The sequence below is a fragment of the Alligator mississippiensis genome, chromosome 6 (genome assembly GCF_030867095.1).
Source record: "Alligator mississippiensis isolate rAllMis1 chromosome 6, rAllMis1, whole genome shotgun sequence".
In the NCBI taxonomy this organism is placed as follows: Eukaryota; Metazoa; Chordata; order Crocodylia; family Alligatoridae; genus Alligator; species Alligator mississippiensis.
The window spans coordinates 8373512-8481303 of NC_081829.1; the positions used below are offsets into that span (position 1 = coordinate 8373512).

Consider the following 107792-nt stretch of genomic DNA (forward strand, 5'->3'; position numbering starts at 1 on the left):
TGGAAACCATTTTGCCATTGTGGTCAATTCACTGCAACAGAATTTATTTATTTCTTACTAGAAAAAAAATGAAAACTAAGAGTTAACATTTCCTAAAAGGTGCCTTGAATCTATAACTAGAAGTGCCTTGGGTCTAGATATCAAGGTGAAAAACCACTGGTCTACCCCCAACCCCCCAGGTTCTATAGCCTGTCAAATTGTGTCTTTTAGAAGCATCCAAGTTTCAAAAACTTGCCTGAAAAGACAAGTGCACTTCTCCACATAACATCCCTGTTGGCCTGACAAGTTTTATACGCAGTTTTTCAGGGTTGTCAGGCTGCTGCATGAACAAGATGGGTCAAATCCATGCTGCAATAAAAGCAGTAAGTCACTTCTATGAGCACTTGACCTTTTCAGCCCATTAACCAAGTTGAGTTAAACAGGATACATCCACAGCACCATGGAAATGAAAGACATGAATCTATTTAAAGTTTTGCTGCCCATTGATAGGCATGACTATTTATAGGAAGTATCAATCCCGAATAGATTATTCAAAATTTACGGTTTCAGTTTTTTTAGTGGTTTCTCAAGAAATACCTTGAGTTATATCATGTGTGCATGAACCCAATTAATCAATCCAAACATTCACAGTAAGCCAAGGGAAAGTAGATGCAAACCAAAAGACTTAACTGCATTTTGTTAACAAGTCATAGACTCAGATTACAGTAATTAGAGATGACTGGTTAGTAGAGGAGTATGCATTTAATACTGGGTCTTCGAAGAATACATTCAACTGTTATCTAGTGACTCTTTCCCTTCAACAAAAGGAACTCACTAGCGCTCTCAGCTAAATTTTAAAACTTACACAAAAACTGAAGCAGTTAGATTACTGATCATCCTTTTCAAGAGCTAGAAGCCATTTTCTAAATGAGTCCTGGTTAACAGGTCTAGCTGCTCTGCTGAAAAGCAGCTGTTCTCATTTAAAAATTTCTGAAGGGAAAAATATTTTCAACAGATTGTTTTTCTACAGCATGCACAACTAGGGAACTAGTTTTGTGGGTAAGTTGGGCAAGAAGAAACAGTCTTCTCTATTCTCCCAAGCTAGCACCAGCAGTTGCCAAGGGAGGCACTTGCTCTGAGGGTCTCAGGCAAACCACAAGAAAAATAGTTCTGCATTGTGGAGCTGTACTGAAAGCAGTGAAGCAGACACACTTAAGTTCAAGGAAAAGGGTCTGAAGTCCTTTCTGTACAGTAATGCTTGCATATTTATATAGGCAGGAACTCATAGCACATCACCTACTGCATCTCCCTCAACAGTTGTTTTTTTTTAAATAATGATTCTGAATGTATGATTGTGTTCAGATAAATTCAGGGATACACATACAAGCTTCAGTATTAATGTAAGAGAACACACCAAGCCATATCTATAGGAAAATAAAAAATATTTTATTGAAAAGCAAGGTTGCCACTTGGCTCCTGGCTCCCCTCCATTGGGGCTCTTTTGGATTTCAAGAACCGCTTCCTCCTGTGAATAAGAAAGCACAAAAAAAGTTAGCACCAAAAATTCTAAGGAAATGAAAATCAAGCTTTCATCTATGAAGGCCATTAATATATAAAGTGGTCATTTTGTAAGAAATTACTCAATATAAACAGAAAGGTCCATGCACCTGGCCCCACACATGCTCTAGCATAGCATAAAGTGCACCTGGGATTAAGGGAATAGTTTTCACAATTTTTTCAGTGTCACTCAAATCAAAGTGAGATGGTTTCAGAGCTTTAAATCATGTTTTTATATCCTAGAAACAAGAATAGACTGACTAGATTTCATCAAGAATCAAGTCATCTCAACTTTCTAATACTAGGCTTCAGACATCTGCCTACATACCATTCAGATGCACAAAATGATTAGTGCCTGAACAAAGATGGTATCTAGCATGTTTTCTCTATCCCTGTGGCTGTAAGAAATTCAACATTTAAAGCATTTTAACCTAAAGGTTAATCTTCACATAATGCATGGGGAGCAGGAAGGGGGGCGGGGGAGAGAGTAGAGAATTCACAACTTAAAATTCCTGCTACCCACAGGCTGGCCCACTTGGTCTGTCTGTTTCTCTGTGTAAGATGGGTGCATTGCTTCACTGTCCTTGCTGAAGTTTAAGATCCATAAAATGGTTTGAAGACAAAGGAACAAGAACCTAATGTTTCTGCACTAAGCCTAACATTTGAGCCAAACAAAAAAAACCTCTCTGCTTTTGGTTTGTTAGACAAGGATATCCTCCCCACTACAAGACGACCTTTAAAATTAACATGAAAATTGCATAATTGAGCATCTGCAGGTTAAGTGACTGATGCTGCAGAGGCCAAATATCTTGAAACAAATGTCAATGGTGGTTCTATAAAGCAAGACTGAAAAGGCTTGATACAAAGCACACTAGAAAAATAGGTGATCCAAATTTTGAGCAGAAATCATTTAGTTTTTGTACGGTAAATAACTTACCAACTGATTTTGTATTTTGGCTACGCAACAGCACCTGAGATCACATCATGCTGGATTGTGCTCATGCTCTACTCCTGTACTAGGAAAAAGTGCAAGTTAATTTCTCCCATATTTTGTATGCCAAAAATAAAGAATGGAACATCTGTTAGAAAGACAGCTCTACTATTGTCACCAAGTCACAGTTAAAACAAATCCCACTGGAATTCATATCCATGAACACATGTTCTAAACCTCTATCACTCCACAAACACATACTGCCTAGTAGAACTGTTGCATCTAATGTTGAAAATCCTGCAGGTGAGTTGCTTATTTGGCGACTTTCAAAAGTTATGCAACGGCATTCAGTTGTGTCCTGTACGAGAAACAACATCCAGGGAAAGTAAGAAATCAAGGGGAAGAACAACTGGAACCGAATAAAAGGAAGTTTTGATCAGAAGTGACAGCCAGTACAGGTATGCAAGTCATATGGAAAAATATAAAAAGCAGTCAATAGCAGGCATTTCACAAATTTAGTAGTTTGAACTACATTTTAGTATTATTAACAACTTCTCTATATCCCCTATCACAATGGGGTGCATGTAGCAAAACTACTACCTATCTACGTGGTATTATAATCTTAGCTTCTACTAAGATGTAGCAACTTGGAAGCATAGGCAATCAGCACTCCAGTTCACAGCAGGTTAAATATCTCTTTTATTGTAAAGCAATTAACAGATATACTCACTTCATATGGATGAGCACTCTGGTTTCACTCAACTTGCAACATCTTCACCTAAAGGATAATAAACTGAAGTTATTATAAAAGCACATCCAATTTTTTTCTGAAAACAGAAATCTAATTTTTACATTAAGAGTAACATTTAAAAGATACATGGACTGATTAGTTATGAGGGGAATTTACAAGTTATTCCCAAATGCTAGGTGGAAGCAGTGTAAGGGGCAGAAGTAGGCTAGTCTAAACACTTGTAAGAAAGTGAAAGAATGTACAGGTGGTGGACTGAAGAACTGCACCTAAACTGAACACAAACCGTAACGGCTAGTTTCACCAGTCTGAGTACCGTGAAGTTTAATTGCAGCCAGAGGTATACTATCCCTTATGTGAAGGCATGTAACAAATTTTGTCAAGCTCACTGCCATATTTTAGTTGTAAAAATATAGTCCTCTACATCAAGAGTGAGACGTCCCCATCCTAGCTACATACCCAAGCCCAAGTATCCTAAGCAGTTTAAAAAAAAAAGAAGCCAAAGAAACCCCCTGGAGAGTCACCACTGCTGTTTCCCCTCTGCATACCCACCCTTTAATTACAGCTATGCTGAGGGCCAGAAGATCATCTACTCTCAACACTCGCTAGAAATGTATCTGTACTATGTTCTGTGCACACCTTTGGCTGGAGGCAAAGCACGCTAATCACAAATGTTGCTAGCTCCAAGAGGGAGAAGCTCAAATCTAATCTCAAACCCACCTCTTGGTTAAGCATAACCCCTCCATAAGTAAAAATGAATTCCCATTGTAGCAACAAACACCATGCATAAGGGATACTATATCTTTGTGCATCTTGCCAATACTCCAGATTATCCAGCAATAGCCACGCTTCTTTCCCCAACCCCCCACCACCTCCCAAGTTAGCTCTTCAGTACTGGTGTTCAAAAGCAACATTTATAGATGATGGGGTATTCACAAACCACTGTGGGATTGTACAATCAAGTCCTAACTTGTCAATCATTATCTAGCAGCAATGACAGAAGTGGGAGAAGGCCAATCCTCCCATTTTCCTTTTCCATGAGCAGCTATTTAAAGAATCCCACAAGCTGGTATGGAGAGAAATCAGAGGATTATCAGCTGATTCCAACCTTGCTAAGCATCCAAGTATATAGTCCAAAGCAGCATACTTTTTATGTATTCTCTCCAGTATGGTTAGCCTAATTAAACAAGAACACTGGCCTTCCTGATCATGTCACTGCAGCTGGCAATGATTAACAGAAACATGCAACCCCATTACTGCTCAAGTCCTAAAACTACTCACAGGCCTCAGTGTTTAGCTGCTGGGGAAACTGCAAGCAATCAACACTTTGCTGCGTAATGTTACAGTAAAGCCCCCAAACACTATATGCTTGCTGTGCTCTCCTCTGATAGCACCAGTATTTGATCTGAGGGCCTCACAGGTACGCATATGTATTCTGACACCACACTTCTGAGCTTCAGATAAACTTCTGAGGAAAAGTGCAATTTGCAGAGAAAGATGGAAACAAGATGAAATACAATGCAAGCACTTTGGTGTTATTTCTCATACCCACTTGCTACAAGTTGTTTGCTTAGGAATAAATGTGACTATTTGCTTTTGAAACAGCTACAGCAGTAAGTTTCATTACTGCAGACAGAGCCAATATAACCCATGGTTTTATCACAAACCACTTGCTCCAAGAGTGTAAAAACACCCCTATTATTTCCAAGTATGTAGAACAAGATAGTTGTGTCCATAAAACCCCTCCACAGCACTCCTGAAGGTAAGTAAGTGTGCCCAGAACGTAAGAAGTAGACCTGACCGTTGGTTTAGAGATACCTAATAAGTAACCCAACTGTCACTGTGTGACAGTAAGCTGCCATCCCTTACTAAGTTTTATTCACAGAAAGACTGGAAGGTATCATCAAATGTCCAAAATGGCTTAGGTGCCACTACTTGACTTGCATGTGTTCAGCTACACTTACTGGAATGTAAAGACCCGTTACGATCCAAGTTACCAGGTACAGAAACTTTTTTTCAGTGGTCCATGAATACCTCTACCGCAGAGGGTAATTGGCTTATGACCTGCTTATTAATAAAAGTTTCTTTCCTGTTAGATACAGTAACGGTGTCCAAGTCTGACAGAAGTGTACAACACAGTCAAGTATGCAAAGTAAAAACAAAAACAAAAAACCCAAAAACCCCAAAAAACCAAACTTTGCAGCTCAAATAGGAAAAAAAACCCCAAAACCTCCAAAACAAGCTCTTATTTTTTAGCCAAGAACCACATCAGAGGCTGAAAAAGAACTTGGAATAAAAACATCAAGTCAAGAACTAACGCAGAGGAGACAGGGTCTAAGATCAGCACATATGCTAGTCTGGAAACATGCAGGCATGTAACCTTTTAAAATGATGCAGTTAGTTTTAGTACTGAAGAGCCTAAAATAATCATATGCTCAATATTGCTGGAAAGTAAAACTACCAAGAGAACAGAGGAAGGAATCTTTGGATTCCTAGTATCTTGTCAATTTAAGGCACTTGAATGTATCATGACCACTGCCACCCAGAGAGTAATAAGTACTGAGTTGCTGGTAAATCCTGTAAAATTATGAGGATGTTCATTTGAGCACAATTTATGACCTAAGATGTTCTTTTGCCCAGTCCTAAAGCTCAATAGAGTGAGCTTCAAGTTATTATTACCTAGGTCACTCAAGGATAGCACAATGATTACCAGTGTTACTTCCTAAATAGCAAAGACCCTACCTACAAGGAATGCACTGCAGACAGGTCATTTTGTTACTACAGAAAGTTAAAGCAGAAAGTCCTTTCTTTTAGGTGCCAACAGCACCAGGTTGACTAGTTAAATGATTCTAAGTTCACACTCCCTCTTCCCCACAGAGAACATCTAAAAATATCTTTGTCACAGCATAACTAAAAATCCACACAAATCAAGTCATGTACAAAGGAATCGGGTCTGAGATGCTTATCTAAGAATCACAAAGAGTTGCTTATTGTTTTTGAAAAATAACCCTCAAACCGAAAGCCACGCAGCTTGGATGCCAACTAAACGTACACATATTAAGAGTGCTGCAATGTAATTCCATAGTCAGAAGTGTGATGTCAGAATACCCACAGAATAAGGTTACAAAGAAAGTCACCAAGTTATATTATATTGCTTGTTACCTACCTGTATGCAGTCGGCAATGAGAATCTTGGAGCAAGCAGGAATACTACATCCGGGTCCTAATGTCCATTGCCATTTGTGGTACTACGTTCCTCACAGTTATGAACTGCAGAAATGCTGGCTAAGTGCAGTTATGTAGCAGGCCACTATTTAAGTGTAAATTGCAGTCTCAAGAACTCCAGCAAAATTTGCTGCCACAGTAAATGGTTGCCAAGGAGAAGCCAAGAATTTTTCTACCACAAAAATACCACAAACTCAAAAGCAGTTTCAATTTCTCTTGTATCAGTATATAAAATCAGGTAGTGTTAGGGGCCTACAAAGCACTGTAGATTTGTTCTGCATTTGATAGTGTGAAAAATAGTCAAAAGAATACCCATTTTGGTTGCTGCAGGAACTTTTAGAAGTTACCAAAAGTACTTCAAGAAGCCCAGTTTAATTAAAGTAGGCTAAAATGCAACAGCCAATGGTCTCTCCAAATCCAAATATACAACAAGGTATTCCCTACACAGTCTAGGCCATCCAGAAGTGGGCTGGCAGACAAAGTGCTCTTCCAAACGATTAACAAAAACTTTGAACTCAATTATATGAATAGCCTGATTTTAAAGAAAACTTCAGAAATATAGACATAGACCAGAGGATCGTGAACTTGTTTACCTCCCACGTTTATTAAAAGTGGGTATATTCACTTTAAAATTCTGATATAAGTGCCAGCTTTTAAAAAGACAGTAACTTTAAAAGTTTGAAATCAAATTAGCTAGGATTTATTGTATCCTGATTAGCGCATGCAACTCAAAGCAGGACTTGAGTTTGTTTTGGACAATCTGTTCATGCTGCTACAAGCACTGTTACCCTGTTCCCAGTTTAACATTAAACAAAACTATTTCAGGTGTTTAGGAACTGCCACATCCTTCTGTGTATTTGCTAAGCACAGTTTTGCAACTATTCTATTTAATACCTAGCAACAATAGCTTACATAAAGTGGGGTACCCAAAGACCACCTTTGGAAGATATTAGGACATCAGCATCTTTCACTCTTCAAAGTTACAGTACTACAAAAAAAGCATATTTCAAGATATGTACCAGCATCTCTTTAATAAAGAATGACATGTAATCTGAAAAATAAACTGAAAAAAATTAATTTAACGTTTATGTTCAGAGTTCCCCACCTCAGACACCTTCACCTTCTCTGGGTGTCCCATGAACACCCTTTGGAAAATATTTTCATTATTAGGTCCCTACAATAAAATCCATCTACATAAAAACTGGACTTCCCATTTTGAACTGAGGAATCCTATTCAATGGATCCCAGACAACCTCCAATTTAAGTGCTGTTGGTCCAGTACTTCCTATGTATCAGTTTGTATCAGTTCACAGTGGGAACATGTCTTTTTAACCTCTACAAAGTTTTTGGGAAACAGAATTCACCAGACAGACTGAGTCTATTTAGTATACTTAATATTCAAAGTCAATGTTACCTTGTATCAACATTTCACAGCTTGCTAGTATTTGGCATTTAAAACAGCTACAGTCAGTGCTTAACTGGGCACAGTTCTAAAGAGGGGCTGTTTGCACTCCAAGATAATGCAACCTGCATGCTAAAGTTTTATCCATACAAGATAAAATTTAGCCTAGAATTTAGAATTAGCCAATGTTTAGCACAAAGAGTGGGAACTTCTTCAGAAGATTAAAGGCTGCTGACAGAATGCTCAAAATTTGTGCAGAGAAAAATGCAGCCAAACTAGGTTTTTACCTACTTTGTGCCAGGCAGGTTGATATATCCTACATCAACACCAAGACATTTCACACTGGGAAGTGATGTTCCCAGCTTGTTGGATACAAAATCATGGTAATAAAATTACTACTAAGTATGACATCAAAAAAGTCCAGAATACCTTGAAATCATATGAGGTTTAATGAAATTGATAGCAAGCTAACTACTTCATCAAACCATTCAGATAAGAGCCTCAGAGGGAGTTTATGTGTACTGTGTAGCATTAGCAATTAAACTCCAGGTTTATGCATTACTTGTTAAGCTTAGTCTTGCAAAGATCAATAATAAAACATCTGATAATACTGTAGTGAAAGAAGCTTCATTTCCTCTGAATTTAGCATGCTAGTTTGGGACTTACACACCAGCTACAAAGTCTAAGATGCACTTTATTTTCTACAGATCCCTTATAAATTTACACTACTGATTTCTGAACTATAGAAGTTAGTCCACTCAATTAACATAAAGGACATTAGCAAGTTGCAGAGTACAAATTAAAAAGATTCTCCCTGCTTTACTTCAGTAGCACTTGTTCTTTTTTGCCAAATTTCAGTTAGGTATTAAATACCAAACCAGATCAAATACCGTATTTCCAGCTTGATCACAAGCATCACATTACGAATCCTTTAATTAGAAAGTCAGTCAAGACAAGCCATTCTATGGATTCATTTTAATATGACATTTTCTACTTTTCTGTTTAAAGTCTTTAAAAGATTTTAAACAGCGACTGCCAAGGAGGTCAGTCTCTGCCACCATCCCACACCACCACCCCCTTTTCTCCATGGCTAAAATCCAAAATCCATTACATGACTGCATCATTTGCAGTATGGCTTCCATTGCTACATCTTACACAGAACATGCAAAGTTTGTTTGCTTCCTTACTACAGCATAGTTCACACTCAGAAAAATCTGTGCCTACTGGAAAATCAATTAGTCAACAACTATATTGACCCAATATTATAGCTACAGCTAGTATGGGAGGAGACCTCACCTTTAGCTACTCTTCCACACCCTGGTCCAGTTAGACCTACAAGACTCTTGTTTTATGTTGGAAGGTGTGGCATTTGGCCTCATCATTTGGAACCATGAATGGCAAGAATAGTTGCTACATTTAGTTTTCTATTTATTTGAAGCACAGTAAAAAAAAGTTGGTACACTTTGGGAATTCAGTGGCACAAGGTACACTGCCATCAAGTTAGGGACGTTATACATCAAAAAAACAGCTATTTTTTTTTTTTTTTTGAAACACTGCATTACATAATTAAGTTGTACTTGCCCAAACAGACCACTTACAAATATTAGGTCAATAAGTTTCTAACATCCATAAAAACGTAGCTTTCTTACTAAAATGCAAGAATTAAAAAGTAGGTGTCTAAACAAGACAGACAAAAACAAACTGGAATGAAACTCTACAGGTCACGTCTAAAATCGGGGCTTTTTGTTTGGGCCTTCATATTCTTCTCTCCCTCTACCATATCCTGTTGGCGTTCCAGGCCCCATTCCTCTAGGACCCTGGCCACCCACAGGCCCCGCGCCTCCCTGCCCAAAGCGTTCAGGACGCTATTGGAACAGTATTAACAGTTCATTATATGTAGTTGATGTCCATGTGTGTTAAGTATATATTTTTAGAAGGTTCCGTAGTCAAGGTTCGTCGATACAATCACCATTGAGCCGATCCACAGGTACCGGGAACATAGAAAGGAAAAAAGGGTAATTTAAAAATTAGTTTATTGTAATACATGCCTTGAGGTATGTTCCCACTTGATGCATTCTCATACATCTGTTACAGAGAACAGATACTCCCTGCAGTGCTAAAAATGTAAGCATTAGTGCAGATGTGAATTAACATCCTTTCCAAAATGAGATGTAGCAATTTTCAACCAAGTTAATGCAACTAGCTTGCATACTCTCACCTTTAATTCTGGACAAGTTTAGTTTACATCAACAACCTGTTTCCAAATAAGCCTCACCAAAAAAGTAGATTTAGTTCACTGAGGTATAAGCTGACATTCAAAAAAATGTCATTGTAAACAGGATGCCTACTCACCAGTTAATGGCATGTGCTGCATTAGAGACCATGTGCTTGTCAAGATGTGGTTAAGACCACGATCTGCTGACTAAAACTGCAGAGGCCTTAAGCAGTAAGACAATGCTGTAAAATAGTGTGCTACTGGATTACAAGAAAAAGAATATATGAAAAGCTAATGACCGATGATTTAACTAACCAACACAATTCCTGGATCAAGGGTTGCATTTATTAAGTCTCTCATACTTCAGGACTACTGCTATAAAATCGCCAGATATAAAATGTGCACACAGAACTAAGTTTTAATCAGTGATCCAAAAGTTAGCAATATGCACAAGGGGCAGAGTGCACCCATTAGAAGTCTCTCCCCATCCCCAGCTTCACCACAAGCTCTTTGAAAGTCCACAGAGGCTTTACAATTATTGAAAGGCTTCATGGACTGTCTTCTACAGAGCTGCAAGAGCTGAATTTAACTGCAGTAAAGCAGAGACGAGTATCTTGTACATCTACAGCTGCACGTACTTCTCATCAGCTACCAGAAAGTGAGTAGGTGTCATAAGCAGTAGATTTCTAAAGTTACATCAGTTCTGCATAGTCAAAGATGGACTTAAAGCTTTAAACTTCTATTTCAGGCAAGTTTCCCGCTACCCCATAACACAGCAATAGCACATTCAGTTTGCTGTACTAAGTCTACCACTACAGAATATGGACTAATTCACACCTGACATTTATAGTAGAAAGTTTGAAAAGTTAGCCTCAATCCTCCTGAGGAAAGAGTGTTTCCAAAATAGGAGTTCCTAGCTGCTCCATTATTTGTGCCCTCAGTTACAAATTTATATGCCAGCTAAAGCCTAACAACAATTTTGCTTAAGAAGTTATTAGTGTAGTAGCTGGAATAGCACTGGGTAGCAGAGAGTGCCCCGTCATTGAGAGCTGTCACAGGTTGATTGTATGAAGTTGTTTTAAAATATTCTCAAGTTCAACATGCACCTGTTCCATGAATCTCAGGACAAGGAGAAACAAAATGTACGCAGCGTTCACCACAGACTACCTAAGTGTTCACTGAAAGCTTATAAACTGCTCAAGAATGTTATCAGCAATTCTTGATACGTTATGGCCACCAAGCAACATCTATTGAACTGATGCTGTGCAAAGTAGATTCCAGAAGTATGGTTTCCATAAAAGCAGAAGATACCTGACAAGCTACTGTGGTAGCTCAACATGTTAAAGCCGGAGGCCTGAGAGTACAGTCTAACCTTAAACCCACCCCCCAAAAAATGATTTTCTGCATGTTGTGCCAGAGTGCACCCTCAATAAGGAAGGTGGAAGCACACTACTATCACCACCTAGGCCAGTATAGACTTCCATTCCAACTGTTAAGTACTGCTGTTAGCTATTGGTACTGCTTCAGTGATAACACCAAGCAGGCTCAAAGCCCCTGCACGCATGTAAGTGTGCTAAATATAGATTTGGAAACATACCTCCGAACATGAGGCATGCAGTAGTTTAACAAATTACACCTACAGTCATACCCAGCAAGTGGGAAACAACAAGTTTGAACAGGCCATCATTATTCCTTTGTAAGTCACAAAATGACTATGGTGAATACTGCAATATTTAAAACGTGCCTGAAGTCTAAAGCATTTCTGCTCTTTTCATACTATGGCAAACCCCAGGATAAAAAAAAATGATAGACTGTTTGCCATTGATTACTCACTATCTGTTCCATAAACAGATGCAAATATAGAATTGGATTTTACAATGCATCAATGCAAGAATGCACTGATCCTTTAACTAGGCTTGGAAGGACCATACTAAAAATCGGTGCAATTAAAATTCTGGAAAATACTGAGCAGCACTGGTGACAGGCGATACAACCTGCCAAATTTACTCAAAAAAACCCCGCCTGCCCTCTTTTGCATTTCCAAGTTCTCATTTTTTATTTTGTCATCAGTTTAAAAAAAAAAGTATAATTAGTGATTGAACTTTAAAAATTTTCCTTAATTAAAAAAAAAAATCTGACCTCTTGAAAAATCAAGGTAGCATTTTGAGACATGAGAATTTATGAAAAATCCTTCCAAGCCTAACTATAATGCAGGTATTCCCAACCCGACTAGTATCAGGGTTAGCTGCAAATATGCTCAATAGCACATTTGAATTTGTTCACAACCAGCTTCCAACTAATCTGAACTACGATGCTATTAAGAACTAAACTATCACTATATATTGCCAGACTAGCCCTCCATGCTGTATATCTGACAGAAGAGAGTAGTCAGTCAGTAAGAGAATGAAATGTACACAACTGGTACAGAGTTCAGAATCCCCTGCCTTCAACATTCACTTGTACTAAAGTAAAGCCACCGCAGGATACATTACCATGTCATTTCCCATCATAGAACCACTCATGGCTGGTTGCCCAACTCCAGGACTAGCTTCATATCCTATGCCACCACCACCTCCAAGAGGTGGGAATTTCTGGGCTGCTGAAGCATATGGATCTGAAGAAGAAAAATATAATCATTTTGTGACACTTTATAAATAAGCCATGTGAAGGTGTTATTTTAACAGTACTTTACCTCCCATATTCATTGTGGTGGCACCACCCATTCGCATGTCTCTCTCTCTCTGCAAAAAGAAAAAAGAAATTTGCAATGAGTAACCACAAATTTTTCAAAAGCCTGCACCAGTTTAAACAAAAACACAATTTAATATCACTTTTGTATTAAGTTGCTTTTGACATTAACAATTTCTGCTTTTTTGAATTAAAAGGGGAAAACCAAGGAAATCCCCAACATCTCTCTAGATAGTAATAGTTTAACTGAATCACAGAGCTCTTCACTTACTGGATCCATATAACCCATTCTACTGTAGTTCTCCTCCCTCTGTCTTCTCATTTGCTCTTCCATCTCCCGCTGGCGGATCATCATTTCTTCTTCCCGTCTCCGACGTTCTTCCTCCTGCCTAATAATTTAAACATGTGCCATTAAGCCTGAGAGAGATGCATCCTTAATATAGATTTACTTGTTCTCCATAGGAATGCCTAACGCTTTAATGTGCGTGCTTCGGGTAGGTAAGAGGCATAGCCACTTAAAGGTTCAGTGCAAACCATCTGATGCTACTAACTGTCAAGGGCATTACTGAGAAAACAGCTACTTAATTTCACAAGCCAAGCATTATGCAGTTTCACTGAAGCTTAATGTGTGAAACTCATGTTTAAAATCATTCGCTTCACCAATATCAGCATATGATTGACTTGTAATACAGACAAGTATGGTACGGCTTACCTCAACTGCATTTCCTTGCGTTTCTGCATCTCCTGGTTATGAAGTTCCTCCATACGCCTCAGCTCTTCCTGACGCCTCATAAGGTCTGTAAAAAATATAGAAGGTCATTATTTTGTACAAGCAAAGAACCCAATGAAAGTGAAGTGAAAAATAGTTTTCAGAGTAACATTGTGAAATTTCATTCAGTTGTTTACACAAAAGTTCTTTGAAAATGCAAGCATTCATATACATTTGCAACTATTCCATATCAGCACAATCGAGGAAGCTCTAATAAAAGAATTTTGCCAGTCACCTTGACGCAAGAGATTTGCCTGATGCTCATGATAGGCATCTTCCATTTCACTTTCAAGCTTGTCCTTGGCATCTTTCATATTCTTTTCAACCTGGTCTCTTTGTTGTTTTTCCATTTCATCTAAGGATTTCCACCTCTGGGAATACTCAAATTCAAAAGTGCCAGGCTGAGCAAATCGAGGTGGTGTCTCTCTTTCCCTACAAAGAGAATAAAAAATTTGTTCATATAATATTTTAAGAGATGGGATGGGAAACAAGTTTCACTTAAGGTATTTGTTCCATGTTAATTACTTTCTCAAATTGCAGTACCATAAGAGGCATGTTGGGGCTGCATTTAAAAACACAAGCTAAACATTAGGGGCTAGGTTGCAAGCTCTGGCAGAAGCAGCACCAAACCCCTGTTCTAGACCATCTTAAATTCAATAAATAAAACAGAGCCAATTAGCTGGGTCCAACAACTTTTAATCATTTATTAAATTTTTGAGCTGCTGATTAATCAAATAACTATTCTTTTATGGAAAAAAAATACTTTAATAGCTGTATTCAAAAGAAATACTTACATCTGCAGTCCATTCAGAAGTAACAAACAAAGCTGTATCCGTCAAAAAAGTTAGAGATTGTTTTTGTTAAAACCATTTTTGTAAAAATCTTGACTTTAGCTGTTACTGCCATATTAAAAACCATGTTAGTGGCTTTGGGACTCTGTTTTACCCAGTGTGAAATACATCATGTTTCTTTCAGCAGTCTGTGCTGCCCCCACCCATTTTATTTCCATGTTCCTGTCTGAAAACTGCTAAGCTGCAGTTAAAGGCACATCAATCTAAAAAAAAATTATTCAATTTAAACAATGGTAGGTAGAATTGCCTCCCTACTTATAAGTGGCATAAATAAGTGCCTATTCAATAGACACTAAAATACAACAACAACAAAAATGAACAAGATCTATAGATAGAATTAGAAATTTAAGGCACAACATTTCTAAAGCCACTAAATCTGACACTTGCTTAGAAGACAAAATACCTACTTTTGATATAAAGGATTCTTCTGAGCAAGTTTCTCTGGAAGACCATCTTCATCATCCAGTTGTTCAAGAGGCTCTACAATAACGGGTCTAGGAGTACTAAAGAAAAAAATCCATTTTAATTTTTTTAGGTTTGAACTTGTTTCAATCTCTAGAAGAGAACAACTTGCGTTTAAAAATATGTTATGAGACCACGACAGAGCCGTTCTCCTAGATAACACAATTACTATTTCCAAAACAGCACAAAGCGCTGTAAACTGAAACTTACGTTGTCAGCAAGAACACTCCTTCAGTGCACCGTTCAAATGCTTTTCTAGCAGCCGGCTTAGAGGCAAATTCAACAATGCCTTTTCCTGTGGATCTACCGCGGTCGTCTACAATCACAACAGCTCTTTCGACTGGACCAAACTGAGAAAACGCTTCCTCCAGCAACTCGTTGGACACGTACGGCGAAAGGTTACGCACGGACAGAGCGGCAGCGTGCGTGGCAAAACGAACACGGAGCTGTCGACCCCGCATGGGGGTATCGTCGAGTTCGGCCTTGGCAATCTCAGCCAGAGCTCTGGACTCCTGGGGGAGGAAGAGGGGTGGGGGAGGGGAGGAAGAGCTTCAACAAAACCCTTCTACTTTCGCAGCCAGCTAATGCAGAGCTAAGGCCGGAAAGCGGAAAAACCCACCAGTTTAATGAATCCGAATCCTTTCCCTTTATTGATAAAAACCTCTCCTGGCTCTCCGTACTTGGCGAACAACCTTTTGAAATCGTCGTCCGTGATATCGGCCGGCAAGTTGCCGACAAAGAGGCGGCAGCGCTGCGTGTACGTCTTTTCCCCGGGGCGCCGCAGGAGCGCCAGGTTGGCTTTGAAGCCCTGTGGAAGGGGGGGGGGAAGGGTTACAAGCCGCCCAGCTGCCCCCCCCCCACACACTTCCCCTCCCCCCAAGATGGCGGCGGTGTCGCGCGGGTGCCGCCGCCATCTTGCAGCGGGCAGGGCAGGGCAGGGCAGGGAGGCGCCTCGCTCACCTCGGAGTCGGAGATCTTCTCCCCGGGCAGGGCGTGCTGCGAGGAGTGGCTCTGCTGCGGCTGGTGCTGGCCGCGGCCGCCGCGGTGTCCCGGGCCGCCCTTGGGGTGCTGCCCGCCGGGGCCCTGCTGCGGCCCGCCCGGGCCCTTCGGCCCGCCGCCGCCCGGCGACTGCCCCTGCCCCTTCTTGGGGCCGCCGCCGCCGCCGGGGGTGGGGCTGGGGCTGGGCTTCGGCTGCTGCTGAGGCGGCGGCTGCTGCCCGCCGGGGCCGGCCGGGGCGGCGGTGGGCGCGGAGCCCGGGCCCGGCTGCTGCGGCGGCTGCGGGCCCGCGGGCGAGGCGGAAGCCGCCGCGGCGGTGCCAGCCTGGCCGCCGCCCGCGCCCGGCGTGGGGGTGGCGGCGGCGGCCGCCGAGGCGGGCGGGTTGGGGACCGAGCCCGGCGGCTTGGGGGGCTCGGGCTTGGGGCCGCCGCCGCCCGGAGGCCCGCCCGGGCCCTGCGCGCCGCCTCCCATGGGCCCGCGGGTCTGGCCCAGGCCCATGCCGGGCGGCGGGGAGCGGAAGTCGTGGTTGGGGCCTCCGCGCCCGCCGCCGCCACCGCGCCGGTGGAAGCCGCCGCCACCCCCGCCGCCGCCGCGGCTGCGGAACCGATCCCGAGACATGACGCGCGGCTGCTTCTTCTTAGAGCCTGCTGCGCAAAATGGCGGCGAGCTCAACGGCCTCGCCGCCGCCTTTGTCCGCCCCTTATATACCTTCCCCGCCGGAAACCGCCCCCGAGCGCGCGGCAGCCAATCAGCAGGCTCGCTCGTGGAGACGGATACAGGCAGCGAGCAATCGCGTGCCCCTCCTCTGCCGCCTCTGTGATCCCATTGGTGGGCGCGCTCTCGCAAGGTGATTGGCCCGTTTGACTGCCGGATACGGCACAGGATGATCCGTTAAGCTCCCGCGCGGGGATTGGGCGCGTTTTGCCCGGTGGGGGGGGCGGAGTCGCCGATTGAAAGGCTTCGCGATTGGCTGGCGCACCTGTCAGTCAAGTGCTGGCCCGGCCCCTGCAGTGGAGCAGCCTGCGGTTCGGACAGTGTGTCTCCGTAGCCTGCTTCGGCCACGTGGCCGTGCGGCTCCCTAGGGAGCACCCCGCTCAGCACCCCGCTCCCTGGGCGTTTGCGTAGATGTGATCTCATTTATTAGCAGGGATCCTGTTTTTTCCCTGATTTTAAAAAAAATCCCCAATTTTTGGTTAAAAAAAAGTAACCTCAAATCCACATTTTTCCCATGATCAAGATGAAACACCAGTATATACGTATCTATATGTTAGTGGTGTTTCATTTAAACCCACATACAAATGTGGATTTAGGGATTTTTTTTTTTAAATCAGAAAAAAACAGGATCCCTGTTTATTAGAGCCACTAAATAGTTGGAAAAATTGTTCTTTGCATGTTTTTGAGCACAAACCCCCTTCTCCAGACGTAGGAGGGTCTGCAGGTGTTTTGTGTCGATAGTATCTCAGCACCCACAGGTTTGAGCGTGTCCGATCAAATCTTTTTGTCCCAGGACAGACGCAGAAAAAGCTCAGAGGCTGCAGATATCGGTGCTGTAGCAGAAGCTGAGTACAGGAAATCCATGCAGATAAAGGGAAAATAAAAAAAAGTCATCAGCATTTAAGAATTTTTCCCGTTATGCCAATTTACGTCCGACTCTGGCGCAGTTGAAAGTTGTTGGTTTGAGTACCGTCAAAAATGAGGTTGGCTCTTTGTTTGCTGAACATCTGGTGGGCTGAAACAGCTGAGATGTTGGTTATTCATACGGCTACTCCTAGCTTAAGGTCATGGTGATGTTCTTGAAAAATGCAACTTTAAGCAAAACAACATTAAACAAATCCAATTAGGTCACAGTAATTAATACTTTCGTCCTTCCCGGGCGAAGACAAGCGCATCCAGCAGGGAGAGGGGAGGGAAGAAGAGAGAAAAGTGGGGAAGAAAAAAGGAAGGAAAAAAGAGAAAAAAGGGAAAGGGAAGAAAACTAAGGGAGGTGGAGGCTGTCATGTGAGTACGTAGGTGACTTATAAGTCTGATCTTCGCTTTGAACAAACTGCTGCAGCAGGAGAGTGATGAGGACTGGATACGGGAGGTTTTAATTTTCCTGGCCGCTCGTTTTTTCGTTGCTTTTGCCGTGCGTTGCTGTTCAAAGGCCAATGCTCCGTTCTGGATTTGGGACCTCCAGGATGGATGGTCGCGAGCTATTTGCTCCCATGACTCTGGGTCGATGCCAAAACTCTTTAGGGACACCTTTAGGGTGTCCTTGTCCTGCTTCTTTGGTGCTCTGCAAAAGCGTACTCCATTTGACAGTTCGCCATAGAAGACTTTCTTTGGCAGGCGAGTGTCAGGCCTTCTTGAGAGGCGAAGCTTCGGGTGGTGATTTGATTCAGAGGAGATTCGGCCCGATACGGTGGCCGAATCTCCGAATCCGAATCAAACCAGGAGACCAATTTAAAGGTCCGAACCAATTAAAAGGTGCAAAGATTTGGAGAGCTTTGACAATTCGGGCAGTCCCCAGCGGCTGCAGCAGGGAGCTGCGGACAACTCCAAGTTGGTAAGTACTAGGGGTGGGGGAGAGGGGGCTGACGGAGGGGGGAGGGGACCATGGGGGGGGGGCTCCTTCCAGCTCCCCTGCCCCCCGCCCATTCCCCCAGCTCCCCCATGGCTGCCCTGCCCGCCCCAGCTCAGTACTTTAAAAAAAAGCCCTGGTGCTCACTGGGTGCTGCTGGGCAGGGAGCAATTCCCACTGCTCCCCACTGCTCCACACTGCATGGGGGGCTCTGCCATGAGCCCCCCGACCCCCCCATCACTCCCCTAGCCCCCTCACTGGTGCCCTGCCCAGGCTAGCTCTGGTCCTTTACGAAAAAAAAAAGCCCTGGGACTCACCGCTTCTGCAGCGACCTTGGGGCTTTGGTGGCTCGTGCAGAGCCCCCATGGCGCAAGGCAATGAGGGGAAGCAGGGATCACCCCCCACCAGCAGGAATAGTGAGTTCAGGGGTTTGGGGGTTGTTTTTTTTCTTAAAGGGCCAGAGCTGGCTCAGGTAAGGCACCCATGGGAGGGATGGGGGGGCAGGGGGCTCATGCAGAGCCCCCCATGCTGTGGGGGGTAGTGGGGATCACCCCCTGCTCAGCAGCACCCAGTGAGTCAGGGATTTTTATTTTTTTTTAACAAGTACTGGGAGCTGGGTCTGCCATTGCCGGGCTGGGAAAGAGGCAGGGGATGGGCCTAGCTGATTTCGAGATTCGGCTACTGCCGAATCTCCGAATCAGAGTTGGCCGAATCGAATTGGAATAGTGATTCGAATCACCGAATCAAATCACTGTCCCCCGAATCGGCTGAATCTGAAGCGAATACTAGCCACTTCACACAGGCCTAGTGGCCGGCCCATCTTAGCTGTGCCAGTTTCAGCAGGGTGTGAATACTGGGGAGAGTTGACCTTCCGAGCACCTCGGTGTCCCGAATCTTGTCCTGCCGCTTGATCTTTAGTATCTTTCACAGGCAGCACAAGTGGAAGTGGTTTAGTTTCTCGGCATGACACTGGTAAATGATCCAGGTTTCGCAGGCATAAAGGAGGGTCGGAAGGCTTGGTAAACCTTCAGTTTTGTCGACATTCTGAAGCCTCTGCGGTCCCAGGCTGTGACGTATGGAGTCTGCCAAAGGCCATCCTAGCTTTCGCTAATCTGCATTGAGTTTGTCATCAATGTGGACAGCACAGGAGAGCGTGCTGCCTAGACAGGCAAACTTGTCGACCATTGACACTTGTTGGCCTTTAACTGAGATGTGCGGTTCCTGGGGTGTTGTGCCAGGTGCAGGCTGAAACATCACTTCAGTCGTCTTCGTGTTAATAGTAACTCCGAGGTTATCACAGGCTGACAAGAGTGGGTCCATGGATCATTGCATGTCAGCCTGTGAGTCTGCGCATAATGCATAGTCATCAGCGAAGAGGAAGTTGCGAAGCACGGCTGTCTGGACTTTGGAGCTCACTCGGAGCCTGCACAGGTTGAAGATGTCTCTGTCAAAACGGTACCTAATCCCCATACATCACAGTAGTTACCTATTAGCAGGTGGTGGTCCAACATTATATAATAAATATTGCACAACTTTAAATGAGCGTTCCCTAATAGATGAGATCAGCAACGTAATAACAAAACGTTAACCAGGATGACGCTAAGTGAAGAGTACCTGTACTGTTCCTTGATGTAGCCTTATCCACACATCAGAGGGTATCACAAGTGAAAACTTCCCAGTTAAGAGATAAAGACAATTAACAAACCTTTTATATTACATGTGAACATTAAGAAAATTTGTGCTTTAACCCTGAACTCAGGTAATAGTTTGATCGTATTGTCAGATTTTAATAGCCTGAAAAATGATGCACTCGGAAACCTTTGTCATCACGCTAGTAGAAAATGTGGATTTGGGGCTCAAAAGTTATAACTGGGGGGCCCCACAAGAATAGTAAACAGGCAACATTAAATTAGGACATTTAAATGAATTACACAACTTTCCATAGAGTAATACAGACAATGGGCCCCAAGTGTATGTTGAATATATAGTCTTACTGACTTCAATTAAGGCATACTAGAGACTTGTTTCGCTAGCTGTTATCTGAGTCATATGACATTTTTAGGGTTTTAGTTTGCAGGATTTCATACCAGGCAGGTTTCAACGGCTCCTTACTGTTTCAGATTCAGTTTCAGATTTGATATCACCTCCAAGCCCAAAGTGAAACCCAGTCAAAACTGCATGCTTTGCTTGATTTCACATTGCAACTATAACCTTCACCTGTGCGATTCTAAAGCAGCCCTTTGTTCAAAAGACGTTTGTAAATTCTCCAATACGCCGAGGGGGAGATTGGATTTGTGCACAAAGTGAGTTTTAGCAGCGTTTCAAATTTGTTGAAAGACAACTTTCTTACAGTTCTAACCATTTGCAAAGTAAGATAAATACGAAAGGTTGAATGCTTCAACTCCCTCTGCCGGTAGCAGAATGAAATCCAGAATTACGTTTTAAAATGGATACTCTTCTGAAATGAGAGAAGCCCTTGCTGAGAGCAGTAAACATTTCCACCACTAGGTGTCTCAGAGCTTGCATTACTGGGGAAAGAACATTTTGACTCAAGTCTAAATAAAATGCAAACAGCTAACATTGTCCTCTTCATTGCATTGGGTTATTTCCTGCCAGTAGACAGCGGAGAACAATCAGTATATATAACAAGTAATGATCTGCAGTTGAGGAAGCCATTCTTTTTCAGCAATCCTTGATAAAAATACAAAGAATGAAAAGCAACGGTGAGTGTCTCTTATGGACCCCCCACGACAGAAGGCTAGTTACACTGAAAAGTTCCTTGGATCTACTCTCAAGGTGGTATTTGGGGCAGGAAACCCTGCTCATGAAGGATGTAAACAATCAAGATATCCATTGGGTAACAAAGACAGTCAGGTGGGCATCATCAAGGAGGTCCCCGAGTTGTTTAAGGGACATCTATGTATTCCAGAAAGTGGATATTCTAAGTAGAGAAGAATTCAATGGAGATGTATAGGATGTTGATAAAGAGGAATGAACCTGGAAGAGAAGAATGATAGGGAAGGTGGGACTAATGACCATCTGCGCCAGAGCATCACAAAGAACGGATTGACAGAATGCTGTCACACGAGGGCACAAGATTTTGAGAATGTTAATTTTAGGAAGATGCAAGCAAAGAAGTATTCAATACCACCCGTGTGAAAAACAAACTCTAAGACATCCTGATTAAGGCACAACAGACTACAGCTCCTTTAAAATAAGAATACAAAGAGGATGAATCAGCTGGTGGGGCTTTGAAAGGAGATTTTGAGGTTAACATCAGAATGAATGGGAATCAGAAAAGGAGAAGACAATGAAACAAGAAATCTCAGGATCTATTTGGGTTCCTGGGAGCAGAGATAAGAGCAGCAGAAACCCCTAAATGAGCTAACATTAGTATACTGGGGGAAATGGGCTTTGTAAATAGAAAGGAAATGTGCAAATAGAAAGAAAGGAAATCAATTAATAAATAAAAGAGGAAGGGGCTTAAATTAATAATTTGGAAAAAGCTGAGGCACCAAACTGCCTTGGTAAATGTTATCAGGAAGTAGGGATTTCTTAGGATGATATCTCTTATTGGACCGACCATGTAGTTGGGATAGAGTTAGACAAGCTTGCAAATGTAAAGTTTAATTAGTCCAAGAAAAGATATCACCCTAAGAAATCCTTGCCTCTTGCATAATTTCTGGACCATCATGTCTGCAACATCATTTTATACTACCACTAAGCCAAGCACGGGTACATATTTCCCCCCTTGCAGAACTACCCAGAAGTAAGCTGCAGAGGAGAACATAAAACACCACGCACTTTGGGGGTTTCGGGGAATTAGCACACAAGTGCAAAGAAGGGTACGGGGAGTTGCTAAAGGCAAGATATGCCAGCCTCATGGATCTTAGGCAGTGGTTCTCAACCTCCATAGGCTTGAGACGCACCTCATTAGACATAAGGCACCTCCTGGAAAATGCCAGCTCTTAGCTTTCAATTGTTTTTTGACTACAGAAAAATAAAGCAATTCTTCTCTTGCAAAGAACACAGAGAAACCACAACAGGACAGAATGTTTTTCAGACTATGGATTCCTATTTGAAATCTGAGTTTATCCTGTGAGTCATGTGCAGGTGTTTGCATACATAATAGGTGCCTGTACACAAGCCCGGAGGCTGCTCTGACGCGCTGTAATTACACTGTGTTGCAGCAGACTCGATTAATCGAATCCGCCAGAGTGTAGTAATTACTGCACTCCAGCCAGCCTCCGCATCTCACATATCAGCATTTGATAAGTTTTAGATAAAGCACCTCCACTGTCACTATGAAGTGTGGGGAAGCTAATACACGAGATTCTGTGCACGCTTTAAATAGAACTGCTCTTAGAGCTGCTCTAATTAAAGCACCCACCCACACACACACTCCCAGTGCATGTGTAAAAATGCCCAATAGTACGACTATTGTACAGCACCTTTTTAGCACCCTTAAAAGGATCTCAAGGTACCCAAGGGTATCATGGCACCCAAGTTAAGAATCACTCATTGAAGGTGCACAGAAGTTCACGGAGCATGAATCTGTTGGTTTCTTTTTGTGCTGCCTCGCTGGCCTCTTTCTTTTCCCATAGAGGTACGAAACTGGAAAGCGCTTTCCTTTTTCCGGTCATCTTTATTGATGCAGGAAAAGGATTCCACTTATTTTTCCAAATAAACCAAAAAAAAAGGACTGAACAATAACAGTCTCTGGTAATTTTTATATTGCACAGAAGCAGTGATTTGCATATATATGTCCACCTTTAAAGTGATTTTCGTGTCTAACTCTAAGCTTAACACACAAGCACAGACAAGGAGGAACAAAGAGCTAGCCCAAATGAGAAGGTGGCTAAGTAATTGTATGCGAAGCCTTGTCATGAAGTCCTAGCAGCAGGTTTTAAAAGTGTTGAGGGGGAAAAAAAGCATTTACACCCATCACAACATTACTGTATAAGTGGAATAGTCTACATTCGTCCCTGATGTCATTTCACTGAACTTATTGGAATGACACTACGTGTTAATTTGACCCGCTGTTTTTTCTATGCATTTGGCAATGTTTAGGACGCTGCAATGGGCACCATTTAGGGTACTGACAATACCAGTGCTTTGCATAGTCATAGAAAGAATAAATACAAGAGGAAGATTACTAATAGCATTTTCAATTACACTAGCTTGCATGAAAATGCTACAGCTTGTGAACGCTCCTGTTTCAGGAACACGCTGACTACCAGCAACAGGAAAAAAATCCCTTTTTTCCCCTTCTGCCCAGCCTACTTCCCCATTCTCTTGGCACTGGTCTCCCCCCTTCAAAGACCTATGCACATTCTTAAAGTTAAGCAAATGCCTTTGTCTTTAGAGCATCAGGGAAAAGAGCACATGGGCCAATAACTTGAAGGAATTCCATTCCAGCCTCAAGAACTCCTCAGAGGCAATTTGTACCAGACCTACAGCTGATTTTCTGCTCTCTCCGTTAGACTTTTACATGTCTAGAATAGCTTAACCAAAGTCCATGGAGTAATTTTGCAGTTACACAGATCTGGGAGAGAGCAGGATATGACTAAACATCTACCAATGTGACAAGTACATTGTGAACATGTGTGCTGAGCATGAAATCAAAAAGGCACTCCCACAGCTGTTAGGAATTTAAATATAAATGACCTCAATTAACAATTGCCTGATTTTGTAAATGTTCACATTAGGCAGTTTACTGCAAAACCACACACACACGCACACATGGAAAAATGTGAGAGATCATTCAGAACTTAGCATGCATCTCACTGTAGAGAAACTGGTGCCTGAAATTAGAAACTCCTCCAGGCAGTTTGAATCTGAAACTGTTTTGTAATAATGGATGTGTCTCATACACTGAGTTAGTTATTGGGATGTTTCTTGTATGAACACACTAGGTAAATTTAGTAGGGATTGTTGGGGAAAACCAGTAGGAAGGAAAACAGATGACTCAAGATCAGTGGTTTTCAACCTTTTTTCTTTTGCAGAACCCTAAAACAAATTTGAATGGAGGTGCGGACCCCTTTGGAAATTTCAAATGGAGGTGCACACGCTTTTGAATTGTAAGTGTGGGTATTCACATGTTTTTGATTGATCATAGTCATCTTTCACAGACCCCTTAGACACAGTTTGTGGGCCCCCAGGGGTCCACAGACCACAGGTTGAAAACCATTGCTCAAGATAAAAAACTATTTTGTGAATACTTGAGGTTTGTTAAGAGGCAATGTGGGAATTATTACCTTTGAAGATTTTTCCTCCAATCCAGCTACCCTACAAAATTGGTTTGAATTAGAACAGGAAGAGGCCCACAACTAGAGATCAAAAGAACTGTAACAGGTTTTTAAAGGAGCACTTAGGACACGGGGAGGAGGGGGAGAGAGAGAAAGTTGTTTAAGGACGACCAAGCTGAAACACAAATATTACATTCATGTGAGAAGACATGCATGTGGATTAAAATGCTTTTTATCTAAATGCTTTGTTCCTACTATTGAAATAAATATACTCTGCTGTGAAGAAGGCTAGTTTGTCTTTATATACTACTGTTTTTAGATTATGGGAGGAAAGATCTGCGGGTGCATTAATTCAGCTACACTCTCTCTCTCTCTACACAGGTCCCCTGCTTAAGATACATGGGGGGGTGTACTAGGCAAGGTACATTATGGCCCCTGGCAAATACAGAATGGCTAAATTATTAACTCTATGGCAAGAGGGGATAGGATCAGTGTACCCATGAGAGTTAATATCCTGTGTCAGGGCTTTAGCAATATGAGTGAAGGATAGTCTCATGGATATAGTCACAGCTCCTATGAAAGTCATCAGGAATCCCTCAGAGTCAAGGGTGATTGTTTTCCATGATTGTCTTATCTGTAGGTCTGAATGTGGCTGACAAGGCCTATCCAGGATCAACAGACTCTGTTGCAGCTCAGGCACATGTTTCTGCATGGGGCAGGTGGTTCTGGGTTTTTGATTTGGTCCGCGACACACTGTTTCTGCTGCTCCCGTTTTTCCATCTCCTGTTGCCATCATTTTAAAGTACTGAGATTCTTGCAGAAGACTCCCTCCATTCGGGCTATCCTGGGCCATGGTCTCCCACGAGTTGATATCAATGTTGCATTTTTTCAAGTTGGCCTTGAGGATGTCTTTGAAGTGCTTTCTCTGCCTTCCTTTTGAGTGTACACCTTGACTGAGCTGAGGGAATACAACTTGCTTGGAGAGTTTGGAGTCAGACATCCAGGTGATGTAGCCGGCCCAGCAAAGTTGATGTCCGATGATCATCACCTCAATGCTCATGGTGTTTGCTTGTGAAAGGACACTAATGTAGGTGCATCTGTTCACCCACTGGATTTGAAGGATCTTCCAGAGGCAGCACTGATGGTACTTCTCCAGTGACTTGAGGTGTCTCCTGTACCTTGTCCACATCTCAGCTCTGTACAGTAAGGTGGGGATCACAATTGCTTGATAAACAATGAACATGGTTTTAGATCTGATGTCATGATCTTCAAACACCCATTTCCGCACGTGTTTGAAGACTGAACTCGCACATCTGAGGTGAAGTTGGATTTCTCCATCGATATCAGCCTTCTGCAAGAGATGGCTTCCAAGGTACAGTAAATACTCAGCGTTCTTCAGAGTCTCACCATGTATCTGAATTACTAGAGCTGGGGCCTCCTCATTAAGGGCTTGTTGATAGAGGACTTAGTCTTCTGAATGTTAAAGCATCAGTCCCATTTTCTTGTATGCCTCAGTAGAGATGTCTGAAGGTCTGTTTCCAAGTAAGCACACACTACAGCATCATCAGCATACTGGTACTCTACAAGTCCTCAGTGGCCAAGCAAGTGGAAGATGTTAGAATCTCAACAGCTGCAAAGGTGGACAAAGGCTGCAGCAGAACGAGATCTCCAGTGTCTTGGGCCTCCTTGCCATTGGATCAAGGTCCCATTCTGTCAAGAAGCATATAGAGGCTGATGTGCAGTATTTTCTCCACAATAAAAGAAATCATGGACAAGTGTCTTCCATGGAAACAGTTCATGACTAAGAGCCTCCAGACCAGCTGGTGACAACGGGAGCAGAATTGTAAGGTCTGGAGGCTCTTAGTCATGAACTGGCACAAAGGCGGCAATTACAACAAGGTCATCTAGCGCCTGGAGCCAGGAGTATGATTCAGCAGCTGTCACTGCAACTGAGCAGCCCTCTTCAGGATCTGCTCTGGTCACCCCATATAGGGAGGGATCTAGAAAAGGTACCTAAACATAGTCTGGCTACCTTTTTCCTGACTGAATAACTGCATCCAGTGGGATTACCTTACTGCAGTTGAAATTATCAATGACAAACAATCAGCTTCAGGACTTGGAACATCAGGACCATCATGGACAAGCCTGACAGTGAAGGCCCAGAGCACCGCACCACGATTGTGGCTCAAGACACTCAGGTGACACAATGCTGGTGTCGTTGCACTGAGCGAGACCCAGCAAGCAGGATATGAGCAGCTCAACGAACAAGGAGACGGCTGGCTATACCTTCTTCTGGAAGGATAAACAGGAAAAAGAATGCCAGCTTCACGGAGTTGTTTTTTTCCATCAAGGATGAACTCAAAAGCCAACTCAACAAGTTCCCTATCAAAATTAATGACTGCCTCAAGATTTTTCATCTTAAACTGGCAGGGGGACAATAAGCCACTGTCATTGGTGCATATGTCCCAACTCTTGATGCTGCTGGGGAAACCAAGGAGCAATTCTACACCAACCTGTGAAAGTCAAAGGGGCTGTGACTGCACAGATCTTTAGAAAATCAGACCATGAGAGGCAGGAATGGATGAACAGAGAGAGCTGACCTTTGAAAAATTGATCTCAGCAGATTATAATGGAGGGATGGTCAGGACTGAGGTGCACTATGGCAGAGCTTAGGGTGTAAGGCAAGCCTGGGAAAGTAAAGAGTGATGTAGTTCAAGGCTGTAGGGGGGGAAGTTCACCCAGTGTTTATCCATATTTACCACTGTGGGGCAGAGCTGTATTGCTACCAAGCATGTAGCCGGTGAGCAACTGTTCACCAGGGCACCCTTGGGGAAAACTAGGAGTAATGGTCAGAAACTCCTGGAAGACTGTTTCAGGCTTAACATTAGGAAAAACTAGATCCCAACTAGGGTGTCCAGACGGTAGAATAAGCTCCCTCCAGAGGTGGTACAATTGCCTACCCTGGAAATCTTCAAGAGGAGACTGGACAGTCATCTCGTTGGGGTCACCTGACCCCAGTTGTCTTTCCTGCTTGGTGCAGGGGGCTGGACGCGATGATCTTTGAGGTCTCTTCCAGCCTCACAATCTATGAAGTTATGTCCGCAGGTGGCGGATAGTGGAATGACCTTTAGGGAAGATTAGCTGTGAAATAAGCAGGGGGAGGGCTGATGAATAAGCAGTCACAGACCAAGCAGCAGTACCACCAGGATGTGGTGGGGACAGCAGATGGCAATGCTTTCCCTCCTGAAAAGCCACATAGATCCTTTGACAGCTCTGTGACATGGTGAGTACAGGTTGCCACTATAATAAGCCTGCACAGCCCCCAGCCATGGGCCTGCGAGTCCTCAATGGCAGCGCAGGCGGAAGATGTTAGAATCTCAACAGCTGCGCAGGCGGATGAAAGCTGCAGCACGAGATCCCAGTTGTCTTGGTCTCCTTGCCATTGAATTGAGGTCCCATTGCATCAAGAGCCAGGTGGAAGCTGACATGCAGCAGCTCCTCCACAATAAAGAAGTCACACACAGGCATCTTCTATGAAACAATCATGGAAGACAATCCTCAACTGGGACGGATTGCCGAAGAAGATTAGTCCAGGGCTCAAGCCCTGTTTCTCCAATACCAATTCATAACTTTCAAGAACTAAGATAATGAGTGTGGAGGTGGGGAGAATCCCACATGGCAACATCTGGTACATAAGGATAAGAGATGGGAGCAGGAAGGGTGGCTAAGTTTTACTCTGGAGGTTGCTCAGATTTCCCTGCAAAGCTCTCAGCAACTTCCCTGAGTTACTTGATAATCAGAGTTCTTCCCCTCCTCCACTCCTCTCTCCTTGCCTTAGGACTGATTAAATCTGCTCTCCAGTGGCTTTTCCTGTATGCCATAACAAACATGCCTGCGGGGCACTGTTAACTCAGATGAGTAAGAAAGCTATGCAGGATCAGTTAGGGGACTGCAGTGACAACAAAGCAAAGACAGAGATCAGGGGGCCTCATTCCCTTTGCATTGACTCTGGCTTTACGCTGCTGGAATTTAATGGAGTCAGTTCCGATTCCTGCCGAGGTCAATTAGATCACAACCAGTCCCAGACACTAAGGAAAAGAGTAAAGGAAATACTAGATTTGCAGGGAAGATGGCTGCAGGTGCCTTGCAGTGGCTGGATTATACGTTCTGTTGAGGACTGGACCCTGTGACTTGGGGAAGAGGCTTCTTCACTTTTAATTTCTCTGGACCAAATACTGCTTCCCCCAAAGTCATTGGAAGCTTGGCTACTGATTCCAGTGGAAGGAGATCCAAGCTCACAGTGAAAATTCAAACCATCACAAAGGTGACTTACACAGGAGAAAGCTGGCTATTGATGTGTTATAGGTGCAAGAATATAGCTTCAAAATGGGGACATCATACAAGCAAAGAACTGGTCACAGAAGACTTTATTCTACCATGCCAGTTGCCTCCCCCACTTTTCCACCTCCTTCTCCTCCCTGCCCAGTGCCCTCCCCTCCAGCCCCAGTGCCATAGCCACTCTTGATCACTGACTTGACCAGGACTGCTTATGGGACCAAGGGTGGGCAGGGGCAGGGGCTAGCCCATGAGGCTGGATGAAATGGGGGAACCACTGAGCCTCAAAGGGGATCAGTGGAACTTCTGACCCAGACAAAATTATTCCCTGCATTTCTAATCTAAGGTGCAAGGGTAGAACTATTTATCTATGGTAATTTAGCGGTCCATTATAAGAGATTATGAGCATTTCATGGATGTATGTGGTAGCTGTGTTGGTCTGAGGCAAAAAGAAATGCAAAAATCTAGAACTCTTGGTTCCAAAATTATACCTTTTATTAGATCAACTGAGAAATTGCAAAAAAATGTCTTTTTTTTTTAATGAGCACTTCACTATCTTTCACACAACTAGTCTCAACCCATTGTGGGAGGAAAGTATTGTTACCCCAGTATCATAGATGGGCAATACAAAGAAAATCTTTGACCCGTCCAAGGTTGAGCAGATAATCTATAACACAGCAGCAAACTGAGTCCGGGTCTTTCTAAACTAGCATCATAACCACTGGTCCTTCCTTCATCCTGGTTGTGGGTATTCCCCCAATCTCTCCAGAAAAAACTGCATTGCACTGGTGGCCGAAGTGATGCTTGCCTGTATTCTGTAGGCCTGTCAAAGTCCCACCGCTTGCAATTAAATCAATTGGCGTTAAGCGTGCTCACCAGCTTGCAAGAAACACTCATCCTGCTGCACGCCTGGAGATTACTTTGTAAAATTTCTGTGTCCTATTGAGAGGAATCATGTGTAAGACATACACCGTATTGTTATTCTCCAGGATTTAGGAATATAAACAATATTGTTCTTGTGTAGTTAGCACTGTTCCCATTTCTTTTATCAGAACTTCAAATCTCATCACTGATAATAAAAAGAAGTTACAAAAGTGTAAGATCACTGTCAAAGATAATCCCATTCTTTATTCTTATTGAGCAAGACAGGAGCTGCAGATACATCAGCTCTGCAGGATGCTCCAGCAGCTCTGAACTGCTGTTTAAGCCAATGTCAGCCCATCCAAAGAGGTTGATTTGGACTGATGGGATCTGACAGTTCATCTTCCCTTTCACTCTCAATACAAAGCTCTTTGCCACACTGCCCTGATTTCAGGAAACTCCACATATAAAGGATACATTTCCTTTTCACAGTTTCAAACATGAATATTATTATCATATAAACATTTCCATTAAAAAAATGAAACACGGGGAAACAAGACTAGAAGATTATAAAGAAGAAAACAAATATTTGTCAATAATAAAAAAAAAGGCAGAAGTCTGCAATAAATATTTTTGTTTTTTATTGGGGGGGGAAAAGAGCGCATGCAGTGATCTCACATAGCTCATGAAGGACACTGCTGAAGGACTATTAAGAGAAGAGACATGAGAATGAGTTAAGTATTGGAAAATATATCAGGGGTGAAGACTTCAGGACTTCAATCTATCAAGCTTATTAAAAGAAGGCTAAGCAGGGACTTGATCACAGTGTTTAAATACTTACACAGGGAACAAAGCCTTGGTGATGGATCTATTTTTCTCATTTTCCACACTGTAGATGTACTTATCCCAACTAAAAATTTGTTTGGCCAGCATCATTTATTTTATCTATTTATTCATTAGATTGATATGACACCCTGCTTCAAAAAGGCTCCAGATGCCTTACAATAAAAGACGCAATAACTTACAAAAGCAGATAAAACATTAAATAAGATATATGAGGTCTACAACAAACACTCCCTCCGAAGTATCCCACTCAGCCTTGCTTGCTAAATACCTGCCCAAGTAAAAATGTTTTGCAGTGTTTCCTGAAGATGTCCAGGCTCAGGCTCTGGCAGGCAACAAAGGGAAATCCTGAGCAGAGAGGCTACTACTGAAAACCTCCCACACCTTTTCACCAGGCAGACTTGGCGCACAGATGAAACATGCAGGAGATTGCTCTCAACTGACCTTTGGGATCAAGGTGAAACATGTGGAAGGAGATGGTCCCTTCGGTACGTAGGGCCCAGACCATTTAGTACTAGTATTTAGATTTATATTCTGCCCCATCCAGAAAGGCTTAGGGCAGCCCACAACAAAAGGCAAGCAACCCCCAAAACAAGAAACAACAGACTGCTTAAAAGACACCCCAAAGCTTTAAAACTCCACCCCATCTAGGGTCTATTTTACCTATTGATTTGATTTGGTTTGAATTGATAAAGGCTACATTTGCTAAGGAAGTGTGCAGCTGCATCTTCACTGGGAGGGTTTGCTGGTATAATACAGTACTAACAATGAAGACAAGGCTTGAATGTAGCAGTAAGGTTCTGAATACAAAATAGAAGTTTAGTTACTATATGCAGGTTGTGTTCTCTTGTCGTTCTCGGTTAATGATCCTCGGATATCAGGGAGGCATGCTGTGGATCAGCATTTGCTTATATGCTGTCACGGATCATAGTTAAACAACACATCTGGTTCTGTCCTTCAAATGATTCTGCCACCCCTGCCATAGATTCAGAGTAGACAAGACCTGAATTTTTATGTGAAAAATAAACTGCAAAGAAGAGATAAGTCATGAATGGTTTATTGACCGTTTGCAGAAACATGGGTCAGAGAAGCTGAGAACCATTGGTGCAGACAATCCGCACGTGTTTTAAACATGGAAAACGTGCCTATCTTTGGACATCCAGGTTGGTCAGTTTAGAAATCTTATTCACTAAACCAATATATATACTTTTAGTAATGTTATTGACAATGTGATAGCCATCATTCAGGATGCTCATCACTTGTTTCTGGGTTTTGTTTCATTTTTGCCTGTAACTTATGTTGTGCAAAGGAAAATGAATGAAGTCACTTACAGTCCGTTTCACTTTTGGAGACTGAACACTGCCACGGCTGGGTTGCAAAAGCTGAATTTTTACATATTTAAAAAAAAACCCCAGCTACTTCCTTTTGCATTACAGATCAGAGAAAGAACATCTATCGGTTTCAGATTTCGTAAGAGTGAGTTTTACTGAATTTAAATTCTGATTCAAAATTCAGTCATTAGTGGTCATTCATAAAGCAATTCATCTAATAATTTACACCTGATCATTTCCAAACCAAGTGACATTATGAAGATTTGATGAAACCATGATTATTTTCCTTTCCTAGTTATTCACGTGCTTTCATCCTCCAATTTTTGGAGTGCTTTGGATAGCACATGCATATCAAATCTATCGGAGTTAGAAGCGGATCTCCCCCATCCTGGTCCTGTTTGCATGCAGAAAGACACTGCTACTGAAAGACCTAACGGACTGAAATACAGAAGGGCATCTGTGCGGGGTGGGGGTTGAGCTTGAATATTCTCTTTTGAGTTCAGCTTCCTCCTTTCATCCCACCCACCATCAGACACTTCCTGGCATCTCTTTGGAAGGCAGAGCAAGGCAGCTGCTTTTTCTCTTTTGCAACGGCTGCTCCTTCATTAATCGACTGAAGGTGGGGGAAGGGTATGTTACATCAGCAACAAATCCGGCCCTGCAAGTCTGGGATTTTCGCGCATGAGTGGGGAATTTGGAGGTGAACTGCAAGAGGGGGAAAAAAAGTCCCCGATATCACTTCCATGTTAGAGTGGAGGTGACCAAGTCTGCTCTGTGCATTTCTTGTATAAACTTCTGTCTTTTCTTGTTCTTTCTGTACCTCTCATTCCCCTTTGTCTTCAAAGCCTCGGGAGACCTTGCTTAGTGTAGGCCAGTGACATCACTAGTGCCATGGAAATGCAAATCACTGCACAGTAATCTGAACTCCTGCTGTTCCCACAGTCTGCCTGCTTCCTCCACCCCTCTCAACTGTGCCCTGTGCTGGGAGTGTTAGGAGACAAAGCAATGGTAGCTGTGTAGAAGAGAAAAAACAAACCCAGACTGCTCCCATGTTGAATTCCCCGCTGTCCTTTCCAGGCTGCTGAGGAACAAAGGTTGCATTTACACTGGAATCTTTTCTGAAATACTCCCTACCTCTGCTAATAGTGGTAGACCCACCCATGAGAATACGCGAATGGGCAAAGCTCTAGAAAGCTGCCAATATTTTAAAGCACAAAGTCAAATAAAGTAACAGCTCAAAGCTGGTCTATATGACATGGTAAAAAATGCTGCAGAAACCTTGTCTACTCTAGAACGGCCCCTGCTGCTACTCTGAAAGAGCTGCAAGGGACCTCAGGATAAAGGACAAGTAGGCTTGCACTGCAGCACGGGGTGCGTGCATTTGTATAAATAGTGAAATACGTGTCAGCACTGAAAAAATGGTGGCGATGCGCTTTTGACCTAAAACACATTGAAGGTGTTTTCGTTTAAAAGCGCGCTGCCGCCATTTTCTGTGCGCCGACGTGCATTTCAGCACTTATATAACTACACACCATGCAGCGCAGTGCGTGTCAGCTCGTGTGCAGAGCAGGCTCCAAACCACCGGATCTCAGATGCGTCGTGCAACGAAAAGGTATATGTCTAAATGCCTGCAGAGTTTAAAATATAGCTGCTGGATTCCAAATGCTCCTGCCTAGGGAGAGAGCCCTGGTTCTTAGCCCCCTTCCTGCTACTACCGTGAAGGCCCTAAACACCATCCTCTCTTTCTGCAGGCTCCCAAAGGCCAGAAGCCCCAACACTGTGGAGCTTGCTAGGGGGATACTCCACACCAGCATACTGCAGGCCTCTGATTCCATCTCAAAACTGTTCCTGCCTTGGCATCTCCCTTTAAGCAATCACCCTCCTATCCTCTACCCTAGAAACTTGCATCAGTGTAGTAACAGCAGTTGGGGTATGATTTTTATTGGCATTCTACCCTGGAGAAAGTATGAATGCAGAAACATTTATATCAATGGTTCTCAACCTTTTTAGATGCAAGGCACCCCTGGAGAGACTCGAGGCACCCCTTGGAAAATGCTAGCTCTTAGAGCACTTCTACACATGCTCCAGGGGTTGGGGGCAGCACTTTAATTGAGAGTGACTCCAAGAGCTGCTCTAACTAAAGCACCACAAAGCCTCATGTATCAGCATCCCCGCACTTCAAAATGATAGCGGGGGCGCTTGAACTAAAGCTTATTTGACAAGCTTTAACTAAAGCACCCCCACCACTACTTTGAAGTGCAGGGTCACTGGTAGGTGAGATGCAGGAGGCTGCTGGAGTGCAGTAATCCAGATTAATCAAGTCTGCTCTGATACACTGTAATTAGTGTGTCACAGCAGCCTTCGTGCTCGTGTACAGGCATCCTTATTCGTTTTCACTCTTTTTTATACTACAGAAAAATAATAGAACAGTTTTTCTGTTCCAAAGAACTCAGAAAGACCATGCCTATGGATTTCTATTTGAAATTTCTAGGTTAATCTTGTGAACCATGTTTGCAAACCTAACAGTGCTAACTAACATCACACGGTGTCACACCACAGCACCCCTGAAAGGATCTCAAGGCACACCAGAGTGTCACATCACCCTGACTGAAAATCACTGATTCATACTGTCTTAAAAGTGCTTTACCAGGGTAACATTTTTTGCTCAAGGAATGACATAAAGTATGCTACCAAAGCACACTTCTACCAGCATACACTTCATGTATGCTAGCAGTGTTTCCTGGACAGCTATGGTGGCAAATCATTTCTAATGAACAACTGATAAGTCAGGCCTACTCTGTACTGTAGATTCCTGCTGTCTTATCTGTACTGTTCAAGGGGTGGGATTCTGTACTGAAAGAACTGAGCCAGTGAAAGTCCCTAGTGTAGACACACTTACAGGGTGGATCCCAATGAGTGCGCACATGCAGTTTTCAGCACTTCAAAGCAGTTTGAGGCACTACAAACTGAACATGGTGCATGTGCACCCATTTGCCATGCTGCTAATTTGCAGTGCGATGGGGTTTTTTTGACACCAGGAGATCCCAGTGTAAAAAGAAAAAGCCACTTAAAAAAGCGTTGCCACCAGACAGGGAGCCTGGCTGGCCAAAGCCACACTCTGGCTGCTGGCCAAGCTCCAAGCGGCTGGCTCAGCATCAATGATGTCCCAGGACTCCCAGCACCCCAGGCAAAGCAGTCTTCCCTACCCCACCTGGGTCACTTTGCCACACATGTGCACTGCAGGGGTGTGCCTGGGGACAAATAGCAACAGCACAAATATGTGCCACTGCTATTTGTCCCATGGGAAATACACACCCCCACTGGCCAAACTGCACTTTTACTGATACATCTTTTCTGCCTGGGGGGATGCTCACATAGCATAGCTTTGCCAGTACAGTATGCTAGCATTACTGCACCAGTCAGGTGCTCCAAGTGTAGGCTTACCATTGCTCTCTCCTCTTTAGCCTTAGTTCTTTCCTATTCCTCCAACCCTCTGCTGCAAGTTAATTTGCCTCTGTAGTTACAGATTTCCCCTCTTCCATGGCTTCTATGCTGGAGGAGAGTGGCAGACAAGGAGTCCAAATTAACAACCCAGAGTGCTGTCTGAAAGGAGAGACAACAAACCCATGCAAACCCCCACCTTTGGTCCCCCAAAACTTCCTATCCTAAGTGGAGTGATAGATGGCTATTGGAACAACTGGGCATTGTAGCACCAATAGATCATGTAAACTGGTTGCTGGTTGGTACTGGAAGAAGTAAAGTTAAGAGACAGGGGAAACACCATGACCACTAAGGAGGTTTTCCTACTTGCAGGGGAAAACCACTTTCTTGGTAGGGGTAGTAACTTGACCGAGGTAAGGCATAGTCTCCCAATTTCTCTTCCAGTAGGAAGATCTTGGCTATACATCCATCTTATGGAAAAGGGAGACTCCTCCCTAGCTTGCTTCCATACAGCTGAGGGCAAGCAAAACTCAGGGGCATCCAAACCCCATGTCTCCAGGGTTGGGCCTGCATGTAGGATGCCCGCCAAAGGATTTGGAAGCATCTGAACCCCCAGGTGGGGGTGGAGGATGTTTGCCCATGGTAGGGCCACATATGGATGACTCACAGATTTGAATGACTCACAGATTTGGAATTGATTTGGCTTGGAACACAAACATTTTTCCTTAAAAAAAAGAAAAGAAAGGAAAGTTAAGAGACATGTAGCCTTGTGAATGCAGAGAAGGCCTTGCAGGAATGGCAGACTGGAGAAGGAAAGAGATTGCTGGGCTCAGCTCTCCTACAAGGAAGTTCAGAAAACACAAAAATCCGGTCAGGATGGTGTATTATGTGCTCCCTGTCTGTGTGGATTGTCAAAGTAATGGCAAATCCTTTCCACCACTTCTCTTCCGAAATGTAAAATATGAGAGCAGGGTGAACTGAATCTCACAAAAAGGAAGGGAAGCCAAGTAGAAGTAGTGTGGTCTACAAAGATCACTTTGATTAATATGATTTTTCAGTGATGGTTGAAATGGCATGACTATGCAGATACAAAAGAGTCCCTTTGAAAAAGAAAGCCGTTCCCAAACTAAGAATAAGAATAGTTGCAGAGCCATCAAGTAGTTGAAACCAGGAAGCATTTTTGTGAGGTAAGAGTATATGTTCAATGTGGCAAGCCAAGCTACAGCAAAGCCTTAGGGATGATTTCTGTTCCAAAATTATGTTTTCATACCTCACTACCCAGCCACCCCCAAAGGCACCAGTCAATCAAATGCTCAGTGATAAAAGTGCTTGCACAGGAATTTCAGTGATTCCAATGGGCAGAAATCAGGGCTTGAACTTCTCTGAGTCAGGTGTTTCCAATGCAGAGAAAACCAAAGCCACTACATTTGTAGTTAAAAATGAAGTGGGAGAAATGGATTAAGGAAAAAGTGGGTTGAGAAAAATAAGTAAAATAATGCTGAATCCCATTGAATCTAATAGGTGCAGACACAAACAACTGAAACATTCCCAAATGTCACTGACTGGTTCACAATTGTTGTGGGACAGGGTGCGGACACATATAACGACTAAGCCATTCCAAACATTTTTATGATTTTTTTTAAGGAAAATGTTTCATGTCAAATTAGCCAGATCAGGTCCAAATCTGTTTGAATCATCTAAGAACCAGATGTGGCCCTGCTACCGGCAAGTATCTTCCACCCCAGCCTGGGGCTTCAGATACTTCCAAACCCTTTGGCAGGCATCCAAACTGCAGGCCCAAACCCGGAGGCTTGGGGTTCGGATTCTCCCGTTTCGCTTGCTCTCACCTGTAGGAGCAAGCTAGGGAGGAGTCTCCCATTTCCATAAAGTCAACATATAGACGAGATCCTCCCACTGGAAGCTGGCCAGGGGGAAGCTAACTATGAGGCTCTCATGGAGCCCTTCCAAAATACTGCGGATTGGAAACAAGCTCTCAGTTGTAGGATCGACCACCCAGCCTAGCAAGCATAAAAGTAGGCAAGTTGGGAGAGAGAGCTTGCGCTCATGCTAGGGGGTCTCAGAGTGACTTGTGGCTAAGGGCATTTTCACTTTTCTGCTTGCCCTTCTGTCCTAAACATGAGTTCAATAAACTCCAGTAACCTACTGGTTGAAGTCTGCAACATACTGGCCTGATTTGGGCTGGCCAGGATAGGGAGTTCTCAGATCTGTGCTTTGTGGATTCAGGGGGCTGGAGGGACATGAGGAAGGGCTGCAACTGAGCAAGGACAGAGGTTGTTGCTAGGAAGAGAGCCTTTACTGAATGAGCAGTGCAAGGGAGCTCGTTGATAAAAAGGAAAATAAAGAGGACAGTAGAGGTCTACCTGCATACCAGAGCAGCCAGTTGCAAGGGGGGTGAGGAGTGATGTAATGTGCGATGTTTGGAAGACCAACCAGACTCATGTCATGCAACACATGGTGTCTACACATAATACTGAACTGATTCACTATTTTGAATCAGTTCAAAATAGAATTTGATTTCCAGGTACACTTTTGAACTGTTCCAGGAAGCTTTGAATCTATTTAACAGGCTTGTATGTCTCTCTGCTTCAGGTTTAAACTGCATTTGAACCACTCTGTGTAGGTGTGTCCATTCCTTAAGGGACTGAATGCATATATGATTTGCAGATCACTTCAACAAGAGGTCATTAAGGGAGCTTTTTTTCTGTGTGTCCTTTTTGCCTAGTCCAACTTCTTAAGCCTCTTAACCATCCAAAGAAACACCCCTGTGTTACATGAACGTATGTGTACTGGGCAGAAAGATTGGGGATTCTTTCCATCATAATTTTTTTTATCCCTAGTTAAAGCTGTTTTGGTTCTTTGCTATTATATTAATAAATGTTTTTTCTGCAGGTGAGAATAACCCACATAATTAGGTTTATAAACCTACATAATTAGGTTTATTCTCTGGCTTGCAAACTCCAATATTCTCATTTTTATTACAGCTCTTGATGTACTTCCCTATTGAAATACATTATTGAACCCCGTATGTGGACACAGTACACGTTAGCCATGTTCTTCCCAGGTAATCCCACAATATAAGGCATGGCCCCAACATTAGTATTAATTATTGTTACCTATTTCTATTCAGTAGACTGCATACAACAATATCTTTTGCATACTGAGTTCAAATACAGGAAATGATATATAAAAACTTAATAAGCAAGGCTGACAGGTTTATGTGAATGATCTATATTCAGCTTGATGTGCTATGGATATGAGGAAAGATTTGCATTCAGTTCATTGACCTGCAGTCTGTACATGATTGGAGTTTCATAACTACTTTGTTGAAAACATCTGCATTTGTCAGGGCAAATGGTTTTACACAGGTGTGTACCAGACTATATATCTGCATGTTTTCAGTAAATTAAAAGGAAAATAAAATGACAAAATCATAAACAATATACAGTATCCATCTACTTATATTTTTTTCTATAGTGCCCATTATCCAAATGTTGAAGTGAAATGTTTATTTTCATGGAGAAAAGTCACAGTAGGTGAAATGTCAGTATAACCTGAGTGGACCTAAGTGATTATCAGTTGTCACTCTTCACCTCATTGGCATTGGAAGGGGCTTTCTTTAAGCACTTTCTAGCAGTGGTTTGGGGATTGTTCCCTTTGGCAATAATAATTCAGTCCATTTTTACTCTGCCTTGGGAATAGATACACCAAGGGCAGGGTGGGGTTAGTGTAATAAAAGCTTTCCTTCAAAGATTTAATAGATTCATAGATTTCTAGAGTCGGAAGGGAACTGGTAGATCATCGGGTCCAACCCCCTGCTCCAGGCAGGAAGGAGCGCTGGGGTTACGTAACCCCAGCCAGATTAAATGCTGTCTCTTCTCTGAATCCTCCTCCAGTCACCTAGGCTTGATCCAACATCAGCTTAAATCAATAAAGACTCCCAAAAACCTGTCCAATGGTCTGCAATGGGGGTAGGTTGAAGAAGGTTCTCAGTCTATAGAGTCTTATCGCGGGGGTCCTCTTTGACTTCACTGGGCTTTGGATGAGGTCTCAAGATCAGAGAAGCAGGAGGTGAACATTTTCTTGGCATGCTTGCATTTGGTAGGTAGACAATCCTGCACTCCATTGGGATTGGCAGAATCGTTCCTGAGCATGGTAAAAGGTGACGGTGCTAACAGAGCAGTGACAAAGCTTCATCAAAGAAAGAATAAAAGAATATTGGGATGTGCTGATGGAAATGGGACTTTTGCTCAACTCCAGTGTAAACGGGCGTATTACATGGCGTCGATCAGGATTAATTTAAGTTGTGATTTTAAGCTAATTTGACTAAAGCATTGATAAAGGCCGTGTGGGTGCTCCCATCTCAGTTTTGTGCGGGTCTATCAAAAATAGGTTTAAATTCCATAAAAATAAGCCACCCTGAAGCCAAAGTACATGCCAACAGCAGTGATTCTCAACCAAGGTGCTGTGAGATCCTTTTAAAAGTGACACAGAGTGCCACACATTGTGGGGTGATTTAAGATCCACTCAATTTACATCGTGGTAGAGGGCTACCCCACACCTCCAATTTTGGAAACAGGGAATAGAGGAATACCATTTGACTTTGAAACTGAATTAGTAAGGTTTGAAATATGTTTCTAGAGATCATGCTTCTATTCTATTTACATATTACTTGCAATTATTATTTTACTTGTTCTATTTCCATGTCTATTAAGAAAGAAAGTTCTCATAATTCCCCCTGCCCCACCCCAGCTTGAAAACCTGTAACAACTTTAACTTCTATTCCCCCCTCTCGTAAGTCCCACTTAATTCACTCTTTCATTTAAAAGTTTGATGGTAAGAGTATGCGGAGCTCCATAAAGAATATTTTATGTTGACAGCAGGAAGAACTGCTCAAGAATTTAAACTCCAGGGATCTGCCTGATTTAATTGAAATGCCTCAGGTGACATATTTACTTCCTCATGTAGGAGATTATTCCACAAACTAATAACCCTCATTATCAGTGCCACTTTATCAATTTGAGATAAAATGATTCAACTGGCACAATTCTTAACAGCACATCATTTTGTTACACTCAGTTTTGAGGACAGGACCAATAATTAACAACAAAGTGTACTGGGTGCTCTGAATAAGTTTCCAATGAACTATTGTCCCTACTGTTATTTCCCCTAACATCCCAATTAATTTACTTGCTTAGAAAAGAAAAAATAGAAGACTATTGTTCCTGTAACTGTGCTCTGAACAAATTATTAAACAATACTACAAGAAGCAAGGATTTGTGTGGGTAGTATACTTTCTTGGATCAACTATACAGTTTGGATGGACATACAGCACTCTACAAACCTGTTCTACACACCACGGTTTGCATTATCAGTGTTGCCAAGCCTCATGATTTTATTGCTAGCCTTATGCTAGTCGGCTTTTTTTAAGGCCTTAGCTCCTAGAGTCATGTGATCACATAAAAAACTCAGCTTTAATTTAAATAAAAAAACCAGTCGCTCACTTTTATGGGTGCACAGAAAAATATTAAAAATGTGACTTGACTGTATCCTTAAAGCTCATGAGGCTGAAGTCAAAGAAAAATAGAATCACACACATATTATTTAAAAAAAATCTAATGATGTTTAAGTAATACTCCTGACAATTTGGATGCTGACTTGTGATGCTCTGAATGCTTGCATTTGTCAACATCGTTATTAGATTGCTCAATAAAAAAAAATTATATTTTGCATTTTTGTCTATTCAAGAATCATACATTACTTTGTTAATTAAGGTTCACAGCAGCGTTATTATTTTAAATATATGGCATCTTTCATCAAGTAAAATCCCAAAGTGCTTTCTAAATGTAACAAACTGACAAATAGTTACAACATTTGAAAATGAAGAGTATTATATAAATATTTATTATTAATAATTTATTAACAATTACTACCAGAGAAAGGAATCACTTCAATGTCATTGGAATTCATCCACCTCTGGAAACATAGTGCCAATATAGAATATTTTAGGACAGGAAGTGAAGGATACAATTTATGCAGAGTTCATTTCACTCACCACTGAAAAACAGACATCTTTGGCATAATAGACAGTCCTATTTAACAATATATGTTAACAGTGCATGTCAAATTAGGAAAGGGAATTAAGACTTCTGTTAAGTCAGACTTTTAATTAATACTTAGATTATTTACATATTGAAGAACGTGAATGATGTGGTTCGTATTCATTATTTGTGGATGCTAAATCTTGTCTAACATCTCTCCCAGCTATACAGTTGGTCCAATAAAATATATTGCCAAAAAATCCTTGCCTCTCAACAATGTTTGGCATTTTTCCAGATAAAAAGGCGACAGCTTGTATCCCCAAGAACATGCAGATTTGAATTTTTTTTTGATTGATGTGTATCCTTTTAATGGATTGGCAGCTTTAACGGTTGAAATGCACCAAAGTGATGAAAACTGTTAAAAATATTTAAACCTGATGCTGCAAAAATTCACATGCATACTTACATTTAATTTAAAGTCACTGGGATTATGATATAATTCCAAGCAGAACCTCACATGTGCATAACATTAAACATGTATGCCTATTTTGGCAAGATTAGGGCGTTAGAAACAGACTTTTGACAAACAGAAATATTTCTGTAAAGTATGGAAACATCCACTGAAAGCAAGGAAACAGACTTCAGCTGTCTTTGCAAGCCAGGTATTGTAATGTTCCACTAGAAATTTCTTATTAATATTATTATTCACGATTGAAAGAGATTAGGCACTATAAGTGAGATAAAAAATGACTAGTCTAGTTTCTCTGGACAATCCTAGGCTCTTCAGGAGCCGCAATGTTTCTCATTCTGCATTTGTTCAGTTTCTAGAACAACGTGGTGCTGATCTCCAGATGGAAGGGAGGTGCCTCTGGGCTGTTGGAATACAAAAATTAAAAATAAAAATAAGTAGCCTCAGGGAGAAGAGAAAAGCTGCATCCATTCCACGTTAGTTCATTATTTTGCGTCGTCCTTAATAACGCAGAGGAGGATTATCGGGATGTAAGAGTATATTATTTTTAACCTGCCAGCATCCTTTTAAAGGCCATACATACCGTCTCCAAAAGAAACGTCATTGCTGTGCTATCACCATCAGCAGCTTGGGAAACGGCTCTGGTGGCCGTGTGAAAGTCGGATCATCGCACAGGCCGCTCCCAAAGACAACAGCAACCTGTACCCAGCCACGACGGCAAACACTTGGCGCTGGGGATGCTCCGGCGGTGCACGAGGCACAAGACAGGGCCTCCAAGGTGTCAAGTAGGGGGCTCATAATATGGGCCACCCCACAATATGGGGTGCGAAGTGTGGCGCCTGGCAGGACTTGGCGGTGGCACTGTGGCGTGAAGCCACGTGCGCGACACACCGTGGCACGTTGCATGCCATATTGTAGGACTCCAGGCCGTGGCGGCATCCCAACCCCAGCAGCCCATGGCGGGCGATGCCACTTGCCCCAGCACCACTTCCCCTGCAGCCCACCCCACTAGGGACCCCACCCTGCCCAGCATGGCCTACAAAGGGGTGCGGCCCCTTTAAGACCGCGCCATCCTGGACCTGCCGAGGCCACAGGCGCCAACTGCGCCTGCGCGGGAGGGAGGGGCGGGGGAGCGCCGCGCCGCCGCGCATGCGCCTCGCGCCTGCGCACTCGCGCCCCGCGCTGGGCTTGTCGTTGCAGCTTTAAGAGGCTCGCGGCCTGGGAGGGTCGGAGCCCCCCGCGCCCGCCGCGCCGCGCCCCCCGCCCCCCTCCCCGCAGGGCTCGGGCCGCCTCCCGCCCCGCCTCACCCCCTCCCTCAGGGGGGCGCGGGAGAGACCCCCCGTGGGGCGGCCGCGCTCGGGGGCCGCGGGGCCCAACATGGCGGAGGCCAAGAAGGAGGGACCCGGCGCCTGCGGCAGGGTGAGCGCGCGGGGCCGCGGGGGAGGGGCGGGGTCAAAGGGGAGGGGGCGGGGCCTCCAGGGGGCGGGGCCGCGCTGTGCGGGAGGGGGCGGCCCCATTCATTCCTGGGGGTGGGGGTGGGGGAGGGGCTGTGCCTGGGGGGGAGGGGCCGGCCCAGCTCCTTCCTCCCCCACTGGGGTCCTGCCCTGCGTGGGTGTCCTGACCCTGGAGAGCACGTGGGTCTGGAGGCCGCCAGCCCCACGTGGCTTTGAGGTCTTTGCAGGCCTCCCGAGCCCTCGGTTCCTTTCGCTTCGGCCTCCTACGGTCGGGTAGGAAAGGGCTCACGCAACCCGTCGGGTAATTAAACGCCCGTGGGTGCGGTTTCCTCTTCCAAGTACGTCAATTTCATGGATTTCGTTAGACCCCGCGAGATCGTCGGGTCCGGCGCCAAGGGCAGAAAGTCAGCTGGGGTCAGATCGCCCCCCCCGGCGAGATTTGCTTCTGAGCGTTTCCCGCCCAGCCCTTCTCCTTGTGGTGGTTTTAATCGCCCGTGTGCCTCTGAAGTCAGGCGTCGAGACGGCAGCCTCATGTGTCCTTAAGAAATGCAAGAAGCGAGAACTCTGGTTCCAAAATTTCACAGATTTCATAGTTGTTAGAGCTAGAAGGGACCTCGCAAGATGAGCGGATCCAACCTCCAGTCAGCAGGGGTCAAATGATCCCAGCAAGATAGGCATCCAAGTGTTTCTTAAAGGAACCCAGGGTAGGAAACAATACCTTTTATTAGCCCAACTGAGAAATTGCAAAAAAAAATCTTTTTCTGCGAGCTTTCTTGCAAGAAAAGGCTTTCAGGCTTCCCGAAACTTTTTCTTGCAAGAAAGCTTGCAGAAAAAGATTTTTTTTTTTTGTGCAATTTCTCAGTTGAGTTAATAAAAGGTATCATTTTGGAACCAAGAGTTCTAGATTTTTTGCGTTTCTTTTTATCTCAGACTAACACAGCTACCACGTACATCCCTGAATCATCTGCCCTTAGATAAAGCAGTGAGCGCATGAGTGAGTGCCACTTCACTGCTCACCTGGACACATGCTCCTTCATAGTTTGGTCTGATGGTCCGCCGGGCACGCTGGTTTACTCAGTCGTGAGAGAGCTTGAACAGAAATGCTCTACTGGCCGTATCCAGCTGCTCAATTAATTTGTGCGGGAGAGCAAGTTTTCAAAGCAGTACTCAGAATAAACTTGCTCCACATCAGTGTGTTTTCACTGCCCTTTTATAATGCCTGAATCATCACATAATGATGAGTTTTGGCCAATGCTAACCTGGGTTTGAGCTTGTGATCTGGAGGTAGACTCCATGTCTTTTACTGTTTCCTTTGAACAGTCCAGTTCCTGTTCTACCAGAGGTGAAATTCATGATGATGTCCAAATTTTGGGCTCTAGAATCAACAAGTAGTTTGTATAAGACTTAATGTTTCTACATAGATAAGATTAATTTAGCAAATTTTGTTGCAAACAGCATGAAACTGGTGATTACTTAGTTGTTGCTTGAGAAAACATTTGATTCTTCCAGTTTCAACTGGAAAAACAGTGTCTTTATTGCTAAACTGTTGTAGGGTCATGGGACAAAATATTGTGATAGCATTCTCTTAGACCCCAATCCCTCAAACTTGTGTATGTATATAACTTAGATCCGTGTTGCCAGCTCTCATGATTTTTGGTGGTGTTCTTAAAGTCTATGCTAAGTTTTTCCCATTCTCAAAGCGTAGACTTTAAGAACAATGCCAGAAATCATGAGAGTTGACAATACTGTTAGATTCATAAGCATCCTATCTGAATTTGATAGAACTTCTTGCAGATGTGATGATACATATGTATGCAAGTGTTGCAGGATTCGAGTCTCAAAAACTAACAAGGAGTTTAGTGGAAAGAGACTTGATGATACACGGATAAATTAGGAACTGCAGAGCAAAACTTCATTTCCATTTTCTTCAAATATCAGTAATATAACTCTTTTGTAGATCTGATCCTTTTCTCAGGTACATCACACGGCATGTTTTCTAAATATCTGGTTTTCTCATTAATTTCCAATAATCAAACATGTTCTGTTTAAATGAATAGATATCTGTGATACCCAAAAGAGGAAAATCATGATCCTTCTTTTTTGGAAGCCCTATGTACCCATAAGATTGTAGTTGCTAAAGTATAATGGAATAAAAGTTAACTAACTCTTCTAAAAAACTTTTTAAAACAGTGCTCAGAATGAGGTTGCAGAAAATCGGTATTCTTTTACTTTCTTTCACTACATGTGTGTAACTCCAATTGAAAACCATCAGTAAATAGTGACTGCTGCTCAATCCTAACACGGATTTGAGTTTGTGATATAGCAGCGAAAGGCTCCACTGTCTTTTCTCTGAGTTGTGCGGTTGCCGTTCTGTGAGAGATTAGGTGTAAAATGAATTTTTTTCAAGTTCTGAGTGTAGAAGCAATTAGCATCATCTACAAAACTCTTTATTCCTAAATAGAAGAGAAGACTGATTTTATTAATTAGCTTCAAGCCACAAAACTTGTATGAACACTTGAACATCCAGAATTGGTTTGATCTTTAAAGTACCCTGCTAATGACCTTTTGCAAGGATTGTTGCTCTAAACAGATATTTCTGTGCATGTTGAAACTGATTGCATTGCTAAATCAATTGATGAATTGATGCCACCTTTCAATCTGATTTCCAGGAACATTTCCAAAGAACTAAGGAAAGATGGAACCTTTGTTTTTTGTTATTGCAAGACATGACATAGAAACTCACATTCTGTTTAATTTTTAATAACGTGCTGAAATTTCTACCGTAAAAATGACTGCAACAAAGACTATTAGTTTTCTGCCCCAAACCAAAGGCAATGTAAATAAATGTACTCATGATACTATTTTTGTATTTACAGATCCTAAGGGTTTAAATTGAAGACTGTGTCCTAATACACAAGTCTAATAAATCTTCTACTATAATGTTGTTGTTGTTATTGTTGTTTTTATTATTATTATTCAGGGTCTCAGATATGCATGACACTGCCTTTTTATTTGTATGTAGTACCCCTGTCTTGAACAGCTTACAGTCTGAACAGGGCATTTACCCACTGAGGGTAATAGTCTGCCATCTGTCCTCCATGAGTGGTCCCAATGCAATAGATGGAGCTATTTGAGGAGTGAAGTACTACCAAGGGGGTGCATTTACACATACAGCTAATGCGATGCAATAAATTCTGGAGCACTTTGAGCCAGAGTACACTGCTAGATGCAGCATATACACATGTGCCTGGGGCAGCAGCACTTTGAGCTGGGGCGGAGCAGCCCTGGGCTGGCAGTGGGGGATCAGCCCCAGGCTCCGGGTGGCGGCATCAGACCGTGCAGGGGCTGACTGGGGCACGAGGGTGGAGAACCTGCAGAGCTGTGTGGCTAGCCAGCAGGCAATCCCCCAGCAGCCAGCCCCTGTCACTGTCTACACCTAGGTTTCCCTGACTCTACTATCTTACAGCAGAGTTAATTAGTTTACGGCCCCCTAAAACCTGTGCACACGTAGATGGTGATGCTTTACTGCGGAGCTAATTAGTCTATTCCACAGTAAAGCGCACGGGGGATGCACCCAAGAGATTCAAAATGGAAAGTATTGGAACCTTGGAAATAAAATTGATGATGATATACCTGAGGATCTTATTTTAATAAGCCAAATATTTTTGAAATATTTGTTAACGTCGGTAAGATTTTTATGCCATTGCAAGTTGAAGGAAACGTTCTCTCCTTTGGGACCTGCGATTACAGAAGCGCCCTTAGTGATAGAAAGCCATTGTAAACACAGCCTTCACCCTTTGTGGGTATATGCTTTTTATCACAATTTGCCTCTCATAGTATAACTTGATATCATTGCTTTTTTACAGTCATCTGCCCTGTGTGAGGCGCTCACTTACATTAAGGCTGCTCTATCCTGCTGCCACAGCCTAAAAAGCTGAAAAAGATTGAAATAAATAATATTTAAACTTACTTTAAGGTCCCTTTATGTGACTAGAGATGTATAATGTAATGAGAGGCTTGCCTAACACTTTTTAAAATGGATCTGTTTTCATCTTCACCATCTGTCTGCCCTTTCCCCTCATTCTCTAGGCATGCCAGTTGACTTCAACCTTTCACTAAATAAATCATGTAGCTGATTCCATTTACTCAATTTTCTTGAAGGATTCCTGTCAATAGCTCCCTCCACCCATGTGGTTTCCATGTATCCATTTTGTAACAAGATCCAAGTGGCATAGAAAGAGCTGTTATAGCTCTGCTGATTAACATCTGTATTTCACAACCATCTTACACTTCTCATAGTAAGACTTCTTCATCTAAGGATGTTTCATCAAGGGCTGGTAGGATGTCAGCTGCTCTCACCTAATGCTATAGGCTGTTTTCTGCTTTCCATTCTAGAGTGAAAGCAGTGCCTTGTCTCTACTGATGTAAAAGGAAGACAGGCAAAAGCCACCACAGGGACATTTTATTTATGTCAGCTGTCCAAAGAGAAGAGAACAAGAGGATGTGCAAAAATCCATGTGGGGAAATACTTGAAAGAAAAGTATTCTGTGTGGTGGGGAAATATTCAGTAGACTCTTTCAGGAATGCAGTAGGAAGTTTGACATGATGGCAAATAAGTTCCTTGTATGGAAATGGATGTAGCAGCAGATAGTGTCTGCACTGCTAGAAGCTAATCCGGAGTTGAAGCAAAGGCCACATGAGAGCTAAGTTGGAGAAGAATGGGAAAGCTGATGCCTTAAGTTTGTGTTTAGTGGGCATGTTTACACATGCATTGGTGTGTTTTAGTTAATGTGCATTAAATCTAGTACCTGCATTGTAAGGGTGCCTGTACATGAGCACAGAAGCTGCTCCAACGCATTGTAATTACAGTGCATTGGAGCAGACTGGATTAATTGAGTCTGCTGGACTCCTGCAGCCTCCTGCATCTCGTGTATCAGCATCCCTGCACTTCAAAATGGTGGTGGGGATGCTTGAACTAAAGCTTTCGTTCGAGCACAAGCTTTAGTGCAAGCGCCCCTGCTGCCATTTTGAAGTGTAGGGACCATGATAGATGAGACACTGCAACATTTTAATTACAGTGACTCTCAGAGCCATTCAAATTAAAGTGCCACCCCCCACACCACCAGAGCACATGTAAAAGTGCCCTGAGGAACTAGGAAAATGTGCATTAGCCTGTCTTAATGCGTATTAGCTAAATAGCAGTTATTTAGTGACACCTTAATGCACATTAAAGTAGGTTAATACACATTAAAGTACATGTGTAGACATGCCCAGTCTTTCAGAGAAAGGGAGACCAATATAAGCCGGTTGGGCTAAGTGTTGCTGTAGACCTCATGGCCTGGAGTACAAGATGATATTTATTTCTAGATCTTCTTTCCTTTAGAGTTGTCTCCTGGAAGTGCTACTTTCAAAAACTGCAAGTGGGGGAGGGAAAGCAATTGTGTATCTATGATTAAATACATATATATGTTTTTAGATATGAAGTAGTTGTTTTTTCAATGCACACTACTTACTGCCATTCTTGAAAACCAACTAAAAATTAGTAGTATTGATAATTGTGCCTGCTCTGCACTGTGTTCATTTTTTAAGGCAATCCCAAGTGTAATATTTAATTTATCCATTTAAGAGCACTGCTTGCTTTGGTCTTTGGTTTTATATATCAAATCTGTAGTACATCAGGTATAGAGAATATTTACAATTTTTGTTTGACATTATTCAAGAAAATCAAATTAATGTTTTGAATAATGGTAGGCCTCTCTGACCTCTGATAGTAAAACTGTCTTTGACTTGATAATGCTTCACTGCAGGATAGTGTTTAGAAACTCATATTATGTTAAGTGGCCTATAGAGGCATATATAATTCGGAACATAGTTTCAGAGTGTAGGTAGGTAACACCTTTAAAGTTTTCAGTGAAAAATATCATTGAAAATAAAAAATATCAGCTATCAGTGTAATTAAATCGTTCTTAACAGTGGCATTAAATGTTATAAAAACTATTAAATTGATCATTATGCTTCAAAAACCAGAATTCAAATTTTCTAACTGTTTTTATTTCTCCACTTGCTGTAGGAGAATTCTTTTAATTGGGAACCAGGTTCAGCAAAACACTTAGACCAGATTTTCATAGGACCCAAAGGGACCTAAGTGTCCAGATTAATTCTCTTAGGTTCCTTTCAAATTCATCTCTCTGATTGCTTTGCTGAATCTGGACCTTAGAGTATTCTTGCAGTGTCAGTTGGATGAGAAAAACATCATTTTGTTTGTAGTGGTAGTATAAGAGGATGGCAGACAAGGCATAAGAACCCATTTTGTTTGTCTAATTTGACAAAGATAGTGGTTTTCTTTGTGTGCCAGTACCCAGTACAGTTGCTGAAACAACCTTGCCATATTATGTTGCCTAATGATAATGAATGATAACTCTAACATCAGAGAATTTGGGATGGATTGTCTTTTGTACTGATCTGGCAGATAAAGGGGCCTGAAAATGTGAATGAATAATATTTAAACCTTTTGCAGATTAACTTGACTGAGCAAAAATCTTCCTATTGAAGGAGTTCCAGTTTCTTTTTTTTACATTAATATGATTGTATTTGTTTGTTTTGTTAACAATTTTATGCACTAGATTTTCTTCTGATTCTTAAATTTTCAGTTTCAACAAACTAATATATTTCTTCATTCAAAACGATGTTCTATGCTGAAAAATTAAGGTGTTATGAACGATCCTTTGGTTGATAATGAACTTTAACATGTGTTTGTATAATTTGATGCTGCCCTGTACAAGTTGTTTCAGTATTTTATGAAAAGTGAAGCTTTTTCCAGAGCAAGCAATGCAACATTATGTAGGAAATAATTGAAAGAAATCAATAGTGAAAACAAACAAACAAAACCACAAACACATCATAGATTTCATAGACATTGGGGCTGGAAGGGACCTCATAAGATGTCCAAAATCACAAAAAAGCCTTTGACTTGGTCTCCCGTGATGTCCTCATGGTAAAATTGGGGAACTGCGGCCTCAACAACCTTACAATCCAATGGCTGGGGAACTGACTCCATGGTCGGACCCAGAGAATGATAGTCGATGGAACCAAGTTACCATGGCGCATGGTGACCAGTGGATCCCCCAGGGCTCCGTACTCTTTAATATATTCATATATGATCTAGATTCAAGTGTCAGAAGCGGATTGGCTAAGTTCACAGACAACAAATCATGAGGGAGTGCAGTCACACTAGAGCAGAGGTTCTCAAACTGTGGTCCCTGGACCACCACTGGTCTGTGAGCTCCATTCAGGTGGTCCACAGAAAGGTTGCAGAACAATAGAGAATATCTGTACTTGTAAGGTAAGACTACTGATATTAAAATATGAGTTGTGTGTTTTGATTTGTAGAACAAATAAAAGTTTATTAAGTGGTCTGTCAAGGCCCTCAGCAATTTTCAAGTGGTCCACGGAAAAAAAAAGTTTGAGAACCATTGCAGTAGAGGATAAGCTAGCAATTCAGGCCGACCTGGACAGGCTCGCAAGGGGGGCGGATCAAAACCTGATGACATGCAACCCAGAGAAATGCAAGGTGCTCCACCCCAAGAGAAAAAACTCACATCATACTTACAAGCTCGGTAGTGCTACACTCGCTAGCACCACAACTGAAAGAAACTTGGAGGTCATGATTGACCACAAGATGAACATGAGCCACCAATGTAATGCTGCAGCCAGCAAAGCAAAAAAAACTCTGGCTTGCATCTACCGATGCATCTCAAGCAAGAACCAAGAAGTCATTCTCCTGCTTTATTTGGCATTGATGAGGCCACAGCTGGAGTACTGCATCCAATTCTGGGCTCCACACTTTAGAAAGGATGTGGAGAAGCTTGAGAGAGTCCAGGGGAGAGGCATGTGCATGATTAGAGGTCAAGAGAACAGGCCTTATGAGGAGAGGCTGATGGACATGGGATTCTTCAGCCTGGAAAAGTGAAGGCTCAGGAGTGACTTGGTGGCAGCCTATAAGTATATAAGGGGTGTGCATCAGGAACTGGGCGAATGTCTGTTCAGCAGGGCACCCTGAGGGAAGACAAGGTCTAATGGTCACAAACTGCTGGAAGACCATTTTAGACTGGGCATAAGGAAAAAACTTCTTTACCATCTGAGTTTCCAGAGTCTGGAATAGACTCCCCCCAGAAGTGGTGCAAGCACCTACTCTGGATACCTTTAAGAAACTCTTGGGTGCTTACCTTGCTGGGGTTATCTGACCCCAGCTGAGTTCCTGCCCCTTGTGCAGGGGGCTGGACCCAATGATCTTGCGAGTTCTCTTCCAGTACTAATGTCTATGAATCTGTTAACCACCACAGAACAAACTGATTTTTAAACAGAGTTATATAAGCAACCTTTTAACCTCCATTTCTACATATTAATATTCAAAAGGCTCCTAGATAGAAACATACTAATATCAGGTATATACAGTGAAATAAAAGTGGGAGAAATAATGTAGTCAGTGCATTGGTAGAAATAAATCAAGAACTGCTTTGGCAGGAATGGAAACAAAAAGTAACCCCTGAAATTTAGCATTTGAGACAGATCAAACATATGCCATGTTTATAATATTTTTTGCTTTCATGTGTATCTATATTCATAAACCCCAGAGTGGAATCTGCAGTTGTGCTGCAGAGAAGCATGGAGGCTGACCCAACTCAGCACAGGCAGCCTGGGACATGAACCCCCAGTACCCTCACTGTCCTTCAAACCAAAATACCATGCCCTTTTACTAAAGATACCCAATAATAGTAATATTTAAAAAATTAAAGACTACTTCCTCTTAGTTTAGATTAGAAAATAATTTTGGAGAACCATGTTAGAAGAAAGTTCCTGGGCGACTTACAGTTCAAACTTTGCTGTGACCACCAATTGTGACCATCTATTTAAACATAATACTGTGATTTCTAACTTAAGTCTAATGCTGTGACAGGGCAATATAAAGTTAGTTTTCCTGTTCAGTTAAAAAATGAAATCACATATTGTTCACATTATTTATTAAAAGTTAACATTATGTTAAGGTTTTATATTAAATTGAACATTGTTTTTAACCCAAGCTATACTTGTCTACTATTCTCTTTTGGAAAAATTTCAGTTCCCACTTCCGTGTTGTTTGCTTTCCTGCCTAATATAAATGTATTTTTCATTATTTGCCTTGAACACATACATGCGAGCTTTAGAGAGCTATTGATATCGCAAACTATAACACACTAAGGAAGCCACGCTGGTGTCATTCAGAAAATTATTCTACCCCAGTGTAGTTTTACACACACACACACACACACACACACACACACACACACACACACACACACACACACACACACACACACACACACACACACACGTTGTTTTGATAAATATATAATGCTGAAAAATCCCAGTCAGGTTAAACTAGAAATCAGGTCTTGTTTCTAATTTAACAAGATGCCTTAATTGTAAGGGGCAGAGTTTTATTTTTACAAATAGTTCATGCAGTCTGAGGGAATGGAAAGAGAATGGAGATCCTGGGTACAAACAAAGCTTTTAAACAAAAGTACTGAAAACAGACATAAATAGAAAATTCTTCAGGCAGTCTCTGAGAGGAATACAGGCTCTTATTACTATGTTTTGCAGAATTTTAGCAACTTGTTTTCTAAAATATCCATTCTGTTGACCAACTTGATATCTCTTTGTATGGGCAGTAGTGCAGCACAGACTTTCATACCACAGATGATGACAACACAGTGCATTACTGTATTGTTAATGACCCCTGAAATTGCTTCAGTTCTTCTCTTGGCCATAGAGAGGCATTTTTGGAGAGTGTCACAATATATGAAAAAGTTTTAGGCTTTGGTAGCAATCAGTTTGAATGCTGTCGTTGCAGCCAGGTGCTGCAGGAGAAAATTGTAGACTTTTTTCCCTGTAGGGTCTTCGTATTAAAGTCAGCCAGTTTTATGGAGGCATCTTATACAGACTGTCAAGTTTGTGTGCTACCATTTATTTATGTAGTCAGCAATTCAAAAGTTTTCTATGGAACAAGTGCCAGTGGTTTGCTGAGAGCTGTGCTAACATTTCTTGTTTTTATATGTATTCCATCTCTTTACAATGCAAAACCAAGATACGGTGCACGTAAAAATAGTTGGAAGCAATGTGGGGTACTGAGCAAAGCTGTCTCTTCTAGGAACCGGTTCTTTATAGGAAGAGCAAAAATAGGAGCCAACCTGAGGAACAAGAGTGGAGCTAAAGTTGTAGCTCTCTGCGGGAAGAGTCCATGGGAATGATAGCAAGGGAGGAGAGGACCATGCGTTTAGTCGAACCATGTGAAGGGCAATGGCAGCACAGGCAAAAGGAAGCCAAAGCAGGGAAGACAACTTGAAGAGCTGAAGTAGATGCCTTGATTACCTTTTTTCCATTAAAAAAGGAAAAGTGTAGCAGAGACAGCACTTATTTTCCAAGCCTGCAACTGTTCTGGTTTGCACTGGTCTGTTTTGAGCAGAGAGGAAATCTGCACTCTTTCTACTGGTTGAAGATCTGGGCCCCGAATGCGGTCCTGCTAACATATGGACCATATGAGAAAGTCAGAGAACCCCTGGTGTAGTTTTTCATCAACAAGAGGATGTGTTCTTTTAATTTACATGCAACATCATTTTGTAGGCATCTTAGTTGAGGGCAGACTAGAACCAAAACCAGAAGGAAACAAAAACATTATATCACAAGTCCATTCATCAACTGGTACTCTCTTCATAACATAAGTTTTGAGAAAATAATTGCTAGCATGGTTATCGTGATCTCTTGGGGGAGACATTGAGCGAAGCAATATCTGACTTCTCTTATATTCTGGTGTGTGGGTCCTCTGGTCTCAAACAGTGTGCTGGTATTTGTTGTCCCAAGCATTGGCTAGCTGTATCTTGGGCCCAACTAGTCCATTTCACATTGTTTCCAATAACATGATTGAGGCATTGAGTAATCTCAACTCTCATTGACTTACAGGGGAGCAGAAGGTATTCAGCATGTTGCAGGGTATGATCATGTAAGTCGCAGATGTCAAACTCATCTGGCAGTAACATGGGACTGGTCCTCAGGCTAAGCGAGCAGTGTGGAGCTGGTCCACAGACTGTATTGGGCCCACAGGCCAGCTTTGGGCACAGGATTCAGCATGATGCTGGGTCTGGTCCAGTCTGGCATACGGGACTGATCCAGGCACATGCTGCGCACAGCATGCCAGGTCCAGTGAGAGACCCTGGAGGCAGCGCCATGGGCCATATGATAGGGCTCCATGGACTAGATCCAGCCTTTGATATCCCTTGTCTAAGTTAACTCATTCATTTGTTGATGTGGACAGATCCTTCTATACATACACTTGTAAATGGAAAATGCAGCCATTCTAATGGGTTAATAAAATCATAGAAAGTTATGTTTGGAAGGGACCTCAGGAGGTCACCTAGTCCAACCCCCTGCTCAAAGCAGGACCATCCCCAACTAGATCATTCCTGCCAAAGCTTTGTCGAAATGTGCGTAATCAGAGTAAAATACTAGGGTTAAATGAACATCTAGAGAGGGGTTTAACACACAACTGATACAAAAATTATATTTTTTTTACAAGCATTTCTGAAGTCCATGCAGCTAAACTTGCAGGCTTCAGATGAGATCAACGCAAAACTGCTGCGTGCTACTTCCTTCCTATAGGGGGCCCAGCAAGAGGATTCTTCCTCTGTTGCATGTTTTTGTGGTGATTTCTTGATGGAGAAAGGGATCCCTTTTGCTTCTTAGCTAGTACAGGCTAAGAGTATTGAATCATTTGTTAGACACTCAATAGTGTGTGTGTGCATTTAGATGGGGGAATTGTACTTGCTTGATTTCATATCAGTTGTGGGCTGTCTCCAGCTGATATTTTTTTTATATTGGATGTTCTGCCACAGCATCATGTAGATTAAGGCTTTATGTGAACTACAATACTTGGGAACTGAAAAAAAATTGCAGGGAAAAAGTGAGGTGGGATGTAACAAAATGCACATAAGCTGAACACTCCTTTTGTGATTTGCAAAGTACCATTCACAATTTAGGTGTGAACTATCAGGTTAGCAGCTCACTCTTTAAACTATTACACATTCTGACAGTTTTAATACTTAAGATGTCTGGTATTGTTGCATAAAGTAAAGCTTAATATTTATTGAACAACAAGATCAGGAGCAATACAGAATGAAAAAATTTCTGCCCTTCCAGTTTTTTTGACCATGTATACAGCATTAATTGGATTTGTAGATTATCTTGACAGCCACAGCCCCAATTTATTTACAGGTAGCCTAAAATCTTGATTTAAAAAAAATGCCTGAGGCCAGTCTTGTGAAGGGATGAGGGATTTTTTTTGTTTGCACCATGTACAGTTAGGGCCTCTGCCTCTAAAATGAATGTACTTTTGCATCTTTTCCCAAAGTAAATGTCCTATTTCTGTTTTATAGTATTAGAAAATAAGTTATTTAGCCGACTGGCAAACTAAGGAGATTTTCTCCAGCATACATGTGAAGAAATGTTGAGGTCTTGTTGCAATTACCTACTGCTAATTCCCCATCACTAAATTTAATTTTCTTGCATTTTATCTGCTTTAAAAGAGGCTTGTATCGAACAACCCTTGAATGTAGTTGAAATTTTAAAATGCAAGGGACAAAGTGCCTTCAGAAATAATGCAGAAAGTACACCCACAGCAAGTGAATGGCAGAAATAAGACACCAGCTCAAGGCAGCTGAGGCTGCTAGGGGGCTCTGTAGGACTGAATTGCAGTCATCAGTGCACAACTCTGTGGCTCTCTTATTTGCAGATCTCTATGGCTCGTGTGACCTCTAGGGGTTCGCTTCCTGTTGAAGTGCTTCTTTTCCTGTAGCAGGTATTTGCAGCAGGCTGGCTCTTTGTTACCCTTTCCTCTCTTCACTATGTAGGTGCTTTGAAGGTATGAATCAATGGGTCTCTCTGTTATTCTGCAAAAGCAACCCTAGGAAGGACCCTTGATTAATGTTTGCTGTTTGTGCTGCACAGGTTTCAAATCTAGGAGAGGCAGAGCAGTTGGCTGAGTGCCTAACATCTTCCAGCAAAGTCATGTGGCTGGGCTCAGGGAGCACTTCCTGACCTTTTTATACCTGAGTTCAAGAATGTTAATTAGATTTTGAACCACTTTTAAAAATCTGCCTTCTATAAAAACTTTTAATGGGTTCCAAAGTTGCAGTATATGCTGCGGCATATGGGAACAGGGAAACTACGAGAGGTAGGAGATCAAGGCATTAGTGGATGTTTTTTGTGTTTTTTGTTTTTGGGGGGTTTTTTTCCAGTTGGAGTTTTCTTAGCACTGTTCTTCATGTAAGGCCTTAAAGATTATTTGGGGAAAAGAAACCAAGAAAGAGATGGAGGCGTGAACCTGATGGTTATATTTCAAAATGTGTTTGACTTGCTGTTTTTGCAAAGTGACATTTCCAGTCTTAGAGTAACATAATTCTTGAACTGCACAAAAATGATCTATGAATTAAATGTTTGGTTTTATGGATGTTGTTATACTGTGACAGTTTTAGATGCTATTGCAGTGGGGAGTTCTGGGTTAATTAATACAAATCAGTGCTAAGCTCCAGTCAGTGCCCTTCTGCCACCTGTGCCAGGCAAATAAGGGGCAGGTGGTGAGCTTTCCAGTGTTTAGTAAATAATTTTGACAAATGTGGCAAATTAAATAAAATACATTTGACACAGCAGTGTTTTTGTTTAGATTTAAATTTAAAAAATGAATACTTCCAAGCTGTATTTTAATTTTAATAAATCTGACAAATGTGTTTTGCTAGATGTTAGTACACTGTTATCATCTTCAGAAATTCTGTTTCCAGAAACACCTTGTCAAATTTATAATGTGCATACATGTGCAGACTACTGTTCTGGTTACAATGTGGATATGCAAAGTATTGATTGATGTAGTCGCTTTGCTGCCTGGGCAAAATCATTAATTAAATCTGATTCTTCTAAAACATCTCAATTCTGAACAATAGTGGTATTTAAATTCTGTTAGTTTTAGAATCTGTCTGTCCTAGGCATAAATGTAAATAATACCTATTACCCTAAGTGCATTTATAAAAGTATCATGCTGTATCTTATTAATAAAATGAAATAGCTTCACTTTCAGAAAGTTCTTTGGCTTGCAAAATAGTATAACAATTCTGCATATTGCTTTAACTTATTAAACTTGCTTTTGGGAATACACTTGGAATTTCATTCATCTGATGTGCTCCCTCCTTGTACAGTGTCAGAGTAGGTGCATCTACACGTGCCTCTTCTAAGGGAGCTTAGCCTAAAATCGCCATTTTTAAGGCACATTAAGGGCATGTGCCTACACGTGCGTACTCTTCATGCACCTTAAAACTGGTGATTTAAGGCTATGTTAGCCTAAATTTGATACCTGTATAAAGCAGGCATCAAATTTAGACGCAAATAGCTAAGTCGCATTAGCACACGTGTAGACATGCGTTAATGCGCATTAGCGTGTCTGCACATGTGCTAATGCGACTTAGCTATTAACGCCTCAATTTAATGCATCTTAATGTGCATTAGTACATCTACGTGTACACACACGCCTGAATCATTTTAATGTGCCTAAAGCAAAAGCGCATTAAGTTTAGGTGCACATAAACACTAAGTGTGTCTACACATGTATTTACCTATAATATGGTTAGTTGTCTGGAGGTAGCTGCTGTCAGCTATAATGAATATTCCTCATCAGAGTATGGGTGATCGATATAGTACATGGGTCACTGATTTTCAGTGTGTGGGGTACCCCATGTCTCATGCACCCCTGATTTGAACACAAATTGCTTTTTGTAGAACGTCTTCAAGCTCCTAAGCAATAGGATCTGGGTCTAAGTAATATGTAGTATAAATGCAGCAACTCACATGTTCATAAGCTTTACATATATTAAGTAATTTTCATAACGGCACCGTGAAGCGCTGGTATCCTTATACTAAATGGGGAAACTGAGGTACAGAGTTCAAGTTAATTTTAAGGCAGTATGAGTTGCTGGCTGAGTAGTTAGAATTTGGGGATTACTAGGCACGTCTAGACAAGACACACTGCGCAGTAGCATCACTCGGCACATACCATGACACAGCGCTACTGCACAGTAGTAACAAGCTACTGCACAATAAATATCACCAGGCAGCTGTGCCGGGACCCTACTGCACAGTCATTTGGTACTTGGTTATACAAGTACTAAATGACTGCACAGTAACAACAGTGCAGTGGGCATCTCATATAGACATGCCCACTGGACTCTAGTTTCATGCTCAGATCACTAGGACACATTACCTCTGCCAGAGGCTTGGTGGAATAAACTTTAAGCAAAGTAAAGTCAGCGTCAAAAAATAAATCAAAGTGGTTTATGGCAAAGTAATTTGCATGAGAAAATTAGCTGCAATTGGAGCAGTAGATCTTAAAATATAACTACTGTGTAATATTGTACTAGGAGAGCACATCTGATCATTGCTTTAACTATAGCACAGTATTCCTTCCAACATGTACACAATCTAGGGGAAAATAGGCTACCCATAGATTCACCGAAAGAGGTCTGTGATAACTTAGCATGAGAATATTAGTAAGTAGTACTTGCTATTCATGAAGTCTTGCATTAAGACCTGACTTAACTGTCATTAGGATTCTTAAAGTAAGGCTAAAATATGACCATAAAAACCCCTGTTGTTTATGTAGTCTGACTTTGCAGCTTCTTTCCAACTCTGCTTTTGGGCATTGCAGGTGAGGCAGCTTTTTATAAGAAAAAAATTTCCTCCCTCCTGCTCTTACTTTCCAATTACACTTGTTGTGAGTAATTTCAGCATCATAATGATACATCTATTTTGGCATAATATGGTAATTTCAAATCCTGCTATTTTAATTCTACTCTGTTGCTCAGTACAACAGCACTTTGTTTTGGGATTTTGACTTTTGCGTTTCTTATGAGATGGTTATGTTCTCATTATCACAGTTTGCACTGGTTGCAAACCAATTCTTGTGATTGATCACCTAACATGCTGTGAGCAAATTGCTCTCTATGGTTATTTGTAATATTTGGATATGAAAAGAACCTCAAACTTTGAAGTCAACCCTTTGTTCTAGTTACACACCTACAGGACTGTTTTATTTTAGTTAAAATAATCTGAAACACCTTCCCCCGCCCGCCCCCCCCCCCCAAGGATTTTGTACCACTGCGAGAGCAGTTGTTTGAGGGTGAACTTCCTAAGATTGCCCACAAACACCAAAAATCTTCTCCTGTTGCAGGCTACAATAGGTAATCTGCAGACTTCTGGTTTTAAGACTTGATTAATACAAGGTGCTGAATATACATAATCTTTGTGGATACCTCTGCAAATTGAACATACTCATTATGCCATAGGATTCTGCCTTTAGAGAAAATTAGGCAGTTTAATCTCAATTTTGGAAGGTCACACATTTGCTGATCCTTTCTGGTGAAGAAAAAGATATTTCTCTATATCAATACACTCCTTTTTAGCAACCAGGAGGTGGGGTCAAGGAAGGGAGAACAAACCCCCTTCTCTATAATCATGTGCAATCAAAATGGCCGACAAGGGGAAAAGGAGAATGTGGTGCTGTGCTTCTTTTCAATGAATCACAAATTGAGAAAATTTTATTTTATAGATACACAGGAAGAAATAGGCATCTTTTCAGGAAAGAAACTGAGTATAGCTGACTGTCTACTCTGAACCTCACAAGATTTCCTGGTTTGTTCCTTCAGTGTGCAGACAAAGTCCCCCATTCAGATCACAGAAGTAGGAGCAGTGGTTTAGATAAGCTTTTGGAGTTGGGTTGTGTTAAGAACCAGAGCTGTCCTCCGAAATTGCAGGAGTAGGGCACTGCCAGGATTTCTTTAGATGCTCGGTGAAAATTTGTTTTCTATGTGCAGCCATATTTTTTTTTAAGCAGACAACAGTGTTAGGATGCATAAAGAATGAGATGGAAAAGTCACTTGTAATATCATTGTAGTCCAGTGTTCAATTTGGGTTACCTTGTCTCCAAAAAAATGATACAGAAGAAATTGCACTTAGATGTTGGACAATAGGTCAAAGGCATGAAAAGATTTTCTTATGAGGAGCTATTAGGATTGTTTAGAGAGGTGTCAATTAAAAGCTAGCATTGTAAAAGTCTGGAAGGTGATATATGGTATACAGAAAGTAAATTGGGGATTAAATTAATTATAGTGGGTCCATTCTAAACAGTCTTTAATGCAAGTATTTTAAGTCAGTTGAGGAAAAAGGCCTTCCTTGTTTTATGTTGATGCCTAAAGCTCCAATTAGCACCCATTGTGCAGGGTGCTGTACAATATTTATTGTCCACAATCCATATTGAGTGAAGCATATCTTTTAGTGTCTTTGTAGACATTGACTCACAAGGTCTGCGAAGTGAAGGGAGTACATTTTAACCACCATTTATTTCCAAAAGACTTCAGTGACGGAAACATGGAAGTGCTTTCTAGCATCAGCATTCTTTATGTAGCATTCATTATTATCTGTATGCCCTGTCAGGTCAGCCACAGAATAGCGTGGCATTTTGAGGTCCATAAAGAACTCATCCTTCAAATTTGGCACATATCTGTGGCTGCTTCTTTATTGCAAATACTTTTATGATTCTGGATCATAATATGGAGCCACTCTGTGTACAGTAATGGTGGTTAAATTCTGTGGAAGGTGAGCAGTCATGGAGCGGAGGTAGCTGGATTCTGACACTTCAGCCTTCACGAACTATAGGACTTCCATGTGTTATTGGCTGATAAAGGGTCTGGGCCCAGGAGAGGCCTGGACAAGCATGAAAGGTGACTAACAAGGATTGTGATGGAGTATAGAAACACCAGAGCCTGGCCGCTGTGCCACAACGCTGTCCAGGACCACCTGGTGAAAGCCATCCCAGCTGCAGTGGGGGAGATCTCCGTGAACCGCACCGTCCCGGGCTGGAGAGCCAGATGCGCCCTGATATCACCATCACAAATGAGGGGGCCAAGAAGATCATGATCGTGGACATCACCATCCCATTCGGGAACTGGCGCCAAGTCTTCATGGACACCCAGGCTTGCAAGCGGAAGAAGTACGCCCCACTGGCCCACATCCTGAGGGGCCGCAGCTATTACGTGATGGTTGCGCTCATCATGAGAACACTCAGAGCCTGGGACCCCAGCAACAAAAGTGTCCTGCATGCCTGCCGCCTCTCCCGCTGCTTCGCCAAGCTGATGTGCTGCCTCATGGTGTCCAGCACCATCCATTGGTCCCGTGACATCTACGTCGAGCACATCATGGGTCATCACCAATACACCGAACCCACCAGACCGACTGCTACCAGACCCAGAAGTCCACCAGGTGCAGAGGGGAACTGCCTGAATCCTCCTCTGCATCTGATGGGGTCCGAGAGGAATCTTCAATGATGGACCACTCCACTCCACCCAAAAAGGACCCCCGCAATAAGACTCTATAAGACTGCAAACCTTTTGCAACCTACCCCCTCCACGTTTAGACCATTGTATGGGCTCGTGTGTATCTATCCTCTTTCTCTCTCAATGTTGCGACCCCCCCCTCCCTCCCCTTCTCCCACCCCTTTCCCCATCCCTTAGTTGGCTAACTTTTGTATTTTCTGTAACCTAGTTGTGTTCCCCTCCTCACCCCCATTTCTCTTACATTAGTGCCTTGCTCAGGCACTCTTTATTTCCCTTCTGGCTTTTTGTCATCTTTTTGGTCATGACTCATAACATTTACTAATAAAATTCAATGTTCTCCCAGAATTACCTCTCAAAGAGCCCAAGAAACACCTCAAAAGTTAATATAACTCAAAAAAATGTGAGAGATACCTCTTCTCTCCCACTGGAAACCTAAAATGTCCCACCAGTAAGGTCTCTCTGGTGCATTCATTATTTTCCTGGAGAAGAATGAACCAACCTCCCAACAGTGTAAAAGCCAAAAAGCTTGACGAGCTGAAGAAGCGTAGTCTGTCTTTGTTCTCTCCTAACTTATACAAGAAAGAAGATATGATGTCCTATCATCGGTCAGATGAGATATAGAATAATATGATATCACCTTGTCCTAGGAGTTATCTGGGAGGGTTAACCGTTCTGCAGCAATCATGCAGAAGCCCCATCTTGTGATGCAGTACCCAATCTTTGATAGCCCAGACTGTACCTACAACACTGAGCAAGTAACATGAGGGCAGCAGCATGCTTTGCATTCCTGTCCAACCTGTGTATTTTATTTCCAGACTTTTCTGGCTGTGAGCTGTCACAGAATTTTGTGGGTAACGTTCTCGGTGGACCGTGGTTGGGGGCAGCAGTGATAAGTAAACAGGCTTGAAAGTTCAATGAAAATATAAGATTTATCGCTTTCAATAAACTTCTGCAACTTTTCTTAAGGCGGAGTAATATTTGAAGAGCAGCTATGACCATGCAGTAAGGCAGTGTCTAACTAGGGACATGGCAAAGGACAAATATTTAGACAAATATTAGAATGCCTTTAAAATAGCAAATGGGGCTTAAAAAGTGTTATAGGCTGCTGACAGACATGAAAACCCGCTCTATCCCCCCACGTCACAAGAAGCAAAACATTAGTTTGACCCAGCTCCACAGTGTGTATATATCATGTGCTTCAAGCGGGGCTTTTTGGGGCTTTTCTCTAAAGCTGATTCAATCAGCCATTAGATAAAGCACCAAAAAAGCCCTGCTGAAGCGCCCAATCTATACAGTCATTGGGTGAGCTGGGTCAAACTAACATGAGATCTCTTCTGGGCATTCACTGGGTTTGGCACAGGGGTGAGCCAAGTTTAAAGTAAAGCACTGTTTTTTTTGGAGTTTTTTATGTCTGTAAGCAGGCATCATTTTCACTGAAAAGCAAGGTGATGTTAGCAGAAGAAATAATTCTGTGGGGTGTTCTAGTTCAGGGGTCCGCAACCCCCAGTGTGTTTGCCAGAGCATGGCATGTGAAGGCATTTTGCTTTGCATGTGCACTTCGGGGCAGTCGGCAGGGAAGGGGCTCGGGGTTGCAACGAGGATTGGGCCCCTCGCAGCTTCCCCCGCCATCCACCCAGAGGCATGTGTGCGTCTGCTGCCAGCAACAAACTGGCCTGAGGCTCCACAGACCTCAGTGCAGAAGTTTGCAGCCTCCCAGCTGCCTGCTCCAGCCAGCCTGGGCCCCTGCTGCCTGCAACAGAGCCTGGTCTGCTTGCAGCAGGTGGCAGGAAGGTTGCAAGCCGCTGCGCTGAGGTCTGCGGAGTCCCAGCCTGGCTTGTTGCTGGCGGCGGGTGCATGAGTGCGGACAGCAGGACAGGGGCCAGGGCTCTACTACCAACAAGTATGGGGCCCCTCGTGGCTCCCCTGCCATCCATGCCTGGCACGCCAACATCTTACAAGTCAAGGTTGGGGTGTTTTTGGTACTCTGTCCAAAAATGTTGCCGATCCCTGTTCTAGTTGTTGGCACATTTACTTTGAAAGTTTCTAAGGATGCTATCAGTTTTAACATCTATCAAGAAATGCTTAACGAAAACACATTTGGGAAAAAAAAGAAGCATTGTCCCTTTCTCAACTTTAGTGACATTGAGAGACTCATCATTCTTTGAAATTAGGAATTAGTTTGTATTTTAGCCCTACAGAAAAGGAAGGATTCTCTGGGTAGAATAACGAGTAGTTTTTTGTAACTAGGCAGCCCATAAGATCAATGGCAGTTCTGTGTGCTGATACCTCCCTATTCATATTGTTCCCGTCACTATTGTATTTCAATATGAAAAGAAAACTAATTTGGACCAGATTAGAATCCCTCATCTTTATTTGTTTAGAAATTCTTCTTGTGGAAATGGAAGTTTTGACCTTTGTAATGTGAAGAGAGACCATATTAATTCTAAATCTCCATTGTATGCTTTTTCTGTACCCTACAAAACCGGTAAATAAGTGGATTTTTTTTTTGTAACTTTGAATGTAGCTATGTTGCAGTTCATATTAATTGTAACTCACAAAATAAGGATCAATGAGGTTCAATAAGGAACAAGTACAAAGTCCTGCACTTAGGATGGAACAATCCCACGCTTCAGTACAGGCTGCGGGCTGGCTATCTGGGCCGCAGCTTTGCAATAAACTGAATATGAGCCAACAGTGTGCCCTTGTTGCCCAGAAGGCTAACAGCATACTGGGCTGCATTGGTAGAGTTGCCAGCAGGTCAAGGGAAGTGATTCTTCCCCTCTGTGTGACACTGGTGAGGCCACATCTGGAGTACTTTGTCCATTTTGGGGCCCCCACTATGGAAAGGATGTGGACAGATTGGAGAGTCCAATGGAGAGCAGCAAAAATGGCTAGGGGCACATGACTTATGAGGAGAGGCTGAGAGAACTGGCTAATTTAGTCTGGAGAAGAGAAGACCGAGAGAGCATTTAATAGCAGCCTTCAGATACCTGACGGGTGCTTCCAAAGAGCGTGGAGCCGGACTGTTCTCAGTGGTGGCAAATGACAGAACAAGGAGCAACATTGCAGCAAGGGGGTTTAGGCTGGATATTAGGAAAAACTTTCTCACTAGAAGGGTGGTGAAGCACTGGAACAGGTTACCTAAAGAGGTAGTGGAATCTCCATCCTTCGAGTTCTTTAAGATCTGACAAAGCCTTGGTTAAAATAATCTAGTTGGGGCTGGTCCTGCTTTGAGCAGGGGGTTGAACTCGATGACTTCCTGAGGTCCCTTCCAACACTAATTTTCTATGGTTCTAAATCCAGCATTGAGGAGGGAAGTGTTAATTTGTTGTAGTGTACATTATTTTGGTCATCTGGGATGTATTGTAATGATTGTAATGTTTTGTTTCTTATAGTTCGAAGACAAATCTGATGCAGTTTTTGACCTTACAGAGAAATGTAAGTGCTCTTTTAATTTATATATACTTAAGAATGAGCTGAAGTTTAGTATTGGATGCATATTGCTTGTTAAACCCAAACCTGGTATTTTTGAAAATCCCAGTCTTTTTACCTCTTTCTAGGTGGTGATATTTTGGATGCAGAGATGTCTGAGGACACGGATCACAACCTAGCACCTGCCCTTGATGGCATATCCTATGGAATGCAGAATCGAGCAGGATCGGCAAACTCGCTGCTGGATGAGGATGATTATTTTCTGAACTCTGGGGATCTTGCCGGGATTCCAGTTGTTGGGAGTGACAATGAGGACGATCCGAATTTCTCTCCAAAGGACAGTCTCCCTTCTGTGATTCACGCTGAAGATAGCTTGGGAGAGGGGAAAAGAGTTACAGAACATGAGTTGGACAGTGAAAAAGAACTTCAAATACAAAATGCAATCCAAAAGGACCTCACTTCACCATTTGACCAAGGCCCTATTTTTAAGTCAATTCGGAAAGATTTTAGCATAACAAGAGATAATGGCAAGGAGACTTTTTCAACAAAGGAGAAAAACAGAGAAGGACCTTTTCAAGAACGTGAAAAACGTTTGGAAAAAATCCCTAAGGAGATAGATTCCAGATTGAAAAGCAGTTTCCATGATAAAACAGGTAACAATTGGACCCACAGAAATAGCAGTATAGGGTAACAGGAAAAAGAGAAATAGCTATAGTTCAACATTAAAATGAGTTATTAAATGCATTTTCTTTATGAGCATAACGTGTCCAGCTGAATGCAGGGAAAACATTTAGCAACATTTTACAAGGCTCAAAATATAACAAATTTTGTTTTTAAAGCTAGAATTTTTAGAGAGGCCTAAAGGTATTTGATATCTTACCTCCTTAAGTTCCTTTTGGAAACCACAGCCTAAACCCCAGTTTGGTTGCTTCCCCCAAAGGAAGTGTGTCATTTTAGACTTTTTAAATGTGATGTCCGAACAAGTTTTCTGCAACCTGTGATTGAATAACTCTTTATACATCCACCTCCTCCTTGAGCTTTGTTTTTAAAGCACAGAGGATGAAGTTTAAATCAGTAAGTCTTCAGTGCAGTCAAGATTCTGTAAAATCCCTTTCTGAAAGTATTTTATAGTTAGATCTATGCTTTATATTTAACAAAAAAATACAACCGTGTTACAGGGATATTAAAAGTGCAGGTTACTGTAAAAAGAAAAGAAGTTTTTTGTAAGTAATGAATTGATTGCTGCCTTTCACTGTTGATATGTGCATTTCATAGTGGTATTGAAACTCAGTGATGCCTCCCAGAAGTGATCCAGATAGCAACTTAAAGACCCACTTGCTAGGACCAAAGAAACAGGAATTTGCTTCATGTGGCCCCTTTCCCCAGCCAGCATGGAAAAGCCAAGGTGTTGCCTTTAAATCTGTTCCCTAGCTAAGGAAGCCTGAAAGATACCTGGTCCATTCACCTATTTCAAACTTGCCAGGCTCTAAAAGCCACAGCACAACATGGGATGCCATGCCAAACTTGATAAAAACTGGGCAACCTGAATTGAATATACAGTTTAACTCGGGAAATAAGAGAGGTAACTGTAGGGCTGGTCTAGGAATAAATTGTTCCTGACTATTGCTTATTGAAATTCTGCAGGGCATAAAGCTCTCATGTTTGCCATTGTGTATGCTTGGTCATACACTCACAAATCCTTGTACCTTAATAAATATTTTGCAATCAATGCTTTTACAAACTTAGGCGATATGTTAGGGTAAATCTTTATTTTTAAAATGTTGTAGGAAACCCAGTATATTTTAACATATCAAATGATTATTCTCAAAGTTTATTTTCCAGGATATTAGTAAGGTAGTACCTTTCAGGTGATGGAAATGCAAAAGGCAGAAAAGCAAGAAAAAGCTGGATGAATACTTCTGTTTTGGAATATCCACAGCCAGATATAAATATTAAGTCAGAAACATGGCAGGATCATCAGAATATACTGGTTCACCTTGGGAGGCAGAGAACCACAGGGAAGGAAGTTTGCTTCAGTATTTTATGACCATTTCATTGAAATGGGGAATTAATTACCAAGTGAAATGCTGAAAACATTCAATTCCCCTTAAGCACTCTCTCCTGACTTTCTGTGGGGGAAGAGGGAGCCATTTGGTTTAGTTGGTTTTAATACTTTAATACTAGGGAGGTTCTTAGACATTGCAGAGATGGACGTTGATATGAGACCCTTAAGAGACACCAAGCAGTTACTCCTCTAACAACTGTATTCATTTATATTTAATGTAAATATTTTCCACAGTTACTAATCAAGTAGAAGAAACAATTCGGACACAGTTAGCACCACAAGCTCCAGAATCGAATTTCAGGGTAAGCTATGGCATCAGCCACTTCTTACTTTTGTGAGTCTAGCAACATATTTTGTGAAGTTTAAGGTATAAACTTTAAAAGTGAATATTTTATAACAAATATGGTAGTATTAGTGTGGTGTTGTAGCTGTATGGTCCAGGAATTAAGCAAGAAGCAAAGATTTCATAGGGTGAGATGTCTTGTTGGACCAAATGCACAGTTGGGATAGAGTTTAGACAAGCTTTTGAATGAAAAATATTCTTCATCAGGTCTGAGGTGTAAAAACTATGCTGTGCTGGCTTTTACTCCTCAGACTTGATGAAGAATATCTTAGAATGAACATGCACTTTTTGTCTCCTTAGATCATTTTACTACCTGGCAAATTCAAATGCTGATTATTTTAATCTTACTGATCCTGTCTCTGAATGAATGATATCAGTAGAATAGTTGTATTTTGCTAATTGATTCTATGAAAGAAAGTACAGAATAAGTGAATTCTTGGGAGTTGACCACGGTTGGGTTGTGATTTCTCCCTATAATTTCTGAGCCTACCACTTTAAAGTGGATGTTGTATTGTTTACAAGGAGAAAGTATTTTAGGGAAGGGAAACAGCCATTTTAAAAAATGTAATTTAAACATTAGGAGTGTCATAATTCTTTTCCATACTCTTGTGTGTCAGGAGTCTAGCTACCTATTTTCTAGTAAGGAACCCATTGGACAAGAACTGGGGAATTCCTTTACACCAAGCATTAGAATTAAAGAAGAGCCTTTGGATGATGAATACGATAAAGCTATGGCACCACCGCAGGGACTATTAGACAAAATTAAAGATGAACCAGATAACTCTGAGGTAAGTGTGCCTTTCTGTTTCATACTTTGGTTTTTATCCCAGAAACTGGATACGGATTAATTCCTGAACTTGATTTGTTGGTTGAAACTTAACCTTGAGAAGCAATACAATTTAATAGAAAGGCTCTTTCTTTTACCACCAGCAAACCCAAAACTAATTATTTGTCCCTGTCTCATGACACCATATTCTTGAAAATATAATGCTGTTTCTGTTGAGTAAAAAAAAATGCTGTAATATGTCATTTTTAACATGGTTTATTGTAACATTTACAGCCAGAATAGATGCCTTTAGTTCAACCTATGACAATATCTTGTTTAAAAGCCAATATCTTGTTTAAAAGCCCTGAAGCAGCCAGGGCCAGCCTTTTGAGCAGGTGTGCCACAAATTAGCCCCCACCCTCCCCGAGTGTCACTTCAATCCTTTTGCACAGTCTGCTGCTTTGCTTTTTGTTCTCTGTTCTATATGCTGATTTTATTTATTTTTTTCCTCACCATGTGCCCTGCACAGAGGCTGCCCGTGCCACTTTAGCATAAATGTCTCAGGTTGGTCACCCCTACCCTAAGTTTGTAATTCATATTTTCCTGAAAAAAAATTGTAAATTGTTACAACTTTTTTTTAATCTTAATAGTTTTATTTCTAAGCATTAAGGGCTAAGAACAATTTTAAAAAGAAATTTCAGAGCCTTGAACATAAAAGCACTTAACCAGATACCTAGCTCCTACTGATTTAGTATGTGCTAGCAGGATTTTCTGAATTAAGACCAGAATTTGTGGAATTTTTGGTGATTTTATAGAAGCAAGGTTTAGTGGTTGTAAAGTTAAGAATCCCTGGTTTAATGGACTGAATACAGTACTAAATGTCCACATCTTTGTTACTGGTTCATTTTGTGATTCTAAGCAAATCATTTCCATTGACCTCAGTTGTACTATATATAATATGACCGATACTTGCCTGATAGGCTGCTGTGGTAGTGCTTGTATAATGCTTTTACGAATGAGAGAACTGTGTGTATATAATGTGCTTATAATCACTTAATATTGAGAAAACAAATATAGCACACTAGGGATCAAAATAATATTTGTGGGGATGTCAACATGTTCATTAATGTACTTTAGGTAATGCACATTAAATCTAGTACCTTTGGGAGCCTATACACGAGCGTGGAGGCTGCTCCGACACGCTGAAATTCCAGTACGTCAGAGCTGACTCGATTAATCGGTTACCCAGGTTAAACAGGTGATTTAACCTGGTGGTTTAACTCGATTAATCAAGTCTGTTGGAGCATGGCAATTATTGTACTCCAGCAGCCTCCTGCATCTCGTATATCAGTGTCCCTGTGCTTAAAAATGGCAGCAGGGGTGCTTGAACTAAAATTCGTTGAATGAGTTCATTGAATGAGTTCAAGTGCCCTCCACCACCATTTTTAAGTACGGGGATGCTGATACATGAGATACAGTGGCGCTTTAATTAGAGCTGGTCTTGGAGCCACTCTGATCAAAGCGCCACCCCCACCCCACCCCTGGAGAACATGTAAAAGAGCTTTCCATTGTGAGGTACTAGAAAAAGGCCCATTAGCTTATTTTAATCCACATTAGCTAAAGAGCATGGTTTTTTGTGATGCTTTCATGCGCATTAAAGCATACATGTAGACATGCCCCCTGTCTAAGATGATATAAAATTTAGGGCTTGTAGACACTGTCCATCTGTCTCATGAGTTTGGTGCCTCTCTTCTGGCTCTGTTCTTGTTTTGATTTTCTGTTTGATCTCCATGCCTTGTTGTATCTTCCTCTTCTTTTGTGTCTGCCTATTTTATTCTTCCTATCTGTTTCTTGTCTGAAAATACTTTAAAAGCTGCTCCCTGGTGCCTGCTAGTTCCAAGCGAACAACAGTGTCACACATGGATAAGTGTAAAGAAAAACTTACTATATACTGATTAACACTGAGCACATTATTTGTAGCAAATTGTTTAGATTTTGCCACGCTTCCTGTAATATCCATGTAACAGTTTTCATTTTGTTCCCCCCCCATGATTTTTGTCTTAATGTTTTGTATTATTCCTGAATTTTGTTTACTCTCTGACCTGTTGTTGGGTATCCATGACAACCCTAAATTGGATTTTTAACTCTGTGTCTCTTTTGGGACTCACTATAAGAGTATATCATTCATTTGTATACTTAATAATGGGCAGATCCTTATTTTAGGCTGCATGAATATGGCGGAATGTAATGCAAGATGTCCTTAGGTGCTTATCAAAGGTCGTATTAATGCATGTCAGCGAAGACTTGGAAAATAAGTTGTACAAAATTTAAATCGTCAGACACAAATCCATTGGGTAAAACCTTGCAGGTATCAACTTCATTTGTTACTGGAGGGTAATACGGAGTGTGATGAGTTAGATTTAATTTTGCTTTGTTCAATGTGGAATGTTTTTCCTGCAATCTGAAATACAGAACACTCTTTGGCACAAGCTATTTTTAAGGCTGAAACTTTCTAGCTTCCAGCTCAGATGCATTGCAATGAATGTATGCTGTCTAAGGGCTTAATCTTGCACAATTGACATTAGGATGTGATCCAGTTCCTATCCTGAGGGTGGCTGCTGTAAACACTATAGTTTGGGTTGTTTTAAAACTTGCTTACAGTTGACTTGTAAAGTTTTAAGAGTTGCAAACCATTACAGTTTTTATTATGTAAAAAAGCACGCACGTGAGAGAATATTAAACACTTTAAAATAGGCTTTTGTCTGTTGTTCACACAAACAGTTTAGTTTCCCCTTTTTAAATGTTGCAGTCCATCAGTACCAAAGTGGACTAGTACCTCTGGGGGCTCTTGTGAGAATTCCAAAGATAATTCATTTAATTGTCTTACTAAAGACATTCTGCAATTTTCCCTCATAACTCAACAGAAATGCTGTGAAATTTTTAACATGTAGTCCATAGGTGTTAGTGTCCCCAAGCACCTGTAAATAATTGGGTAAATCTCGTCTGCCTTTGTGGGCTCCCTGTTGGAGAGAAATAAATGCAGTGTGTGTTTTGAAAATAGTTTGAAATTTCCTATATCGTGCACTTCACTTACATGTAATGGATGAATGCATGTCTTGTTTAACCTGGGTAAGGCCATGGTGTTACCTATTGCTCACATTGTAACCAACCTTAGTTCTCTGCCTGGTAAGTTCATAAACTGCTCAAGGGTGTAAGAACTCTTGGTCCCATCTTGTACTTTGTAACAATTTGTACCTTGCTTGGATAGGTAAAGAATTTTGAGCAGAATAGGTCCTGTCAAATTTCAGGATTGCCATCAGGACCATAAGGTGCTCTGAGAAACAAGTTATTGAGCATTGTTTGCATAGACTTAAGGTAAATGCATCCTCCAGGAAAGCATAAAGCCTCTTTGCAGTCCAAAAAATACAGTTGGGGAATGGATAGTTTTGTGTTCAAAATATTCAACTAAGTCTATTTGTTCTTTTTTTTTTTTTTTTTTTTTCCCTTTTGCTTTTAGGAATATGGCCAGCAGCCAAAAACTCAGGAAGGGGAGCTGAAAATCAGCGCTGTATTTTCAGTCAGTGGCAGCCCTCTTGGTAAGGAACAGGAGAGACCAAACTTAATTAAAATTGTACGCATCTGTTATATTCCACATTTGTTATTTCTAACTGCAGCAGAAATGAAGTCTGGTTTGACTTAGACACTTTGGTATATCTGTGGTTGGAGATTACAAAATACTTCAGAATCAAGAACTTAATCTGCTAGGGCAGATTTAATTTTAGCAATGGGTGAAACTTGCTGCCATGCAGAAGGCCAGCACAAGCCACATACATTTGCATAGCTTATGCAGTCCTAAAGTCTCACTTCAGGGAAGACGTTAACTCAGTGCATTTTAGCTGGTAGTATATAATTTTTCTTGTTTTTCTAGCTCCACAGCTGACATCAGGTTTCCAGCCTGCTGTGTCATCCTCTGGTGTAAATAAAATGCTTCCTTCAGTTCCAACCACGGCCATCCGGGTTTCCTGTTCTGGCTGTAAAAAAATCCTCCAGAAGGGGCAAACGGCATACCAGAGGAAAGGCTCGACTCAGCTCTTCTGCTCCACACTGTGCCTCACTGGATACACTGTTCCAGCTTCTCGCCCACCAGCTTCTACCAAGAAAACCTGCTCAAGTTGCTCAAAGTAGGGCAGCATTTTAGTTTCTTGCTGTACCCACTAATATTCTTTATCTGTTGACTGAACTGTCTGCAAATGGTAGTGTGAGCTCACTTTCCTGTCACTGGACAAGGACTGTATTATGCAGCTATATATGCTTTTAAACCTTTTCTGTCTAACATAGTTTTCTCGCTTACAATACATTTCCAAAAACTGCTGGAAATTGGAGTGCACATTTTTGTGAGAAATACAGTAAGAGCAGTTTCTGCTGCTTACCAGCAGAAAAGTGAAAGTAAAATCTTCAGCCATCCACAGGAAACAGAACACAGAGCAGGCTTTGCTCCCTAGCCACTGCTACTTAGTTACTTACTATAAGGAAATATCTTTTTTTATTCTGCCTTTCAAAAACAAGATGTATATAATATTTGAGGGGGTGTTGTATGTGAGAAAATATGGTATGCTTTTTGACCTCTCACCCAGAAATTCATACATTTTTATTTGCATTGAAAATTAACTGCAATAGAAATGTATGCCTGAAGACGTACTGAGTTCCCACCCCCCCCACTTCAGATAATGCAGTCTTACATAATCTTACGCACTTTGTATAAGTTTTTGGAACACATTTAATGTGATCCTTTCATCTTAAAAAAAATTCTTTGGCTTTAATAAGTTTAATGTCAAATTTTAGTAGTTGAATGTTTGGATCAGATTTTGTGAGATTCACTAAAAATTGAAGTATTCCGATCTAGTCATCAGACTTCACAAAGAGTATAGGCTCTCCATTCCACGAGACTTTGTTATCATTATGTAATATTTGTTAATCTCTGCTAAACCGAAAAGCAATGGCATTATTGAACACAAAACATTTATTTTGACGTGGGGCATAACAGGTCTCAAGTTTCATATGCTTGCTTCCTCTGCCCAGTATGGAAAAATCAACTTTCCCTTATAAGCATAATTGGAAAAAACCTCCCCTGGATAAGAAAGTAAGCCTCTGTTTTACAGTCCTGTTAAAATTTTGAGCCAGGATTTCTCTCCTGCTCTAGAACCGGTTTTAATTGTTATAAGCGGTGTTGTGACAAAAAACGATTTCCAAGCTAACCTAAGAGAGATTTTGGGAATCACTGTTCAAACTACCATCAATATCAATATACTGTAACTTGAGACAAATTAATAACTTCTCAGCTGAATTGTGGCAGGATTTGCGTATCAAGGGGAATTCTTCATAGTTATGTTTTTCGTTATGGAAGTCATTTTGAAAAATGAGTGCACCTTTGTTTTTAAATGACTTTCTGATGCCAGCAACAGATTTGTTACCTTCAGATTTACAAGGTCATCTTAACATAAAAATGAAATCGGCAATTTATTATTTTAAGTATTTGATACATCACTGTAAAATCCCACATAGCAATGTCCAGTTGTCTTATCTGCGTTCTGCACTTATGGGTAAAGAATTAGTTCTCTGTAAGATATGTGGTGCTGTTTTAAACTTCTACTGCATGTATCCTTCCAACAAAAACGTTGTGATAAAAGATTGTTCTCTAGGAAACTTGAAGGCAATTTAGTCAAAATAGGTCCAGTGTGTACAGGAACAGATAGGAAGGGGAAGAAAAGAAAGGCTAGCTAGTCTGTTAAATCCAGCAAGTAACTCTCTCGAGTAGAGCAGCAGAAGAGGACAACGGAGGAAGAATTGGAACAGCAGTGGTCAAGCTGACATGGGGTGATGGAGTTGCATTCTTTTTGTAGGTTTTTTCTTCCCCTCTGATCAATGTAGATCTTGTTAAAAGAACTCCTTCAAATTTTAATCCAGGCATTCTGCATTCTGAAATTCATCGTGAATAGCTTATATCTCTCTTCCCTTTACTGAATTTAAAAGCAGAATTACAGTTTGTTTAGTTGTTACTCTATGTTAATTTATAAAGCATGTAACTTTGGATGATCTTTAAAGTAAGTCACACACACACACACATCCATCCTTGAAAATAAGATTTTAAACCAGGAAGGCCATTTTGTTGTATTTTGCTGGGTTAGACACTCTTGGAATTATGGCTGAAAAAGACTGGTCTATCTAAAGTAAGCCCACAAAGGTGTGAAAGACTTTCTTATCACCACACGTTTTCTCTTCCAGACAGGCTGGATAAAATTAATGAATCCTTTATTTATATTAAGTATAAACCTGCCTTCTGAAAATTTAAAATTATATCAGCCTACATTACACCCTAAACTTTATTATACTCAAAATCATTTAAATAAAAAAAATAAAGTTGATATTTGTCTTATTTTACCAAAATGTTAAAGAAAATTTATCCTCAGAGGTGGTGGAAGTCATGGATTAAATTCCTGAAAGTACAGCTGAAGTATAGAAATGCCTTCTTAGAGGAGTAGCTTCTTGCGGAGGTGCAGAGAGAAAATTTGTTCGTTTTAGTCTAACTAATTCAATTCAATGTCTAGTTTGTTGACAGTTGGCAGGCCAGTTGATTGGAAGTTGTAATACCAGGACAATTCATTTTAAATCATGGATTGGAGGAAGAAAACAAAATATTGGAGAGAGGTCTCCTCTTAAAATTGTTAGAACAAAGTGACCAGAAACAATGGAACGGGCTCCCAAGGGAGGTGGTGCTCTCCCCTACCCTGGGGATCTTCAAGAGGAGGTTAGATGAGTATCTAGCTGGGGTCATCTAGACCCAGCACTCTTTCCTGCCTATGCAGGGGGTCGGACTCGATGATCTATTGAGGTCCCTTCCAACCCTAACATCTATGAATCTATGAATGTTTAATTTACTAATTACATATTTATTAAAACTGTTAAGTTTCAGTGGAAAATAAGTTTTGCAGAACTTTTGCTGCTTTCTTACATGTAGCACTTTTTAAAGTACTTTTACATATCTAATATAAACAGTTAACATTTTTATGCATTTTAATTCCGTTCTAATCTGAATGCATCTTAACACAGATAACAAGTAAAATATTCATTTTCCTATAAAATAAAGATGTTACCATATTCTAATATAATATGTAAAAATTAAGAATCTGAATAAATGTATATTAAACTATCTAGTTACTTAGGTAAGTATGTATAGATAAATTGTATCCTCCTGCATAGCAAAGAGAAGTGCAAAACTTACTGGTTTGCAACTAAATACAGTGTTTACACTATTTGAAAGATTACCAATCAATAAGAGTTGACCTTTCTTTTGGAAAATAACTAAAAACTATTGTTGCCTTACCCCTCCCCCTGCCCTCCAAAAATGCCTGAAGAGATTCATTTAAATCAGCACAGAGAAAACTTCAGTTTAAATCAATTATCTTCATTCTAAAGAATGTGGTTTGTCTGTGGCAGGCTGATATGAAGGTGATATCAAGCTGAAATGTATTCTTTGTTTCCATTATTATAGAGACATTTTAAATCCAAAGGATGTAATCACTGCCCAGTTCGACAATACAAACTCCAGTAAGGATTTCTGCAGCCAGTCGTGTCTCTCTACATATGAACTGAAAAGAAAACCTGTTGTTACTATTCACACTAACAGCATTTCAACCAAGTGCAGCATGTGCCAGAAGAATGCAGTGGTAATTTATGAGCCGTCTTCTGCTTTTTTATTTGAACTTCCAGCAAATCAGAACAGTTTAAATGCCTCTGACACCAAATTCTGTATTACTTGGGGGTTTTTTTCAGATTAGACATGAAGTGAATTACCAGAATGTTGTACACAAGCTCTGCAGCGACGCCTGCTTCTCGAAGTTCCGTTCTGCTAATAATTTGACTATGAACTGCTGCGAGAACTGTGGGGGCTACTGTTACAGTGGCTCTGGCCAGTGCCACATGCTTCAAATAGAAGGCCAGTCAAAAAAGTTCTGTAGTTCAACATGTGTCACGGCATACAAACAGGTACTTTTTTGATACTTATGTCAGATATGCCATGGATTGAAAGCTTATCTGAATTCATAAGGATAGATTTTCATATATAAAGAATAGAGGTTGTTAATGGCAGGCTTCAGTTCTTCCTAGGTTTGCTTAGGATATTTGCCTTTACGCTGCTTGCATAAAGTGACCTAATATTTGAAGAAGGGAGGTAGAAATGGTTTATTCTCGTCTCTTCTACTGACTCTTTCTGGGCACGCCATGTGATTTCTCTTTGCCTCCATCTGTAAAATGGAGATGTTGCTTATCAACCTCAGCATTATTTTAACAGTAAATGTTAGTAAAGTGTTCTAGGCATTGATAGATACCCTGCTGGATATGTGGAATTATGATTTGTGTTATACCAGGAGTGAGACATCCTAGTGCCAAAACTGGAAATATTTAAACACACCTGTCTTAGTAATAATGTGAGAGATCATTTGGATATAACCAAAAAGCCTGAGGACAAAATTGCAATGATAGAGGAATTTATACTCTAAATACTACTGTAATTTCTTGAGAAATCTTAATTCAGACAGACTGGCTTTCATTTTCATACACATTTTCTCTACAAGGTGGGTTAATTTGCATAATAAAAAATGTAAAGTTCTAGATAAATGACCTATTTTATTCTTTCCACAGAAGTCAGCAAAAATTACTCCCTGTGCACTGTGCAAGTCCTTGAGATCTTCAGCTGAGATGATAGAGAGCACAAATAACTTAGGAAAAACTGAGCTGTTTTGTTCAGTTAACTGCTTATCAGCATACAGAGTTAAAATGGTTACTTCTGCAGGTAACTTCCTTTGCCTTTTGTTTTATCTGCATAATTCCACCTAGTTGTTTATCTTGATTGAAAGCAAGGTTTAAAAAATTGGCTAATAAGATTGAACCAAAAGTAACGTTCTTTTTCCGGAGTATACACAATTAGTATGACTACAGATGTTAGATTTTTGAATAACACTAATGTATTTCACCAAGAAAAACTAAAGTTTTTTGCCAACATTTAGTTCGCTACCTCTTCTGTTGTATGTGTGTGCACATGCATAGGCACTTATAAACTATCAAGCTTATACCTCTAAAATATACGTAACCCTATGCACCTGGAAGGCTATTGTTGTGGAGAGAGAGGTTGAACACTGAGCAGGGGACAACTTTTCCAGTCAACTGAGCTAGAGCTGTGCTGGCCCTGTAGCTGGGACACTGCACCCCATGCCCTGCCAAATCTTGCAGATCAGCTAATCAGTGGGGTTGGCCAGAGAGCAATCCCTGGGTCCTGGACACTGCTACCCCATGTCTGGTCCCCCAGTTTGGACTTGGAAGGGGGCAACAGCACTGAGTGCCCTGACAATTTACTTCTAAAAAGTGTACCAGGAAGCTAGCCACTCAGAGCAGGAGACTGTGAAATACTGGGGCTAAGTACAGAAATTCAAAAAGCCCAAGATCCAATCTTCTCAGGTTTTTCTAAGCCGAGTAGCTTGAACCAGTAACAAACTGAATTGACATTCAGTGTTTGGGTGGTCAAGACAGGCAGTAGCCCGCACTGGCCCAGGCCAGGAGCCTGGGGACACACACACACACCACCCCTTCATGGTCAGCTGCCTAAGGCTGTTGAGCCAAGCCCAGTGGCAGCTCAGGGCTGATTGGCTGCTGGACACACGCTATTTCCCCCATCACCCTGCTGTCAGCCACAGGGAGAAGCAAGCCAGCAGAAAATCTCTCCCCAGCCCCTGCCCCTGAGAGGGGAATAGGGACAGGGAACACAGTACCTGGCTCTGGCCCCCCCCCACCTGGGATCTGCCTGGCATAAGGGAAAGACCCCAACTGGGGGCTTTTCACCCTGTGCAGCTTGGGTAGCAGGGCTCCAATTGGCTCATCCCTGCTTCCTCCCCACACCTGTGAGAGGTGGTTTTGGGAATGCACACAAGGAGCCTGGCACTGCCCATCCCAGCCAGGGTCTGCTCAGTGTTGGGGAAAGTCCCTACTGAGGATTTAGCTCCCCTGTAGCCCAGTTAGCTGGGCTGGGGTTGGATCAGCTCAGCCCTGTGAGAGGCTGGGGGGCAGAGAGGGGAATGCACCCAGCTGGGGTCTGCCCGGGATAGGGCAGGGTGGTGAAAGCCCCCACCAGGGGCTTTTCATAACCCTGCAGCCCAGTGAGCCAGGTGGGGATGAGCTGCACCCCCTCCCGGGGAGGGGACAAGTCTGAGCTGATCCCAGGCTGGGTCACTGGGCTGCAGGGTTACAAAAAGCCCCTGGTGGGGCCTTTCACCGGCCTGTCTCAGGCAGATCCCATCTGAGGGGGCTGGTGCCCTCCCCCCGCATTGCCTCTCACAGGTGGGGGGCCTGGGGCGGGGGTGGGCCTGAACCCATGGCAGTCAGGCTGCAGAGGTGCGAAAAGCCCCTAGTGAGGGCTTCCCTTCTGTGAGGGCTTCCCTCACACCAGGCAAACCCCAGCTGGGGGGCCCAGTGCCTAGCTGGGCTGGTGTGTTAAACCCCCCCCCCCCCCCCCCAACGGGCAGGAGTTGGAGAGGGGACAGGGCTGAGGTGATCCCAGCCTGGCAAGCCAGGCTGTAGGGGGATGAACAGCCCCCATTGGGGGTTTCCCCGCTCCTCCTACCCACAATGGGCAGACCGTGGCGGGGGAGTTGGGGGTGGTGACGGGCTGGGCCTGGTGCGTTCTTCCCCTACCCCATCTCCACTCTTGGAGGTGGGGGGCTGGGGAGGAAGCTAGCTCAGCCCAATGAGCTGGGCTGCATGGGAGCAGAAAGACCCTGGTAGGGACATTCCCTCTGTACCAGGCAGACCCCAGCTGCAGGGGCCAGGGCCAGGGCCAGGTTGGTGTGGTTCCTCCTTCCCCCTCTCACCCCCCAGGCTAGGGGCTGGAGAGGGAAAGGGGCTAAGCCAGCCTTGCTCACCTAGCTGCTCCGGAGCAAAAAGCCCCCACTGCTGGGGCTTTCCTTTCCCTTATCCTGTACAGACTGGGAGCTAGGGGGGTCGGCGTTCCATTTTCTTGTTGTCCCCCTTCATCCCACCGGGCTGACAGGTACTGCCTGGGAGCAGAGGCTTTAGTGCCTTAGCTCTGTGAAGGAGGGGCCAGCCCTGCTCCAATGGAGCAGACAGCATAGCCCGGGGCTGCAAAGCATTCTGGGCTACTGGGGGACTGTGAGTTAACTTGAATCAGGAAGGGATATGGGACAGAAGTTCCATTAACTGGTTTGACCTAAATCAGTTAAGTCTGATACTGTGTCCAGCTAGGTTCATCTTAAACCAGTTTCATGCCCTGAACTTCTGTTCTGTTGCAGGTTTAAACCAGTTTTGGATCACTTACACCGGTTTATGTGTAACGTCTACCCCTAGCCTGGGAGTCCTAGGGTCTGTTACTGCATAAATGTGCAGTAAATGTGCAGGTGTTGCGGGTGATGCTAGAAAACTTCCTAAAGCAGGGAAGTGGTTCTTCTTCCACCACAAATGCTAGCTCTTTGTGCCAGGAAAAGGCATTTTTCCTCAGCGACATGTAACACCTGTCCATAATCTTTAGGTGAGGAGGACCTAGAACTGTAGACCACCAGCATCCCTAATGAATGATGTAACCACTGAGATATGGGGGTGGAGATCAGATGGGCACACAGTGGCTTTTCCCTGTCCTGAGGCTAAGTCTGGTAGTCATGAGTTCTGCCCAACTCTTCTTTGTATCCACAACTGCTATATGGCATTAGGGGCGCACACATGAGCACCAGCTGCTACTATTCATGCTCAGTTGATGTGATTATGTAGTTGCTGTCCAGGTGCGTAGGACATGTACAATAGAATACCAGCCTTTGTATAAGTGATTTGGGGGGGGACTTGAGTGATGAAAAAATGCCATGTAGACCAAATCTAGATGCTGAGGCAGACTGAAGGGAACAGAATGCCACCCTGCATGTGACATTGTTCACTGGTCTTCGTTTTTTAAACACAGGAGTTGTCTTCTCTGTCTAGATGACTGTCAGTTTTGTGATTGTGGAAATTGTTGGTCTCCTTCTGCTATCCCTATCCTAACTCAAGCAAATGTTTTGTTCTGGTACTAATGCTTGAGTGACAGTGTCTGTTTCAATTAAGATTCTTAGCTAATTAACTATCTGCTCTTACTGGAGAATATACAGTATCACATTTTATGCAGACTGTTCTAGTACCACAGTATTAATAATTATATTTTTATGAAGTACGTATGTTCGGTGAAATGAGTAGATGTATTGATACCAGTAATCTGATGCTTGTCGCAGTTCATCTAGTTTCTTCCACACCATTCAAAAGTATTTTTATTTAAGCAGCAACTTCTGTGTTTCTTTTTTTGTTTTAAAGGGTCAATTTTAACATATTACAAATGGCAGGGGTGGTCTCAGACCAGGAGTGTTCCCCAAACTCTTGCATTTTAAGCTCAAAGCTGACACCTATTTCACTTGTGACCCTTAGGCAGTTACCTAGCTTCTCTGCCCCCCACTTGTTCTTGTAAAATGGGCAAATACTTGCTAACCTTTTTAAGGATGTTGTGAGGATTACGTCAGTGTTCAACAAGCACAAAACACAATTATTACAGGGCTTATATCTGCATCCCACTAGTGCACTCAGTCCACTCTCACTCCAGTTTCTTCTTCTATGGAAAATTGTTCCTACTCTGTTACAAATCTGTCCTCTTATTCAGAGTCCTTCCTGTGTTTTTGTATGTACAGAAAACAATATTTATAATGCTTTTTTTTCTTTATTCACTATTGCATATTTCCCAATATTTTTCAATCAGGTGTCCAAGTTCAGTGTAACAGCTGCAAAACTTCAGCAATCCCTCAGTATCACTTGGCTATGTCAGATGGGAGCATACGCAATTTTTGCAGCTACAGCTGCGTAGTAGCTTTTCAGGTACTGTGTCTAAACTTTTTTGCTAAGTTCAGTTAATAGAATGGCAAAATATTGACATAAATCAGAGAGATGGGTTTTCCTGTTGCAAAATGTGATTTCTTCCTCAATTGCTTCTCCACAGAATTTGTTCAACAAGCCTGCAGGAATGAATTCCTCTGTGGTGCCCTTGTCTCAGGGTCAAATCATTGTAAGCATTCCTTCGGGGGCAACGGTATCGGCAGGTGGCACTACCTCGACTGTCTCCCCCAGCTCCATGAGCAGCTCAGCTGCAGCTGGTCTACAGAGGCTCGCTGCTCAGTCCCAGCAAGTTACTTTTGCCCGCACTGTTGTGAAACTCAAGTGTCAGCACTGTAACCGACTGTTTGCAACCAAACCTGAATTGCTTGACTACAAGGTAATAAAAGTTAGGGCTCTGCATATGGATCTCTGGATAGGGAAAAACACAAAACCATAACTTGGTACAAGAATCCAGTGATAGTTGTCTGGTGTCTGGCTTTGGCAGGCTCTTGTGGGATTTTAAGTATAATTTTGATGTATGGCAGAACTGCCAACAAAATTGCTATCTAGGCAGCATTCCCTCTTGCACGTAGAAACAATCTCTCCAGCTCAGGAACAAAACATGTTGGTGGATTCTTCTTCTATGGAAACATTCTGCTGCTGTTGAAATTATACTTGTTCTTAAAATAAATGGAGGGGATAACTGTCCAGTATTGTCAATTAGTGATTTTAAATAGTTAAGAGAGAGAGAGGGAGACTGAAAACAAAACAAAGTTTGGTGTAATTGAATCATTTTTCTTCACTGTAGGGTAAAATGTTTCAGTTTTGTGGGAAGACCTGCTGCGATGAGTATAAGAAGAGAACCAGTGTAATGGCAATGTGTGAATACTGCAAAATTGAGAAAATTGTCAAAGAGACAGTGCGATTCTCAGGCATAGACAAGGCATTCTGTAGTGAAGGTAAGAAAAGGCAGGGCTGTGCATTAGGTAAATCAAATTGGAAAATGTATGCTATAAAATCAGAATAATAGAGGTGATGCTGAAAGAAATCTCATCTCTCAAATAGGGCTTTGTCCATGCTTTCTGTTAACTTGTTCATGTCAAGAGTGTAGTCATGAATAAGCTCAAGACATAGATGTTCAAAGACAGCTAAGTTTTAATAAAAAATAAATGCCTATTTTTTGTTCTTCCTTTGGTTTTTTAGGTTGTAAACTGCTTTATAAACATGACTTGGCTAAACGCTGGGGAAACCACTGTAAAATGTGCAGTTACTGTTTACAGGCTTCCCCCAAACTGGTCCAGAATCACTTTGGTGGGAAGATGGAGGAGTTTTGCTCAGAAGAATGCATGTCTAAATTTACGGTTTTGTTTTATCAGGTAAGCTATGGCTGCGCATCGCTGTCCCTGAAATTTAAATGCCATAGTTGGGGGAACAGTCTCTTAAGGCCAAGATACTTATGAGCTCTTTACCGTGGAACTGTTTCCTCTAAAGATCTTATTTAGCTGTGGAAGGTGTCTAAAAGAGCAAAAGTCTGTAATATTCTGTGAGTTGACTTTTTGCCATAATTAGGTTATTTGATTCTTCAGTGCTGCTTGTTCAGTGTCCAGCTTGGGGAGACATACAATTCCCTATTTTGTATTTCTCCATCACTCTAAAATCCTGTCTGCTGTTTAAAGTAGCAGCTCCTAGGCTTTACAAGGGAAATTTCCAAAGACATAAAAAAGGGTGGGGGGTTAGGTGCCCAGCCTTTTGTATAAGTGCTCCTACATCTTCTGAATGCCAGTGTTACACATAAGGCCTTACAGGAGAGCACAGTATGAAGTTCTGATTTATTTGGCTGTTTTGGGCTGGTGCCAGTAAATGATGTATTCTTATATAAATTGCTTTGTGGAAGCTAACTGCTTTATTCAGAGCTATATGGGAATGGGATCACAAATATGTGCTCTCAGTTGTCCTTATATATGAGCGTTTAATTTTTGCCCCCTCTGCTTTTTGTAGATGGCCAAGTGTGATGGTTGTAAGAGGCAAGGTAAACTCAGCGAGTCCATGAAATGGCAAGGGGAGATCAAACATTTTTGCAATCTGCTTTGTATTCTGATGTTCTGTAATCAGCAAACTGTGTCTGAACCCCCTCCCCAGAACAACACAGGTAAAATAGGATGTGAGTCATCTTTCCTTTTAGTTTGCATATTGGTGGTATGATCATTTGGGAAAACCTCAGTCCAGTGAACTTTTCATTAGGATATTTAGTAACATCTATTGCAGAAGTGGTAGGCTCATAGCTTGCTTGCTGTAGAATATATAGGACAAACAGATTTAATAGAATCTTAGCATTTTTTAAAGGTAAGTTAGTAAACTTTCTGACTGAGAAGACAAATGTGAACTGCATATAATCCCAGCTGTTTGTCTTTCAAGCCTGTAGACATACTGGCGCTTTTAGAGCCATATTTCAACCTTATTGAGTATCCTTGTTAAATCTAAGCTGTAGATACATACATCGCTGATTATTTTAGCCGGAGGAATGGGAAGGAGGGTGGGAGCAAAGCCAGTGAGAAGAGGAACTGTGAGTCTCTAAGAATTAAATGCAGTTGGGATAAGCACAGAAAGTCACAAAGAAACAAAAGGGCAGAAATAGCAGTGACCCTAAAGAAGGGTATACTATCCCACTGAGTGAGTGCAACTTCAGTGTTAAGGTACCTAACACATAATACAGAATATCGACTACAGTTTTACAATATGCATTCTGACCATATTCTTCTTTGATCCTCCTGCAAGTCTCTCTTTGAGATCAGTGGAAGCTTTGTCCCAGGCCAAGAGTATCATTTTAATGTCTAGTTGATTTATACAGTACTTATAGGTCATAACTAAACACTGTCTGCATACGTGTGACTGTTCAGTGTATCTACATGGAAAAGACATCAATTTGTACTAAAAGTTGAGAGTACAGAGGCAGATGGGCAGCAGATGCACAGAACCTCTGAAAGTCAGGCTCCAAGAATCTAGTATAGTGACAGGGGCTGTTAAGAACACGGAGGGAGTCTGAAAATTACTTTAGATTGTGGTAAAGATGTGGTGCTTACGAGCAGAAAAGACCTAACAGCTGTTGGCTCTAGAAGGGCTTCGTAAGACCACTCTAAAATTAACTGTATGCCTTGCTTAGTTTCTCCACCACATTAGGGGTCTTTTCTTAGTGGGTCCATAGCACTGCTGTAAATGTTGTGCTTTAAAAATTCAGCTGCTGTCCCGTCTCGGCATCAGATGAAGCAAGCTGCTGCTTACGAAAGCATATGCATCTCTGATGTTAGTCTGTAAGGTGCAAATCTACCCTACCATTTGACTGTTGTAAATTCAGATAATAGTAGAAACAAAGTCCTTTTCATGCTGGGATGATTTGCTTTGATGGACTCTCACTGACTGGGTCATAGCTACTCTGATTTGGTTATGGCAGCTAAAGAAGGCATCTTTTTGATCAAAAACTAAGCACAGTTTGATACCAACATAAACCTTCTCTAAGGGAGTGTGTGGTTGGGGGAGTGGGTCTTGTGCTTGTAGCAGGTCTAACGGATACATCCATCTTGTTTCTTGTAGTGCTATTGCTTACACTACTTTATTTTCTTCCATTCATTCCAACCAGCAAACCTTTCCACGCCACCAACAGCTGCAGCAGCCCCTCCTTCAGTAAGAAAGGATTCGACTCCTGTTATAGCAAACGTGGTGTCCCTTGCAAGTACCCCTGCTGCTCAGCCCACGGTTAACTCTAACAATGTATTACAAGGTAGGACAGCTAAATATGCAATTCCAGAGGCTTTACATCTTTTTTTTTTTTACCTTGGACCTTTATTTTGCTTTCTCACCAACCTGAGATACAGCATTAAAGCCTGCTCTAGTTGAAGACAGTAAGTCTCCATCTCCATTTCCCCGCATGTTGTGCCTGCTTTTGCGGCTATGCAAAAAGCTGCTAAATCAAAATGGCCAGGTTTTACATGCTTGTATCATAAGTGACTGTGCAAAATTAAAAAAAAAAAAAAAAAAAAGTCAACAAAGACTCAGGCTCAATGGGAATTTATTCTCTTGACCTTAGGCAGGCAAGGTTCTTTGGGTATATCTGATATCTTTTATTAGACCAACCAAAATATTTGGAAAAATTCTTCTTTGCAAGCTTTCGGGTACAAACACCCTTTGTCAGGCTGAGGAAGCATCCTTAGACGCTTCCTCAGCTGAAGATGTCCTTAGACCAACACGGCTACATCCTATTCCTTTGACATCAACAGCTTAGGGTCCTCCCTGTTAAAAATACAGGAACTAATCTTATATTGTTCTAACTGACAGGTGCAGTCCCTACTGTAACAGCAAAGATCATTGGAGATGTAAGTTTTACAAGACAGTCCCTCTCTGCTTTGCTCAGACAACATCAAAGACACACCAAACTATTAAGACATTGAATATTTTATATGTAGTTCTTTTGCAGCTTGTATCTGAACTGCCCTTTTCTGACAGTAATCAAGATGTAAAATATGTGCCTTCACAGAGGTCTAGGATTTTTCTGCACACAAGTCTTTCTTCCTACATGTACTAGTAGACTACTGATTTGATGTTCTGAGCTGCATTTTGCTTTATGGACACAAGTATAAATACATGCTTCCCCATAGTGGAGCTTGTATTGTAATCTGGGCGTATTATAAGAACAGATCACAGAGAAAAATATTCAGCCTTGTATGCAGAAAATTTAGGAGCACAGTTAATCAGTCTGCTTTCAGAAAAACTGATTCTAAAAATTCCAGTGTTCTGCTTTTATATTTATTCCTTCTCAGTGACTTTGCATCAGTTTGCTCAGTTTACTGGATATTTCTGACTGCCAGCACTGTGACTTTAATGTGGTAATCGCAAAACTAACTCGGTCTTCTTGGTTCTTAATTTTTGTTAGCAGTAGACTCCAAAATCAGAATTTAGGAAACAGTATTTTAAGTATAGATTCACATGCTCTGTTTTTGTTTGTTCTCTGCATTGTTGACAAGATCAAAAGTACTCTATACTTAATTGTATAAGTTAGCTGAATTTAACCAGTTTCAGATGATGGATGTGAAGGCACTCAAAGAGCAAAATGATCCCAAATTCCATTTTTGCAATAATTTTTGTGGCAATCACACTCCAATAGTAAGGAGTATTTTTTTTTGTTTTGTTTTGTTTTGTTTTTTTACTAATTTCTCATTTTTAAATGACATCTGTAATTAACTTACATTGCAAGAAGTTTCTTTTCATACAGCCTTAGCCATTAATAACAGATACTCATCTTTTTCAATGTTCTTTTCTGTTTTAAAACCAGGCTAGTACACAAACAGATGCCCTGAAACTGCCACCATCACAACCTCCCAGGCTTTTAAAAAACAAAGCATTGTTGTGTAAGCCTATCACACAGACCAAGGCCACCTCTTGCAAACCTCATACACAAAACAAGGAATGCCAGACAGGTATGTATCAGATTATCACTTTATCTAAAAAAAAAAAAAAAAGCCTGTATTTCAGATGAATGAGAAATATAGTGTTTTTATGAACAGGGAATGTAATATTTAAAAAGATAGAAAAGTCTTGATTTCCAGGCAAATTTCTTGAAGCAAATGCAAGCTACTTGTGAAATGCATTATAGAATTGCCTCCAACTAACCTTTAAAAATGTGTTAGCATAATTTTACTTGTATGGAAAGTGGTGCAGAGAAGTTTATTGCCATGTAAAAGTCTTGTGTCACACCAAGGTTAGAGCTCAGGTTCCCAACCTAAGATCAGACCCATTCTAATGATAAAGAACTTGGCTTTTCAAAGGTTCTGAACACGTTTAACTCCCAAAGATATTCAGGATGCCTGAAAACTGAGTCCTTAGGGACTTTGAATTGTATGTAGAATTCATCGCCATCATCCTAGAGCTAATATGCTATTGTTTGAATATGGAGCCTCATGTACAAAACCTCTGTTTTAGCCCCTCGGTGAATTATAGTTCTAACGATTCTTAATAACACTAAAATTTAACATGAATATGCAAGCAACACACTACATTAAGTACATAAAAGGCTTGGAATACCAAAATCTAAGTTAGCCTCTAAACACAACTGTATTAGTTGCATAGGCAGTTACTGAACAATCCACTTTTTCTGCAAATACAATTTTTCATAAACATGCTAACTTTTGCAGATGAAAACACAAGCATGTGTCTTTTGAACAATTGTCTGAGAAGTTTTAAGGAATCCTTCTGAGACCAGCAAAATAAATAGGGAAGACTCTCTGATATCTTTTGGGACTTGGTGTTTTACCGTTGCCGTACAAATGGGCTGGAAGCTAGTTAGTAAAGGTCAGGTCTAAATAGCAGTCCTCACATGAATATAGGTATACAATCCTGGCCTGTTTCACGTAGCTGTATCTTATTGCCTGATGGGTATTCCTCTGTTAAGAGCTGTGTGTTATCCATATATTTGTAAGCATGCACTATGTTAAGAGTCACAGGGGTTAATGCACAAGGCTGTGCTTGGGAAGTTAGCGACAAGAGGCACCACTAATGGAACTGGTAATTCTCTGTGGCCCACACTTGGATGTTACTGAATTGCCATAGATTCACTCATTTTTAAGAACCAAACCACTTTTATTTATTTTTAATATAACAGAGGAAGAGGAAGTTCAACCCAAAATTGTTGTGGTGCCTGTTCCTGTACCTGTGTTTGTGCCGGTTCCCGTTCATCTCTTCACCCAGTATACACCTTTTCCACTTGGGGTGCCGGTACCTGTAAGTTTCTCTTTAGCAGATCTGAGAACTCATGGGTTATGTGTTGTGGCCTGCAATTTTAAAGATTAGTCTTAACAGATCAAAGCACAATGTAGTTATGCTTGTTCTTCTTGCTGTGGCTAGATAGATCCAGTAAGTAGCATTCAGGAAAAGAACAGTTGCAAAAAGTATAGCTGCATTGACCTGGAGGTCATTTATTTCTACTAAGGCACCTTAATTCTGTACCTTTTATCCAGTGGTCCAGATCGAACCCTATCCTCAAAAGACTTGAGTTAGAGAACTAAATCTTTGGAATGTAAAATGAGTGTCTCTTGTGTATAACATAATACCTGATTAGGTAGCTTTTCCATTGCTTGCCCATGACTTCAAATTCCTAGTAACTCAAGTATCACAAGTAGATATTCCTTGTGATACTTTTAGGGGAAAAAAACATGGATTAACCCAATGCAAGAAACTTGGGTTCAGTTTCAGATCCTAGTGATTAGATCACAAGGTTATCAGAAGCTGGAAGTGCTGCAAAGGCAGCAGGTTCAACCACTGAAGCTCTTCTCTCATTTTTATGTCTAGCCAACAGTGGAATGGTATCAGAGCTGGGGAGAAAATTGCAACCAGTCCTTTATCGCTTGAACAGTGTTGTGCATGATGTATAGTCTGAAACCTGAAATAATTATAAAATTGTTCAATCTGCAGATGGGCTAAAAGTTTTTAAAAAAAAGAGTAGGAGCAATAGAGAGGAAAATAGCTGGATCCTTTTTCTGCATTTTCTGTGACAAAAAACTGCTTAATTTTCTGTGAAACAAGACGGTACTAAGAAATCTGTACTTTCTTGTGTGTCTGCTGTAGGTACCAGTTCCCATGCTTATCCCAACTACTCTTGATAATGCTGACAAGATCATTGAGACCATTCAGGACATCAAGGAGAAGATTCCCACCAATCCATTTGAGGCTGATCTCCTTCAGATGGCAGAAATGATTGCAGAAGATGAAGAAAAGGAAAAATCTCACTCTCATGGAGGTAGGTGATCAAATTTAAAAGGAAATGCAAATAAATAGGACACAGTGACACTGGCTTGTAGGCAAATGTCAACTCTGCCTGCACTGGACCCCATTGCCCTGCATTATGCTGTGATAAACCTTTCTATGCCGTCATCAGCATTTTATTTGCCTAGGGAAAGAGACGGCGCATTTAAAAGTTGTCTTACTTTCTGAGTTAGAGAGAGCCAGCATGCCTTTTTGAGAGTTTAGGCACATAAGCAGTATAGGAATAATTTAAATAATAATTAATTACACGTCTATGCTGTGTAGTCTTTCTTTTTGTTTTCTATTCTAAGGTGATGTTTTTCATTTAAAGTTCATTCAGTATTACTACTTAATTCCTTGTCTCAGGTCCTGATCTCCCCACAAGCCAGCTCTTGTGATTCTACAGAAGTTTATAGGCCAGAACCTAGCTGAGCTGTGCTTGGCACAGAACCTGAGTAGATGACGATGGCCACCATTTTATACTTCTGTGATCTTGAGGGCAGCATTCAGCTGCGATAACTTAAATTTGTAGCAACAGCTGCCTGTGAATGCTGAGCTGCTACCCCAGAGCTTTGTGTATTTGATGAAGAAGGGTCTGGTAGCAGTAACTTAGAGCTCTTCAACGTAAAGACTTCCCAACTGGACAGAGCAGAGATAAGACCCATGATAGGAAAGGAATCAACTGAAAAAAATGAAACAGAAGTTCCATTTGTCTGCAAAAGATCCCCAAAAAATAACAAATCCTGAGGAGCAGAGGGAAATAAATATGTGTGACTAATTCTGAATCATGAGATGTTGTCCAGAGCCCTGGTAAAGATGTATTAGTAGAACTGTTTGTGAGGGAGAGCCGGGGGGCTGAGAATCTAGCATGGCCCAAGGTCTTTAAACCTTTTGGAACAGTTTTTTATGAGCTAAGAAGTTCTGCATTTTAGACTGCTGTTGGAAATCAAGCAAAACAAGCTGCTCACTATCCACTGCAGAAATCCCTCTGTATAATATTTTTCTTTTCTTTTCCATCTCCCTCTTCTCCACAAGGATCTCAAACATCTGAGCATGAGCTGTTCCTGGACCCCAAGTTATTTGAGAAAGGTTAGTATTTCATTACTAAATTGGACTTTGATGTCACTGTACCTTTACTTTCAAACTTGCTGATCTTTGTCCTTCTTTTCCTTTGGTGCGTTACCTATGTGGTTCTTTCAATCACAGACCAAGGCAGCACTTACAGTGGGGATCTAGAGTCAGAAGCAGTCTCAACTCCACACAGCTGGGAGGATGAGTTGAATCACTATGCCTTACGATCGAATGCCATGCAGGATCCAGACCCTGAGCTTAGGCAGTTCTCCAAAGGGGATATGGAACAGGACCTGGAGGCAGACTTCCCATCAGGTTTGTGTAACATGGAGAAAAAGAACTGTCATAAATATGTGCATGGGTTTCTGAATAAGCACTTTTTATTATCTTTACTGCTGTCAATTAATTTGCTTAAGAAGGCATATATTTCCATTCAGCACAAACATCTGTTAAAGCCGCAATATATCTGCTCTATTAAAGATACTCCGTCTTTATAAAGTAGAACACACTTTTGCTCTCTTTCAAAGTAAACCTCCTAGATGATTTAGGAGGAAATAGCAGTTACTCTTCTTTGACTCCTTTAAATTTGTCATTTTGTGTCTCGCCATGGCATGGTTTTTTATTGGACAAAAGAGAGAAGTCTCCTAAAAGCAAAAACTTGTTTAGTTTCTGGGGATTTTTCTTCCACTTAGAATTCTCTGCGTCCCTTGTATGGGACTTCCTCCATGTCCTCTGCCTGAGCTTCCTCACAGCTTATTTATTGAAAGGGACTTCAGCACAGTGTCATGTAATATGAATATCTACATGCGGAAACTCTAATTTTAAGAACTTTAATAATGTCTCAAACTGTCGTTTTTAGATGGGCCTGTTTAAATCATGTAAATTAAACTTATGATGATGTTGATTTGACTTTAGACTCATTTGACCCTCTCAGTAAAGGACTGGGTCTCCACTCACGTTCGCGAGCAAGGCGGAGGCATAGAGATGGCTTTCCGCAGCCAAAAAGACGGGTAAGAAAATATCCTTGCAATGTATAAATTCAGTGCATCTACAGTGCTAATCTTGCATATGTATTTTCTTGTAATGACTTTACTCAGACATGAAAAAGAGTTTGGTGTTGAAAATGTTTACCTTCACTGCATTTGTTTCACTCTTCTATTATACAAAATAGTGTACCATTTTGGCTAGGGGGAATCCATTTTCTTTTTTATGTGGGTGACATTTAAAGAGCACTTAACATTTAAAATCAACTCTTTTTGAGCCATTAGGTTATACTCTGTTTTTGTATGTTACACACAAAAAAAAATTCGTTTGTGCATATGAATCACAGGGAGCATGGATTTGGAAGCACAGAGAACTGGGGGGTTTTTTGTCTCTGCCATTGACTTGCTGCATATACAGAACCTGTTTTTTAATATCCCTACTTATAAAATGAGAACAATATTTGTCTGCTTTTGGTAAAGCTTTTCTGATGCTTTCAAACAGCTGCTTTTTTATGAACACAAGCTTTTAAGAGTACAAGTTTGTCAAAGTGCAGTGTACGTTTCCAGGGATGTCAGAGCAAAGAGTGTCCCTTGGTGAACCTATGTTTTTTGGATTTCTTGCAGGGAAGGAAGAAGTCTATAGTTTCTGTGGAGCCCCGAAATCTTATGCAGGGCTCGTATCCAGGCTGCTCTGTTTCTGGGATGACCCTGAAGTACATGTATGGGGTAAATGCCTGGAAAAATTGGGTCCAATGGAAAAATTCACAGGAGGAACAAGGGGACCTGAAATTTGCAGGTAAATTTGACTCCATTGTTTCAACAGGGAAAAAAATAGTTGTGGGGGGGTGCTATCCTGATGTACTTTTTGAGATGGATGTGCAACAAGACTCAAACAACACACAAGCTCCCATGAGTGCAGTAAGAATCTTGGGAAACATTTCTTAATTTCAGAGGCTCCTCATTCTTGAAAAGCGCACCTGTATGTTAATTTTAATGTTATGTCACCTATCAAAAAAGGACTCAGACTGAAGTCTGAGAGTTGAACATTATAAATAGTGCAAGCTTTAAGTACCTGAAGGTGTTCATTTTTCTGCAGTAGTACTTGAGTTAAACCACAGAGATATTTATTCAGCTGCAGTGCTCTGGTTCAGCTGCATACTGAGCCTTCTGTTTTGGTGCCATCTTTTTTTTTAGTAGTTAGGTATTAGGGCTGTGTGATACAGCACAGTTCCACTTCAACTTCTGTTTCAGTGGAACAGTGTTTCGTTTAGAGTTTCGTTTCAAAAGCACTGTTCTGTTTTGTTTCGTCGAAACTGTTTCGCTGTTTCAGTGCTGTTTCAACATTTTGCCTGTAGGCTATAATGGGGAAGCATGAAACTGCCTATAACTTTGTCATTTCTTACCTGATTTGGGTGAAGCGTGTAGGGATGGTAGCCCCTTATGTGGGCATGAAGTCTGCCAAGTTTCAAGGATATAGGTGCAGAGGTTTCTGGAAAAGTGCACCTCAAGGTGCTGACAAGCAGGAGCAGCCTCCTGTGATCTGGCAGGCAGATCAGGGGCCCACACCCCCAGGAGGAGTCTGGCACAGCCCCTGCAGCCCTCCTGGGGGTTTGGGTGGGCCCCCGACCTGCCTGCCGGATCACAGGAGGCTGGTTCTGCCACCTGGGGCCAGCGGCAGCACCAATCTTCCCGGCGCTGGTTGCAGGCTGTGCCTAGCACCGGTCCCAGCCAGCAGCAGCAGCCTCCTGTGATCCAGCAGGCAAATCGGGGGCCTGTGCAAACCCCCGGGAGGGCTGCGGGGCCTGTGCCAGACTCCTCCCAGGGGTGCGGGCCCTTGATCTGCCTGCTGAATCACAGGAGGCTGCTCATGCTGGCTGGGACCGGCACTGGGCACAGCCCGCACCCAGCACCAGGAAGATTGGTGCTGCCACTGGCCCCAGCCAGCGGCAACAGCATGCTGTCATCTGGCACGCAGATCCAGGGGCCCTCACCCCCGGGAGGGCTGGGACCGGCACTGAAGCCACATAAGCCCAGCTTCGAAACTCAAAACATTTCAAGTGCCCTTGTTTCGTTTTGAAGCTGTTTCAAAGGCTTTTGTTTCATTTCGATTTCGCTGTTTTAAGCTCAAAGTGCATTGAAACAGCTTCAGTCGAAACACCCAGCAAAATTTTGCACAGCCCTAATATTCATGTACTACTTATATTCCAACATAACTCCATTTACTGTTTAACCTGTGTCTTTTCAGTCTAGAATCAGGCTCTGTATTTCTAGTCCTTTGATGTGTAAAGGAAACCTTCCAGATGTGTCCCAGAGCCATTCTGCAGCTTGCTTGAAATAATTTCAGAAAAACATGAACCATTCTTTTTGCATCATTGGAGTGCTAGCTAATAATGACTTGTTTTTCTTCAGTAGTGAATCTTTTTAATAGAAACCTACAGGGATTGTGGCAGCGTGAGTAGAATGCCACTGCATCCTTTTTCCCATTCTTGATGATCTATGTGCAGGTGAAAACACAAGCAGTTTTGTGTGCAAGTTTTTAAAGTTCAGTGAAAATGCAATTTGGAAATAATAGCTGGGGAGATATGGTGGCAGGAAGAGAGCAAACTATTTTCCTGAAATGGAATTTGAAGGTTTTATGTAGGAAAGATTCCAGAGGAAAACTTGCTCATTAAGACAGGAGTTTGCACATGCACTCTCTCTCTCGCTCTCTCTCTCTCTCGTGCTCTCTTTCGTTCCTTCTCTTTCTTTCCCTTCCCCATTTGGAATTATTTTGTGACATCTAGCTGATCATAGTTCCATCAAGAAAATAATCCATTGTGTTACTGTCAGTCCTATTTTTGTGGGTAAAAAGACACCACTTAACCCAGTTCCCAGAAGCCTCTTACATACCTCAGGCTTATCCCACAAGGGCTTTCTGTTCTATTCTGAAAACAGCAATTTTCAAATGGTATGATGCGACCAAGCTCCGTGAGTTCACATAGCATCCCCTGGCCCTTTAATCTGAAACTAACTTTCTTTGTTATGTTTGCTTTTCTTCCCTTTCCCAAACCTCTGGCTTTTTAAACTCTTAATTCCTTCCTCCCTTTAAGGAGTCGAACATGCTGCACCCAACTTATGTCCAAGGCTACTAGGAAATACTCAAGATCTTTCTTTCACTCAAGATTCCCCTGAGTCCATCTATAGAGGTGAAACTGATTTATCAAACCTACAGTGCCAGTCAAAGTATATGTAACCATTGCTGTGCCACATTTGCAGGTTCAGCAGTCACACTACCATAAAGTCTCTCTTAGCTTTAAATACCCATTTTGGTATTGCTCAGCTAGACTGGTGGTTTGTAGTAATAAATGTGCTTCATAATTGTTAGTTAATAAATGGGAATGTGGTACACAATTATTTTGGACGTGAGAGGCGTTGTTTAATTAAACTGGATGTTTTAATTGCTCTGCCTGCATGATGTAAGTGACCACAGATATATGAAGGACTGACCTGCTGAACAGAGTTAATGTTTCTCGTACATCTGTTTCCCACAGTTCGGCCCGTAAAACTCAAAGAGGATATTCTCTCGTGCACATTTGCCGAGCTGAGTTTTGGCTTGTGCCAGTTTATTCAGGAGGTGCGGAGACCAAATGGCGAAAAATATGATCCCGACAGCATCTTATATTTGTGCCTTGGAATTCAGCAGGTAATTCAGTGTGACAAGAAAAAAATTATGGGTTTGGGCGGGGGGATTGAATGTGCTGTCCATGGACATGAATAGCTAATAGCTGTTAGGGCTTTTAAGGGAAAGGAGCTTTTATGTCTCTCCCTCATTCTTAACTCTTTCACACATACCTCTCACACCTCTTTGGCTAACCTGTTTCTTTGGCATAGCAAAGTGAGCTCTTCTTTTCAGGGGAAGAATGGATGTCTGTGTCTAGACCAGTTATTCTCAACCTTGTTAGACCCAAGACACCCCTTGGAAAATGCCACCTCTTAGCTTTAATTAATTTTTCCACTGTGGAAACATAATAGAGCAATTGTTTTGTGGCAAAGAACTCAACAAAGGCCACAATGGGTCAAAATGTTTTTTGACACTGTGGATTCCTATTTGAAATCTGTGGGTTTATCTTGTGAATCATGTCTAGGTGTTTGTACGCACAAGTACCATGGCACCCTGGTTAAGAGTCACTGGTCTAGATACACATCTTTTATTTCTTATCTTGATTAATTGCTGTTTGTGGCCAAGGAAGCTATTCATAAGCATACTTTCTGAGAGAGCATATTCTGGGGATTCTGCTGAAATGCTTACTATGTTCTGCATGGTAAAGATACCAAAGTGGTTAGAGAAAGCCTTTTTAACTTCTCAGCAAGTATGGAAGAAGCCTCAAGAATGTGCAGCTGCCATTGCTGGGAAGCACTTACAAAATATCAGGAGAATAACAAAATTGGAGTTTACCATTAGAACAAAAATATAACCTATTATTGGGAACTGCTTATCTACCACAGGCAGAAACATTTAGAATAAAATGCTAAAATATAAACGTAACCATTGAAAACTCATTGTGATTCAGCTCAATATGAAACTATTTTTTTCCCAGGGCAGAGTGTTTATTCATTCTCTCTGGAAGCCATTCTTAGATGCAGGATCTAAACCTCCTATTTGATGAGGGGCTCATTTGTCACCTTAACTTTCATTACTAGACATGCTTGAAAAAATGGCAGTGCTATGAATTTGGAGTGGCTGTAAGCAGTTCTGGGAAGATCAGAACATTTTCTTGCATTCTACATTTAATTTATTTATACATGCTATTTTTTTCCTCATGCTGCTTCAGAAAAAATGTATCCAAACCCATTAGTCATTAAAGGACCATAGAATCAAGATACACAGTGAACATTTTTACAGGTTGCTAAGATCAAGCCTGATACTGGTTTGAAAGCCTGGAATCCCCATTATTGCCAAGGGAAACTGTCTTAACATTTCAGCCCAGTTCACTAGTAAGATACTAATACAGGTACTCTGGTCTCTGTAGACAGAGCCTTTTTGCAGGGGGATACCTTTCATTGTGTTAGAGTAGTGAATTTTCCAAACAAGGTTCTGGAGCCTGGAATTCAGTAATTCTTGCTGTCCCTCTGACCTAATATGTGGAGGTCCCAACCCCTGCAGAATGCCTACTTTAAGGTTTTACCGGAGATGACAGCATAAAATCCTTTGAGTTTAACACACCTGAAAGTATCCATTTGACTCAAAAGGAAGGCAAACAGAAACAGGAGAGAACAAAATAAATCTGATGCCCTGTTACCTCTGAGCACTCTTCTGTGTAACCATGAATCGTGTCTTCCTTTCTTTTCTCTTGTAGTACCTGTTTGAGAATGGTAGAATAGATAACATTTTTACCGAGCCCTATTCCAGGTTTATGATTGAACTTACAAAGCTTTTGAAAATCTGGGAACCTACAATACTTCCAAATGGTAGGACAATTATTTTTCATATTGTGTTTTGATATACACATGCATGACAGTGAAACCCATCTTATAAATGAATATGTTCTCAGGGTAGGATTCTTAGATAATGAGACTGTAAACTCTGCCAAGGAAAGTGTATGAACCTTATACTTTGAGGCACTCCTCTTCTCCCTCTATTTCATGACAGTAATTTATAGTGGATAGAAATTGTGTATCCTCTATCCAGATCTGCCTCTCACATGTGATACAGCCTCTGGCAAGTCGCATCTAAGCATCCCTGCCTCTGGTTACCCCCAGTTAAAACAAGAAAATGCTCCTCTTAAATATGTGCTGTGGAGCTTTGTGAATTAACATTTGTTAAATGCTATGCATTGCTCTAGCACCATAGATCTGTGGTTTGCAAAGTAATGTTATATATTCTCTGTTGTCTTTGTTTCCTGCAGATTTGGCAGCTTAGTATACTAGGGATGGGTGAGTGGGGGAACTTGTTTAGATTTAGTTTTGAGAGAGAGGAGAGAGAGTGAAGAATTGGTTCAGTTTTGTTGATCCAAAGGTGGTAATTTGATAAATAAAGCTAAAACAGATGAACACATTATAACTTGGGTAGATTGGGTCTGTTTTCAGGATATCACATATTTTTAAGTGATTATTGTGACTGTACAAGGGTCTGCAGCCAGCTTTTTCTGTCTTTATTTTAATTTTAAAAATCACCTATCTGCATGGTGTTGGATATAGCCTCTTGCTGTCTAACAGACCTGTGGTAAACCACCATAGTTTCTCTTCCTTACCTACTTTAGAGTCACTGTTACAGCAGCTTACGTTCACATAGATGTAGTCAATTTATATTCGTGCTCTATACCTGATGAAGTATTCTGTTTGAGCAGTTGACTGGTGGAGTAGGGCAATACTCTGCTGAAGTCTTACTGATATAAACAGTGCTTTAGACCAGAGGTTCCCAACCCCTGGGTTGGGGCCTGGTACCAGGCCACAAAGGATTGGCTGCCAGTCTGCAGGAGGGTTGGCTGCCAGACCGGAAGTCCAGAAGTGACCGGCATACTGCAGACCAGCAGCCAACCCTTTTGATCGGAAGTGCGTCTGGTCCACTTCTGGGTCTGCTGCCAAATGCGCTGGGGAGCCCCCAGCTGAATTCGGCACTCCTTGTGCCCCAGCATCGCAGTGCTCACGAGCCACCTGCTACCTAGAGGTACATAGAAAAAACATTTAAAGCTGCGTCTATGTCCGAATCTCTCTGAATCAGTTCAGAGAGATTAAAAGGTCCTCTGATTCAATTCGGTGCTGAATCTCTGAATCTGAATCCGGTTGAATCTCCGCCGAATCAAATCGGTGACCAAAGCTTCGCACAGCCCTAATACTAGGTCATTGGGAGTTGCTTATTCATATCCAAGCACAGAAAGTGGCCCTTGCATTGTAATGTTTTTTTTCTTAAATAATTAACTAATTTTTTTTCTTTCATCCATCATCCTCAGGTTACATGTTCTCAAGAATTGAAGAGGAACATTTATGGGAATGTAAACAGCTGGGTGCATATTCCCCTATAGTCTTATTGAATACACTTCTTTTCTTCAACACCAAATACTTCCAACTAAAGAATGTCAATGAGCACCTAAAGTTGTCTTTTGCTCATGTTATGAGACGTACCCGGACTCTGAAATACAACACCAAGATGACCTATTTACGGTTTTTCCCACCTTTTCAAAAACAAGAGATAGAATCAGGTATCTGACCGATTTCTGATTATTTTAATGTTTTAATTAATATATACAGAGCAACAGCAGCACTCTCCCCCTTCCCCGTTTATTCTGCTAATATTTTGTTACTTTTCCCAATGTATTTTCACTTCTACCTAAGTTTATATCAGAACTTTTTGCACGTGCCCAAATGATCAATAGAAATTTGTGAATGAGGTGTCCAAAATGCTTGTCTGAAAGATTATAGAGCATCATAAACATAGCTGACATACCACCAAATGTAGGAGGTGCATCCTCTTCGAGGCCCAGGTTCATTAAGGTACTTAGGACTCTTAACTCCCATTCAACTCCATGGCATGTAAAGTTAGTCTGCTTAACGAGATCCCGTTGGTACGATGCACTGGATCAGGCCCAAAGAACGACAAGGCACACCCAACACTGGACGGTCACTGAGAGTAAAACAAGCCAATCAGAGCTCTTGAATGACAGGATCAGGAAGTGAAAATTGTCCTCTTCAGATGTGAAGAGATTGTCAGTTCTCTTGGACATTGAGAGGTAGTTTGCTGTGGATATTGCGTTGGTTCACCAGTGTGTTGCTAAGCTGGGGAAAGCAAAAGGAAATCTGATTCTGAAGAACATGACAATGAGCTTTTCTTGAGGAGCTGTTGATTGGATGGCATGTTTAACTTGTCCTTACAAAGTCGCTGGCCAGTGAGAGATACAACAGCAAGATAATTAAGCTACTGGCTACTTTAGTTAATAGTTCGGTTACATGATTAATTCTGTCTTTATTAAGATGGATGTTATTGTCTACATGCTTTAGCCTGGTGCTAGTTCTTGTTAATTCCTCTACTTTTCCGTCCTTGACAAGATTGACATTGTGTGCAGCTTTATTTTCTGAGTGAGTGGCCAGAGAATCTTTCTTAAGTGAATGTTAGGTGGTTTCTGCTGTTATAATGTTATTTGATTTTTTTCATAGCATTCTTCATGTGGGGCACTTTTGTATCTGATTTAAATTAGGTTAGTCTATGGACTCTGGAAGATACTGACCCAGTTCCGTGTTGGCTTGCACCTAGTGCACTGTAAATCAGTGCAGAATTAGACTGTTTGCACGGTGTTGAAACTTACTGGAAAATGTGATCTCTGTCCTGACAAAGAGCATTCACATAAGCAAGATATTACACTTGTGTTATACTTAAACTTTATTTCATGTTCTGTAATTACTACTGGTATTAAAAGTGCAGGGCAGGGTTGTGTGTTAATGAGTTGGAGTGGATAATTTAAGGATGCAGCAGGTGGAGAAAGTGATCATAAAAAGGAAAAGCTCTGCTTTGACAGGAAAGAAAAGTGGGAATAGACATAGGAAGACCATGCATTGTTACTCCAGTGTTTTCAGAGCTTAGGTATGTGAGTGGTGATGGGGAAGGAGGAAATCTTACCAATGCCCATAAGCCAGCAATGAATCCAAATGTTGTTTAAGCAACTACGTTCCTGATCCAGCAGATGGATCTGATTCCACACAGATTTATGCTACTGCATTGGGTTTCTTTTTCAGTGATGAGTAACACACGTTGTTTTGGCAAAATTGTTCCCAGTGGCCTACTCATCATTTGCCAGTTTGAATGAAAAATGAGCCATCTCAAGTAGCACCTAGCTTATATATGGTGCAGACCCCCATCAGAGTGCAGCACTAAACTACATGACTTCAGCATGCTTGAAAATGAGAAGGACTGGTTTCTGAACTCATATGGTATCATTTCCTGTGTCCAGATAAATTATCTGTAGGCAAAAGGAAACGCAGTGAGGATGAGGAGGTTCCAACACCAGTGGAAATGGCTGAAAATACAGATAATCCCCTGAGATGTCCAGTCCGACTTTATGAGTTTTACTTGTCAAAATGGTAAGTGACAATGGAATCCATTTTTGGATGGTATATGGACAAGGATAAGCCTTCCAGCAAGAAACCTCGTTGGGTGGGGCAGTTCTTTGGTGGAGCTTTCTCCAAGCCCCTGAGAGGATTTCCTTTTTCAGCTACTAATGCCCCTAGCATCTTTTCAGGGTAATGAATCCCTCAACCCCCTGGAAAGCAGGAGCATTCACCTGAGCCCTTTTACTCTGTACTAGCTTGAAAGCTTCTTATTTTTCCTCCCCAGCACCACACCTCAAACAGAGCCTTGAAGACAGCTTCTACAGTAGCAGTGCCTCTGGTTTCAGTATTTGGGGGTAGTAATACAACTATGATTGGCAATAGTTTTAAGTGTTCCCCATGCTTTGTGGGGAGGAGAAGGAGGAGAGGAAAATGAAGAGAAAGATGGAGTAACCCCCCCTGTACTTTGCCCTTCTGCTTAAAGATTATTGGCCCAACAGGCCTGAAGTGCAAGGGAAAGAGCAGTCCTGCTGCGGCACTTGACGTCCCTGCCTCCTTTCTCCCCACACAGAAAACAACATACACATACATGCAGGCTCTTCTTTGTGGATCTCAAATTATCATTTGTCCCCTTGTTCTGAGAGGCACAACCAAGCTCTATGTTGCTGGAGTCTGACCCAAGATTCCTTACATCACATACCGCATTCTCTGTGAAAGAGGGTGGGTAAAGTATAAAAGGCAGAACACAGTTAGTGATGTTGACTTTATTTCCTGGAAGGTTAGAGTAATTTTTACTGCTGGAGTTACATAGAAGTCTACTGAACAAGGGCATTTATACAAATCATTTGCTGCATCCCTCCCACTATCCATACATTATGCTTAGATCATTGAGCAAATGGAGTACTGCATTCTTCTCTTCAAAGGAGAATACACATGCAAGAGAAAGCGACATCTCATTAGTGATAGTTAATACCCTTATAAATCATTCTCTGAAACACACAAAAGTTTAGTGCACAATAGTCCTGCTCCTCAGGCAAAATCACGTCCAACAACCTTCTGGAGCTTTGCTCGTTTTTTTTTCTCATGCCCCTTGTGTCCACCTGCAGCGAGTAGGAGTCTTATTGGGCTGTCAAACATTTTGTTGTACCATCTCGTATGACATTACAATTCAGCCTCTGCAGTGGTGGCGAGTGGCAGTCTGAAGCCACTTCCTGGATTTTAGTATAATAATACAAAGTCAGTAGGGGAAGGAATTCTTTCTGCCAAGGGCTTTGCCTTTTGTTAAGAGAAGTCTGCAAGGCCTTTTCAGATGCCGAAAGTCAGTCTTTTCAAGCAGATGGGTTCACCATTCTGCTATTTCTGCCAGATGGACTAGGATTTAACTTTGTTCATCACTGGCTCTTGAACTCTTAGTACTCTAAAGAATGCTGCAGAAGTGTCAAGTGTTCTAAGAAATACCAGAAATGCATTTAGCCTGCACATGTGGGAATTGCTGTTAAACAATTGTCTACAATAAGAAAGCAATTTTATTCAGAGACTAAATGCCAAATGCACCTGTCATATTAGCGTTGATAAAGAATGCTTTGCATTCAAAAGCTTTTCTAACTTTATTCCAATCATGCAGTTGGTCCAATAAAAGATATTGCCCACAAAAATCCTTGCCTCTTGCATGTATTAAGACAATAATACCATGTAATAGGATGATACTGCTGTTGATCACAAGTGAAAGGAGACACTGCCATTCTGTTTGGTTATGTAAGCAAGCAATGCTCTTTGAACTGGAGCTAACTAGGCATCACTGGGTGCATCTACATGTGGCTCTTTTAAGTGGGCTGAGCTTAAAACGGGCGGGCAATTATTTTGGGCAGAGGGCCACTCACTGAGTTTCAGCAGGCCATCGAGGGCCTCATGACAGGCAGCTAGGGGCAGATTAATATTAATTTTCTAAATTTTTTAGGGGCCTCACAGGCCGGATAGAATGGCCTGGAGGGCTGCATCCGGACCCCAGGCCGCATTTTGCCCGCCCCTGGCCTAAAATCACCATTTTGAAGGCGCATTAAGGGCACGTGTCTACACATGTATGCCCTTAATGCATCTTAAAAATGGTGATTTAAGGCTATGTGAGCCTAAATTTGATACCTGCATAAAGCAGGTATCAAATTTAAGCGAAAATAGCTAAGTCGCATTAGCGCACATGTAAATACACTAATGCACATTAACGAGGTGTGTATCAATGGATGAAGAAGGTATATTTAATCACCAGTAGAGAGATCTAAATTATGGTGATCTAGTCCAAGAGTAACGTCTACTTTCCTTGCTCGCTCGCTCTCTCTCTCTCATGAACTGTGTTGTGGCCAGGTCTCTGTTAATACTGCCTTTTGATACATGGTCTTACTTTCTTTACACTAACAGTTCTGAAAGCGTGAAGCAGAGAAGCGATGTATTTTACCTTCAACCTGAGCGTTCTTGTGTACCTAATAGCCCTATGTGGTACTCCACGTTGCCAATAGACCCTGGGACCTTGGACATCATGTTAACACGTATTCTTATGGTGAGGGAGGTACATGAAGAACTTGCCAAAGTCAAATCAGAGGACTCTGATATTGAGTTGTCGGACTAAGTGAAGTGGGGTATTTTCCTTTCAATACACACTGCAAGCACCAAACTGTGAACGCATCCAGCCTTTGGAAAATGTTGTGTATCAAGTAAGCCAAGTCAATATCACTAAAGAGGCATATTTTGAACCACAATGGGTGTGCAAACTGGAATCGGAAGGAAGAAAATTACGTAAGCTGCAAGAAAGGACAGCATCTTATGGCAGTGATAAATCATCTAAACAAACTTAAGATAAACTAACCTGTTCAAGCGGTGCATAAATTCTTTATTTGTTTGGGATCTAAAACAAAAAATTGTGAAATATTTTTAAGGAAAACTGTTGTGTAACTTCTACCATAGTAAGAATGAGCACAGAGAGCTAGACTGTGGCACACGTGACTTCCCAGCCTGATGGCAGGCCATCCGTTACTGCGGGAAAAAACCCTCTGGAGACCCGTGAGCTTTCTTCCCACATGGACGAGAGACAAAGTACAGTGATGTTCTGACAAACAGATGCCTTCTGTTACACACACGCACGCATACCTACACATGCACACACACTTTTTTAAATAAACTTTTTTTTAAAGGCCAGAAACCAATGGTACTATCCTACAGGACAGCTACCTAGACTGCTGTTGAAAAGTTACATAATGCTGGAGTCTAGCTCTCAGTCCATACTAATAACTATGGCTCTGATGGAGCTCTGATATGAGTGAAGTGCTGTAAATCAAGCATCAGAGCAATCATGTTATGGGACAGAAATTTCTGGAGTATTTATAGGAGAGCAAGAGTCCAGGGCAATGTGCAGAAAATCCCATGAATAGCCCACTTGCTTCTACAGTCTTGATAAAATTAGCAAACGCTATGGTGCGCAGACATTTTTTTTCCTTAAGGCAGCTTTCCTTTTCCCTCCTTTCCCAACTCCTACGTAATCCCCCCCTACCCCACACACTTTTTTTTTTTTAATGAGGCAAGTCTGGAGAGCCTTGTCATTTCAAGTGAAGATACACTCGGTCTTTCTCTTTCCCCCTTACAAAGCCTACAGTGTTGTACAAAGGATGCAGTATTACTTTTGACAACAGAACTATGGTAGAAGAGTACCTTGTGCATTTTTTTTAATCCCACCCTGCCCAAAGAAGTTTAGTCATAGTGTTGGAAACTGAAAGAATTTTTTTGATGGCTTGGCTGTTACTGCATCTCTTAGATGTGGAATTCTTCCGTATTGCATCTAAAGGACAGGACACTAATCAGATGATAACTGCGTCTCCATTTATTCAAGTTTGAGATGCTTGTTTCTGAAGACCAGGTCATGAATGCATTGGAAACCCAAATTATTTTTAAAGAGAATTGTAAGGTTTTTATCTGTAGTTTTGGTCAGTAGCCCAACTTCTGTAGCAGGGATCTGATATTTGACCTTGTCACTGAAAATTCAGGAATTGAAAATCAACAGCCTTGAAAGAAATCTCTTTTTTGTTTGTTTGAGGTTTTTTAATTTTTTTTTTTAGCAGTAACAAAAAGTAATTTAACAAAAATAAAATCAAAGTAGTCTATTGACGTTGTGTACTCAGTAGTCCTGTCCCTGCTTGTAACAAATTTCACTGATGTATTTTTTAATACAGAAAACTGTGTGAAAAGTAAACCTGCCCCTGATTCTGTATGATCCAAGTCCATCTGTGTCTGTCATTTCTGATCGGAGATGCTGTTTACTTCACATCCTGGCCTGTCATTGTTGAGAGGAAATACTTAAGCCAACATATATTATCCTACCAATAAACTACCCAGACCCATGGAGGCTTAATGATTTCAACTATGTTAATTTTATAGTGTATAAACACTAACCTTTCCCTCGCTGTAGTTATATTAAAGTAGTAGTTAAATAGCAGGTGCACTATTCTGAGTTTGGACATTTGGTATAATTCAGAAAAAAATCAAGTCTATTGTACGATGCAGTGTGCACATGCGTGCACACACACATGCAAGCAGGCAAGCACAGGAGATGTCTTGCTTGCTTGCAAGTATGCCCAGAAGTTCAATATGAATACAGACCAGGAAATGTCCATGCATTATTGTAATTCTTGGACATTCACCACACAAGTGCAGCTATTCAGGTCTGTTTCAGGTTGTTTTCCCCGTGTTTGATTTTTCAGGTAATAAGAAAGGAAAACGGTCAAGACCAACCTTGTTTGTTTGTGGGGTTTTTTTTTCCTTTAAACAACAACAAAAACAAAAATCTGAGTTTTCCCTTGATCAAAGTTATAGAAATATTCCCATAGAATAAAATAATCTATTTGTATATGATGAGTGACTTCATTCATTTTTCTTTCTGTCTCTAAAGAACCTCATTCTCTTTCCTGTCTGCAGAACTACAGCGTATCAGTTCGGTCTCGGTATCTGAAATGATTCTTACCCTTCGTGTCCTCTTCAGAAAACAAACCTAAATCACTTTAGCTGAGCTGATTGAGAGCAGAGTTGCTGAACATTTTTGTCTTTTTTATATTTTTTTTCTTTGACGTTCAATGGTTCATTGCAGCTTTTCGGTAACATTTAATAGGATCATAGTTTGGGTTTTCCACAGTGATATCTTCTGCTTTGTGGTTCTTCATTAGGGACAGTATACGTTTCCTGGGTATTCCACTGTTGTCTCAGCCACCCAGAAGATCTGTGGTCAATTTGGTTAGGGTTCCTTAGTTAGAGGGCCCTCTTATTTAGAAAGGTTTAAATATATTTATATGTTTTATGTAGAGTATCAAAGGAACTGGATATCCTAAAACACTTAGACATAACTATTTATAATAAAAGGTTTCTATATTGTTTGCTGTCCACGCAACACTTCCATTACTTGAAATGCTCTATTTAAAGAGAGAAATCACTTCCTTTAGTCTATAAACGAGCATAGAAATAACAAAGATGTGTGCAAGAAGGATGAAGGCATTGCTCCCTGCTAATAGGATTTCTCTGATTATTTATATGCCTTCTAACCCCTGGAGGCTTCTAATTTTGAGTGTGCTATCCTATATATGCACAGAGAAACATCTCTGTACAAGCCGTTACACTTGAGGGCCTAGGAGCTGAAATGTCTTGCTACTTATTATAGGGTGTGTTATAGTAAATTACAGCTCTATCCAGTAATTAGAGTCCTTGAATTTTGCTCTTTTTATTTTATAGCCTTTCTGGGGTATGGCTGTGCTCTGTACAGTTCTGTTATTTTTCTAGTGCGAGTTACCCTAAAAAAAAATGCTCAGTACTTAATGTACTGAGCTCCTTCAGCTTCAGTTGACTTTAGAGGGAGACTGAAGGCACTTGGAATGTCACAGAATCAGGTGCAAAGGAAGATGCATGTTTTATAAATTATTCCATCAACCTCAGTCAACACTGATCCAGAAAAGACTGGATTTATCTGGGAAGTCTCCAGTTTGATCACGTTTTCTCAGAGGCTTAAAATCAAGTGATGGCAACATCATCTCTTTCCTGCAGTCATATAACGACCAGGCAGCACCGATGAAGCTTTAGTGCTGGGGTTACAGAACTGACTCAGAATGTGCAATAAAGTCTTTCCTTGAGCAATAGGTTCACTGTTGCCTTAAAAAATAGAGAACAAATGATGTGCATAGAAATGTTATTGGTAGGGGTCAATTTCCATCTCAGGCTATCTAAACAGAATAAGGGCGTTTCAGTTTTGCTAGCCTCAATGCAGTAGGGTTTCCTTTTTGTGTGTGTGTATTATTTCTAATAAACCCAATGAAATCAGAATCTGGATTAGTTTTCTTTTGCTGCATAGCTGCTAATTTAAAAAACGTGGCATGTAAAAAAGGGACATCTTTTCACGCTAACTTGCAGTACTAAAACAAGCAACTGGACTTGAGCAGCCAATGATGCAGAAAACAGATGGAACCTACCCATATTTACTGTATTTTTTGTAAATCTTTGCAGCGGCAGTAATTTTTAATTCTTGACAAAACCCTGAAAAAATGGCTGATGCTTATCAAATACTTCTATATTTTTTCATGAATCAGATTTTCCAAAGAGCAACGCGAAACTGGGTTGTTATCGGTCCTTATGCAAGAGAGATTTTGTAGCCAATCTTTGTGGCATGGTACTTCATGATGGAATATGGATTTCACACCTGTATTGAAAGTGTCAGACCATTGCTAGCTGCTTATTTTCTGCAGGATGAAAGTTAGTTTCATCTTACTTTGGTATTAATAAAGCGGAATCAAAGAGTCTGGTTTTCCCTTTAAGAATTGCAACTTTAGAGCGAACCCTGCTTGCATTACACAAGAATTACCACTGAAGTAAAATCCCTGTGAGATGAGCCGTATTACCATTTTGTGTCTTTCTGTTCCTTGATGCCTTCAGAACTCAAAGGGTGGGACTAGATTTTTACACTATAACTGTTCTGGTGTGGGCAGTAGCTTGAGTACAATTTCTACTTCAATATTGTGACTGAAAGCTTGTCAGCTAGTTATGTCTAGCCACACATGCAACAAAAATACTTTTTTTTCTTTGGGGCTTAAATGCACGTGTAGACGGTGACATCAGGATTAATTTACTCTGGCTCAAATTGAGCCGGAGTATATTCAGGCACATTAATTGCACGTGTAGACAAGCCCAACGTTACTTGAGCATAATACAAGACTGACAGTATGGTATGCAGATGCTGTTATACCAGGAATGGGACAGATTTTGCAAAGACCTACTTTGAAAACTCAGAAGGTTTAAGTTTAGAATTACAAACTCTTTTTTATATTATTTTGTTATTTCAATTTGAGGAAGAGTTTTAATGATGAACATAAGATTGTTGTGGGTTTTTTTCATTTAAAGTTAGGTGCTACATGCATTTGAATCAACAAAGCTAAACTCATTTATAAACCATTGTCAACTTGCCCCATCATATAACCATTCTAG

General features: G+C 41.6%; 2 protein-coding genes and 1 long non-coding RNA gene across 10 annotated transcripts; 1 reads left to right on the plus strand and 2 right to left on the minus strand.

Moving 5' to 3' along the window:
- Positions 1-1404: 1404 nt before the first annotated feature.
- Positions 1405-16503, minus strand: SFPQ (splicing factor proline and glutamine rich). Of its 4 annotated transcripts, none has more exons than XM_059729602.1 (12): positions 15787-16503; positions 15446-15634; positions 15037-15338; positions 14772-14867; positions 13749-13945; positions 13457-13541; positions 13016-13133; positions 12749-12797; positions 12549-12670; positions 3198-3245; positions 2474-2547; positions 1405-1504 (listed from the first exon to the last, which is right to left on the minus strand). In XM_059729602.1, exons 1-10 carry the CDS (start codon positions 16438-16440, stop codon positions 3222-3224), a joined length of 1836 nt encoding a protein of 611 aa, XP_059585585.1. In that variant the 5' UTR covers positions 16441-16503; the 3' UTR covers positions 1405-1504; positions 2474-2547; positions 3198-3221. The 4 variants fall into 4 exon arrangements, with proteins under 4 accessions (XP_059585585.1, XP_059585584.1, XP_059585583.1 ...); XM_059729601.1 differs by having other exon boundaries at positions 2474-2552; XM_059729600.1 differs by having other exon boundaries at positions 3198-9706; positions 15787-16502.
- Positions 16504-38953: 22450 nt separating this feature from the next.
- On the minus strand, positions 38954-43143 carry LOC109283327 (uncharacterized). The gene is made up of 2 exons (XR_002090435.2): positions 42553-43143; positions 38954-42373 (listed from the first exon to the last, which is right to left on the minus strand). It is a non-coding gene; the product is annotated as an uncharacterized LOC109283327 (long non-coding RNA).
- Positions 43144-43221: 78 nt separating this feature from the next.
- On the plus strand, positions 43222-105185 carry ZMYM4 (zinc finger MYM-type containing 4). Of its 5 annotated transcripts, none has more exons than XM_014605098.3 (30): positions 43222-43388; positions 65280-65322; positions 65445-65969; positions 67616-67683; positions 68342-68512; positions 72008-72086; positions 72419-72671; positions 76040-76214; positions 76321-76533; positions 77188-77338; positions 81320-81435; positions 81557-81829; positions 82241-82391; positions 82636-82808; positions 83431-83593; positions 85067-85207; positions 85762-85799; positions 86756-86900; positions 88082-88200; positions 89044-89215; positions 90256-90309; positions 90427-90606; positions 91207-91301; positions 91899-92070; positions 94364-94459; positions 94805-94956; positions 96611-96722; positions 98204-98452; positions 100196-100325; positions 102705-105185. In XM_014605098.3, the coding sequence occupies exons 1-30, from the start codon at positions 43347-43349 to the stop codon at positions 102910-102912; spliced, it is 4659 nt and encodes a 1552-aa protein (XP_014460584.2). In that variant the 5' UTR covers positions 43222-43346; the 3' UTR covers positions 102913-105185. The 5 variants fall into 5 exon arrangements, with proteins under 5 accessions (XP_014460584.2, XP_014460586.2, XP_059585586.1 ...); XM_014605100.3 differs by having other exon boundaries at positions 83431-83581; XM_059729603.1 differs by having other exon boundaries at positions 77191-77338.
- Positions 105186-107792: the final 2607 nt, after the last annotated feature.

Bases quoted from the DNA above. Each gene is read 5' to 3' on its own strand.
- ZMYM4 (XM_014605098.3), top strand. From the start codon at position 43,347: ATGGCGGAGGCCAAGAAGGAGGGACCCGGCGCCTGCGGCAGG. The intron at 86,901-88,081 runs GTATGTATCAGA...TTAATATAACAG, and splicing joins AAACAAGGAATGCCAGACAG to AGGAAGAGGAAGTTCAACCC. The intron at 89,216-90,255 runs GTAGGTGATCAA...CTTCTCCACAAG, and splicing joins AAAATCTCACTCTCATGGAG to GATCTCAAACATCTGAGCAT.
- SFPQ (XM_059729600.1), bottom strand. From the start codon at position 16,440: ATGTCTCGGGATCGGTTCCGCAGCCGCGGCGGCGGCGGGGGTGGCGGC. The intron at 13,946-14,771 runs GTAGGTATTTTG...TTCTCTTTGTAG, and splicing joins AAGAATCCTTTATATCAAAA to GGAAAGAGAGACACCACCTC. The intron at 12,798-13,015 runs GTAAGTGAAGAG...TTCTTTTTGCAG, and splicing joins GAATGGGTTATATGGATCCA to AGAGAGAGAGACATGCGAAT.